The sequence below is a fragment of the Bombina bombina genome, chromosome 2, assembly GCF_027579735.1.
Source record: "Bombina bombina isolate aBomBom1 chromosome 2, aBomBom1.pri, whole genome shotgun sequence".
Lineage (NCBI taxonomy): Eukaryota > Metazoa > Chordata > Amphibia > Anura > Bombinatoridae > Bombina > Bombina bombina.
In genome coordinates this window covers 356873213-357017391 of record NC_069500.1, presented here as the reverse complement: position 1 = coordinate 357017391, position 144179 = coordinate 356873213, and the positions used below count along the sequence as shown (strand labels likewise).

At 38.6% G+C, this 144179-nt stretch overlaps 2 protein-coding genes across 2 annotated transcripts in view; both read right to left on the bottom strand.

The window, feature by feature from the left end:
* Window positions 1–9957, bottom strand: part of CFAP251 (cilia and flagella associated protein 251) — a 175866-nt gene extending 165909 nt beyond the window's left edge. Inside the window, exons 1-9 of the mRNA XM_053699764.1 lie at window positions 9557–9957; window positions 8228–8365; window positions 7730–8035; window positions 6699–6839; window positions 4748–4857; window positions 4352–4460; window positions 3505–3585; window positions 3307–3388; window positions 866–906 (exon numbers count right to left, since the gene is read on the bottom strand). Coding sequence (XP_053555739.1) covers window positions 866–906; window positions 3307–3388; window positions 3505–3585; window positions 4352–4460; window positions 4748–4857; window positions 6699–6839; window positions 7730–8035; window positions 8228–8365; window positions 9557–9799 — 1251 coding nt within the window. The 5' untranslated portion in view covers window positions 9800–9957. The remainder of the gene's footprint in view (window positions 1–865; window positions 907–3306; window positions 3389–3504; window positions 3586–4351; window positions 4461–4747; window positions 4858–6698; window positions 6840–7729; window positions 8036–8227; window positions 8366–9556) is intronic.
* Window positions 9958–91231: 81274 nt separating this feature from the next.
* PSMD9 (proteasome 26S subunit, non-ATPase 9) lies at window positions 91232–141545 on the bottom strand. Its single transcript, XM_053701752.1, has 6 exons — window positions 141358–141545; window positions 141017–141119; window positions 136003–136196; window positions 110675–110776; window positions 103203–103291; window positions 91232–91512 (listed from the first exon to the last, which is right to left on the bottom strand). Exons 1-6 carry the CDS (start codon window positions 141478–141480, stop codon window positions 91485–91487), a joined length of 639 nt encoding a protein of 212 aa, XP_053557727.1. The 5' UTR covers window positions 141481–141545; the 3' UTR covers window positions 91232–91484.
* Between the last annotated feature and the right edge of the window lie 2634 nt (window positions 141546–144179).

Below are 144179 nucleotides of genomic sequence, written 5' to 3'. Positions count from 1 at the left end.
CAAACAGCACACTCCGGTGCCATTTAAAATAACAAACTTTTGATTGAAGACATAAACTAAGTTTAAAAACACCACAGACCTCTCACAACGACCTATCTATGTTGAGTTGCAAGAGAATGACTGGATATGACATGTGAGGGGAGGAGCTATATAGCAACTCTGCTTGGGTGATCCTCTTGCAACTTCCTGTTGGGAAGGAGATATAATCCCATAAGTAATGGATGACCCGTGGACTGACTACACTTAACAAGAGAAAAGTGTGTTTTCCTTGATTGTTTTTCTCATATTTTATATTTTTTTATAGTAAATTATAAGATATGATGAAAATAATGGTATCTTTAAAAAGTCTATTTAATGGTGAGAAAAACGGTATATAATATGTGTGGGTATAGTAAATGAGTAAGAGGAAAATTACAGCTTAACACAAAAATCGCAGAAATGTAAAAATAGCCTTGGTCCCAAATGGTCAGAAAATGGAAAAGTGCTCAGGTCATTAAGGGGTTAAACAGATGCATACTTGTATGTATATATATATATATATATATATATATATACGATTATTTTTTGTAAAATATATATCTATACATATATGAATATATACAGATATAGATATACAGTACAGTATATATATATAAATTGTATATACATATACATGTTAAAGCATTTTATTTTTGCACTTTCATGTTATTTTAAATTTGTTCAATATCATTTGTAGATAGAACGGTCTTTTGGGAGCAAGACACTCTAATCTTAAATAGTCATATGTGATTGTATTTATTGTAGCCCTTGAATAATGCTGCAGAATAGGTTTGCGTATTAAAATGAAAGAATAATATCAATAATAATAATAAACAAAGCTACTTACTTTGTCGTCCAAAGCCGGTGCAACGTAATCCAAACTGGCATCTTTCTGTTGTAAAAAGATAATCTAAATTAACACTTTTTACATATTTCATACACTTGCTTCATTTCACAAAAAAATCCTATTATGAACAAATACTTCCTTAATTTCAGAAAAAAAAACAGTTAATATGTTTGCTGTTTTATTACCCTGAATTTGGTCTGACACTAATTAAAATAACTGGGGCTAGGTTATCCTTCTGTTTTAAACTTAGAAAAGCACAAAACTCTTTACTGCAGTAGTAATTGTGTAGTTATGCATTCAATGTTAAAAAAAAAAGATTCTATAAAGAAGCACTGTTGACGTTGGAGAGCTAGAAGAAGGCATTTAGTGAATTTTGTCTACTATCATTAAATAAATAAATCCTATAAAGAAGGATTATGGTATGTTATAGTAAGGCCTCCCATACATTTGTATTCATATGAGATCTACTTATCAGCATTATTATACTGACGTCTGTCTTTGTATGTTAGCTATATTGTGTTCACAAACATGGGTTTACTAACTTTACTGTAGTCATTAAAGGGAAACTAAATACCTTTTAATTTCTATATTTGTCTGGTGTTTTGCAATAAACTAACAAACATACTATTATTTGGATTTGTTACGGGAGTAAACTCAGCTAGACATGTTATTTTGTTACCAAAAGTATTATTTTGCTATTCCTTGTCTGGTTAGGTATGCTGAGGTGGCTGAGGCCAATTGGGGACAAATGAATTGTAGAGTTAGGTTTGTGAAGTCTGCAGTGTACACTTCCAATCCTCCAAATAGGAAAACTCAGAATTTTTACAATACAGGAACAGGGGGGTAAAATAACACCACCGCTGTGGTATTTAACGCCACTGCTCGCACTCTAACTCTGTTAGAAGTAAGCTTTAAGCGCACATTGGGTAGCACTCGTATTACAATTTATAAGTAAAAAGTTTTCTTTTGTGAGTTAACTCGATATGTGTAAATAGACGAATTTAGAATATGGTGCACGTGATAATGTATTCCCTAATAGAAGTCAATGGAGCAAGAAAAGTAGAAAAAACACCCTACTCATACGCAAACCTGATTACATATTCTCAAGAGCGCTAACCTGACATGAAATATGAATATTTGACATTCCAATGTTCTTTCCATAGCAAAATATGTTCTTTTTATTCATAAATAGATATTTCTAAATATGTCTAATGGTATTTTGCTACAATAAATATTTTATATATATATATATATATATATATATATATATATATATATATATATATATATATATATATATATATATATATACATACATACATGATTATATACAGCATATATAGGTATATATATATATATATATATATATATACAGACATATAGGAATATCTGTTTAAAAATACTTAGAACATATTTCCCTTTGTGAAGAACATTGGAATGTGAAATATTTACAGTAAATACACATTTAAAAACTATTATTATTATTAAATATGAATATTACATAAATATGCTTTAATATGTTTTCATATATCTAACTGCAAAGGGCTCCAATGCACTTATATATATGTCTATATGTGTACATTTGTATTTATGTGTTTATATGTGTATATACTGTATGTCTGTAAATACATAAATTCACATATAAATACATTAATACATATGTACACACACACATATATATATATATATATATATATATATATATATATATATATATATATATATATATATATATATATATATATATATATATATATAGAAATATACATACATACATACATATTTAGACATGTATATGTATGTAATTTTATGTTAAAGCCATTTGCCTGCCTTTTTTTTTTCTAACACCTGAGACCTGATATCTTTCAGCCCATATAACTTTTTTGTTAATTTTTTTTTTTAAATAATAATTTATATTATATAATGTTATTATGAATGTAACTATACGTTGTAATGTATTTTTAATGTATTTTGTGACACTTTTTTTGTTTTGCAAACCAGTTAATCAGAGCTCCGAGGACGCAGTAATTATTCTAGCGTAAATTGCAATTGTGCTCACCCGTTACTTTCAACTTGTAATACGAGCGGTAAACCAGACAAACGTAAACACTCGCGATAAACCCCTTTTCGCTCGCACGTAGCTGTTAATGAGCCACTCACAATCTGGCACAAAGTGTTAACTGTTCCTTTAATCTGATATAATGATTTAAAAAGTAGAGTGATATTGAATTACATTAAAAAGGAAAGTCATGCACTGTTTCACACGGAAATAAAATCTATTGTTTTAGTTTGAGGCAGTGAGGCATTAAGGTGTCTTTATATAATATATGACCTCCAGTATTGCAATTCAGTTTATGTATCTTGAAAACCTATTTCCTCACAGACACTAACAGTCTGGTCAAAATCTCTGAAATGTGAAACATACTCTTTCTTCACTTAACTCACCCATGCATAAAACACCACTTGAGTTTCACTGTTGGTTATTAACTGCGTGTGGTCTTGAGGATTAAACAGAATGTATTTCTGGAAAATAAATATACAGAAATATGAGTTAACAAGGAAAGGCATTGATAAACAATCCTGTTGAAAAATCAGTGCTTTAAAGGTGATTTCCTTATAGTTGCAAAGAGGTTGCTTACCTGTAGACCAAACTGAGGATCCAGAGCCACACTGCAGACTGGCTTTTGCTCACCGGTTGTCCAATCCCAAATGCAGACTTTCTAAAAATAATGAGTTTATCTCAGATATGTATCATTTTTAAATTATGTAATTCAATGATACTTACGTATAATGAACATTATATTATGGATAATATGATACACAAATATTCAAAATTGAATTATCCCCATGAAATGTTGTATTATGCATAAACAAGCTTTGCAATATGCTTTCAATTTATTTTACCTACTTTTCCTGTAATTTATCTCTAAATACTGTGATTTTTTGTCATTGCCCAAAGAGCATCATGCAAGAATGTAATAGTTTTCACTAAATGGCCAAAGCAAGTAAGATATAATTAATATATATATATATATATATATATATATATATACATTATTTTAACTTCTCATTAAATCATATTTACCATCTATGACCCCTTTCTAATTTAATTTAATATATAAATACATTAAAGTGGATTCAATTGGACAATTTAAATGCTTATTGTTTATATATATGATAAGATAGTGGGATTAAACATTTCAATATCTCTATACCAGTTACCTTTTTTATTATTGTTAATATAAAAATGTAATAAAAATATTCAAATTAAAAAAAAAAAAAAGTGGATTCAACTGCTCTAAAGAATCTGTCCTGTTAGATATAAAGTAATCTTTAAACATAAAACACATAGAAACCTCCTCTATGGGTAATTTATTGGCACAATAAACAAGACCGAAAACATTCATTTGTAGAATTATTTGTTCTCTTTTTTTTAAAATAAATATGATGCATAAATGTATATTTTTATTGATGGGGGGAAAATACCTGATTTGTTTCACCTCCAATAGTTGCCAAATACTTAGCATTCTGAGACATAGCAATATTAATTACACCGCCTTCTGGATGGCTGTCAAATATGGTGTGCACAGGGATCCTGGGGGGGGGGGGGGAACAAATAGATTCAAGTATAATAAAATAATATTTCTGAAATCATATGCTCATTATAAATGGATGCATTTGTGGTTACACTAATAGCTCTTTGTAGACTCAACTTGGAATTATAAAGTTAACTGTGTATATAGCAAGCTTTATTTTTATCTACTGTTTAGTAAGACTGTTATCTAATGATATCTTGATCATATCATTTACATGGATTTTGATCCAATGCTTAATTTTGTTATTACAATTATTGTAGAAGGAAAATAAAAAATCCAGTCCTACCCAGAAAATGAATCCCATACAATTATGAGGCTGTCTGGTCCTTGGTCAGCTGTAGCAATCCATCTTTTATCCTCACTCATACACATACAAGAAATGCAGCTACAATGGCCCTAAAAAACAAACAAAACAAAAAGTACACAATGAAATGTGCAAAGAAGGTCAGAAACATACTCCAAAATCCACAAACCAAAGAGAACAGCTATGAGTATGGCATCCTTGCTGAAATGCGTAAGCTGTGTGTGACCAGTGTTTGTAAATGATCAGTGTTTGCTCGCAATGCTATGTTGCCTAATACTTAGAAGCTCTTGTAGACTTTTTTACCGGGCACAATCAAATTAAACATAAGAGCACATATACTATAAATTACGGCAAGTAGCAAGCTACCGAATTTGGGGCGCCCCCTATATAAATATATACCCTCTTTCTTGTATCGGATGCAAAATAGACAAAAAACATCAGAGGTGCACCTGAGTTTCATGGACGACCTTAACACTTTTATTCTACATGTAGTAAAATACATGAATGGCGACAAAGTTTATTAAAAGCAGAAACACTCCCTCATTTCAGTATTTATAAATTCTCCCCCCCCCCCCTTGACCATATGTGGAAACCAGAAACCTTAGCTCCTGATGTACCTGTAAATGGCGCTGGTGGTTCTGTTGGAAGAAACATACTCCAAAATCCACAAACCAAGGAGAACAGCTATGAGTATGGCATCCTTGCTGAAATGCGTAAGCTGTGTGTGACCAGTGTTTGCAAATGATCAGTGTTTGCTCGCAATGCTATGTTGCCTAATACTTAGAATCTCTTGTAGACTTTTTTACCGGGCACAATCAAATTAAACATAAGAGCACATATACTATAAATTACGGCAAGTAGCAAGCTACCGAATTTTAAAACTATACATAAAGGTTTATCGCTGGTCCCACTTTCTTTGTAGAAGATGGAAGGGAACAGAAGCGACACATGGCCTAGTATTGTATATACTTGTATGAAGATGTGCATAAAATATTCCACTCACATTTAGGTAAGCACCCCTCTTGGTGCAAGTAGCGCAGACTGAAATCAAACAGTCATCCAGTAGACTGGCCTCCAGCAAAGCTCCAACAACAATGGGATGGATCAGGATACTATGTCCCAAGATGTTCTTATACCGTTCAAAAATGGTGTAGATGGTTATGAGTAAATGGCAGCAAGTGGTAAGCTAAAAACTTGCTTTAATAAAACATATAACAACAGCAACGCGTTTATCAGCCAACCAGTGGCTGTTTCATCATGACTGTTTGATTGCAATCTGTGCTACTTGCACCAAGAGGGGTGCTTACCTAAATGTGAGTGGAATATTTTATGCACATCTTCATACAAGTATACACAATACTAGGCCATGCGGCGCTTCTGTTCCTTCCATCTTCTACAGATTACTGATCCCTGGATCTCAGCCTACGATCCATTCAGAGATAGCAGCCTGGACCTGGATTTTATTGAAACCTTTTGGTTGTTTTCAAGAACATATCCTGCACTGACATATGGGACTTTTTACCTTTTCACTCATTTAATATACATATTTTTTTTATTGATTGATTTTTCTTGTCTTATCATAAGATTTAAATTTCCAATTGTCTAGAGTTGCTGAATTGTTAACCACACTCTCATATGGTAACTGGTATATTAACACATTTATCAATCTGACCTTGGGGCGCCCCCTATATAAATATATACCCTCTTTCTTTCTTTGTATTGGATGCAAAATAGACAGAACAAAACATCAGAAGAGCAGCTGAGTTTCATGGACGACTTTAACACTTAGCTTTTATTCCACATGTAGTAAAATACATGAATGGCGACAAAGTGTATTAGAAGCAGAAACATACTCCCTCATTTCAGTATTTATAAATTCCCCCCCCCCCCCTTGACCATATGCGGAAACCAGAAACCTTAGCTCCTGGTGTACCTGTAAATGGCGCTGGCGGTTCTGTTGGAAGTCATGGATCACAGCTGTGTGAGCACAAACATACACGATTACTTGCTGATCTTCCGCATGCAGATTGTACACTGGGATGGTGTTGTTCATACCATATGACCATGACAAGTTCTACACATAACAATATTAATAAACATTGGTATTAGACTTAATTAATGGCCTGATGAAAAAGAATAAAAATTAAACTTTTCAAGACATGTAGCTTTGTTACATTTTTATATGTATCACAGTTACCATTAAAGGACCAGTAAATACAGTAGATTTGCACAAACAACATATGCATGATAAAAAGACAATGCAATAGCAACTAGTGTGAACTTCAAATGAGTAGTAGATATTTTTATGACATATTTCAGTTATGTCTATTTCCACTCCCCCTGTATTATGTGACAAACATCAGCCAATCACAAATGCATATATGCATATTCTGTGAATGAATTCTTGCACATGATCAGTAGGAGCTGGTGACTCGAAACGTGTAACTATAAAAAGACTGTGCACATTTTGTTAATGGAAGTAAATTGGAAAGTTGGTTAAAATTGCCTGCTCTGTCTGAATCATGAAAGTTTAATTTTGACTTGAGTGTCCCTTTAACAAATGTATGCTATCTACAAACTACTGGTTTAGAAACAATGTGGGCACAAATGCTACTTGTTTACAGACTGCTAGTAAACATTCATAGTATGTCACTGTTTATTTAGCCTATGTTTCCCCATTTTAAAGTAATATAAAAGGGGTTAATATTTGGTTTTGTTGACAGTAACCACTAGACATTCAATGCATGTATTTTATTTTATAAATATAAACCTATGCATACAAAATGAGAACATTTTGGCTTTTTTCTGGGTAAACAAACAATTACTAATGTGGCACCCTTCTGATCCATGGCTAAATTAAGAATGCGTACAAGATCGGACGCTCATTTTAACAGAACGTTTTTGTAACATTGTAGTGTGTGTTGTCTAACATCCTAAATCAACAATATTCATTTAAAAACTTACAAGTGGTTTGTCTGTGAAAGTTGCATTTGTATCTTCAAATACTGTCCTAGGGGTGGCAGTGTATACTAAAGAGTCATCTACTTGATCAGCTTCCTTATTGACAGAAGGGATCTCGGTAGCATTTCCCTGTAAATCATTTTCAGATGGCTTTTCGTCCTCTGACTGTATTTCAACTTCAGGTTGTAACTGTAAAGTTTGTTCTTGATCAGAAGTCACAGAGGCCTTCTGCTCAGGATGCTCTATTGTTAATTCATTCCCATTCTGCTGTAGATTGTCCTCAGCCTTTCCACATGTAGTTGTTGTGTCCTGATAAAAATAAATAGAACAATACATTAAAAGATTAAACAATCTACAGTACAGTATAATAGTTTTTAAAACTAATACAATTAAACATGTTACTGATAAGTAGTATGTTTTCAGTATAAATTACCTTCATGGCATTGGTGAGGTTATTGTATAAAATATAAATATGCTAATTTGAAAAGTGAAAGTAATTACCACATCCTCAAAAGGTACAACAGCAGCATTGTCTTCTTCCTCATCATCAGCCTGGCTCAGTCCTTCTTCTTTGGTTAAACCTTCACTTGTATCTTCCCCGTGTTCATTTGGAATTACAGTTTCCAGATCCTCAGGTGGCTGATTGCACATAGAAAAACACAATATTAATTTTCCCTAAATCTCATTGTTAATGCTAATCTGTAATTTTTAGCTGTATCATTTGATTTATAAACAGCTATCTAAGCAATGAGTCTATTATGAATAATATATAGTACACCACAATCACAAACATAAACATTAATAATTGAAGGACACAAAAACAAGATAATCTGTGCCATGAGGAAAGTAGAATCTGTATGGCAATAGGAATGGGTAACCAATATCACTTAAAGGGCTTTTACAAAGCATCAAAATAGCTTTAAAGTACTTTTAACCCATATAATAGATCACTAACAAAAATTGTTTAAATCTGTTGTTAGTAAGGCAAAGAGTAGATTTACAGGGGGGAGGAAAACAGAGAGACAACAGCTGTTTCGGAAGGAAAAATAAAGGATATGTGTTTTATGGGGTAGGGGCAAAAAAATTGCATTCTTCTCTGCTCCTGCTCTTAAGGATGAGGGTGCATGATAAAACTCTAAGAACCTAATAGTACCATTGGGGCCCTCTTGATCTTTACTTGCACAGATGCACAACAAAAGTTTTAACAACATCAAAAAAGCACTTATTGATTAACATCTACACGTCATAAATTTAACATAGGAATATGTTTTTAAATATCTGTCTTATTCTAGCATGTGGGCAAACGATCTTCAGAATATTTTGTGTTCAATATTTTTTTTGTTTTGTTAATATTTAGAGATAAGAGAAAATGTTAGTGGAAATATAAGGAATAAGGATATTTGACTTCCTTGATATCAAATTGTAGCTAGGAGTTAAGAATTGAGCACATTTCATCACCACAAAGCAAGTTTTTTATTTTTTGTTTAAAAGCATTCAGATTACATGTACATTGTACTAACTAGCTATTTTTTTCTAAACTATACTATTCTGAAAATAAATGCCTCTGCAAGACATATAAAGCTATTTTTTGCCCCTGGATGGCATATAAAAGGTCTACCCTATGTTATGTGTTGCTTCTCCTTTTATACATTAAAAATCGTGCAAAAATAGCAAAGAATGGCAACAAATGATTCAGCTCACTACAGAGAGATCATGTGTGCTAGCATGTTTTATAATAGGGATACAGACCCTTGTTTATTATTTAGCTGCATATACAAACTAATATGTTATGAAGAATTTAAACCATACAAAACGTGATCCTACACTTACATCAGTTTGTTGTCCCACTGATACTTCATAAATTGTCTTCACCTCAATGTCTTCATTTTTAGCATCTACCAGTTCGCTATCTAGTAGCTGATTGTTTGATCTCTCAATAGATTCATACGAGTCTTGATCTTCATTTATAGTTCCCGTTTCTACTTCCATAGTTTCCCCTGGATGATGTCCATCTTTGCCAGACTCATGTATGTCAGTATTTTCTCCGTATGACTCTTGGTTGGCTTCAGCCATGGTTTACTATATGAAGAATATGGCAGCTGAACATTACCAATCAATTCAGATTTTGATTTAACACGAATGTAAGCACCACACACGGCATGACTACTCTCACATTCACTTGAACTGAACTAGGAATTGTTTTTCCATACTTTAAAAAAAAAATAACAATTTATGACGATAATATAAATGTTCAAAGAATATATTAAAAAGTGATTTTAGCTGGTATAGAACGATAACGATTATTTAGTAAACGGAAGGTACAGATTGGGGATGTGTATAGAACCTAAACAGGGTATTCTTTCTAAATACGAAGGTGGATTGCAGGATAAATGCACTAACCGCTAATACTTTTGTTCCCTTCACTGCTGAGATCGCACTTCCGACATCGAGAGTATTATTAATATAATAACAAGAGTAAATACTTACAGATAATACAATGCAGCACGGTTACTGCTTTCGTTACTTAGCAACAGTATGTAAACCTTACAGACATCCCCATGGCAACCTTTGTAAAATATGCTACATTAGTACGCACTTACTACGTCTTAGAGATTTATGGGAAATGTAGTTTTTTTACACCTCATGACTCTTCGGACGAACGAAAAACTTACAAGGTACACTAGGCAGTATGGAGAGCAGCGCGTCAGCTATGTGATTATTATAAATTAAGCACTCCGTCTGAAATATTAACTCAACTATATGGAACATTATATTTAATATATTTGCTTAATTATAAGGCCAATGTCATAAAGAATACCCATTCCTGTTTTAAAGAAACGTTACTTTTTTTAGTGTTTTAAACCCACTTCTAGTTCCATAATTGACCATCTTTGGGTCTCGTAATTTTTAATAGCAAAACCCACTCTTACACAAAACCAGAGCTCTCAAAAGAGACAGTTCTCCAAATTGGACTAGTAAACTTAATTACAAAATAGAGTATTGAACTTTTAATTAACTTACAATAGAAAAGAGTGCTAATATCAACCCCCCACTCAGGTTCTCTTAATCCCCATTTTCTGTACGTCTATCTGTGCACATGAAGGCAGCAAATCTCGACAAGGCCACAAGGGAGCAAATTTCGACAGCACACCGCCCTTTGAGAAGGGATGATCCAACATTTCAAGTGAGCACTCCTTCCAGCCATCCAATCATAGGCTTATGCAAAAAAACCATCAGACACCCATTTCAATCATCTAACTATCATTTAAGACACTGAACCCACATTTTTTTCTTTTGTGATTCAGATAGAGCATGCAATTTTAAGAAACGTTCTAATGTACTCCTATTATCAATTTTTCTTCGTTCTCTTGCTATCTTTATTTGAAAAAGAAGGCATCTAAGCTTTTTTTGGGGTTCAGAACTCTGGACAGCACTGAATGAATTTATCCACCAATCAGCAAGGACAACCCAGGTTGTTCACCAAAAATGGGCCGGCATACAAACTTACATTCTTGCATTTCAAAAAAACATACCAAGAGAATGAAGAACATTTGATAATAGGAGTAAATTAGAAAGTTGCTTAAAATGTCATGCTCTATCTGAATGACAAAAGAAAAAAATTGGGTTCAGTGTCCCTTTAAGTTAAAAAAGGAGAATAACAACTCCTCAGTATGTACCGCTGTTAGCCAAACATATAATACAATTTAAACTATTATATTACATCACCCCCTGTTTCCTGGCCGATATCATTAGTCCTCGGCATCAGGTGACAGGGGTGACTAACATACAAGAGTAAAAAGTGCAAAACCAATGCACTAGTGCCACAAACGCGTTTCGGCTGTTTTGGCAGCCTTTCTCAATGTGAAAGTACAGCCAAACCAAAGTCTGGATGCCACCCCTTTAAATACACATGAAATACACAATTCCAATCAGATTGTTTAGTTGTCTCAACGCCCCTTATCTGGCTAATCATGGCCGTGTATACGTCATTTGCTGGGCGTGTGATTCAGCCATCCATTGATAGGATAATGGCTTGTTACGTGTTAAGTTTATATTTAGGTAGATGGAGTGAGTTGCAATCAACCCGTGCTCGTCAAAGCTACATATCCTCATTAACACAAGGTTATCCCACCTTATTTTGGATCCATGCTGTGTATTCGTGATCCGTGATAATAGGGTGGTTACGTATTTTGTTTGTATTTATATTTAGGTAGATGGAGTAAGTTGCGATCCACCCGTGCCTGTCAGAGCTACAAATCCCCATTAAAACAGGGTCATCCCACATTGTTTTCCCAGAGGCAGAACTTTTATCACTTTCTGCGATGAGATATTTTTTTAGTGAAACATTTTCTGCAGGTTATTTTTAAATAAAATTCAATTTTAAATTACACTAAGGCACCAGTTCAATTGCAATGTGTTGATTAACTGAAGAATAAAGCATTTTTTTTACGTTTTATAATATAGTGCATTAGTTGAAAATTGCATTGCAAATTAGCTGCATTAAAAAAAAAGAAGACTTCCGGTGGGCGGCCGGTGCTGTGAGACGCAGGATTGCAGAGCTCCGGGTGCCTCGGCTTGCAATCTGGAGTTTTTCAGCACATTTAAGGCAAAAAAGTTAGATTCCTTGGCAGGGTAAACTTAACCACTGCCGGACAAGTATAACGAGGAGCGAAGGAGACCCGCTCCCCCACCGGTAAGCAAAAAAGAGAGCTGAAGCAAAAGGCGGGAGACCGCGACCGCGGTCAGAGTCACAATAACTACAATCCTGACGAGGAAGGAGAAAAAGTGCCCAGACTAAGGACAGCCGGTACTGTGCAATCCGGTGAATGAGGGGTGAGTGAGAACACCACACTGACAAAGTTACGGCTAGTGCAGAGGGTAACGACGCAACGGCCGCCATCTTGCCTGCCGTTCTGTCCGGGGCCCAGAGAGGAGTTATTACAGCGGTAATGAGGGGAGACCTTAATCACTACAGAGATCCCTAGCATTGACTCAAGGAAACAGAAAGGGTGATTTATAAAAGGACACTCGGCACAAAGGAAAGAAAATCATAGGACAGGATACTGACTCATGAGAATGAGTTTTTCATGGCCCTGATAACAACAGAGCAGAAACCGTCTTCAATAAGGAGATATATTGAGACTTTGGGGGACTTTTTGCTAACTTATTCCCCTTGCTATCGGGTAAGAAAAGAACATCTATGCCCATACTCCCTGAGATCCTCAGCCTCTTATTCTTGCTGAATATGCAGATGTCTCCTGTAAACTATCTGGAGAGGGAAAATGATTCACAGAGACTACCTATGAAGTAAAAGTTATGCAGTGCATTAAACCCCCGCAATCAGCAGGCACACACCAATGTGAAGTTTAATTAACTAGGACCCAGTTGCCTGCAAGCTTTATTCTGGCTGAAAGACTTACCTCTTCTCCCTACACTTTATCTGCCTACTACAACACATACTGAAGGGGAAGGCACTCTTCTAACAGGTGCATGCAGAAATATTATACCAGTTTTGTTAAAACTACCGACGCCATGTCTGGCAGGCAAAAACACCAAGAACGGAAATCTAAAGTTGTGGCTGAGGTACATACAGCAGAAAACATGGCCATTGAAACTGCAGAGGAGAGCGTGACAGACACCCACCCCATTGTCTCCCAGATCTCGGCTCTATTCCTACCTAAAATAGAACAGCTACAGACAGGGATGGACTCTTTGTCATCAGATTTCAAGTCCTTCTCCTCTAGACTCCGTCATGTGGAACAGAGAGTTGGTGATGGAGAGGTCCTACAGAGAGAGAGTTCTACAAGGATTACAGCACTGGAGGCCCAAAACAAAACATTGCTTGACAAGGTTGACGACCTAGAAAATCGTTCGAGGCGCAACAATCTGCGCATTGTTGGGCTGCCGGAAACTGTGCCTAATACAGATCTAATTGAATTTGCTGAACGCACCTTGCCCACCTTGCTAAAACTGAGCCCTGAGGACATACCATGTACTGTCGAGAGAGCCCACAGAGTGGGTAACACCAGTCAAGACCAGAAAAACACGAGGGGGCCCCGTCAAGTGATGATTCGATATCTAAATTTTAAGGACAAGATCTTGCTCCTAAGAGCCTACCGCCAGAACTCTCCCCTGAGCTTTGAGGGGAAAAAAATCCTGATTTTTCAAGATTACTCCGCTGAGATATCTAGGAGAAGAAGGGAGTTCTCACCCTATTGTAAGTCGCTAACTGAGGAAGGCCGTCCCTTTTCTCTAATGTTCCCAGCACGGCTCAGGCTCCAGACCCAGCAGGGGGTAAAGTTTTTCGAAGATCCTAAACAACTTCAGAAGTTCTTTAGGCAGGAGCAAAATCCTGCAGCAGAAGATACTTGAGAGAGAGAAGATTCACCCCAGGAGATGGTAAAAGGGTTCTGGACATATCTCTTGTAGGTTGGGAGGGGAAGAAGCTGCTGGACTTTAAAAAGATCACTTCTTAAAGGATACCTCTCATACTAGAAGGGGTTGATTATTGATTATTGTTTTTGTCTTGTCTTCACCTTCTCTCTCACTCCTCTTTCCCCTTTTTCTTGTGTTCATAAACTGAATAACTGTCAGGAATACATTACTATATTCTAGCCAAGAAACAATATGTTTCAATATGTTTCAGAATAGACATAGCTATTGTTAATTAAGGAGAGTTATTGACCCCTAATTTCAAGATCCTCCTTCGAAGATCTTGGAAGATTAAGTAAGCTCCTTAAACGTCACCATCACGTTAACCCTCTTTCTTAACTCAATGAACAACTAGGAGGGAGTAGGGAGGGTGGAATCTAGAATCTAAATGTTTAATCGCTTCATATGGAACTTATTAACAAGGGGAAGAGTTATCATTAGTACCATTAGTATCATTAGTATAATTCAATGTTACTTAGCCGTCTGCTTTTACACCTAGTTTTAAGGGGGAAATGTACTGTATTGCACTATACTGTTTTGTTAAAATCACATGAACACTAGTCGAGAATTGAAGGAAAACTGGTGTACATTGCCAAAAAATCTTATGAGTGTTCAAACATGTTATTTATGTTGTTTAATTACTGTTTTTTTATTTAGCCAACAGGATGCTCACCTCTCCCTCCGGGGTCCAGTGAAGGGGGGGATAGATCTCAACAGACAGATCACAATCATTAAAAGGATGATACTCTCAAGGTATTTCATGACTGCTACACCTCACCACACTATAATATCATATACACTAGCACAGAACATACATAAAAGATTAAGTTATGTCGCCTAGTAATCTAACCATAACATGCTGGAACGTAGGGGGCATTACCTCACCGCAAAAGCGTAGATCAATATTGCGGCACTTACATTCTAGAGGGACCGATATCGCTATTTTAGAAGAGACGCACTTATCTCAATTAGAGCACCAGAAATTGAAACAGAACTGGGTAGGGGAAGTGATCTACACGACATACGAACAGCGGAGAGCCAGGGGTGTGGCGGTCTTATTTAAGAAAAATTTACAATACACCATTATTAAAACACAGATTGACCGGGAGGGAAGATATGTCATGTTACAGCTGGAGGTGGAAGGGTTGTCCTTCGCGTTGGTAGGAGTTTATGGCCCGCAAACCCAAAAATCATTGTTTTGGAGAACACTGCACTCTGAAGTAATAAAGTTCACTACCTCACCTGTTCTTATGGGAGGAGATTTCAATATTGCCCCTCAGGTCCCCGCAGATAGATTTTCCAACCCTGATAGGAAAGCCCCCTCAGCCTTGAGAGTGCAGAATTCTAGGAAGGAATCTTTGGTAATTCACACACTGGCGAGATCCTTGAACTTGCAGGATGTGTGGAGAGCCAAATATCCAGAGAGCAGGGAGTTTACATGCATGTCAGTAGCTAAGGACACACTCTCGAGACTAGATTACTTTTTGGTCTCTGCAGGTCTTTGCCCGAGGGTAGTAGAAGCAATAATAGATCCCATTACAATTTCGGATCATGCTCCAGTAATGGTAAAAATTCAAACAGGCTGTGCTACCCGTACACCTAATAGGTGGGTTTTTCCAACATACCTTTATAAAGATCCCAACTTCTACAGACATATTCTAGGAGAATGGCGCTCTTACGTAGACCTTAACAAGACACACATAGAGAATCCCCTTCTGTTCTGGGAAACAGCCAAGGCTGTTTTAAGAGGAGTCATATCAGCCTATGCCACATCAATTAAGAAACAAAGCAAACTAACTTCAGACCAGTATCTTACACGCCTCATTAATGCGAGAAATAGGTACCTCAGAAACCCCAATGCAGTAACCAGGCAAAAATATAAGGAAGCCAAAACACTGAGGGATAACTATATCATTCAACAATCTAACAAAGTATATGCTAAATTGCAAGCTAGGTATTACAGGTTTGGGAGCAAAACCGGGAAATTACTAGCTAGAGTGACCAAGCTGACTAGAAAGAGAAATTCTATCCTAGCTATAAAACAAGGAGAGACTACTTACAATAAAAACGCAGACATCCAAGCAGCTTTCACTAACTTTTACAAAGAGCTATATTCTAACCAACACATACACGACTCGGACAGAGACAGATTTTGGAACGATATTCAATTACCCAAAGTAGATCAAACCCAACTCCGGGGAATCAATTCCCCCATTACCCCAGAAGAAATAGTAGCCACAATAAAAGATTTAAAACTGGAGAAATCCCCGGGCCCTGACGGACTACCGGCGGAATTCTACAAAATCATGGGGTCAGATGTTGCTGAATCCCTGGCGAGGCTATTTAATGGATTGCTTGAGGATACTGTGACACCCTCGGTTAGACTAGCAGAGGCCCACATTAGTATTATACCAAAGGAAGGGCGTGATCCCCTACTGACCCAGTCTTACCGGCCTATATCCCTGCTAAACCAGGATTATAAAATCCTAACAAAAATCCTGGCAAATAGGTTGGCGGGAGTCCTACCTTCCCTCATTCACAGTGACCAGACCGGTTTCGTTAAGGGGAGATCCTCTGTGACAAACATCAGAAAAATCCAAACAGTCATACAGTACTACTGGAAGGTGTCACGAGACAGTAAAAAGAGAGAACACCACAAAGAAGCAGCTTTACTGCTAATTGATGCTGAAAAGGCCTTTGATAAGGTCTTGTGGGAACATCTTTTCTACACTCTGGGGAAGATGGGGATAGAAGGCTCATTTGTACAGGCGTTATCCAACCTATATAAGACCCCACAAGCCTCCATTCTGGTGAATGGAGAGGTTTCACCCCCTTTCATGCTTCACAGGGGCACGAGACAGGGGTGCCCCCTGTCTCCGCTCCTGTTTGACATAGCAATAGAGCCCCTGGCGTGGAGAATTAGAAATCACTTAGAGGGAATGCAGATAGGGGCAACAGTTTCACATATCTCGCTTTTTGCTGATGATATGGTACTATTTGTTCAAGACCCCTGTAGGAACACTCCTAGATTGATGGAATTAATTAGGGACTTTAGCAAGATTTCTGGATATGTGATCAACACAGATAAAACTGAGCTAGTATGGCTGTTAGCCAAAGGCGACAAACAGATACCAAACTTTGATTTCAAGGTAGTAGAAGGGAACTTTAAATATTTAGGAATAACCCTTAATTTAGACCCCCGGAAGTGGTATTCGATAAATTACGGACCCCTGCTAGGTCAACTGAAGAACATGCTCAAAACATGGTCCCCGCTCCCGCTGTCCCTTTCGGGTAGAGTTGGACTTATAAAAATGGTATACTTTCCAAAAATCCTCTACTTCTTTCAGACACTTCCATTCCTACTTAAAAAATCAGACCTAAAGGAAGTAAAACAGACGGTCCTTAAATTCATATGGTCCAACAAGAAGCACAGAGTTAGCTACCTAAAGCTTACAGCTTCCCGTGAGATGGGGGGTCTGGCATTACCCAACTTCGAATTATATAATTGGGCTGCTCAGTGCAAGTTTGCCATTGACTGGATGACAGGGCAGGAAAAATTCACGAACACCAACTTAGAGAACACATTAATAAAACCTTGGACACTAAATATGCTACCACACATGACCCACTCACAGGCGACTAAATATCTGACAGACATTGATATACTCAGCCAACCCGCGAGAGCGTGGAGGCTAACATGCAAACAGATGGGAGGCAATAATAGATTACTAACCTACTTACCGTGGGGGGGGAACCCTGAATTTCCTGCGGGATTTACATCTGAGGCTTTTAAGCATTGGAGGGAAAAGGGACTGCGTACTGTAGGGCAAGCTCTAATTCCAGGAGGGAATCACATGCAAACATTTGAAGCCCTGAGGCAGACATTTGGGTTGCCTAGAACACACCACTATGCATACCTTCAGGCTAAGCATTACCATGAGACACTGCTCAGGGAGGGAAGGGGAGTGGCACAGGCGCAGACTCTGCACATTGTACACCTAGCAGAACAAGGTAATACGTCCATTTCTCCGCTCTACAAGAGCTTGAATAGGGGGGGGAACTCATCATGCGTGAATAAAATTGCCGAGGTCTGGAGCTCCTTATTGGGTGAGCAGATTTCGAGTAAGGAAATAGAGGAAAGCATTCTTAAAGTTAAACGAGCTACCCTTTCATCAGAGATAAGAGAATCACATTTCAAACTCATACACGACAGCTATATAACCCCCAGGAAATATCAGAAGTGGAAAACAGATAGGGAGGACAAATGCCCAAAGTGTGGCAAGAGGGAAGCAGGCATTAAACACATGATGTGGAAATGCCCTAAGATAGTTAAATTCTGGAAAATGACAGCATACTGGGCAAACCTTAGTATGCACACACGCACCCATGACCTGACGTTTAAAAATATCATACTGCTAGACTTTGGAGAAGTTCCGAGAGATTTTAAGATATTCATGACCAACATAGTTCTGGTAGCTAGACGCTTAATCTTCCAAAATTGGATCAAACGTAATCCACCTACTGTAGCACAGTTGAAACAGGCACTCCTTAACCAAATGTTTATTGAGCAGTCAGATGGGTTGGGAGACATGACTAGGAGAGTGAAATCCTTCATCACGAAGTGGGAAACCTTCATCCACACACTCCCAGTGACTCTAAAAAACATGATTATAGCACCATTCAAACATTCAGACTACATACTTGAAGCTAATTTGAGAGGGGAATGGAACTAGATTACAATAGGAATTGTGAGAGATGGGAGGAGAGGTGAAGCAATCCGAGTTGGCGAAGGTTGTTTAGGGTAATATTGTTGGTATTATGTTTATGTTTAAAAATTGTGTCCTACAGGAGGACTGAGCCAAGGTTCATAGGCTTCTATACTATATATTGAAGGAACTGTATTTCTCAATGACATTTTCTTTGGCAACACTAAAGAAGAAGAAGAAGTGAACTCAGCCTATTATTAAGAACTACAAGCTATGTTGTAATTTTGTGTTGATGTGCTCATGTTGAGAGTGAAATGTTCTGTTCTTCCTGTTTGTGGCACACAAAAAATAAAGATATTTAAAAAAAAAAAAAAAAAAGAAAATTTTAAAATGTCTCTTGAATAAACATGTTTCCTTTTCTCTTGGTCTAACATAGAAATGTAGTAATAAAAAAGATGCAAAGCTCATACTAACGTCTTTCATTCAGAATAAACAGCTTTGCAGACTGGGAAAGACTAGGGTGCGGGTTTGATTTTTTTTTTCTCTCAGAGCAAGTCAACAAGCAATGCGCTGCTGCTTTGCAGCGCTACTGCATATTTGACTGCTCACTTCAAACAGCACTTTGCTCTGGATGCACTGTGCTAAGGAAAACTTACACAGTGCAACCAGAGCACAGCTCTGTTTGAAGAGAACTGTCTGAACTTTGTAGTGCTGCTCCACATTAAACGCTAACAGTGCCTGCTCTTTCTGCAAGCATGCTGCATTTTCTGCGATGACATCTCAGATCACTGTATGTTCTGCCTTGGGGATTGTTTTAGATCCGTGCTGTGTATTAGTGATCTGTATTAATAGGATGATCTGCTATGGTAACGTTGCCTGTGTGTAATACTATCCATCTAATTCATGAGATCGTTATGACCCCACATACAGGCGTGCCCGTGATTGCATAAATCCATATGTCATATGTATTGGCCAGTAGCTAACATTAATAGGTTGACAACTGTGGATAAGTGACTGCGCCTGGATAGTATACCTGCTACACTATAAGAAGACCCCCTAATAAGGTCCAAAAGCAAGATATAGTTTTGGAAATATAGGAGCGCCAATGGCTAAGGTATACAACAGGTTCTTTATCTGCACTATTATGTTCAAGATGTGACTCTAGACTCTAAAATCTATGTTATATTTCAAATGTAAATATAATCCACATAAAAAAGATCAGATAGATCTTATGATAAAATATTTTAATTAATTCACATATATTAAACAACAAACCAAAAAGAGAAATAACAAATTAAAAAAGGGGTTAAAAGTAAGGGATTAAAAATAATATTAAAAACTCCCAATGTATTTATCAATATGATTCAAATGAACCATTAACTACTAATATGCCTTTCGTATTATATGTACCTTATTGGAAAGAATACAATTATACCAATGCACTCAGAATGAACTTAGATTCAGAATGAACTTAGATTCTGTCTAGATCGATTATTAGTTGTTAAAACAAGCGTTGATAATCACAAGTGCATAATAGAATGAGCTACTTCAAAAAACATTTAAAGGAACATATAAAGAGAAGAAGGAAAAAAGTATTGTAGAAAGAACAAGGAAAAAAGTCTGATTGGATCAATACCGGTATGTCTGTTAATCGTGATAAAAATGTGAAAAAAAGTGATAAATTTGTGATGACAAACTTCCACTAATGTAAAAAAAATAAAGTATAATAATATAGAAAATCCAAAAAATAAAATCACAAATGTTGAATAAAACAGGTGAGAGTGATAACAATTAAATTATTAAAACCAAATTGGTGCCAAATTTTGGTGAAGGGTATGAAACCAAAAATACATATATATCCACAATATGCTAATCGGACTGGTATAGCAGTGTTTCCGTGTACTATAGCAGTAGTGATTCCTAATCTAATTAAATAACAGCTGAACTAAAACCTAGTGGAAGGTATAGAACTAGAAATGTGTGTAAAACCACAGTAGAGAATCCAAGTTGTATTCCCAATACAATAAATGAATTCCCAGATTATAATAAATGAATGTCCCAAAGTCTTTAGAAAAGTCAAAATTAATGTCCCAAATAATGCATAGATTAATCCAAAAAAATCCTCATCCTTTGTTTGTGCAGAATTCGATCCAGTATCCTAGTCCGTTGTGAGACAGAGGCCTGTGGAAAAAAGAAAGTGCACTAAACAAAAAAACCTTTGGTATATAGTCTATCGGTAAATAGACTTACCCAAATGCCGTTGTCCTGGGAGTATATGAGCCTCACAAATCTTACTTTCTGTCGTCTACGTGTTCGGCCCTAAAAAGAGGGCCTTTTTCAAGACATATTGAGGCTCACATACTACTGACCTTAAATACCAAGTATCGGTGGGAGTTGTTTTTGAAAAGAGCGCCAAACTGAGTCAGATGGAATCGGATTGCCCGCTGCCGCCAACAGCACTTCCGTTTTGCAAACCAGATGTCCGTATGTTCGGTACTTCCGGGTTTCATCATTTCCGGTTCTTACGGAACCATTTTATCTGTGAGCAAGTGAGGGCAAACGGTATAACCGATCCGAAAGTCTGAATTAAAAAATGTAAATCTAAATTATGGAACCACTTATTTAAGAGTTGAAAAGTTTGTTTGTACAATGTGTTAGTTCCACATTATACTTTCAAAGATTTTTTATATTTTATAGGGGATTCCATAGAGCTTTGTCATATCTCTTTTTATGTTAACGATGTTAACAATTGAGTAGATATTAACAATATAATAACAAGTTTACTATTCAATTCTGTGTATCCTCTAGATTTTAGGCTCATATACTCCATATTATGGCAACAGACATATTAGAACAACATACCAGTTTGTACAAAATAAAATAGAAAGTGACAATACACTATAAACGTCTTTTCAGAGCTTTTACTTCCCTAAGACCATTATTTCCAGAGAGGCATCTCTCATATATATTTTTTTTTTTATTATTTTCTTATATACAGAATAGAAAATAAAAAATAATAATAATAAAAATAAAAAATAAAATAAAGAGATATACAACGGTTGAACCTTATGATTAAGATAAATCATAATTTTACCATTTCTTAGGACCATATACTTAAGAGAAAATTTGGATTCTGTGATTCCTTAAAATATCACAAAAATTTGGATTAATCATGTGAAATTTTGTTTAATATATGATACACGATAGGGAGATGTCATAGTAGGAAGATGAACTTGTAGGACCTATTTGTGGGATATCTGATCACCACTTATAGATATAAATCGATAATCTAAATATATATAAAGTTAGGGGGTCTACTTTTAAAACAATTAGTGGCATAGTTGGTTAAATTGATCAGAATAAATGAACAATCTCGAAATTAGCATTCAATCCTTTGGGGTGGATACAGTTCAAGTTAAATATCCATTTGGATTCTATTTTCAACATTCTTAGTTCCATATCCCCTCCTCTCCAATCTTTGCTTAATTTGCATATCCCCATATATTTGAGGCTTCTATCTCTTCCTCCATGTACTTCCTTGAAATGTTTGTATAGAGGCAAATCCACTTTTTTCCACTTTATTTGCAATAGATGTTCCTGGATTCTGTCTCTTAATTTTCAAGTCGTCTGGCCTATGTACTGTAGGCCACATCCACATTCAATCAGGTAGACTACAAATTGGTCCGTGCATCTTATGGTTTGTTTGATATTAAATGACTCGTTAGAGACCTTGGACTTGAAAGAATCTGTTCTTATGCCATGTGTGCATGCCTTACAAAGGTGGCATGGATAGAAGCCATGTAGCTTCTTACCCAAAACTCCCATGGAGTTTGTCGATGTTTTACTTTTCGGGATGCTGGGGGCTAGGATCGACTTAAGGTTATTGGCCTTCCTATAAACAAATTGTGGCCGTTCTGAAAGATGTTCACCTAAGATGTCGTCGTTCTAAAGGAGATGCCAATGTCTTTTAATTATGTCTTCGATCGATTTTTTTCCTTCACTGTATTGAGTTATGAAGGGAACTTTCAAACTATCAAGGGTGTTATTATTCTGTTTTATCTTATAGGTTAAGAGGGTGTCTCTTTTTATATTGCTTACTTCTTCAATGGTCTTATCTATGAAGGATTTGTTGTAACCCCTTTCTAGGAACCTAGTTTTAAATGTCGAAGACTGTTTAATCCACATATCTTTATTAGAGCAGTTTTTCTTGATCCTCATCAATTAGATATTCATTTTTTGTGGTGGCAGCTCGTCTGATGAATATAGTTGTTCGAGTCAACATCCTTGAAATGTGTAGAAGTTTCAATCCTTCCATTGACCACCTGGATATCAAGATCTAGGAAGATGATATGATTTTTACTGATGGTATTAGTAAATTTCAGATTAGACTGGTAAATATTCATAACTCTCAGTGTGTGTTCTAGATCTTCCTGACTGCCTTTCCAAATTATTAAGAGGTCATCTACATATCTCTTGTATAGGACTAGGTCCGCGCCCGACGGGCAGGATTCCCAAAATATGGTTTCCCATCTGCCCATATAAAGATTAGCGTAGCTGGGCGCGAACCTGGTCCCCATGGCAGTACCACATATTTGACGGTAAAAAACTGTCTCACAATAAAAATAGTTGTGTTTAAGAATATGGTCTATCCCATCTATGACGGTAATAAAATAAAATAAAACGGTTTATATTAGATGGGATAGACCATATTCTTAAACACAGCTATTTTTATTGTGAGAAAGTTTTTTTACCGTCAAAAATGTGGTACTGCCATGGGGACCAGGTTCGCGCCCAGCTACGAACCTCAGGTTTATATTAACTAATATAGACCTTAGGTTCCATGTCAATCCCCCCACAATCAAGCGGTGTGTAGCAGGGCATACAGAGTCTAATACCTATGAACCAACATGTTTATGTGGAATTGCAAAGAAATTTATAGTTGAATGAACTATAGAAACTGTATTAAAAATGAAAAAATTATATTGTGACTAACTATCACTATAGATAGGCTGTGAAGAAGGGGGGGGGGATTGCTTTTAATAATAAGTTAATAATAATAATAAGATTAAGATAAAATGAACACTTAAAGGGACACTGAACCCAAATTTTTTCTTTCATGATTCAGATAGAGCATGCAATTTTAAGCAACTTTCTAATTTACTCCTATTATCACATTTTCTTCATTCTCTTGGTATCTTTATTTGAAATGCAAGAATGTAAGTTTAGATGCCGGCCCATTTTTCGTGAACAACCTGGGTTGTTCTTGCTGATTGGTGGATAAATTCATCCACCAATGAAAAAGTGCTGTCCAGAGTACTGAAACAAAAAAAAGCTTAGGTGCCTTCTTTTTAAAATAAAGATAGCAAGAGAACGAAGAAAAATTGATATTAGGAGTAAATTACAAAGTTGCTTAAAATTGCATGCTCTATCTGAATCAAAAAAGAAAAAAAAAATGGGTTCAGTGTCCCTTTAAAGATAAAACTGATGATTAAATGAACCCTAGGTCCAAACATTGATAATATCAGAATCAATGTTGAAACCTAGAGGTACTCTCGTTCTCAACATAAATATCCAAAAAGCTTCCCTTTTCAAAAGGATGGTATCCAAATTGCCTCCTCTTGGAGGACGGCGGATCGGCTCAATTACGAGCCATTTGAAGGTATCAACCTCACAATCATGTTTATCTATAAAATGTTCTGCTAAAGCTGAGCAGGGAATCATTCCTACATATTGAAGGTTACAAGACTGGCAAGTGACCAAATAAACCACATATTTGTTTCTACAGTTTGAACAGTGTTCTACATTGTAAATTCTTTGTGTTAAGTTTAAAAATCCAATTAGTCTCTTTTTGGAGTAAGGTTTTTTCACAGTTACCCCCCCCCCCCTCCCTCTGATTCCTGACCTTGCTTGTTCTAATCCCCAACATTTAAAAGATGTTGTTTTGCCTCCATGGTACTTAAAGAAGTGCCTAGCTACACTGGTTATCTGTTTACCTTTGTCAAGGTCTTTTTGTGCCTTGAGAATGTTACTTAAGTGCTCTGTTACCCTTGTACCCAGTTTACGTGTTGTCATAACTACATAAAGGATATCACAGGAACAGGATAAACAGTATATAACATTTGTGCTCTGATAGTTAATATGGGTTTTGATTTTACAGTTCTTATAAAACCTGTCTGTTGTAGCTTTCTTTTTAACCATGAATTGGCATGTCTTGCAGTGTCCACAAGGGACAGAACCTTTATAGATAGGTTTTTTTGTTCATATTTCTATCAAAATGGCTTGTGGTCAGGTTGTCAGTTAGATTTCTTGCTCTTCTGAATGTAAATGAAGGTCTGTCTGGTAAGAGTGTTTGCAGTTTATCATCACTTTTAAGAACATGCCAGTGTTTAGTAATAATTGAAGTTAATTTCTCACTCTGGCAATTATACGTAGATATAAATCTCAGAGAATCTGTATCTGATTTGACATGCTCTTTCGGTTTAAGGAGATCAGACCTATCCTTTGCAATAGCCTTTTGATAGGCCCTAGCCAGGAGTTTCTTGGAATAGCCATGTTTTAATAATCTGTCCCTTAAGTTTTGGGCTGCTTTCTTGAACAATTCTAGGTTTGTACAGTTTCTTTTGATTCTTAGGTATCCCCATACGGAAGACCCCTAATAGTAGAGGGATAGTGATGACTAGTGGCATGCAGTATATTATTTGTGGCTGTTGGTTTCCTGTATGCTTCTGTTGTCAGTTGGTCATCTAGCTTATGAATGGTTCGATCTAAGAATTCTACCTTTTCTGTACTTACCTTGTAAGTCAGGAAAAAGCCCAAAAAGATTGACATTCAGTATTTTGAAAAAATCCCCCAGTAGTTCTGGTCCCTCCCATACGAATAGAATATCATCTATATACCTAGACCAGTGGGAGGTATATTTAGTGTGGTTCCTCAAGGAGTCATGGAATACCACCATTTCCTCCCACCAGCCTAGGTAAATGTTCGCATATGTCCGGGGACACAATGTGCCCATGGCAGTGCCACAGATTTGTAGGAAAAATTTGTATTTAAAGACAAAATAATTGTGGGTAAGAATAAACTTAATTAGTTTTATAATGAATTCTTTAGTTTCCACACATGATTCTGCATCTTTTTCCAAATAATGGGCTACTGCTTTAATACCCCATTCAGTCTGTATGCTTGTATACAATAACTCAACGTCGCAAGTGACAAGTATGGAATCCTGATTAAACTAAATATTCTGGAAAAAAGATATTAAAAAAAAAGAAGATATAAAGTGGCTACCCTTGGATTATTCGGTCACATTCCTTAATCTAGTCTGTAATGACATACTGACTATGAACGAACCCAAACTAAGCATAGAGGCCAATTTGTCGAAGTCAGAAACAGAGGCCATCAAGGAATTATCTAGCTTGTCAGACGTACAAATAAAAAATAGTGATAAGGGGGGAGAATATAGTGATATGGCCCACCACTATGTACGTGGATGAGGCCCTTAAACAATTAAACAACCCTAAGTGTTACAAAAGACTGCTGGGGAATCCTACAGAAAGCTTTCTGGAAAACTACAATAAACTGATTAATGTTGCTCTTTCTAAAAATGTGATTGACAAAAAAGAACATACATTTCTTACAGTGAATAATCCAAGGGTAGCCACTTTATATCTTTTACCAAAGATACATCAAAATATTTAATGTCCTCCTGGGAGACCAATCGTTTCTGGGATTGGGTCCCTAACGTAAAGAGCTAGCTGACGCTAGAGTAAGAAGTATAGTGGAATACCTTCTGTCAAGATTTGACTTCCAAACTTTGCCTTTAAGTCAAATCTCCTCCCCATTCCTGCACCCTATTTAAGATCATTACTTCCAGTGTCCAATGCTTGATTATTGGATCACTGAGGGAAGTACTGCTGCTCCCTTTATTTCTGTTATCCATTTAAAGCCTTAAGTTATCATTACTTTTATTAGTACTAATTCTTCAATCCTTATACCTCCACTTTAGTGTGACATCTGAACAGTGTTTGGGAACAAAGATGTTAAACTTATTAATTCAAACTGTAACCTGATTAACCATTGGATCAACAACAGCGCTGCAACAATCTCTGTGAACTAAGTCGGAACTTGGTGACGTCACCCGCTCTTCACTGATCAGCTGGATGTGCTACGCAGCTCCCGCTTTGCTCAGATCAGCTGTAGACTGTGCGCCTAAAGACCGAAGCTTCCGTGTTTGCAAACACTAAGTTCTACTCGACCCTCCATTACTCCTTAAGGCACAGTAAGATATTATTACATCTTTAAGGTATGACTTTATTATCAATGACCTTAGACTCAGCATATCGTTATGAATTCAATGCGTAATATTATTCATTCCAATATCACTTCAACTCTGATTGAACCATATTTATCCTGCTTACTAAAACGTTATCTTTATGTATCAACAATATCTTGCTTCAAATACATATCCACATCTTGAAAGCCAGTTATGAAATCTTACCAAGAATTACTATTTCATTATCTGTTAATATCAAAGATAACATGTGTTTGTTAAGACTTACAACTTGTGTTATTTCCACCATTTTTTAATCCATTCAGATAAATTGCTACCATACTAAATCCTGACATCTAAGATATGATAATTGGGAGTTTATGGCAGCATACACTCAGTGAAGTAGTAACATATATTTTTTAATTTTGTTAAAAGAGATTAACAGATTGTTACACCTTCCCTCTTATATGAGAGATACAATGCATATACTAAATAAAATCCAGAATATTCAGATTAATCAGGATTCCATACTTGTCACTTGCGACGTTGTGTCATTGTATACAAGCATACAGACTGAATGGGGTATTAAAGCAGTAGTCCATTATTTGGAAAAAGATGCAGAATCATGTGTGAAAACTAAAGAATTCATTATAAAACTCTTGAAGTTTATTCTTACCCACAATTATTTTGTCTTTGACAACAATTTTTTCCTACAAATCTGTGGCACTGCCATGGACACATTGTGTGCCCCAACATATGCAAACATATACTTAGGCTGGTGGGAGGAAATGGTGATATTCCATGACTCCTTGAGAAACCACACTAAATATATCTCCCACTGGTCTAGGTATATATATGATATTCTATTCGTATGGGAGAGACCAGTAGAACTACTGGGGGATTTTTTCCAAATACTGAATGTCAATCCTTTTGGGCTTTTTCCTGACTTACAAAGTAATTACAGAAAAGGTAGATCTAACCATTCATAAGCTAGATGACCAACTGACAACAGAGGCATACAGGAAACCAACAGCCACAAATAACATACTGCATGCCACCCCTCTACTATTAGGGGTCTTCCGTATGGGGAATACCTAAGAATCAAAAGAAACTGTACAAACCTAGAATCATTCAAGAAAGCAGCCCAAAACTTAAGGGACAGATTATTAAAACGTGGCTATTCCAAGAAACTCCTGGCTAGGGCCTATCAAAAGGCTATTGCAAATGATAGGTCTGATCTCCTTAAACCGAAAGAGCATGTCAAATCAGATTCAGATTCTCTGAGATTTAGATCTATGTATAATTGCCAGAGTGAGAAATTAACTTCAATTATTACTAAACACTGGCATGTTCTTAAAAGTGATGATAAACTGCAAACACTCTTACCAGATAGACCTTCATGTACATTCAGAAGAGCAAGAAACCTAACTGACAACCTGACCTCAAGCCATTTTGATAGAAATATGAACAAAAAAACTATCTATAAAGGTTATATCCCTTGTGGACACTGCAAGACATGCCAATTCATGGATAAAAAGGAAGCTACAACAGACAGGTTTTATAAGAACTGGAAAATCAAACCCATATTAACTGTCAGAGCACGAATGTTATATACTGTTTATCCTGCTCCTGTAATATCCTTTATGTAGGTATGACAACACGTAAACTGGATATAAGGGTAACAGAGCACTTAAGTAACATTTGCAATGCACAAAAAGACCTTGACAAAGGTAAACAGATAACCAGTGTAGCTAGACACTTCTTTAAGTACCATGGAGGCAAAACAACATCTTTTAAATGTTGGGGAATAGAGGGTAATTGTGAAAAAACCTTACTCCAAAAAGAGACTAATTGGATTTTTAAACTTAACACAGTCATGCCCAATGGAATGAACAAAGCAAATAATTACTGGGTCTATCTATAAATAACTGTATTTATCACTTGTATAAGAACTTTTATCATAGTAAACATCAATATGTTGTATCTTTGAAGTGGTGAATTATGCAAGTAATGAGTAACCAATATGTAGACCAGCCTAAATTTTATCAGACTTATCTTGGCTATACTAATATGATTACCTTTTTCTCAAGATAATTTAAATTTACTGAGTTTTCCTCCTTTACTATAATCCGATGACGAGGATTGAAGTTTGGAAAATGTATATACAGTAATATATTATTGCTTAAGATATAGTAATCCTGATACCAAAGTAAATCATCCGGGTTAACCGTATTAGGTATTAACCTACAGAATACCCAGATACAGGAACAACTCTGTTCTATTTCATCATAATTTCCATGACTGACCTAATATAACTAATAACTAATAGTTTACAACAATTAGAATGTCAATATAGAACAGTGAGTAGGAATCAATAACAGATGTAAATTGGAGATCATCCTGATTTAGTCAAAATCTTTCCTTACACTTTCTAATCTGTGTCATAATCACTGGAGGTATATTAGATAGTAAATAATAAACTATGAATACAAGTCCTCCATATAGGACATTTTCTACATGGTCTTACATGACCTCATTACATATTACATAATACAATAATTCACCACTAATATGTGCTGCCCATATACACTAATGATAATACACACATCCTATATCAGACCTTAGTAACTGTGGATCTATAAATCATTTATGAACATTTTTTATATTTTGGGCAAAGATGGAAAGATCTATCAATAACATCATTGTTTGAGAGAAAGGTGGTTTTGTATGGTAAGCTAATACATGAGGGCGATATGATAGTATATAATCACATTACAGGCGCTACATATAGGATATAAACAATAACCGCCCCATGATTACGTAACCTGGCTGCTATCCATTGTAAGGCAAAAGTACACGCCCACTGTATGACATAGTTACGGCAAAGACTAGCCTATCAGATGGTGTCCAGCTTATTGTTTTGATAAAGGACCTATTAATGTTAGCTACTGGCAAATACATATGACATATGGATTTATGCAATCACAGGCATGCCTGTATGTGGGTTCATAACGATCTCATGAATTACATGGCTAGTATTACACACAGGCAACGTTACCATAGCGGATCATCCTATTAATACAAATCACTAATACACAGCACGGATCCAAAGCAATGTGGGATGACCCTGTTTTAATGGGGATTTGTAGCTCTGACAGGCACGGGTGGATCGCAACTTACTCCATTTACCTAAATATAAATACAAACAGAATACATAACCACCCTATTGTCACGGATCACGAATACACAGCACAGATCCAAAATAAGGTGGGATAACCTTGTGTTAATGGGGTTATGTAGCTTTGACAAGCACGAGTTGATGGCAACTCACTCCATCTACCTAAATATAAACTTAACACGTAACAAGCCGTTATCCTAACAATGGACGGCTAAATCACACGCACAGCAAATGATGTATACATGGCCATGATTAGCCAGATAAGGGGCGTTGAGACAACAAAACGATCTGATTGGATTGGGATTGTGTATTTCATGTATATATAAAGGGGTGGCACCAAGGCTTCGGTTTGTCTGTACTTTCACATTGAGAAAGGCTGCCAAGACAGCCGAAACGCATTTGTGTCACTAGTGCATTGGTTTTGCACTTTTTACTCTTGTATGTTAGTCACCCCTGTCACCTGATGCCGAGGACTGCTGATATCAGCCAGGAAACAGGGGGGTGATGTAACATAATAGTTTAAATTGTATTATATGTTTGGCTAACAGCGGTACATACTGAGGAGTTGTTATTCTCATTTTTTTAACTTAATTACGAAATAAAGTATTGAACTTTTAATTAACTTACTAGAGTGCTAATATCAAACCCCCACTCAGGTTCTTAATCCCCATTTTCTTTACATAATTTTGGAGGGTAGCACCGGATTGTGTTTAATAACACTATTCCATTATTTTCTAATTACTACTTAGACTAGTGCCAGTAATATATCTCTCTAACCAGATAGACGTACAGACACACAACTGATAGATTATAAATAAATAGATTAAAAACAAGAATGACGAGTCCAGATGTAGAAAACCTTCCTGGCTCTCTTTTCATCGTGTTCATAATTTATTTATTTTTAAAGTGTTTTTATACACCACAAACCATAGTTGCCAACATCTGACTCCAATCCAACCCAAAACAAGAACAAAAAAATGTATAGCAGTATAATTTAGCCATACTGATTGCTTAAAAGGATAGGAAAGTTCAAATTAAACTTTCATGATTCAGATAGTGCATGTAATTTTTAAATTAACTTCTGTTGGGTACCTTTTATTAACCCTTTCATGCTGGGACTAAATTGAAAAATGAAACCACACTGTGATGAGAGTGTGACGTAACCGGATGGGCGCATGGCATATAGCCGTTATAGTCTATGTCGTAGTTACTAAGTCTGATGTGTTGTGCTGTCTGTATACTTCTATACTCTGCAATAAAATAGCGTTGTACCTTCTATGCTGTGTCCTGCATCTCATGACATGGTGTCAGAAGTACTTGCCTGCGCTTCTGTTTCCTGATTAATGACGATGTCGAAGTTTACCCCACCTGAGCCTTTTGATTTCTCTTAGCCTGCAGCTTGGCCCAAATGGTGTCAGTGGTTTCAACGCTTCAGGATTGCTTCCAAGCTGGACTAGGAGACTGGTGAAGTACAAGTTAATTCTCTTTTATACTCTATGGGGAAAGATGTGGAGCCGGTGTTTAATGCCTTTGCATTCCAAGAAGGAGTTTGACTTTGAAATAGTCATGAACAATCTCAGTGCTCACTTTGTACCCAAACATAATGTGATTCATGAGAGGGCCTGTTTCCATAAACGCGCTCATCGTGTGGGAGAATCTGTGGAGTCATTTGTATGCAGCCTGTATGAACTAGCTGAATTTTGTGAGTTTGGTGTTGCTAATGAAGATCAAATCAGAGACAGAATAGTTATAGGAATTGCAGATGCTGAGGTCCCACAGAAGCTACAGTTGGAGGCTGAATTGACGTTATATGGGGCTATTAGGATGGCCAGCCAAAGTGAACTGGTGAAAAAGCAAAGTTCTGACATGAGGTCTGAGAGTACAGTGGATGAAGTGCAGCAGTTCAGGAGAGCTGCATGTGAAAGGCACAGTGTCAGCGGTAGACCAAGGACAGCAGATAGGCCCAGAAGCGGATGGGCGCAGCAGGCTCGCTGCACGTGGTGTAACCCTACCCATGATCAGAATGTCATATGCACCGCTAAAGATAAAAGATGTAGAAAGTGCAACCGAATGGGCCATTTTGAAGTGGTGTGTAAAACTGAATTAAAGGGACACTGAACCCAAAATTTTTCTTTTGTAATTCAGAAAGAGCATGCAATTTTAAGCAACTTTCTAATTTACTCCTATTATCAATTTTTCTTCGTTCTCTTGCTATCTTTATTTGAAAAAGAAGGCATCTAAGCTTTTTTTTTGGGTTCAGTACACTGGACAGCACTTTTTTTATTGGTGGATGAATTTATCCACCAATCAGCAAGGACAACCCAGGTTGTTCACCAAAAATGGGCCGGCATCTAAACTTACATTCTTGCATTTCAAATAAAGATACCAAGAGAATGAAGAAATGTTATAATAGAAGTAAATTAGAAAGTTGCTTAAAATTTCATGCTCAAACTGAATCACGAAAGAAAATTTTTGTTTACAGTGTCCCTTTAATTAAGGAGATGCAGGTGGATAGTGACCAGGAGGCTCAAGAGGTGTCCTTTGTAGGGTCTGGTTCAGACAAAGATTGGCGGGTTACCCTTACTGTAATAGGAGCCAAGGTTGCCTTCAAGATTGACACAGGAGCAGACATTGCTGTTATGTCTCTTGCAGCATTCATAAAACTGCCTCGACAGCCTCTGTTGGTGAAAGTTACAACGAAAGTTTATATTCCTGGTGGCATCGATTGTGCATGGAAATTACTCGCCATCTTCGAGTACAAGCATAGGAAATTCACCATGTGGGTACATGTAATTAGAGGACAGTGTGTTAACAACCTATTGAGCAGGAAAGCAGCCTGTGGTTTGGGCCTTGTCACCAGAGTAAACAAGATTAAGGAAGACATGTTTGGTAAATGGGCCTGCTAAATTGCAACCCAGTCCGATTATCACTTAAAGTTGATGCAGTCCCATACAGTATTACTACTCCTCGTAGAATTCTATTCCCGCTCATGCCTCAAGTGGAGAAGAAACTTCTGCGTATGAAGAGGTTGTCGAAGCAACTGACTGGTGTGCCCCCATTGTGCCCGTTGCGAAGAAGAACGGGAAGGTACATATCTGCGTAGACTTGAAACGGCTGAATGAGGCAGTGAAAAGAGAGAGATACGTGCTGCCGACGCTTGAAGACATAGCTCCGAAACTGGCTGGGGCGAAGTTCTAATCTACTCTGGACACTTCCAGTGGCTTCTGGCAGATACCTCTAGACCCAAAGTGCCGCAAAATGACTACCTTCATTACACCAGTAGGTTGGTTTTGCTTCTGTAGACTCCCCTTTGGGATATCCTCTGCTCCTGAAATCTTTCAAAGAGAGATGAGTTCCCTCTTAAGGGACCATGAGGGCACGGCAGTCATAATGAATGACATTTTAGTGTATGGATCTACATCGAAAGAACATGATCAGCGATATAGCTGTGTGCTGCAGACCATTAGAGAGTCCGGGCTGAAATTAAATAAAGGGAAATGCCATTTTGGAACATCTGAGTTATGTTATTTCGGGCATATCATCAATGGAGATCACATCAAGCCGGACCCGTATAAAATCCTTGCTATTGAACAGATGAAAAGTCCTTCTGATGTACACGAGTTGAGACAAATATTGGGCCTTGTGAATTATGTGGGCAGGTTCCTACCAGATTTATGCACAGTACTCCACCCTATCAGTGAGTTTTTCAGGAAAGATGTTGCCTGGGTCTGGGGACCTCCACAGGAATAAGCTTTTATACAGGTCAAGTACCCTTTTAAAAAGACAGTAGTAAGTGCTTATGCGAGCAGTTATGGGCTAGGGGCTGCCCTCTTGCAGCTGAATGAGAACAAACTACAGCACAGCATCCAATGTGTTCCCCTACACTGACGGCTGCTGAATCGAAATACACCCAAATTGAGAAAGAGGGCCTGGCTTTAGTTTGGGCCTGTGACTGCTTCCAGTGTTACTAGTGTGTTTAGAGAAATTTAGTCTTGAAACTGACCATAAACCATTAGTCCCTATAATCAATTCCTATGATATTGACAAGACACCCCTAAGATGCCAGAGACTTTTGATGAGGCTGCTCAGGTTCAACGTTCAGGCAGTGCATGTGCCGGGGAAACAACTGGTAGTGGCAGATAGAATTTTCATGCTCCCCTAGGCTGATGCTGCTGAAGGATCTTCAACGGAATCAGATGTGAAAGTTTACGTGCAATCAGTTCTGGCATCTAAATCCATCTTGTCAAGGAAGCTAGAGCAAATAAGAAAGGAGACATGTTTAGATACAGATCTTCAAGAAGTTATGAAGTACATAAATACAGGTTGGCCCGTGAGCCAGGCAGCCTGGATGTCTTTGAGCTCTTACCAGTCAGAGAGGTCAAAGTTTACAGAGCTGGACAGTTTAGTGCTGTTCCAAGACCACATTGTTATTCTTGTTAGCATGCAGCAGGAGATGTTAAGCAGGATTCATGACGGCCACTTGGGCATTACAAAGTGCACGGAAAGGGCAGCTACGGTGGTATGGTGGCCTGGGGTCAGTCAAATTGTGCCTTTTGCCGGGAACACCGGCCTACTCAGAGAAGAGAGCCCTTAATTTCTACCCTGCTGCCTGCAGGCCCGTGGCAGAAGATAGCCGCAGACTTGTGCAAACTTCATGGAAAGAAGTACCTGGTTGTGATTGACTACTATTTCAGGTATTTGGAGATTGCACCCCTGAATGAGACCACCAGTCTGGCCGTTATCACTCGTCTCAAAAGCTTGTTCGCCCGTGGGGCATTCCAATGGAGCTAGTGAATAGTAAATAACAGAATGCAGTTTGCTTCGATGGAGTTCAGATCTTTCAGCAGTGAATATGATTTAATCCATTCTACGTCAAGTCCGCATTACCCGCAGGCCAATGTAATGGACTAAAGGGCAGTTCAAACAACCAAGTTAATTTTTAAGCAATCTGAGCCGTACCTAGCTCTCCTGGCCTATAGGGCGACTCCCATTCAAGCCACAGGTTTTAGCCCGGCACAGTTGATGCTAGGACGTCAGAAGAGGCGAAAAGTGGCTACAGATTCTTCTACGACAGAAAACAGGTAAAACACAGTTCAGATCAGCACACACCTATATGTTAGGATAATTGCCAATAAACTTCCAAAATTAAGTAAGGTAGGTGCTCAAACCCTCAGGGACCCCCCCTCCAAGGTCCAAATGCAGTAGTATAAAACAATCAAGAAGGTAGCGCTCTCATGAAGAGGAAAACACCTTTATTAGAGCAATGTTTCAGGGCTTCCTGCCCCTTTCTCAAGCTAACATACATTGAAATGATAGCACAATTTGTACACAAGGCAATCAATGAGGAGCCAATCCACAGGCCACAAGGGGGCATGTGCAAAAAATGACATCAAACTTACATTATCATCAAAACAACTTAAAGGTACAAGCCTACTAATTTATTTATTTTTAAAAAAATGTATTTGCATTTTTGAAAAATAAAGAACAATTGGGGACTCGCAGGACCTCTTAACATATACAATCATAGAAAACAAATCAAAATATTCTCCACATACACAGAGTCAGATATAACGGTCATGTTAGCTTGTAATGAAAGAATCTTTAAACCTCTCAACATTGCACCACAATTTGTGAATAGACTGTACAGTAGTAGGAGGGGGGGGGGGTAGATAGTAAGGGCGGTAAAGGGAGAGGTGGGGAATAGAACACAGGTGTCTTCTCTGGCAACTCGGCCCATAACTTATAGTGGAAGGGCTTCCTAAAGAACGTAAAGAATAGAAAGAGAAAATCCTAGTGGTTAATGGGCAGGGTATCCTGTGTCGTGGCAGATGGGCGCCATGAAGTGTCATACTTGTCTTTCCAGGGCCCCTTGGAAACATAGTGTCTAATGTCCAGATCCATTTGGCTTCTTTGTATAACAAATCCTTCATCCTGTCTCCCCCTCTTGGCTTTTTCCTGGCATGGTCAATCACCATAAATTTTAAGTAATTGGCCTGGTGGCCTTTTTCCAGGAAAAGGGAGGGGACAGGATGATGGGCTGTTTTTTCATTTCTAATATTGGATTTGTGTTGACAGAAGCGGTCCTTGACCTTTTGCGTGGTCTCGCATATGTATAATAGGCCACATGGACATTTTAGCGCATTCACTACATATGTAGAATTACATGTAAAGTACCCCGTGATTCTAAACTTCTTGCCCATGTAGGGGTGTGATATTTCCCCTCCCTTAATGACGCTGTTACATTGGGCGCATCCTAAGCATGGGTATTTACCATTTTTTGGGGTGCCAAAAATTTTTCTCGGGAGACCTCCCCTAGTGGTCACTGTCTGATGTGCATGTACTAATCTTTTGCCCATGGTGTTGCCTTTGCGGCATGATGCCCTAGGATAATGGTCAAACTCTTGGATCTCAGGACAGGCTTTTCTTAACGACAGAAAACACTCTGTGAGGCCCTTGCAGGAGCTGAATTTGGGCCAAAATGTCAGAGTTAAACTGGATGATGAGAAGAAATGGAAAACGCCTGCTACTGTAATATGACGCTCTCCAGAACCAAGGTCTTATGTAGTCTTTACTGAAGGACAGTCACACGTTGAAATAGAAGACATCTTCAGCCAGTACCTGAGAGTTTGGGACTGGATGCCTCGGAGCCACAGCCGGTGGGATCCCCTGTTTTAAGAGGGGTGACTTCCCCTCAGCAATACCACAGTGGGGATATTTCTGTGCTTCCAGCAGACTCTCAATCACCTTCTTCTGTATCAGAGGATAGTTCATGTAAAATGATGTCAAGTGGAAGAGTGATGAAACTTCCAGCCCGCTATCGGGATTAGCACTTTAGTTACAGTAGTGACCAGAAGAATGGGCAGAATAATCCCATGGTCACTGTGGACTCGGGTAGCCTACCCCGATGTACAAAACAGGATTGTATTTCTTCTTGTTCATATATATATTCTCTTATAACTTGTACACACAAAAAAATGTATGCTTCTTGTATACCTTGTTATTTGTTGTACTCTAAAAAAAATTTATGCTTTATCCTTTGAAAAAAGAGAAGATCTGATGAGAATGGGAGTGTGATGTCACTGGATGGGGGTGTGGTATATAGCCGTTATAGTCTTTGTCAGAGTTACTAAGTCTGATGTGTTGTGCTGTCTGTATACTTCTATACTCTGCAATAAAATAGCGTTGTACCTTCTATGCCATGTCCTGCATCTCATGACACACGATCGTTCATAAATTGAATTGTGAAAAAGGTGGAATAAAGTCTCATTATTTTTGTCCAGTCCTGTTGACTATTAATACAGTAAGATAATAGCGATCCAAAAGATGTCCTGAAGTGTGAAATGACCTAGAATAAATAAAGTGTACAAAAGCCTTGAGAAACAAAACATGTTGACAACTACTCTGCTCACGTTTCCATATATCCGGTAAGCCTCACTTAATTTTTTGGGGACACTTTTTATTTCCAATTTTGCACTATGTACACTTTTTATTCTAGGTCACTTAACCATCACTATATACGGGACATCTTCTGAATGGCTATTATCTTACTGGCTTCATCACCCCTTGTCTCCTACCGTTCCTGGTATTATATACCACATACCATTTTCAGATAGATAATATAATTGTAAGCAACTTTCCAATTTGCTTCATTCTCTTGGTATACCTTGTTGAAAAAGCTGCTATGACCTACTGGGAGCTAGCTGAGTGCATTGGGAGAGTCAATAAAATTAGGCATATCTGTGTAGCCACCAATTAGCAGCTCCTGAGTCTATCCATTTCAATAAAGTATATCAAGAGAACAAAACAAATTAGATAATAGAAGTAAAATGGGAAGTTATTTAACCCCTTAAGGACCACAGCACTTTTCCATTTTCTGACCATTTGGGACCAGGGCTATTTTTACATTTCTGCCGTGTTTGTGTTTAGCTGTAATTTTCCGCTTACTCATTTATTGTACCCACACATATTATATACCGTTTTTCTCGCCATTAAATGGACTTTCTAAAGATACCATTATTTTCATCATATCTTATAATTTGCTATAAAAAAATATAAAATATGAGGAAAAAATGGAAAAAAACACACTTTTTCTAACTTTGACCCCCAAAATCTGTTACACTTCTACAACTACCAAAAAACACCCATGCTAAATAGTTTCTAAATTTTGTCCTGAGTTTAGAAATGAAATGAGGAAAAAGAACACACTGGGTCTCTTCGTATATCCACAGGTTTATTGGGATACAAACTTCAATAAGCAAAGGTAAACTCCTATCTGACGTGTTTCGCTCATGCGTACATCCGCTTCATCAGCGATAAAAGCCTCTACTGCTGTGGGGCTTTTTGTAGGTAAGTGGAACCAATTGCTGTAAGGGGGTGTGTACTTGTATTAATGATTAACTGTTGATGGCCCTAGATAACAGGACAGTTTGCTTTTTTGAAAGCTTAGTGTACTTCCACTCTGTTAAACAAAAATTAAAATTAAATTGTATGTAAGAACTTTAGTGTCCACTTTCTACTAAGATCCACAGCAGTAGGGGAGGCTAAAGAACAGATGCATTCTTTTAACATTTACTAAATATTTCTTTCTTTTTTATATAAATATGTATATCCAATTCTTGCATATTTAAAGGGCCATAATACCCAAATGTTTAAACACTTGAAAGTGATGCAGCATAGCTGTAAAAAGCTGACTAGAAAATATCACCTGAACATCTCTATGTAAAAAAGAAAGATATTTTACCTCAAAAGTTCCTCAGTAGCCACCTCCCATTGTAAAGGACTTCTAAGCAGCATATCAGTATGTCTGTCCCGGGACAGCCTAAGGGATGAGCCTCGTGCACTCTCATCTTGTTTCCCAATTCAGTGTAAGGAAGTTTACAATTAAATCTTATTAGAGTTAAGTCAAATCTCATGAGATCACAGTCAAAGAGTTCATGACCTCAGCACTGCTGATGCTGATTGGCTGCAGTTCATTTCTTCATTTTTTATTTTTTTTTACCTGCAGCTGGGCTGCAGCTGAGTATAACTTTTTTTTTTATAGTACTTATAGACCCTAGTCTTATTAAGATTCATACTGGACACCTCTAATCCATATTATGTGGAGGGACAGGCTATTATCTGCTCTCTAGTGCTAGATGTTTGGATCTATACTAGGGTTATTACTTTTTACTAGGTCTTTATTATGATTGCCATATTGGTCTGCTAGGTCATAAAATAAAATCAAAGTTCTATGAAAAATAGTGTTGTTTATAAAGAAATGAATGAAGCTAACTTTAAATGTTACATGAAAAAATAATATAAGAATGAAACAAAATAAAATTGAATGAAATATAATAACAGTAGAAGTGTATGAAGGAGATACTAGTCATTGGTGGGAATATTGGGACTGGTGCTTATGATGAGTGTTTGTAATTTTTTGTTCAGAGAGACATCAAAAAAACTATTTAACGTTTTTGGAAACTGCTTAATTTTGCTTGACTATAATGAAGGGGTTAAGCCAGTGTTGGAGGACTCCTCTTTAATCTATTGCTAATGATGCATCTTTTAAGGATTGTGTTTAATTTTACTATTTTTTACCATACTAGTGGGTGCTCAACTATAGGGCTATGGATCTTTATATAGGTTGTGTATGTAACTAAATTTGTTCTAGTTAGTTATTTATTGTCATTTATAGACTATTAATTAACTTTAGTGTAATGTTTGTTAATGCCTAATCTATAAATAGATTCACATCATATATTTTATTGATTCCCTGAGGTGTTCTAGTTTGTAACGTGAAAATCCAATATACTTCTCTCCTAAGGAGTTTCTTAATTCTGTCTCCTAGTGGATCTTTTTCTATATGTTCTATCGCCATAAAGGAGAAGTTGGACAATCTTTTTTCATGTAGATGGAAATGTTTGGCTACTGGAGTTCTGGGTATCTCTTCCTCTATTGAGATTAAGTGTTTTCTAATACGATCTTTTAGAGAGTGTGTTGTTATACCTATGTATTGTTGTAGGCATTGTTTACATGTAATAAGATATATAATATGTGTTGATGTACAATCCATTCTTTGTGATATATATTTTATTTGTTTGAGAGGAATTAAAGGTCAGGCTTTTTTTAGTGTATGAGCAACTTTTGCATGGGCTTCTGCCACATCTATAGTTTCCTTTAATGGATGTGAGACAGTTTATATTGGTTTAAAAATTTTTGTGGAATTTTTGGGTAACCATATCTCTTATGGTTGGTGCACTTTTTGCCACAAATTTGATTCCTTTTTCTAATTTACTTCTTTTTTTTTTTTTTTAAATATTTTTTATTATATAAATAGGTTATCACAACTCTTTCAAACGTTACAAGTATCGAGTAAACACAGAAATCACAAGAATGGTATCTCGCATTACAGTGAAATGACATAGATATTGCATAATATAACCAGGTTTTTACCTCCATTCCTAGTAGATCTAGAGATCGAACTATACCTGAGTGGGAGGTGAAATAAGGAGTGAGTAGGAGCGTTTACAGGTTAGGAGAGTCGTTGTCAGTTGGTAGGTTTAAGGTTTTGGCGTCTTTATTTATTTATTTTTTTTTTTATTCCGCCTTTTGATCTGCTTTATAAAAGCGGAATTACGCTAGTAGTCGGTTGCTATGTGGGTATTGCCTGTATGAGCAGTTGAGCGGAGACAAGGGGCCAACAAGGGCCACCGCTCCAAGAGGGTGAAATCAAGATTCAATCATCCTTGCGCTGTTGCGGGCTGAAGTACCCCCTTTGGGGGGGGAGAGGATATTAGATGTGTGGGGGGGGGGAGGGGGGGGGCTCATTGAGTGGAGGGGGGGTGGGGGGGGAGGGGTAGACAGACCGTCCTGGACCCGTATCGGGGGCCAGTAACACTAGGGGGCAGGGAGTCCTATGATTTAGCTCTGAGGCTCTGCAGGTAAGCTTCCCAGGGTTCCCAGACAAGACAAAAAGTTTCCGACTTGCGCCGGATTCTGTAGACAAAGTCTTCCATGGACTTGACATAATTCAGATATTCCATTACACTCTGCCATTTTGGAGGGTGCACTTTCTTCCAGTTCCTGGCAATTGCCATTTTAACTGAGGTGAGTATATATATAAGAAGGGTTCTCTGGTGCGGAGGCACTTTCTCTAAGCCCAAGTGCAGAAGAGCTATTCCGGGGTCCTTTATCTCTGGAAGACCCATCAAGCAACAAATCTTACTGGTCTTACCCCAGAGCGCCTTTAGGTTGGGACAAGTCCACCAGGTGTGTAGTGGGGTGCCAATGCCACCACAGTTTCTCCAACAGGAAGGGGAGTGATTAGGATAGAGGGTCTGCAGTCTGGTTGGGACCAGATGCCACCTGGTGAGCATTTTAAAGTAGAGCTCGTACATCGTGGTGCAATGTAAGGCCGCCTTGGTCTTGGCGATGGCCAATGTCCATTTCTTAGGGGAGTATACCGTTTGCAGTTCTGCCTCCCAGGAGAGCATGTGTCTCGTCTTAGGAATTGTGGGGGGAACCAGTAGGCATCGATAGTGTGCCGTGAGGGGTTTATAGGTCTGGAGACCCGTTTTCCATCGAGCTTCCCAAGCCGTAAGAGGCCGTGGGGCATCTCTTAGGAACCCCCAGGCTTTTAGTAGGGATCTTAATCTTAGGAGTTCAAATTCCAATTGCCTCGGGACCTCAAAGTTCGCCACCATCTCGTCCTGCGTGAGAAGCCGATCTTTTACATAGAAGTCCCCTACTGTCAAAATTCCGATCTGCCGCCACCAGTTCAGTCTCATATTGGGGAGGGTCTGAAGTATGGGGAGTACAGGTTGAATAGGAGAGGGATGGGGGGCGATCTGAGTGTGGTGTCGTAATTTATACCATAGCATTTGGCATCCTCTAACGATTGAGTTAGAGATGGTGTGTACGGTAGCAAGATGCGGGGGGAACCACAGCAAATCAGATAGATCTATATAGGCAGGCAATGATGCCTGTTCCAGGTCCCTCCATCTCGTGGGGGGGAGGTCTCGTCCCCAAGCTGAGACATGAGAGATCATTGCCGCCTCATAGTACATCTTCACGCTTGGCAATCCCAGCCCTCCCAGGTCTAGGGGGGACTGTAAGATTGAGGCCGCGACTCTGGGTTTCTTGTTGTTCCAGACATATCTGTTAAAAAGGGTCTGAAAATTTTTCAGAAGTTTATCTGGGACTGGGAGGGGAAGACATCGCATAATGTACGTTAGCTTGGGTAGCAGCAGCATTTTCAGGGCTGCAATTCTTCCCATCCAGGAGAGTTCGTCATATTTCTTTGCTCTCAGGTGTTTGTCAACTGCCTTCAACAAGGTGTGGTAGTTCTCATGGAGGACCGTCTCCTTGTCATGAGACAAGAAGACCCCAAGGTGCCGGATACCTCTAGTAGACCATTTGAAGGAGTATTGCTGTCGCAAAGTTCTCTGTTCTTGGAGGTCTAGATGAATCGAGAACGCCTCCGTCTTGGCTACATTTATTTTGTAGTTAGAGAGTACACCAAATCTTTCAATAAGGGCCATCAGCGGTGGGAGTGATAAGGTCGGCTCGGCAATGAAAAGTGTAAGATCATCAGCGAATAATGCCACTTTTTGTACTGAATCATGCAGTAACAGACCCTGGATTTGGGTGTCCTGCCTAATGGCTTCCGCTAATGGCTCCATAACCATCGCAAAAAGGAGCGGCGACAGGGGGCATCCCTGCCTCGTTCCATTACGTATATGTATCTTAGGGGAGCAAAAACCTAGCCCCTTGACCACCGCTGTGGGAAGGGTATATAGGGCCTCAACTGCCCTACAGAATGAGAGCGGGATCCCAAATGATCTCAGAGTCTCAAACATATATTCCCATCTCACCCTGTCGAAGGCCTTTTCGGCATCTAATGACAGGGTGAGGAGGGGCAGGCCCATGTCGTGTGATTCAGCGAAGATGTTCAGCAGTCTACGGGTATTGTCAGAGCCCTGTCTGCCTTGGACAAATCCGACTTGGTCTAGATGGATTATGGAAGGGAGGTGTTTCCCTAGTCTTGTCGCAAGAACTTTAGAGTATATCTTGATGTCCACATTGATAAGGGAAATAGGCCTGTAGCTCCCGCATTCCTTGGGGTCCTTCCCTTCTTTAGGGATGGTCATGATAGTAGCCTCCAAGAATTCCCCTAACATCTTGCCTCCTTTAGCCACGTCGTTAAACAGTCGGAGTAGAAGAGGAGAAAGAAGAGACACAAAGGTTCTATAGAAGAGGGTAGAGAAGCCATCCGGACCAGGGGCCTTGTGGGGTTTAAGGGACAGGACGGCCGCCTTCACTTCCTCTAAGGTGAATGGTCTATCAAGGTCTGCTGCAGACTCCTCACTCAGCTGTGGTAGACGCAACTTGGTTAAGAATTGCCCCAACTCCCCACCACTCACCGGTGGGTCATTAGAATCGCTGTCTAGATCATAAAGGGTAGCATAATAGTCTGAGAAGGCTTGACCAATCTCCTTAGGAGAGCAGACCATGCCACGGCCAGAGTTGATGGCCGGGATCCTACTGGCAACCGCCCTATTACGAAGCTTGCGGGCCAAAAGCCTATCGGCCTTGTTCCCTTTACTATAGTATATTTGTTTTAATTTGAATAGGTTGGTTTGCACTTTTAAAAGCTCTCGTTTGTTGATCTCAGACCTTATTGCCCCCACCTGGGTGGCAAGAGCGGGGTCCGGGGCTTTTTTGTTGGCCTTCTCTAGGAGTCTTAGTTCGGCATACAGCTTTGATAAGGGAATCTTATGAGCCGCTTTCCATTGGGCCTTTTTCTTTATGAAATGACCTCTCAGGTACGCTTTGAGGGTGGCCCAGACTATTTCAAGACTCGTATCTCCAGTGTCATTGTGTGCTAAGAAATCTAGGATGATTTCATTTAGGAGTGGAATCTCTGTTTCCGCGAGACACTGGTCTGGAAGCTTCCAGGACGGCCTACCGTCAGGGGACTGTAAGTCTAAGAGTTGGGCACTAACCATATCGTGGTCTGACCACGGACAGGGCCTGATCCTTGATCCAGCAAATTTGTCAAGTGTCCATGAGTCGCAGAGCAGATAATCCAACCGAGAGTATGAATTATGGGGCACCGAGTGGTGTGTGTAGTCAAGTTCGGTCGGAGCTAAACATCTCCAGACATCAAACAGTCCAAATTGATACATTAGCCTACGAAAGGCCATTGAGAGTGAAATTAGGTTACGGTCGGTTGGATGGTTTGTGTTTTTTTTCTTGTCTAGCACTGGGTTCCAGACCAGATTCAGATCGCCCCCCACCAAGAGGTGTCCTCTCTTGATTGGATCTAGCTTGTTCAAGAATTTTCGGAGAAAGGGGATCTGTCCCGAATTCGGGGCATAGATGGATGCCAACGTGTAAGGGGCTCCATTCAGGACACAAACTAGAATAAGGAACCTACCCTCAGGGTCTCGTTCAATATGGTCTATCTTACAACTGACATCACGATGGATCATTATGGCAACCCCTCTTTTTTTTTTCGTATAGGAGGCAGTTTCACAGATCGGATATAAAGGGGAACTCCTGGGCTGTTTAGAGCCCCTTTCCCAGTGGGTCTCCTGCAAAAACATTAAGTGTATTTTGTGGGCGAATAGGTAGTGATGTAGGAGACTCCTTTTAGTAGGCGAGTTAAGTCCCTGGACGTTCAGGGTGGCAGCCAAAACGGGAGCCATGTTATGAGCGGGCTCCTCTTGGGTAACAAATGAGGGCCTCTGTTGCGGGTAAGGGGAAAGGTTTTAGAGGGGGTGGCGCAGGTAAGTGGGGACGGGGGGATATGGGTGGGAAAAGGAAGGAGGCGGGTGTTGGAGCACTTCAGGCCACGAACAGGATGCCTTGAGGTTCAAGCGCCACTAGCGTATGTCGATGTGTATATAAACACTATCACAATGAGTGGTCTCACAACTGGCAGTTGGAGAGCACAACTATATATATGTGGGGGGGGAGAGGCCAGCAGAGATAGCCGAGCCCCAGTCAGTCAGTTTGAAATGTGCAAAAGTAGGGAGAGAGAGAGAGAGGGAAAGAGAGAGAAAGAGAAAACCCTTCCCCCCCTCTCTCCCGCCCCCAGTCACTATTGTAATTTTCTCGCTGTAAGCGAGGGTCTGACACTATATTACTGTAATGGGTGCATATCGTTATCTCTGGTATAAGGCTAAGAGAAAAATTGGGGTACGGGAAGTCTAATCTCAGGTCTGCAAGAATGAAGATTGGGGGGGAGAATGGAAGACTCGTGTGTTAGTCTGTATTTATGGTTCTCTGTCCATAATGTCTCCTCAAGGGTGGTTATGTGCATACACAGTGCTCTTGTGGGGGAAGGTATTCCAGGCCCCAAATTTCTGCTATTATGAACAGAGGCATTAGGATGAACAGCCCAAAGCAATAAAAAGAAAAACAACAATAAACAACGTCAACGTCCTTATAAACAGACAATATATGATGGCCATCGTCAGTTCGCAGGGGCTAAGCTTGGGGGGGGTGTCGATCTTGTACCTTGGAGCTAATATTTCATGTGAGTCTGAGGGCCACCAAGTTGAGAACTAATCTAATTCCTGGTTGATCAGGTACAGGTGGGGGGGACTGTTAGTATAAATGGTATGAGATCAACACAGTCGATGGGGCATATATTAAGGGTGTGTATGGATAGCTATAAATGATGTACTTAACATTAGGGACATTGGTCGCTAATGGGGATTAAAAAGTGTGTAACACCTGACGATAGCCATCTGACCTTTGTGAGGTATATGCATAAATATCAGTCAGAACAGCAACAACGTGAGGACCTAGTGGTCGCCAGGTTGAGGACTCTGAGCAAATATTGGTTTTTAGACATCTTATATAACTTGAGGTACATACATAAATACCAGTAAAAACATCAACAAAGTAAACAGTAACAACATGGATACAAATAACATCACATAATGATGACCATCAGCCCAAAAGAACCAATTTAGGGATTATGTAGTTCAGGGAACTCAGGCTGTTATATAATGGGAGATGAATGCCAAATAGGTGTTCAAGGGACCCCAACTCCTGCCTATCCCAGTAAGGAGAGAGACAGCTACTTCAGTAGTTGTAGTTTAGAGGGGCAAGGGTATTCAAACATGTGTAGTCTTTTTTTATTCTAGGTGGTATGTTACCCAAGGCGGGGGTGTAGAGCTACTTACTGTACACGTTACCTCTTAGTTATTCCTCTTAACTGAAGATTAAGGCAAACGCAACTCTGGATAGAGCACACCTAAGCTATGGGGTAAAAGGGGGGTGGGGAATCACTTCTCTTACGTAGCACTCATTTATCTAGAGGGAGTAGGCAGTTTAGAGTGGGAGTGTAGAGCTATTGTTAGTGTACTCTACTACCGTGGGATATCCCTTTAGTATAGTTAGGGCAGGTGCCTCACTAAGCAGTGGTCATCTAAGAAAAGTGCTAGAACATAGTGAGCCACAGGTTACAACATCGCTTGACTGGTCTTAACGAGTTAGATAAGTACAATTTACGAATAATCACAGGCACAAGGAGGTAGAGTAAGAAAGGGAGGGGAAAAGAAGGAAGAGAAGAAGAGTAGTTGAGAGAAAAAAAAAAAAAAAAGGGGAGAAAAGAGAAGAAAACAAGAAGGAAGTGGAGGGGAGGCGAGGAGAGGAGATAGCCAGAGAACATTAATGTAAGAAAGAGAAAACATCCATTATGTCTTAGCAGTCTCACCAATCTTCATGTACCCTCGGTACACACGAGTCAGTCTCTGTAGTAATAAAGAGTCCCTCAATTGTAAGCCCCCAATTGGGGAGATAACTATATGCACATCAGAGCAATGACCAGGATGGAGTATCTCACGAGGGAGTGTCTCTAGTCTCAGATATTGAGGTATTCCTCTGGTCACTGCTGGGTCTCTGTGGAAGGGAGCCCCACTCAGGGGCTGATGCTCTCAGGCCTCTACCAGGTACAATTGCTTGGGATGGTATCAGTGGGTCTTGTGGCAGTAGGCTCCATCTTTGAAGTAATTCCCTTGCCTGCTGAGGTGAGGATGCCGCATATTGTTGACCATCTTTATTGATGTAGAGCTTGACAGGGAAGCCCCACCTGTATTTAATGCCCTTGTCTCTCAAGATTTTAGTGTAGGGTTGGTAATGTCTTCTTATCTGGAGAGTGTGGGGAGAGAGATCTTGGAAGACCTGAATGTCAGCATACTGCTCCGGGAGGGACTTGTCCCCTGCCAGGGCTCTCAGGAGTTTCTCTCGAAAAGTGTAATAATGTAGCCGGGCGACAACATCTCTTGGTTTATCGCCCTCGGCCGTCCTCGGCCTCAGGGCTCTATGGACTCTATCGAGGAGCATCTCTTTCTCAATCTCTGGACCTAGGACTGCAACAAAAAAGTCTTGGAGGAATTTTTCAAGCTCCTGCGGGGGCACAGATTCAGGGATACCTTTCACCCTAATATTGTTGCGGCGAGTCCTATCCTCAAGGTCTGCAAGTTTGAGCTCGAGGTCAGTGATCTGCTCTGCCAGACTCTGCGAGTAATCTAAGAGATTGCCGTGGTCTACTCTGAGATCTTCCTGCTTGCGTTCCAGCGCATCTGTTCTTTCTCCTATAAGGGCTATGTCCCTTTTCAGATCAGCATGTCCCTTATCAAACTTCTTGGAGAGGGAGTCGTGATGCGAGGCCAGGAGCGACCTGATAGAGTCCATTAGGTTGTTATCAGTGTCAGCATCTTGGTGTTGTAGGCGGCCTGTGGCCTGGGAAAGTGTTGTTCTGATGCGAGCATCGTTAAGGCTGCTTGTGTCTGAGGCATCCTCTTCCGAACCAGATTGTTGCCTGGATGTATGTTGGCTAAAGTGGTCTGCCACTGTTCTTTTCGGAGTTTTGTGGGGATTTTGTTTTCTTTTAAAGGATTGTGGCATCTTGTGCTTTTGTAATTGTAGTGGCATGAGATATAAACAGTAAATAGTGGGAAAAGAGAAAGACTGGTTTGCACTATAAAGAAATCAGCTGCAGGGCTGACTGGGGCTATGGCATCAATGCATAAAGCTAGCACATTGTTTGCACAGTTCCTGGCATCACATACAAATTGAGGCTGAGCTGGTTGATAGTTGTGCCGTGAGGCCCGGGAGCTGAGGTGGTTTTCACTAGGGTGGGTATTCTGGTCTAGTCTCTCCGCTGGGGAATTGTCCCCTCAGGACGATGTGGGAGAAGGTATAGGGGTATGACCCGCAGGCAAGCAGGGCCGGCGGGAAAGGGAGGGGAGAGACCTGTGAGAGAGTTGTCTGTAATGAAACTTAAGTGAAACTGACGAAGAGGGAGTGAAGACTTTCACTGTATTAGTAGAGCTCCTCTGATGTCTTCAAAGTACTGCAGTTAAGGGCCTTTTTGCCAAGTAACAGAAAGATATAGTTGCCAGTGCCACAGTGATTAGTGATACATTCCACAGTTCATATTAAAGTCAATAGATGAACACTGCAATCTCAGAGACTGTTTCAAATTGAGGTCATATATGTGCAGTATTTTATACCATTTGTCTGTAAGTAAGTTGCAATTGTTCAGGCAGAAGCCTTAATTATAACAAATATAGGAGAGAAGCCAGACCCCAAGGTGTTAACTTAGAGATGGAGCCTTTAAATGAATGCTGAAATTCCCCTGACAGTCCAGCTCACCAAAAATGTGTTTCTAAGTAGAGTGTAATGACACCAAGCCCAAACCTGCAGTTTTATATTGAAATAAAAGCTAAACAAAATTGGCTTAGAGAAACTAGTGTCCCAAAACAATATAAGGGTGCTTAGGTAAATAGAGCAGGGACCGGTATGTTGTGGGCTATTCTTATAGTGAAGGATTGTGCAACTGCTAGTATAGCTCCGATCTATTCAGGTGAAATGATGCCTATATTAGAGAGGGCAAATTGTGTAGCAGATCGGCATGGTTGTGTCTTACCCTCCTCTCTGTGTGTTGAATGGAAGTCGGCACTGGTTTACTTCTCCTAGGGCCCGGCAGCATATCATCGGTCTAGGCCGCAAAATGGCGATGGTTCGCGCCAAAATGAGTGGCGCAGTGCTGTGTCCTTGCCTCCCTGAGGGGCCCCTGTGAGAGCCGGCAAAAACTGGGCTGGGACCGGACTGATCCCCAATTCGATCTGCTCCACAGAAGACAAGGTAGGTCCTAGAACGAGGGTAATCCCTCAGGGGAGTAGCTCTGCACCACTGTACTTAGGCAAACTGTTGTGCGACACTAAGCTGCTGCTCCGGAGCGGAGCTCCGACCCTCCGGGCAGCAGTGATGTGCAATCAAGGGGATGGATAAAGTTTAGTCCGGAGATTAGTATTAATTGTGGTAGCCTGAACTCAGTAAGCTTTTACCTCCAGTTACTGCAAGGCACCGCAGCCGTATCTGAACCGGGTCTGACAAAAGCCCGCCTGCTTATCCTCCTTCTTACTGCTAGAGTAGCGTGATCTCTCACAGTCACAGTAGTACTATCTGTCAGCAAATGTTCTTATGTGGAATAAATTAATATATTCACAGTAAGGTATGCACCTTATATAACTAAATTAATCTTAATAGGAGAGAGCTCCCTCAATGTGCGTCTCTCTAGTTTGCTGGCTAGCTCCGCCCCACCTTTTTCTAATTTACTTCTTAATGTTATGTCTCTATTTAGGACCAGTAAATATTTCTTTATTATTTTAGTGATAATATAGAATTGGTTGCTAAATTTAGTGGTAAAATATATGTCTTCCCTTGGTAATTTTGCGTTATCCTCTATATTAGATGTTCCATTTGTAACTGTTCTTTTTTTCTTCTTTTTCTTGAGGAGTTCGGCCCTATCCATTCTTGCTACTTGTTGTTTAATATTGAGTAAGATGCTCTTTTTGTATCCTTTTAGTAATAATCTTTGGGTGAGTTATTTAGCTTGTTTATTATACAAGTGTAAAGTAGTACAATTTCTCTGTTTCCTTAGATACTGACCTTTAGGGATACCTTGCCGCATGTGTGGAGCATGGCAGGAGTCTGCTCTTAAGATGGTATTTATGGATAATGGCTTTCTATAGCTACTGGTTATTATGTCATGTTCTAATGTTAAATCTAAGAATTCAATAGCTGTGTCACTAGTTTTTTACGTAAAAATTTAGATTGAGTCTGTTGTTATTGAAAAAATGTGAGTATTTCTTCTATAGACAATTCTGTGTTCCTTCTATAGATTAGGATAAGATCGTCTATGAATCTTCCATATACAACTACTTTGTCCTTGAGGGCCAGTCCACCTGCAAACAGATACAGAGTTTCAAAGTATCTCATATATATATATATTAGCGTATGAGGGGGCAAACTTCGTCCCCATAGCCGTGCCACATTTTTGGAGGTAGTAGTTGCCCTTGAAGACCAAGTAGTTGTGTGTTAGCAAGAACCGAGTTAGTTCCTCTAGAAATTCAATGAATCTTTCAGGGAAGTTTTTGTGGCGTTTTAGCATAAATTTGAGTGCTTGTAAGCCTTCCTCATATGGTATGCTAGAGTATAAAGCTGATACGTCAATGGTCAGCCATGTAAAGTTGTTTTGCCATTTGATTCCTTGTACTTGCTGTATCAGATGTGTACCATCGCGTATTTATCCTGGTAAGGACTTGACTATTGGTTGTAGGACGTTATCCAACCAATCTCCCACCCTCTCGCATAGTGACCCTCTACTGGCTACTATGGGCCTACCCGGTGGGTTAGTGAGGGTCTTGTGGATTTTAGGTACTATGCGAAAAATGGGGATGGTTGGATTCTCTACCAAACAATAATCTGCCAGTTCTTTAGTGAGAAGGCCCTCTTCTGAAGCTGTGTCTAAAAGGTCATGTAGCTCTTTTTTTATATTTATTTGTAGGGTTATAAGTCAATTTGGAGTATGAGTTTGTGTCATTGAGCTGAGTAAGCACCTCTTTTCTATAGTCAGTTGTATTGAGGAATACCACAGCTCCTCCTTTATCAGCTGAAGTAACTACTATTTCTTTATTCCCTCTAAGTAGCTTTAAGGCTTGTTGCTCTCTAGTAGGTAAATTATTTTTTGTTTTAGGTGGCATATCTAGTGTTTATTCTAAGGAAGAGTGTAATTTAGTAAGCTCAAATTCTATCAAATTTTGAAACATATCTATTTGTTTACTTCTACTGTGAACTGGGTAGAAGTATGACCTGGGATGTGAAGAAATATTAAATTTAGGAATAATGTCTTGTGTACTATCTTCTCTTAGAGTAATTGCATGAAGTGAAATTAGTGTGTTTAGATCACATATTGTGTTTAGATCACATAGGTCTCAGAATTGTAGACTTGTGGGGTTCTTTACCGTGTTTGAATTATTCTCTCCTGAGTGAGGATTGGCTAAATCCTGTCTTGTGTCTTGAAGTGTTTAAACAGTGTGATTTTTCTAATTAAAGCATTGATGTCTAAAATAGTGGAAAATAAGTCAAAATTAGTGGATGGTGCAAAAGATAAGCCTTTGTTAAGTAGTGAATGTTGTGAACTGGTGAGTAATGTATTTGATAAATTGATAACCGATCCTATTTCTTTTGGATCACTTTTTTATTCTACTTGGGTAACGTAGTGGTTGTTCCTTTTTTGGTGTGCTGCTTGTGATTGGTGTTTTTACTAGTGTTGATAATTTGGTTCTCCCTTGTGAAGTACCTGGACTATCTAGTTCTTCACTAGATTTGGATGTGTGTGCTTCAGTATCTTCTATAAGCACAAAATAACGGAGCACCAGCCAGGAGTATAAAATTAAAAATAACAAATTTATTAGAAACTCTTAAAAAGCCAGGATGCCAGGCCAAATAGATAGTAAGGAGGTCAGCAAACAAATAGCTGACGCGTTTCGGCTTAGAGCCGTAATCAAAGCTTAATTTTATACTCCTGGCTGGTGCTCCGTTATTTTGTGCTTATACTATGTTTGACCTACCACAGTGAGCACAGCCGGTGAGGAAATTTGGTTCCCTGAAATTTGCTCCAAGCGATGAATTATAGGAGCTGACCCGATACAGACCAATCACGGAGGAGCAGGACCCTCACACCCCTGTCAGTATCATGAGAGAAGTTACCACATTGGTTGGCTATGGATCGAGCGGAAGACACGTTCCACCATCTGGCCATTCACAGAGGATCTACTCAGACGCGCCCCCAGTGATGTCAGAGGTATTTGCGGCACGGACACGTAAATGTGGGATGATTCACACAGTGTCTCGGCAGGGCATTCAACGCAAGGTGAAACACTGCAGAAATTGAGTGAGCCCTGAGAGTCCGCTTCTAGACACGTCTGTTGAACTACTACAGGAGGCGTAAGCTGTTATGCTTTTCTCACTTGGCCTCATTTTCTATGGACAGCTGGTTGTGTGGTCTGTTTGCGAACAATACTTTTGTTTGTTCCCCCCTTACGCTAACATTTATATTAGGAGAGACCCTCTTGTGTTGTTGAATTCAGTATATTCTATTGCTAAGGTGCTTCCTGTGTGGTCTGTGTCTATACTCAAAAAAGTGACTCGTTTAGCATTTGGTGTATGGTGGAATGTGCCCTTTCTTTTATTTTTATTCTTAGGGTTTTCTTGTTTGTTATTCTTTTTTTGTCTGTTTGGTTGATTTTTCTGCCATGAGTATACTATATCTAGTTCATAGTCTTTGATGTCTCTCTGAAACTTGTTGACTTTCCTTTCTGACAGTGTTGTGTCTAGTTCTTGCATATTAGTGTCTAATTGTGCTTTGTAGTCAATATATTTTTTTGTATGTTCAAATGGTTTAAGAAGTTCAAGTGTCTCATTTATTTGGACCAATAATGTGTCTCTTTCTTCTTTTTTGTGTCTAAGTAACTGCTTCATTAAAATGATGGAGCAGTTAGTCAAATTCTCGTTCCACTCTTCCATGAACTCTGAATTATGTAGTGCAAATGAAGGATATTTCTTCATTCTAAGCCCTCTAGGGACCTTTTTCTCACTAATGTATAATTCTAGAAATTCTATGTCCCACCACAAATTACTTTCTTTGTATTTCTTATTCTCTAAATTAGAGAAAATAGTTGTAATATCTCCTTCTGCTAAATCATCTGTTCTAAGGGAGTTACCTTTTAAAGCTACATTCATTATGTGCTTCCTTCTATCAACATCTACTACCCCTGTGGGATTGTTAGTTTCTGCCATAATGAATTGTCAAAAGTGTAATATATTACTAGTGTAACAGTCTAATTGGGAAGCCTGTACAAATGCGGAAACTTGAAAGAAAATGATCAATTATAGATCTTTTTTTTAGCTGTTTCCAAAAGGTAGCTAGTTCTAATCTTATAATGGTAGAAATAAATTCAGAATGGTGTTGTGTATATTGGTAATTTAATAGTGTATCTGTGCTAGGACTTAATAATCAGCTAATAGACTTAAGATGGTTATAATGTAAATAATGAAAAATAAAAGATAAAACATGTGGAAAATGGTAACAATAATAGTCTATAAAAATATATCATCAATATAAGGACTATATATAGTCAGAACTATCTATAAAGAGGTCTGACAAAAAGAGCCAACAGTATATACAGAATGTTACTGGTGACAATGTTAAAGATTTGGGTATGAATATTGCTGTTGATATGCAGCTTATGTTAGATGTAATATACAGACTTTCAACATATGTTATTCTATTAGTGCCAATTGTATACTGGGATAGAGCAATTGGTCTTGAGCTTTATTGCTTATTGTGTGTACATCTTTTTTTTTCTGCTCAATATTTGTCACAACTTTTCTGATGTGTCCAAGATAGTTGGAAGTTTTGTTATGTAAAATGTCCTTCCACTGTTGTTGATCACTGTGATCTAAATGAGCTATTAAAATCCATCACTATATATATATATATATATATATATATATATATATATATATATATATATATATATATATAAACTTGATAATCAAGCTCATTGTCATTTGCTTGAATTCGTAGTTAATGCTTGTGTTGTTACTTATATGTCGTTGGAAATAGATGCTATGTCCAAAATTGTAAATGTCACTAAAGACTGTTGGCTTTGTTGCTCCTTGATAGTTAAATGATTATATGAGACATATTAGAAAGTCCACTTTATTAGTCTGTTTGACCTTATTATATTCTTAATGCAATAAAAAGGATGTTGCCCAACAAGTTTTGCAGATATAATTATTATTTGTTTTTCTCCAACATAGGTGTGTCCGGTCCACGGCGTCATCCTTACTTGTGGGATATTCTCTTCCTCAACAGGAAATGGCAAAGAGCCCAGCAAAGCTGGTCACATGATCCCTCCTAGGCTCCGCCTACCCCAGTCATTCTCTTTGCCGTTGCACAGGCAACATCTCCACGGAGATGGCTAAGAGTTTTTTGGTGTTTAAATGTAGTTTTTATCCTTCAATCAAGTGTTTGTTATTTTAAAATAGTGCTGGTATGTACTATTTACTCTGAAACAGAAAAGAGATGAAGATTTCTGTTTGTAAGAGGAAGATGATTTTAGCAAACGTTACTAAAATCGATTGCTGTTTCCACACAGGACTGTTGAGATGAAGTAACTTCAGTTGGGGGAAGCAGTTGGCAGACTTTTCTGCCTGAGGTATGACTAACCACATTTCTAACAAGACTTTGTAATGCTGGAAGGCTGTCATTTCCCCTATGGGGACCGGTAAGCCATTTTCTTAGATTAAGTAAAAGAATAAAGGGCTTTATAAGGGCTTAAAAAACTGGTAGACATTTTTCTGGGCTAAAACGATTACTTTGCTAAGCATATTTGGCAGATTATAACTCTTAATAGTTATTATAATCTTGGGGATTGTTGTGAAAAAACGGCAGGCACTGTATGGACACCTTTTTCAGATGGGGGCCTTTTCTAGTCATAGGCAGAGCCTCATTTTCGCGCCACTAATGCGCAGTTGTTTTTGGAAAGCAAGGCATGCAGATGCATGTTTGAGGAGCTAAGAACCACTGAAAAAGCTTATAGAAGGCGTCATTTGGTATCGTATTCCCCTCTGGGCTTGGTTGGGTCTCAGCAAAGCAGATACCTGGGACTGTATAGGGGTTAAATGTAAAAACGGCTCCGGTTCCGTTATTTTAAGGGTTAAAGCTTTCAAATTTGGTGTGCAATACTTTTAAGGCTTTAAGACACTGTGGTGAAATTTTGGTGAATTTTGAACAATTCCTTCATGCTTTTTCGCATATTCAGTAATAAAGTGTGTTCTGTTTAAAATTTAAAGTGACAGTAACGGTTTTATTTTAAAACGTTTTTTGTGCTTTGTTGACAAGTTTAAGCCTGTTTAACATGTCTGAACCATCAGATAAGCGATGTTCTATATGTATGAAAGCCAAGGTTTCTCCCCATTTAAATATATGTGATAATTGTGACATAGTGTCCAAACAAAGTAGGGACAATGATGCCACAGATAATAATATTGCCCAAGATGATTCCTCAAATGAGGGGAGTAAGCATGGTACTGCATCATCCCCTTCTGTGTCTACACCAGTTTTGCCCACACAAGAGGCCCCTAGTACATCTAGTGCGCCAATTCTTATTACCATGCAACAATTAACGGCTGTTATGGATAATTCTATTGCAAACATTTTATCTAAAATGCCTACTTATCAGAGAAAGCGCGATTGCTCTGTTTTAAACACTGAAGAGCAAGAGGACGCTGATGATAACGGTTCTGACATACCCTCACACCAATCTGAAGGGGCCAGGAGGGAGGTTTTGTCTGAGGGAGAAATTTCAGATTCAGGAAAAATTTCTCAACAAGCTGAACCTGATGTTGTAACATTTAAATTTAAATTAGAACATCTCCGCGCACTGCTTAAGGAGGTATTATCTACTCTGGATGATTGTGACAATTTGGTCATTCCAGAGAAATTATGTAAGATGGACAAGTTCCTAGAGGTTCCGGTGCCCCCCGATGCTTTTCCTATACCCAAGCGGGTGGCGGACATAGTAAATAAGGAGTGGGAAAGGCCCGGCATACCTTTTGTTCCTCCCCCTATATTTAAGAAATTATTTCCTATAGTCGACCCCAGAAAGGACTTATGGCAGACAGTCCCCAAGGTCGAGGGGGTGGTCTCTACTCTAAACAAACGCACTACTATTCCCATAGAAGATAGTTGTGCTTTCAAAGATCCTATGGATAAAAAATTAGAGGGTTTGCTTAAAAAGATGTTTGTTCAGCAAGGTTACCTTCTACAACCAGTTTCATGCATTGTTCCTGTCACTACGGCAGCGTGTTTCTGGTTCGAAGAACTAGAAAAGTCGCTCAATAAAGAATCTTCGTATGAGGAGGTTATGGACAGAGTTCAAGCACTTAAATTGGCTAACTCTTTTATTTTAGATGCCGCTTTGCAATTAGCTAGATTAGCGGCGAAAAATTCAGGGTTTGCTATCGTGGCGCGCAGAGCGCTTTGGCTAAAGTCTTGGTCAGCGGATGTGTCTTCCAAGACAAAATTGCTTAACATCCCTTTCAAGGGTAAAACACTGTTTGGTCCTGATTTGAAAGAGATTATTTCAGACATCACCGGGGGAAAGGGCCACGCCCTTCCTCAGGATAAATAAGCCTAATTTTCGTCCCTTTCGCAGAAACGGACCAGCCTCTAATTCTACATCCTCTAAGCAAGAGGGTAATACTTCTCAACCCAAACCAGCCTGGAGACCGATGCAAGGCTGGAACAAGGGTAAGCAGGCCAAGAAGCCTGCCACTGCTACCAAAACAGCATGAAGGGATGGCCCCCGATCCGGGACCGGATCTGGTGGGGGGCAGACTTTCTCTCTTTGCTCAGGCCTGGGCAAGAGATGTTCAGGATCCTTGGGCACTAGAAATAGTTTCTCAGGGTTATCTCCTGGAATTCAAGGAACTACCCCCAAGGGGAAGGTTCCACAGGTCTCAATTATCTTCAAACCAAATAAAAAGACAGGCATTCTTACATTGTGTAGAAGACCTGTTAAAGATGGGAGTAATTCATCCAGTTCCAATAGGAGAACAAGGGATGGGGTTTTACTCCAACCTGTTCATAGTTCCCAAAAAAGAGGGAACATTCAGACCAATTTTAGATCTCAAGATCCTAAACAAATTTCTCAGGGTTCCATCGTTCAAAATGGAAACCATTCGAACGATCCTTCCTACCATCCAGGAAGGTCAATTTATGACCACGGTGGATTTAAAGGATGCGTACCTACATATTCCTATCCACAAGGAACATCATCAGTTCCTAAGGTTCGCTTTTCTGGACAAGCATTACCAGTTTGTGGCACTTCCATTCGGATTAGCCACTGCTCCGAGAATTTTCACAAAGGTACTAGGGTCCCTTCTAGCGGTTCTAAGACCAAGGGGCATTGCAGTAGTACCGTACTTGGACGACATCCTGATTCAAGCGTCGTCTCTGTCAAAAGCAAAGGCTCATACGGACATCGTCCTAGCCTTTCTCAGATCTCACGGATGGAAAGTGAACATAGAAAAAAGTTCTCTGTCCCCGTCAACAAGAGTTCCCTTCTTGGGAACAATAATAGACTCCTTAGAAATGAGGATTTTTCTGACAGAGGTCAGAAAATCAAAACTTCTAAGCTCTTGTCAAGTACTTCATTCTGTTCTTCGTCCTTCCATAGCGCAGTGCATGGAAGTAATAGGATTGATGGTTGCAGCAATGGACATAGTTCCTTTTGCACAAATTCATCTAAGACCATTACAACTGTGCATGCTCAGACAGTGGAATGGGGATTATACAGACTTGTCTCCGACGATTCAAGTAGATCAAAGGACCAGAGATTCACTCCGTTGGTGGCTGATCCTGGACAACCTGTCACAGGGAATGAGCTTCCGCAGACCAGAGTGGGTCATTGTCACGACCGACGCCAGTCTGGTGGGCTGGGGCGCGGTCTGGGAACCCCTGAAAGCTCAGGGTCTATGGTCTCGGGAAGAATCTCTTCTCCCGATAAACATTCTGGAACTAAGAGCGATATTCAATGCTCTCAAAGCTTGGCCTCATCTAGCAAAGGCCAAATTCATAAGGTTTCAATCAGACAACATGACGACAGTTGCATATATCAACCATCAGGGGGGAACAAGGAGTTCCCTGGCGATGGAGGAAGTGACCAAGATAATTCAATGGGCGGAGGATCACTCCTGCCACTTGTCTGCAATCCACATCCCAGGAGTGGAAAATTGGGAAGCGGATTTTCTGAGTCGTCAGACATTCCATCCGGGGGAGTGGGAACTCCATCCGGAAATCTTTGCCCAAATAACTCGATTATGGGGCATTCCAGACATGGATCTGATGGCCTCTCGTCAGAACTTCAAGGTTCCTTGTTACGGGTCCAGATCCAGGGATCCCAAGGCGACTCTAGTAGATGCACTAGTAGCACCTTGGACCTTCAACCTAGCTTATGTATTCCCACCGTTTCCTCTCATTCCCAGGCTGGTAGCCAGGATCAATCAGGAGAGGGCTTCGGTGATCTTGATAGCTCCTGCGTGGCCACGCAGGACTTGGTATGCAGACCTGGTGAATATGTCATCGGCTCCACCATGGAAGCTACCTTTGAGACAGGACCTTCTTGTTCAAGGTCCATTCGTACATCCGAATCTGGTTTCCCTCCAACTGACTGCTTGGAGATTGAACGCTTGATTTTATCAAAGCGTGGGTTTTCAGATTCTGTAATAGATACTCTGATTCAGGCTAGAAAGCCTGTAACTAGAAAAATTTACCATAAGATATGGAAAAAATATATCTGTTGGTGTGAATCTAAAGGATTCCCATGGAACAAGATAAAAATTCCTAAGATTCTATCCTTTCTACAAGAAGGTTTGGAGAAAGGATTATCTGCAAGTTCTCTGAAGGGACAGATCTCTGCTTTATCTGTTTTACTTCACAAAAGGCTGGCAGCTGTGCCAGACGTTCAAGCGTTGGTTCAGGCTCTGGTTAGAATCAAGCCTGTTTACAGACCTTTGACTCCTCCCTGGAGTCTTAATCTAGTTCTTTCAGTTCTTCAAGGGGTTCCGTTTGAACCCTTACATTCCGTAGATATTAAGTTATTATCTTGGAAAGTTTTGTTTTTGGTTGCTATTTCTTCTGCTAGAAGAGTTTCTGAGTTATCTGCTCTGCAGTGTTCTCCGCCCTATCTGGTGTTCCATGCAGATAAGGTGGTTTTGCGTACTAAGCCTGGTTTTCTTCCGAAAGTGGTTTCCAACAAAAATATTTACCAGGAGATAGTTGTACCTTCTTTGTGTCCGAATCCAGTTTCAAAGAAGGAACGTTTGTTACACAATTTGGACGTAGTCCGTGCTCTAAAATTCTATTTAGAGGCCACTAAAGATTTCAGACAAACATCTTCTTTGTTTGTTGTTTATTCTGGTAAAAGGAGAGGTCAAAAAGCAACTTCTACCTCTCTTTCTTTTTGGCTTAAAAGCATTATCCGATTGGCTTATGAGACTGCCGGACGGCAGCCTCCTGAAAGAATCACAGCTCATTCCACTAGGGCTGTGGCTTCCACATGGGCCTTCAAGAACGAGGCTTCTGTTGACCAGATATGTAAGGCAGCGACTTGGTCTTCACTGCACACTTTTGCCAAATTTTACAAATTTGATACTTTTGCTTCTTCAGAGGCTATTTTTGGGAGAAAGGTTTTGCAAGCCGTGGTGCCTTCCATTTAGGTGACCTGATTTGCTCCCTCCCTTCATCCGTGTCCTAAAGCTTTGGTATTGGTTCCCACAAGTAAGGATGACGCCGTGGACCGGACACACCTATGTTGGAGAAAACAGAATTTATGCTTACCTGATAAATTACTTTCTCCAACGGTGTGTCCGGTCCACGGCCCGCCCTGGTTTTTTTAATCAGGTCTGATGAATTATTTTCTCTAACTACAGTCACCACGGTATCATTTGGTTTCTCCTATGCATATTTCCTCCTGTACGTCGGTCGAATGACTGGGGTAGGCGGAGCCTAGGAGGGATCATGTGACCAGCTTTGCTGGGCTCTTTGCCATTTCCTGTTGGGGAAGAGAATATCCCACAAGTAAGGATGACGCCGTGGACCGGACACACCATTGGAGAAAGTAATTTATCAGGTAAGCATAAATTCTGTTTTCTTGAGTTTAGGAATAGCCAATGTTTACATGTTCTTTGCAAGTTATAGGGCAATAAGTACAAGTAGCACTTTGCTATTTCAAAACCATTTTTTTTTTCTCAAAATTAGCGATAGTTACATTGGAACACTGATATCTGTCAGGAATCCCTGAATATCCCTTGACATGTATATAATTTTTAAAAAGAAGTCAACCTAAGGTATTAAACTTGGGGTATTTTGACTATTTTCATGCAACAATTTTACCACCAATCTATGCCAAAGTTTGAAAGAAAAAAAAAATGGTGATTTTTTGACAAAATAGCAATTTAAGAATAAGTTTACTGAGAATGTTGAAGGTTACTGCCAAATAACACCAACAATATGTGTTCAGCAGCATCTCCTGAGTACAGTGATACCACCCATGAATAGGTTTGTTGGGTTCTCAGGGGGCTAAAAGGCCTTATTTTTAGGGGGCACATTCCAGTTTTCCAACTTGGAATTTTCACATTTGTCATCATGCACCCATGTCCTATTTAGGTCATTTATGAAGCCGGCCAATATAATTTACCCCCATCAAACCATATATTTTTGAAATGTAGATACCCTAGGGTATTTCAAATGCTGGTATTTTAACACTTTCCATGCACTAATTCAACCAGCTGTCTTTTTCAAATTTTTGGGTAGTCATTATTTTGTGTTATTTTTCACACACGTACTTTAGGCATGGATTCTTAGTTCCTGTTATGTGTTACTGCAAAAAAATACCTCAATATGTGTTCAACAACATCTCCTGAGTACAGTGATACCACCTATGAATAGGTTTGTTGGGTTCTCAGGGGGCGCATTTCAGTTTTCCAAATAGGAATTTTCACATTTGTCATCATGCACCCATGTCCTATTTAGGTCATTTCTGAAGCCGGTCAATGTAATTTACCCCATCAAACCATATATATTTGAAAAGTAGACACCCTAGGGTGTTTCAAATGCTGGTATTTTAACACTTTACATGCACTAATTCAACCACCAGTCCAGAGGCGTAACTAGAAACCTCATGGCCCCGGTGCAAGAATCAATGAAGGCCCCCCCCACCCCCACAAAAAAATGTGCTTTTGATATGTCTATTTATTTTTTTTGCAACATGTAACACAGTAAAAAAAATAATCTGTTAATCATGTCAAATTACACTTTAAATGAGAATCACCTGCATTGATAGCATGATAGCTGTAGGGGGGGGGGGGGTAGGGACTGTAGTGAGGGGATAGGAACTGTAGTGAGGGAATAGGGGCTGTAGTGAGGGGATAGGGGCTGTAGTGGGGGGATAGGGGCTGTAATGGGAGGATAGGGGCTGTAGTGGGAGGATAGGGGCTGTAGTGGGAGGATAGGGGTTGTAGTGATGAGAATTCTCAGTGGCATATTTAGGTTTTGTGCTACCCTAGGCACTCAAAATTCTGCTGCCCCCCCCAGGTTTATACACACACACACTGTAGTAGGATAATGGCTGTAGTGGTGAGAATACACATTATATATATATACACACACACACACACCTAAGCTATAATTTGTATGTTTTGTAGTTATTAGAAAATAGTTAACATTGTAGACATTAGCAAGTATGTCTGGCTGTAAATGCACAAGGTGCCCCAAAGCCTAATCAATGCTATGCACAACTTCCATACACACACACAAAATAAGTTGTACTCACTCATTTAGGGTCCGTACCGCATTTACGCAGAAGAGGATGGCAGCCAGTGGCCAAAATGGATAAAAAGTGATAGTGGGTAGGGGATGAGGAATCAAGTTGCTCAAACTGACCAGGATCAAAGTGTTGCTGTGGTGGGTGGGGGCCTGGGAACTTTGTGGATTACTTGCAGGTCTGGCTCTTGTCTATGTGCTGACTGCCAACCTGTTTGTTTACCTAGTTACCTCCCACTAACCGGCCTATGGACTATCTCCTTGTACCAAACTTCCGTCCTTCCCAAGATTACAGAGTCTCCTGCTTTCACTCCCTAGGCTGTGCTATGACGGTCTCTGGCTGCTGTAATATGGAGTCACAGCCCCCTATCCTGACCCCCGTGTGCCCTGTCACTAATTGCCCCTGGCAGTCTCACGTAGGACATCACCTTAGTGTCTTATGCCTCAGCTACTGCCTATGGTCAGGCTGTCTTCCTCCCGCAGTCTCTTTCCATGGGTCCCCTTCTCTTCTCACACAAATTATAGTTATTTCCTTGCACGGCCCCTCTATCCCACAGTACTGCTGATTTACAGCCTCTCATTCACACGCAGACCTGATTCTGTCTCCCAGTCCCTATTATTTTCCGTCACGCACTCCCTACACGTGCGTGCAGCCAGTCGGTCAGTCAGGAGGAGGAGGGAGAAGAGACCAGTGCGCGCCAAAATGGAAAGTTCCGGCCGGGGCAGCGCAGTAGACAGCACCCGCCGTCCAGACTAGACATCAAAAAATAAAGTGACAAACTGACAATTGTGGCATCACTGGCATGTGCTGCTGCCCTTGGCTGCCCTAGTGCGGCAGTGCTCCCTAAAAAATAAAATACAAAAAAAAAAAAAAATAATAAAAAAAAAAACAACCACCTGCCTTGTTGGGCTCCCCTGTTTGGGAGACCTGCTGGGCCCAGTCGCAATGGCGGCCTTCGCATCAATGTTAGTTACGCCCCTGCACTAGTCTGTGTCAAACTTTTTGTAGTCATTTTTTGTGTTATTTTTCACACAAATTGTACTTTAGGCATGGATTCTCAGTTCCTGTTATGTGTTACTGCCAAAAAACACCCCAATATTTGTTCAGCAAGATCTCCTGAATATAATACCACCTATGTATAGGTTTGTTGGGTTGGTTGGGGTTTGCAATGCCAAACTTCTGACTTGTGTTTGTGATTTTTTCAAATTTAACATATCTTCTTTTGGGTGGCTTTTTTACATACCCCAATTTATTTGCTCGCCATGAACATGCATATATTTAAGAAGTTGAGACCCCAAGGTATTGTATATGGGGTGTTTTGATGCCTTTGATGCAACTGTTTTAGCCAAAAAAAATTGTAGAAAGTGTGTGGTGGTATTTTTTCATTTTTATACACACATTGCTTTTTGGCTATGATTCAGTAGAGACTGTTGTAAGTTATTACAAAAAAAAAAAAACACACCAGGTCACCCTGAGTACACCTGTGCCCCCGTGCATAGGTTTGCCAAGATTTCAGGAAGGTTATGTTACAATTTTATGACTTGTAATTTTAGTTATTAAAAGTGAGAGTATTTCTTCTCATAGGCCTATCATTAGTTTGGAGCCTATCACATACCCCAGTTTTATTTTCTCTTGTAAGATGTATCGAGTCCACGGATTCATCCTTACTTGTGGGATATTCTCCTTCCCTGCAGGAAGTGGCAGAGAGAGCACCCACAGCAGAGCTGTCTATTCAGCTCCCCCCATAGCTCCACCCCCCAGTCATTCTCTCTGCCTGCTTAACTGCTAGGAAGGGCAAAGAGCTATGTGGTGACTATAATGTTAGTTTTTTATTTCTCAAGCAAAAGTTTATTATTTTAAATGGTACTGGTGTGTACTATTTACTCTCTGGCAGAAAAGGGATGAAGATTTCTGCAAGGAGGATGATGATCTTAGTACTTTATAACTAAGATCCACTGCTGTTCTCACAAGGCCTGAAGAGTACTGGAAAACTTCAGTTGGGAGAACAGTTTGCAGGCTAAGCTGCATATGAGGTATGTTCAGTCTATATTTTTCTAGACAGACTGTGTTAATTCTAGAAAAGTCTGGCAATATCCCCATGAGGGAAGGGTAAGCTGTATTCAGACATTTTAATAGGAATTTCAGCTTGCTTGAAGGGCTCATTAGTTACTGGTGACACTTAGGAAAAAACGTTTTGTTTATTGATGCAATTATAACGTTTTCTGAAGGGACTAAAGGGCTGGTGACACTGCTAGGAAAAAACGTTTTGTTTATTGATGCATTTATAACGTTTTTTGAAGGGACTAAAGGGGTCATTGTGGCTTGGTTTTGAGTTTTGTAACTCACATGGTTAATTAAGAGACACTCTGGTGTTTCTCTGATAGGCCTCAAAACATTGAGTGAGGTGGGAGGGGCCTATTTTCGCGCCTCAGTTGCGCAGTTTCCTTTCCTCTGAGACATATCACTGCTTCTCCTGAGTTTCCTGCTGTGTTTGAGGGCTGTTAAAGAAGTTTTTCCCCCCACAAATTGTTCTGAAGGGCAGGTAGGAGCTGCAAAGTCTTTTTTTACTGGGTTTAACGTTTTTTTAATCCGTTTTTGCCATTAAGGGGTTAATTGTGTATTTGCATAGCTGTGCAAAGTTACTAAGTCTTTATAATGCTACTGTAAAAATTTCGTTAAGTTTACTGCTTTTTTACACTGTTTTGCAGAACTGGTGCAGCTTTTTTTCTCTTAAAGGCACAGTACCGTTTTAACGTGTTTTTTACTTTGACTACAGTGTTTTCCAAGCTTGCTTGTTACATTACTAGCCTGTTTAACATGTCTGACAATATATGTCAATATCTGACAATATGTTTGGAAGCCATTGTGCAACCCCCTCTTAGAATGTCCCAATTGTACTGATATGTCTATAAACTATAAAGAACATATATTAGCACTTAAAAATAGAGCAATAGATGATTCTCAGTCAGAAGTAAATGAGGGTTCGCCGTCTAGCTCTCCCCAAGTGTCACAACCAGTAACGCCCGCACAAGTGACGCTAAGTACCTCTAGTGCGTCAAATTCTTTTACTTTACAAGACATGGCCACAGTTATGAATACAACCCTCATAGAGGTTGTATCTAAACTGCTTGGTTTACAAGGAAAGCGGGACAGCTCTGGGTTTAGAAAAAATGCTGAGCCGTCTGACGCTTTAGTAGCCGTATCTGATATGCCCTCACAATGCTCTGAAGTAGGGGTGAGGGATTTGTTATCTGAGGGAGAAATTTTTGATTCAGGAAAGACGCTTCCTCAGACAGATTCTGATATGACGGCCTTTAAATTTAAGCTTGAACACCTCCGCTTATTGCTCAGGGAGGTATTAGCGACTCTAGATGATTGTGACCCTATAGTGGTTCCAGAGAAATTGTGTAAAATGGATAAATACTTAGATGTTCCTGTTTACACTGATGTTTTTCCAGTCCCTAAGAGGATTGTGAATATTATTACTAAGGAGTGGGATAGACCAGGTATTCCGTTCTCTCCCCCTCCTGTTTTTAAGAAAATGTTTCCCATATCTGACACCATGCGGGACTCGTGGCAGACAATTCCTAAGGTGCAGGGAGCTATTTCTACTCTGTCTAAGCGTACAACTATACCCATCGAAGACAGTTGTGCTTTCAAAGATCCTATGGATAAAAAATTAGAGGGTCTCCTGAAGAAAATTTTTGTTCATCAGGGTTTTTCTCTCCAACCTATTGCGTGCATTGTTCCTGTAACTACTGCAGCTGCTTTCTGGTTTGAGGCTCTAGAAGAGGCTCTTCAGATGGAGACTCCATCAGAGGAGATTATGGACAGAATCAAGGCCCTTAAGTTGGCTAATTCTTTTATTACAGATGCCGCTTTTCAACTGACTAAATTAGCGTCAAAGAATTCAGGTTTTGCCATTTTAGCACGCGGGGCGTTATGGCTTAAGTCCTGGTCTGCTGATGTGTCATCTAAATCTAAACTTTTGAACATCCCTTTCAAAGGAAAGACCCTATTCGGGCCTGAACTGAAAGAGATTATTTCAGACATCACTGGAGGGAAAGGTCATGCCCTTCCTCAGGATAGATCAAATAAGATGAAGATCAAACAAAATCATTTTTGTTCCTTTCGGAACTTCAAGAGTGGTTCCATTTCAGCTTCCTCTGCTACAAAGCAAGAGGGGAATTTTGCCCAATCCAAGTCAGTCTGGAGACCTAACCAGGCTTGGAACAAGGGTAAACAGGCCAAAAAGCCTGCAGCTGCCTCTAAGACAGCATGAAGGGGTAGCCCCCGATCCGGGGCCGGATCTAGTAGGGGGCAGACTCTCTCTCTTCGCTCAGACTTGGGCAAGAGATGTTCACAATCCCTGGGCTTTAGAAATTGTGTCCCAGGGATATCTTCTGGAAATCAAAGACTCCCTTCCAAGGGGGAGATTTCATATTTCTCGATTGTCTGTAAACCAGACAAAGAGAGAGGCGTTCTTACGCTGTGTAGAAGATCTTCTTACCATAGGGGTGATCCGCCCAGTCCCAAAAGAGGAACAGGGGCTAGTTTTCTACTCAATCCTGTTTGTGATTCCCAAAAAAGAGGGAACTTTCAGACCAATCTTGGATCTCAAAATTCTAAACAAGTTCCTCAAAGTTCCATCATTCAAGATTGAAACCATTCGGACTATTCTGCCTCTGATCCAGGAAGGTCAATATATGACTACCGTGGACTTAAAGGATGCGTATCTACACATTCCTATTCACAGAAATCAACATCAATTTCTCAGATTTGCCTTTCTAGACAGGCATTACCAGTTTGTGGCTCTTCCCTTCGGGTTAGCCACGGCTCCAAGAATTTTCACAAAGGTGCTAGGGTCCCTTCTGGCGGTTCTACAACCTCGGGGCATAGCAGTGGCGCCTTATCTAGATGACATCTTAATCCAGGCGTCGACTTTTCAGCAAGCCAAGTCTCACACAGACATTGTGTTGGCTTTTCTGAGATCTCACGGGTGGAAGGTGAACATAAAAAAGTTCTCTCTTCCCTCTTACAAGAGTTTCCTTTCTAGGGACTCTGATAGATTCGGTAGAAATTAAAATATTTCTGACGGAGGTCAGAAAATCAAAACTTTTAATCACTTGCCGAACTCTTCATTCCATTCCTTGGCCATCTGTGGCTCAGTGTATGGAGGTAATCCGACTCATGGTAGCGGCAATGGACATAGTTCCTTTTGCCCGCCTACACCTCAGACCACTGCAACTATGCATGCTCAAACAGTGGAATAGGGATTATGCAGATTTATCTCCTCAACTGCATCTGGACCAGGAGACCAGAGATTCTCTTCTCTGATGGTTGTCTCAGGACCACCTGTCTCAGGGAATGTACTTCCACAGGCCAGAGTGGCTCATTTTAACGACAGATGCCAGCCTGCTAGGCTGGGGTGCAGTCTGGAACTCCATGAAAGCACAGGGCTTATGGTCTCGGGAGGAATCTCTTCTTCTGATAAACATCCTAGAACTGAGAGCGATATTCAAAGCGCTTCAGGCGTGGCCTCAGCTTGCTGCAGCCAAATTCATCAGGTTTCAGTCGGACAACATCACGACTGTAGCTTATATCAATCATCAAGGAAGAACAAGGAGTTCTCTAGCGATGATGGAGGTAACCAAAATAATCCGATGGTCGTCAGACTTTTCATCCGGGGGAGTGGGAACTCCATCCGGAGGTATTTGCTCAGCTGATTCAGCTATGGGGCACACCAGAATTGGATCTGATGGCGTCGTGTCAGAATGCCAAACTTCCTCGTTACGGGTCCCGGTCCCGGGATCCCAAGGCGGTACTGATAGATGCTCTAGCAGTACCTTGGTCCTTCAATCTGGCCTACGTATTTCCACCGCTTTCTCTCCTCCCACGTCTGGTTGCCAGAATCAAGCAGGAGCAAGCTTTGGTGATTCTGATAGCACCTGCGTGGCCACGCAGGACTTGGTATGCAGGACTAGTGGGCATGTCCTCGGTTCCACCATGGACCCTGCCAATGAGGCGGGACCTTCTAATTCAAGGTCCATTCTCGCATCCAAATCTAGTTTCTCTGCATCTGACTACTTGGAGATTGAACGCCTAATTCTATCAAAGCGTGGGTTCTCTGAGTCGGTCATTGATACCCTGATTCAGGCTAGAAAACCTGTCACCAGGAAGATCTATCTTAAGATTTGGCGCAAATATCTTTATTGGTGTGAATTCAAAGGTTACTCGTGGAGTAAGATTAGGATTCCTAGAATATTGTCTTTTCTCCAAGAAGGTTTGGAGAAGGGATTATCAGCTAGTTCTCTAAAAGGACAAATATCTGCTTTATCTATTCTACTACACAAACGTCTGGTAGATGTTCCAGACGTTCAAACTTTTAGTCAGGCTTTGGTCAGAATTAAGCCTGTATTTAAGCCTGTTGCTCCGCCTTGGAGCCTAAACTTAGTCCTTAGAGTTCTTCAAGGGGTTCCGTTTGAACCTATGCATTCCATAGATATTAAGCTTCTATCTTGGAAAGTTTTGTTCTTAGTTGCTATCTCTTCGGCTCAAAGAGTTTCTGAGCTATCTGCTTTACAGTGTGATTCCCCTTATCTTATTTTCCATGCAGATAAGGTGGTTTTGCGTACCAAACCTGGTTTTCTTCCTAAGGTTGTTTCTAATAAGAATATCAATCAAGAGATTGTTGTTCCTTCTCTGTGTCCTAATCCTTCATCAAAGAAGGAACGTCTGTTGCACAATCTTGATGTGGTTCGTGCTTTAAAGTTCTACTTACAAGCAACCAAAGATTTCCGACAAACATCTTCATTGTTTGTTGTTTATTCTGGTAAGCAGAGAGGCCAAAAGGCTACGGCTACCTCTCTTTCCTTTTGGCTGAAAAGCATCATCCGTTTGGCCTATGAGACTGCTGGACAGCAGCCTCCTGAAAGAATTACTGCTCATTCTACTAGAGCTGTGGCTTCCACATGGGCTTTTTAAAAATGAGGCTTCTGTTGAACAGATTTGTAAGGCGGTGACTTGGTCTTCGCTTCATACTTTTTCCAAATTTTCCAAATTTGATACTTTTGCTTCTTCGGAGGCTATTTTTGGGAGAAAGGTTCTACAAGCAGTGGTGCCTTCCGTTTAAGGTCCCTGTCTTGTCCCTCCCTTCATCCGTGTCCTAAAGCTTTGGTATTGGTATCCCACAAGTAAGGAGGAATCCGTGGACTCGACACATCTTACAAGAGAAAACATAATTTATGCTTACCTGATAAATTTATTTCTCTTGTGATGTATCGAGTCCATGGCCCGCCCTGTTTATTTAAGACAGGCATATATATTTTTATTTTTAAACTTTCAGTCACCACTGCACCCTATGGTTTCTCCTTTTTCTTCCTAGCCTTCGGTCGAATGACTGGGGGGTGGAGCTAAGGGGGGAGCTGTATAGACAGCTCTGCTGTGGGTGCTCTCCCTGCCACTTCCTGTAGGGAAGGAGAATATCCCACAAGTAAGGATGAATCCGTGGACTCGATACATCACAAGAGAAATAAATTTATCAGGTAAGCATAAATTATGTTTTTTTGCCATGAAAGTGTATATTTTTGAAATGTTGACACCCCAAGGCATTGTATATGGTGTGCATTAAAGCCTTTGAAGCAACCGTTTTAGCCAAAAAAAATTGGAGAAAGTGTATTGTGGTAAGTTTTCAATTTTAATTTTTACACACACATTGCTTTTTGACTATGGTTTAGGAGAGACTGTTATTGCAAAAACATAATTTATACTTACCTGATAAATTTATTTCTCTTGTAGTGTATCCAGTCCACGGATCATCCATTACTTATGGGATATTCTCCTTCCCAACAGGAAGTTGCAAGAGATCACCCATAGCAGAGTTGCTATATAGCCCCTCCCCTAACTGCCATATCCAGTCATTCGACCAAAAACATGCAGAGAAAGGAAAAACCATAGGGTGCAGTGGTGACTGTAGTTTAAATGAAAAAATTACCTGCCTTAAAATGACAGGGCGGGCCGTGGACTGGATACACTACAAGAGAAATAAATTTATCAGGTAAGTATAAATTATGTTTTCTCTTGTTAAGTGTATCCACTCCACGGATCATCCATTACTTATGGGATACCAATACCAAAGCTAAAGTACACGGATGATGGGAGGGACAAGGCAGGTACTTAAACGGAAGTTACCGCTGCCTATAAAAACCCTTTCTCCCAAAAATAGCCTCCGAAGAAGCAAAGAATCAAATTTGTTAAATTTGAAAAAGTATAAAATGCAGACCAAGACTCCGTCTTGTAAATCTGTTCAACAGAAGCCTCATTTTTAAAAAAGGCCCAAGTGAAAACCATAGCTCTAGTAGAATGAGCTGTAATCCCTTCAGGAGGCTGCTGTCCAGCAGTCTCCTAAGCTAAAAGAATTGTGCTTTTTGTAAAACCAAAAGACAGAGAGGTTGCTGAAGTCTTTGACCTCTCCTCTGACCAGAATAGACAACAAACAAGGTGAATGTTTGATGAAGATCTGTAGTAGCTTGTAAGTAAAACTTTAAAGGACGAACCACGTCCAAATTGTGTAATAGACGTTCCTTCTTTGAAGAAGGATAAGGGTACAAGAATGGAACAACAATTTCTTGAGTGATATTCTTGTTAGATACCACCTTAGGTAAAAACCCAGGTTGGTACACAGGACCACCTTATCCGTACGCAGGACCAGATAAGGAGAATTACATTGTAACGCAGATAACTCGGAGACTCTACGAGCCGAGGAATAGCTACCAAAAAGGAACTTTCCAAGATAAAAGCTTGATATCTATGGAATGAAAAAAGGTTCAAACGGAACTCCTTGAAGAACCCTAAGAACCAGGTTTAAGCTCCATGGCGGAGCAACAGTTTTAAACACAGGCTTGGTTCTAACCAAAACCTGACCAATGCCTGAACATCTAGAATACCTGCCAGACGCTTGTGCAAAAGAATAGACAGAGTAGAAATCTGTCCTTTTAAGGAACTAGCTGACAACCCTTTTCTCAAAATCATCGTGGAGAAAAGATAATTTCTCCAACATAGGTGTGTCCGGTCCACGGCGTCATCCTTACTTGTGGGATATTCTCTTCCCCAACAGGAAATGGCAAAGAGCCCAGCAAAGCTGGTCACATGATCCCTCCTAGGCTCCGCCTTCCCCAGTCATTCTCTTTGCCGTTGTACAGGCAACATCTCCACGGAGATGGCTTAGAGTTTTTTGGTGTTTAAATGTAGTTTTTATTCTTCAATCAAGAGTTTGTTATTTTAAAATAGTGCTGGTATGTACTATTTACTCTGAAACAGAAAAGAGATGAAGATTTCTGTTTGTAAGAGGAAAATGATTTTAGCAACCGTTACTAAAATCGATGGCTGTTTCCACACAGGACTGTTGAGAGGAATTAACTTCAGTTGGGTGAAACAGTGAGCAGAGTTTTGCTGCTTGAGGTATGACACATTTCTAACAAGACTTGGTAATGCTGGAAGCTGTCATTTTCCCTATGGGATCCGGTAAGCCATTTTTATTAAATAAGAATAAAGGGCTTCACAAGGGCTTTAAAGACTGGTAGACATTTTTTCTGGGCTAAAACGATTGATTTATAAGCATTTTTAATAGTTTATAGCTTTGAGGAGTTATTTTATTCTTGGGAATTATGTTAAATAACCGGCAGGCACTGTATTGGACACCTTTTTCACTTGGGGCCTTCTCTAATCATAGGCAGAGCCTCATTTTCGCGCCACTAATGCGCAGTTGTTTTTGGGAAGCAAGGCATGCAGATGCATGTGTGAGGAGCTCAGATACATAGAAAAAGCTTACTGAAGGCGTCATTTGGTATCGTATTCCCCTCTGGGCTTGGTTGGGTCTCAGCAATACTTTTAAGGCTTTAAGACACTGTGGTGAAATTTTGGTGAATTTTGAACAATTCCTTCATACTTTTTCACATATTCAGTAATAAAGTGTGTTCAGTTTAAAATTTAAAGTGACAGTAACGGTTTTATTTTAAAACGTTTTTTGTACTTTGTTATCAAGTTTATGCCTGTTTAACATGTCTGAACTATCAGATAGACTATGTTCTGTATGTGAGGAAGCCAAGGTTCCTTCTCATTTAAATAGATGTGATGTATGTGACACAAAATTTAGAGAAAATGATGCCCAAGATGATTCCTCAAGTGAGGGGAGTAAGCATGGTACTGCATCATCCCCTCCTTCGTCTACGCCAGTCTTGCCCACACAGGAGGCCCCTAGTACATCTAGTGCGCCAATACTCCTTACTATGCAACAATTAACGGCTGTAATGGATAATTCAATCAAAAACATTTTAGCCAAAATGCCCACTTATCAGCGAAAGCGCGACTGCTCTGTTTTAGAAAATACCGAAGAGCATGAGGACGCTGATGATAATGGTTCTGACATGCCCCTACACCAGTCTGAGGGGGCCAGGGAGGTTTTGTCTGAGGGAGAAATTTCAGATTCAGGGAAAACTTCTCAACAAGCTGAACCTGATGTGATTACATTCAAATTTAAATTGGAACATCTCCGCGCTCTGCTTAAGGAGGTGTTATCTACTCTGGATGATTGTGACAATTTGGTCATTCCAGAGAAATTATGTAAGATGGACAAGTTCCTAGAGGTCCCGGGGCCCCCCGAAGCTTTTCCTATACCCAAGCGGGTGGCGGACATTGTAAACAAAGAATGGGAAAGGCCCGGCATACCTTTTGTCCCTTCCCCTATATTTAAGAAATTGTTTCCTATGGTCGACCCCAGAAAGGACTTATGGCAGACAGTCCCCAAGGTCGAGGGGGCGGTTTCTACTCTAAACAAACGCACTACTATCCCTATAGAAGATAGTTGTGCTTTCAAAGATCCTATGGATAAAAAATTAGAGGGTTTGCTTAAAAAGATGTTTGTTCAGCAAGGTTACCTTCTACAACCAATTTCATGCATTGTTCCTGTCACTACAGCAGCGTGTTTCTGGTTCGATGAACTAGAAAAGTCGCTCAATAAAGATTCTTCTTATGAGGAGATTATGGACAGAATTCATGCTCTTAAATTGGCTAACTCTTTTACTTTAGACGCCACTTTGCAATTGGCTAGATTAGCGGCGAAAAATTCGGGGTTTGCTATTGTGGCGCGCAGAGCGCTTTGGCTAAAATCTTGGTCAGCGGATGCGTCTTCCAAGAACAAATTGCTTAACATACCTTTCAAGGGGAAAACGCTGTTTGGCCCTGACTTGAAAGAGATTATTTCAGATATCACTGGGGGTAAGGGCCACGCCCTTCCTCAGGATAGGTCTTTTAAGGCTAAAAATAAACCAAATTTTCGTCCCTTTCGCAGAAACGGACCAGCCCCAAGTTCTACATCCTCTAAGCAAGAGGGTAATACTTCTCAAACCAAGCCAGCCTGGAGGCCAATGCAAGGCTGGAACAAAGGTAAGCAGGCCAAGAAACCTGCCACTGCTACCAAGACAGCATGAGATGTTGGCCCCCGATCCGGGACCGGATCTGGTGGGGGGCAGACTTTCTCTCTTCGTTCAGGCTTGGGCAAGAGATGTTCTGGATCCTTGGGCGCTAGAAATAGTCTCCCAAGGTTATCTTCTGGAATTCAAGGAGCTACCCCCAAGGGGGAGGTTCCACAGGTCTCAATTGTCTTCAGACCACATAAAAAGACAGGCATTCTTACATTGTGTAGAAGACCTGTTAAAAATGGGGGTGATTCATCCTGTTCCATTAGGAGAACAAGGGATGGGATTCTACTCCAATCTGTTCATAGTTCCCAAAAAAGAGGGAACATTCAGACCAATCTTAGATCTCAAGATCCTAAACAAATTTCTCAAGGTTCCATCGTTCAAAATGGAAACCATTCGGACAATTCTTCCTACCATCCAGGAAGGTCAATTCATGACCACGGTGGATTTAAAGGATGCGTATCTACATATTCCTATCCACAAGGAACATCATCGGTTCCTAAGGTTCGCCTTTCTGGACAAGCATTACCAGTTTGTGGCACTTCCATTCGGATTAGCCACTGCTCCAAGAATTTTCACAAAGGTACTAGGGTCCCTTCTAGCGGTGCTAAGACCAAGGGGCATTGCAGTAGTACCTTACTTGGACGACATACTGATTCAAGCGTCGTCTCTACCACAAGCAAAGGCTCATACGGACATTGTCCTGGCCTTTCTCAGATCTCACGGGTGGAAAGTGAACGTAGAAAAAAGTTCTCTATCTCCGTCAACAAGAGTTCCCTTCTTGGGAACAATAATAGACTCCTTAGAAATGAGGATTTTTCTGACAGAGGCCAGAAAATCAAAGCTTCTAAGCTCTTGTCAAGTACTTCATTCTGTTCTTCTTCCTTCCATAGCGCAGTGCATGGAAGTAATAGGTTTGATGGTCGCGGCAATGGACATAGTTCCTTTTGCGCAAATTCATCTAAGACCATTACAACTGTGCATGCTCAGTCAGTGGAATGGGGATTATACAGACTTGTCTCCGACGATACAAGTAGATCAGAGGACCAGAGATTCACTCCGTTGGTGGCTGACCCTGGACAACCTGTCACAAGGGATGAGCTTCCGCAGACCAGAGTGGGTCATTGTCACGACCGACGCCAGTCTGGTGGGCTGGGGCGCGGTCTGGGAACCCCTGAAAGCTCAGGGTCTTTGGTCTCGGGAAGAATCTCTTCTCCCGATAAATATTCTGGAACTGAGAGCGATATTCAATGCTCTCAAGGCTTGGCCTCAGCTAGCAAAGGCCAAATTCATACGGTTTCAATCAGACAACATGACGACTGTTGCGTATATCAACCATCAGGGGGGAACAAGGAGTTCCCTGGCGATGGAAGAAGTGACCAAAATAATTCAATGGGCGGAGATTCACTCCTGCCACTTGTCTGCAATCCACATCCCAGGAGTGGAAAATTGGGAAGCGGATTTTCTGAGTCGTCAGACATTTCATCCGGGGGAGTGGGAACTCCATCCGGAAATCTTTGCCCAAATAATTCAATTGTGGGGCATTCCAGACATGGATCTGATGGCGTCTCGTCAGAACTTCAAGGTTCCTTGCTACGGGTCCAGATCCAGGGATCCCAAGGCGACTCTAGTGGATGCACTAGTAGCACCTTGGAGCTTCAACCTAGCTTATGTGTTCCCACCGTTTCCTCTCATTCCCAGGCTGGTAGCCAGGATCAAACAGGAGAGGGTATCGGTGATCTTGATAGCTCCTGCGTGGCCACGCAGGACTTGGTATGCAGATCTGGTGAATATGTCATCGGCTCCACCATGGAAGCTACCTTTGAGACAGGACCTTCTTGTTCAAGGTCCGTTCGAACATCCGAATCTGGCCTCACTCCAACTGACTGCTTGGAGATTGAACGCTTGATTTTATCAAAGCGAGGGTTCTCAGATTCTGTCATTGATACTCTTGTTCAGGCCAGAAAGCCTGTAACTAGAAAAATCTACCATAAAATATGGAAAAAATATATCTGTTGGTGTGAATCTAAAGGATTCCCATGGAACAAGATAAAAATTCCTAAGATTCTATCCTTTCTTCAAGAAGGTTTAGAGAAAGGATTATCTGCAAGTTCTTTGAAGGGACAGATTTCTGCTTTATCTGTTTTACTTCACAAAAAGCTGGCGGCTGTGCCAGATGTCCAAGCTTTTGTTCAGGCTCTGGTTAGAATCAAGCCTGTTTACAAACCTTTGACTCCTCCTTGGAGTCTTAATTTAGTTCTTTCAGTTCTTCAGGGGGTTCCGTTTGAACCCCTACATTCCGTTGATATTAAGTTATTATCTTGGAAAGTTTTGTTTTTGGTTGCAATTTCTTCTGCTAGAAGAGTTTCAGAGTTATCTGCTCTGCAGTGTTCTCCTCCTTATCTGGTGTTCCATGCAGATAAGGTGGTTTTGCGTACTAAACCTGGTTTTCTTCCGAAAGTTGTTTCTAACAAAAATATTAACCAGGAGATAGTCGTGCCTTCTTTGTGTCCGAATCCAGTTTCAAAGAAGGAACGTTTGTTGCACAATTTGGATGTAGTTCGTGCTCTAAAATTCTATTTAGAGGCTACAAAGGATTTCAGACAAACATCTTCCTTGTTTGTTGTTTATTCTGGTAAAAGAAGAGGTCAGAAAGCAACTTCTACCTCTCTCTCTTTTTGGCTTAAAAGCATCATCAGATTGGCTTATGAGACTGCCGGACGGCAGCCTCCTGAAAGAATCACAGCTCATTCCACTAGGGCCGTGGCTTCCACATGGGCCTTCAAGAACGAGGCTTCTGTTGATCAGATATGTAAGGCAGCGACTTGGTCTTCACTGCACACTTTTACCAAATTTTACAAATTTGATACTTTTGCTTCTTCTGAGGCTATTTTTGGGAGAAAGGTTTTGCAAACCGTGGTGCCTTCCATCTAGGTGACCTGATTTGCTCCCTCCCATCATCCGTGTCCTAAAGCTTTGTTATTGGTTCCCACAAGTAAGGATGACGCCGTGGACCGGACACACCTATGTTGGAGAAAACAGAATTTATGTTTACCTGATAAATTACTTTCTCCAACGGTGTGTCCGGTCCACGGCCCGCCCTGGTTTTTTAATCAGGTCTGATGATTTATTTTCTCTAACTACAGTCACCACGGTATCATATGATTTCTCCTATGCAAATATTCCTCCTTTATGTCGGTCGAATGACTGGGGAAGGCGGAGCCTAGGAGGGATCATGTGACCAGCTTTGCTGGGCTCTTTGCCATTTCCTGTTGGGGAAGAGAATATCCCACAAGTAAGGATGACGCCGTGGACCGGACACACCGTTGGAGAAAGTAATTTATCAGGTAAACATAAATTCTGTTATCCTTGGAATCCCGAATTTACTCCATGAGTAACCCTTGGATTCATAACAATAAGATATTTAAACCATATCTATGTTAATTTTCCTAGAGACAGGATTTCATGCCTGTATTAAGGTATCAATGACTGACTCGGAGAAGTCATGCTTTGATAACATCAAGCGTTCAGTCTCCAGGCAGTCCATCTCAGATTAGTTATATTTAGATGGTTGAAAAGACCCTGAGGTAGAGGGTCCTGTCTCATAAACAGAGACCGTGGTGGAAAGGATGACATGTCCACTAGATCTGTATACCAGGTCCTGTGTGGCCACGCAGGCGCTGCCAAAAACACCAAAGCACTCTCCTGCTTGATCTTGTGTAAACACCTCCGGAGGGAATCTCACTCCTCCAGATGAAAAGTCTGACAACTTAGAAAATCCGCCTCCCAGTTCTCAACACCTGGGATATGGATAGCTGACAGACAAGAGAGAGTCTCTGTCCAGAGAGTTATTTTAAGACTGCTAACATCACTAGGAAACTATGTTCCCCCTTGATGGATGATGTAAGCCACAGTCGTGATATTGTCCGACTGAAAAATGATGTACCTCAGAGTTGCTAACTGAGGCCAAGTCTGAAGAGCATGGAATACCGCTCCCAGTTCCAGAATATACCTTAGCAGGAGGGTGTCCTCCTGAGTCCACTATCCCTGAGCCTTCAGGGAGTTCCAGACTGTATCCCAACCTAAAAGGCTTGCATCTGTTGTAACAATTGTCCCATCTGACCTGCGGAAAGTCATACCCTTGGACAGATGGACCCGAGATAGTCCCCAGAGAAGAGAATCTCTGTTCTCTTGGTCCAGATTTAACAGGAGAATCTGTGTAATCCCCGTTCCTCTGACTGAGTCTGCATAGTTGCAGCGGTCTGAAATGAAGGCGTGCAAACGGTACTATGTCCCTTGCCACTACCATTAAGCCAATTACATTCATATACTGAGCCACCAAAGGGCGCGGATGGATGAAGATCACAACAGAAATTTAGAAACTTTGACAACCTGGACTCCGTCAGGTAAATTTTCATTTCTACAAAATCTATCAGAATCCCTAGGAGGGAAACCCTTGAGATTGGGGATAGAGAACTCTTCCTGTTCACTTTTAAACCCCTGCGATCTCAGAAATGCCAGTACTACGTCCGTATGAGACTTGGCAACTTGGATGTTTGACGCCTGTATCAGGATGTCGTCTAAATAAGGGGCCACTTCTATGCCCCGCGGCCTAAGAACCGCCAAAGCGACCCCAGAACCTCTATAAAGATTCTTGGGGCTGTAGTTAACCCTAAAGGAAAGAACTACAAAACTGGTAATGCCTGTTTAAAAAGGCAACCTGAAAAACCGATGGTAATCTTTCTGCATCGTAATGTGAGGATAAGCATCCTTCAAATCCATTGTAGCCCTCTAGTGACTCTCCTGGATCATAGTTAAGATGGAACGAATAGTTTCCAACTTAAATGATGGAATTCTGAGGAATCTGTTTAAGATCTTTAAATCGAAAATAGATTTGAAGGTTCCCTCTCCTTGGGAACCACAAACAGATTTGAGTAAAAACTCTATCCCTGTTCCTCCCCTGGAACTGGATGGGTCTCGTACACAGTGTAAGAATGCCTCTTTCTTTATCTGGTTTGCAGATAACTGTGAAAGGTGAAATCTCCCCTTCTTTGGGGGAAGTTTTGAAATCCAGAAGATATCTCTGGGATATAATTTCCAATGCCCAGGGATCCTGGGCCTCTCTCTCACGTCCACGCCTGGGCGAAAGATGAAAGTCTGCCCCCTACAGGGTCCGTTACCGGATAGGGAGCCGTTCTACCTGCTGTCTTAGAGGTAGCAGCAGGCTCCTTGGCCTGCTTATCTTTGTTCCAGGTCTGGTTATCACCAGACCGTCCTGGAGTTTCGAAAATTAAACTTTTTTGTTCCTGAGGAAGGGCATTACCTTTTCCTCCAGTGATATTAGTAATAATCTCCTTCAAACCAGGCCCAAATAGGGTCTGCCCCTTGAAAGGGAGTTAAGTAGCTTATTTATTAAAGTCACGACAGCTGACCATAATATAAGCCCTAGCGCTGTGCGCGCCAGCATAGTAAAAGCAGAATTCTTAGCCGTTAGTTTAGTCAAAAGAAAACAAGGCATCAGAAAAAAAAGGAATTGGCTAGCTTAAGTGCTCTAAGCTTGTCAAGTATTCATTCAATGGAGTCGCTACCTGTAAAGCCTCAACCAGAGACTCAAACCAGAACGCCGCAGCAGCAGTGACAAAAGCAATGCATGCAAGGGGCTACAGGATAAAACCTTGTTGAATAAACATTTTCTAAAAAAGCACAACTGTCCTCGACAGGGCTAGTGATACGCTTAGCTAGAGTAGAAACTCTTCTCTCCACCTTAGGGACCGTCTGCCATAAGTTCCCGTGTGGTGGCATCTGTTAGAAACAGTTTTCTAAAAATAGGAGGGGAAGAGAACGACACACCTGGTCTATCCCATTCCTTATTAATAATTTCTGTAAACCTCTTTAGGTATTGAAAGAAACATCAGTACACACCGGCACTGTATAGTATCTATTCAGTCTACACAATTTCTAGCACTGTAATTGTAAACCAGTCATTCAGAGCTGCTAAAACCTCCCTGAGCAACAAGTGGAGGATCTTAAGCATAAATTTTAAATATAGAAATATCGGAATCAGGTTAAATCATCTCCCCTGAATCACAAATATGACCCACTGCATATAGTGAGGCAGTAACAGACATGGTTCTTGACGCATCTGTATGCTCTGTATCTATCCCCAGAGCTATCTCGCTTTCCTTTAATTTCAGGTAGTCTGACTAATACCGCTTCCAGAGTATTATTCATAACCTTCGCCATGTCTTGTAAAGTAAACGCTATAAGCGCCCTTGATGTACTAGGCGCCATTTGAGCGTGAATCCCTGGAGCGGGAGTCGAAGAGTCTGACACGTGGGGAGAGTTAGACGGCATAACTTCCCCCTCGACAGAAACCTCTGATAAAATAAACGCTATGGGCGCCCTTGAACCACTTGGCGCCATTTGAGCGTGAGTCCCTAAAGCGGGAGTCAAAGGGTCTGACACGTGGGGAGAGTTAGTCGGCATAACTTCCCCCTCGGCAGAATCCTCTGGTGATAATGTTATTAAAGACAAAAAAATTATCTTTATTGTTTAACATGAAATCAGTACATCTGGTACACATTCTAAAATGGGGTTCCACCATGGCTTTTAAATATAATCAACACAGAGCTTCCTCTATGTCAGACATGTTAGAACAGACTAATAATGAGACTAGTAAGCTTGGAAAACACTTTAAATCAAGTTAACAAGCAAATATAAAAAACGTTACTGTGTCTTTAAGAGAAAATTTTTTTGTCAGCATTTGAAAAACATTGTAAAAAGGCAGTAAATCAAACGAAATTTTTACAGTATATGTAATAAGTTCACAGAGCATTGCACCCACTTGCAAATGGATGATTAACCCCTTAATGCAAAAAACAGATCAAAAAAACGACATAGACGTTTTTTTAACAGGTACAACAAAACTGCCACAGCTGAGCTGTGGATTACCTTCCCTATAAACGATTTTGGAAGTCTTTTTAGCCCTTTAGAGATGTCCTGTAGTATTCAAAGGACTGCTGAGGGAATCTGGATGATTCATTTTGTAAATTTAACTGTGCAAAAAAGCTCTAAATTAGATCCCTCCCACTCATATTACAACAGTGGGAAACCTCAGTTAACTGTTGCTATGCAGAAATTAAGCCAGCCATGTGGAAAAATTATGCCCCAATAAACCTTATCACCAATGTACCTCAAAAAAACGATTAAACATGCCAGCAAACGTTTTTTAAAACAACCTTCTTTTAAAGAGTATGTATTTCTATTAATAAGCCTGTCTTGCTTTCCCTGTATTAAGGCTTAAATTAGATTATTTCAGTATCAGCAGCATTTTCATAGTCAATTCCATTCCTTAGAAAATTACTTTACTGCACATACATTAATAAGCCTGCTAACAGTCGCTTTCACTGCATTAAGGCTTTACTTATATTAATTTGATAACAGCAACATTTTCTTAGTCAATACCATTCCTTAGAAAATAGTTTTACTGCACATACATTAATAAGCCTGCTAACAGTCGCTTTCACTGCATTAAGGCTTTACTTACATTAACTTGGTAATAGCAGCATTTTCTTAGTCAATTCCATTCCTTAGAAAAATATTTTACTGCACATACCTCATTTGCAGGAAAACCTGCACGCTGTCCCCCATCTGAAGTTTACCTCACTCCTCAGAATGTGTGAGAAAACAGCCAGTTTTCTCACACATTGGAGAAAGTGTATTGTGGTAAGTTTTCAATTTTAATTTTTACACACACATTGCTTTTTGACTATGGTTTAGGAGAGACTGTTGTAAGTTATTGCAAAAAACTTTTCTGCAAGGCACCCTGAGTACACCTAGGCCCCCATGCATAGGTTTGCCAGGATTTCGGGAAGGTTCTGTTACAATTTTAGGACTTGTTTTTTAGTTATTAAAAGTGAGAGTATTTCTTCTGATAGGCCTATCATTAGTTTGGAGCCTATCACATAACCCAGTTTTATTTTTTACCATGAAAGTGTTTATTTTTGAAATGTTGACACCCCAAGATATTGTATATGGTGTGCATTGATGCCTTTGAAGCAACCGTTTTAGCCAAAGAAATTGGAGAAAGTGTATGGTGGTAATTTTTCAGAAAAATATTTTACTGCACACACCTCATTTGCAGGAAAACCCGCACGCTGTCCCCCATCTGAAGTTTACCTCACTCCTCAGAATGTGTGAGAAAACAGCCAGTGGATCTTAGTTACTTCTGCTAAGATCATAGAAAAACGCAGGCAGATTCTTCTTCCAAATACTGCCTGAGAGAAAAACAGCACACTCCGGTGCCATTTAAAAATAACAAACTTTTGATTGAAGAAATAAATTAAGTATAAAACACCACTCCTCTCGCGGACCTCCTTCTATGTTGAGACTTGCAAGAGAATGACTGGATATGGCAGTTAGGGGAGGGGCTATATAGCAACTCTGCTATGGGTGATCTCTTGCAACTTCCTGTTGGGAAGGAGAATATCCCATAAGTAATGGATGATCCGTGGACTGGATACACTACAAGAGAAATAAAAAAAATTGGAGAAAGTGTATTGTGGTAAGTTTTCAATTTTAATTTTTACACACACATTGCTTTTTGACTATGGTTTAGGAGAGACTGTTGTAAGTTATTGCAAAAACCTTTTCTGCAAGGCACCCTGAGTACACCTAGGCCCCCATGCATAGGTTTGCCAGGATTTCGGGAAGGTTCTGTTACAATTTTATGACTTGTTTTTTTAGTTATTAAAAGTGAGAGTATTTCTTCTGATAGGCCTATCATTAGTTTGGAGCCTATCACATACCCCAGTTTTATTTTTTACCATGAAAGTGTTTATTTTTGAAATGTTGACACCCCAAGATATTGTATATGGTGTGCATTGATGCCTTTGAAGCAACCGTTTTTTAGCCAAAGAAATTGGAGAAAGTGTATGGTGATAATTTTTCAATTTTCATTTTTACACACAATTGCTTTTTGACTATGATTTAGGAGAGACTGCTGTAAGTTATTGCAAAAAAAAACAACACTCCAGGTCGTTTTCTGCAAGGCACCCTAAGTAGACCTAAATATATAAATTCACCACTCTTGTCAAGATAGGAATTTTTGTATAGCTTCATCAGAGAAATATGTAGTTTACTTGTAGCTGTGAATATTATTGTGTAATTGTCGTGGTACCAGGGGTACCCCTTACCTGGGCGCCGATAGGGGTTCAGAGTGTGTGGTCATGGCACCCCCCCCCCCGCAACTGTCAGGGTCTTCACGAGTGTTTGCACGGCTGCGCGTGCACGCAAATTTGCGGGTGTCTGCGCATGCATGCAAATTCATGGGTGTCTGCGCGGGTGCACAAATTTGCGGGTGTCTGCGCTGGTGCGCGAGCGCAAATTTGCGGGTACCCGCGGCAGACGTGCACAACACATTCCCCGCTCCTGACAGGGGAAGTGTTCTGTGTTTACACCCTTGTCTCCCATAGGTGCTCAGGTGACTGCTGCACCTGCGTTACCTGAGCAACGAGGGCATTACTGGCCCTTGCAGGGTATAAAGCCTGGACAGCCCTCTCACTCATTGCTGAGTTATTCTGCTGGCTGAGTCACAGAGACTTAGCAATTATCCTGTTTCCCTACCTTGTATTCTGGATTTCCCTGGCTTTTGACGTTGCATCTTTGCTGCCTGCCCTGACCTTGGATTCTCCTGACTTTGATCTCTGCTTCAATCCTTGCCTGTTGTGACGCCTTGGACTTGTCTATTTATTGTTCTCTGCCACTGGGTTCTGTTCCTGCTTTGGGAAGTTACCCTTCCCATTACAGTAATTATATATATATATATATATATATATATATATATATATATATATATATATATATATATATATATATATATATATATATATATATATATATATTTAGTTATTACATGGAGATTAGATAGAAATATATGTCTGGTTGTTTAAATGCCTGTTAAATAAATGGTTATTAATTAACCAAGGCTACCCTAATAACTTTCTTTAACTCCACATGTATAAACAACAACTTGTATCTAATGGCTGCCTTTAACCCTTTCGCGACAGGGTTAAAGTGTCTACATCGGAAAATCAGAATGATCGCGTGATTTCAATTATTGGATCACGTCTGGGGGGCATCCCTACAACCCTAGGAATGCGCTCCAGACCGCGATCAAATCCTGGAAGCACAGAAGGCTTCAGGACAGCCGTTTGCTATGACGTTCTATTCCGTCATAACGGCTTTAAAGCACAGTGTAATTATGACGGAATAGAACGGCATAACGGCATTAAAAGTTTAATGTTAACAAGTTTTACATATTTTCTTTGTGAGGTTCTAACAAACATGTGTCTGGGTTGTCCTGTTTCTGTTTCAATATGATCCTTCATTTTAATAAGTTTGCACAACCCTGGCTTGAATGCAAAACTTCAAAAGGGATGCATTACCTTGTAAAAGGGACATTGCACTATATATTTTCCTGTAATGTGTTCCAAATGTCTTGTTATATGTACTGCAGAGTATTAAATTATGAAATGGTTTCTTCATGTTTATTTTTTATTTGAAATTTACATTTTTGCTCATTAAAAGCCATCACCCGTTGTTCTCAAATGCATGCCCATAAAAATAAGCTGAGCCTGCAGGTAGAGCAGACCTGCTAATGTTTTCTTTCTATATAAACACAACCTAAATACTTAGGTATCCACATGCCAATTATAAAACTGTAGAGTTCAATGAGCACAGCCAGCTTTTTCAGATGCACAAACCATTACAATAGAATTCTATGTTTAGTAAAAAATTCTAGTTTGTCTGCTTTAACATAATAAGGTTTTCCAATTGAAGCGTTTGTGTTACTAAGTGCTTGCATTCAGAAATGGAAGTGCATAAGATTTGCTCCTAATAAGGTGGAATAAGCCGTGTTGGGTGTGTTTTAAAAGGACACTAAAAATGGACTATGGCATTATTGAAATACATAGCCTGTTCTAGGTTCATTGCTCTAATTTACGTCAGGAGTGCAATAGGCCTGTCAAAAATAATCGTTTTGACAATGCATCGCGATGCGGCATGAAACGATTCTGCATCGATGCGGTGAGGCGCGAGAATCGATTAACGTTACCCACGTGACCAGCCTCCAGGACAAGTAACAGAAAGTGCGCAGTACAGCGTTTTGATGTCACTGACGTCACGTCACCCAATAAAGCAACATGGGCGCTCCATGGGCGGTCTCTGGAAGTGCCGAAGTTACGCAGTAGGAGCAAAGCAGGAGTGTGTTGCCTGAGATTGACGATGGTGAATGTGATGACGATTCCGACTCCGAGTATACACAGCGGTATACAGCTACACAGCAGGCTCATTTTTATTTTGTGGGAGACAGAGGAGGAGACCTATGGTGAGAATTAGAAACTAATAACTGCTTAGTTACCAAAACGTCGTACATTTTGCCAATGTCATTGCCAATGCCATGCCAAACCTAGTGCCTACTTGCCATAGCCTAGTAAACTAATTATTAGCTTACTGAAAGAGCAAATCAATAAGGGGTACACATTATTACACAATAAGGGGTACAATTAAATACTTGCCTAATGCCTATATACTATAGCCTTGTAATAATTATTAGCTTACTGAAAGAGTTACTGAAAGAGCACAATCAATAACCGGGGTACAATAAATTATTTACTTAACGTAGTATGTATGTACTACTACTACTGCTGACTGAGGCTCAGGCTGCTGCATAATTGCTGCATTGTTGAATATTGCATATATAAAATGTATTATAAATATAGTATACTATTATTGTCTAATGTCTATTAGTCTAATCTGTATCTATCTATATTATCTACATGTTTTTCACATGGATGCCTGGTGTGGTCTGAAGTTCAAATATTTTAATAATATACACTTTTTATATATAATAGTATTTATTTATTTAATATAATAAATTTTATATATGCAATTTAATATGCAATTGCAAATGCATGTGCTGCTGACTCTGAGTGCTCTCTTAAAAGATGCCAATCCGAAGAACCCAATCCCTGTTTTTATTTTATAAGTTAACAAAACTTAACAAGGCTAAAAGCTGCATTTTTAAACATACTAAACTAAAGGCCATAAAACCCATTTTGTGATTCAAGAAAGTGCATACAATTTTAAACAACTTTCCCTATTATATAATTTGCTTATCCTTTGTTGAAATGCATAGCCTCCTCCTTGTGTCGTGCACTAATGTGTGTGCAATGCATTGCTAATATGTCATCAACAAACGATATCTGAGAAGTATGAAGCAAATTAAATAATAGAAGTTAGTTATGATGTTTATTTAAAATTGTATTCTCTATCTGAATCATGAAAGTAAATCTTTGGGTTTCATTGCACCTTTAAGTGTGTAATATATTACAGTAACTTACAGTGTCAGTGAGTGATGTCCCCTGGCTGCAATGCAATTTGTTTTAAAAATTATGTTGGCAAAATGTATGGCAAGTAGTTGAAGTTACTAGTACTTGTTGATTTTACATTTTTTTTTTAACACTGACAGAGTTCGACGTTGACAACAACATCATCCGTCACATATGTACATGTCATGCTAAAATGACAGAGGGAGACAAAAAAGATAGAGAGATAAAAATGCACCTAGCATTTTAAAAGCAAGCATCTGGGCACATTTTGGATTTTATGAACATACTGGAAAGCACGAATTGGACAAGACACACGCGGTTTGTAAAGCCTGTCACACAAAAATGAAATACCTAGGGAATACTACTAACTTGAGAAATCACGTTAGACGTTTTCACTCTGAGATGCTAACCCCTGCCGCTGCCGCCAGTGCCACTGCCAAGGAAATAACAAGACTAGCTGAAGCTCATCAGCCAAGAATTGATGCAATGCTGTCAACTTTGCCGCCCAACTCTGAAAAAGGGAAGAGAATAACCAAAGCTGTGGCAAGTTTCATAGCGAAGGACCTACGGACTTACTCTGTTGTGGAAAACCTTGGATTTCGCAACCTGTTGAAGACTCTAGAGCCACGTTATAAGATCCCGTCACGCAATCACTTTACAGAAAACGTTATACCTGCACTCTACCACGAAACAAAAGCTCAGGTAATTGCATCAATGAGCCAAGCCAGTCGAGTCGCAATAACGTGTGATTCATGGACTTCAGTCACGACGGAGTCTTATGTAACAGTAACTGCACATTACGTTAGCAAGGACTGGCAGATCTTGTCGCATGTGCTGCAAACGAGAGCAGTTTATGAGTCTCACACGGGTTCTCATCTGGCGGAGCTACTGTCTCGTGTCGTGGAAGAATGGCAGCTGTCCGATAAATCTGTAGTGCTTGTGACCGACAATGCGTCAAACTTGATTGTTGCTGCTCAAGTTGGAAAATTCCCTCATGTAAAATGCTTCGCCCATACACTGAATCTCGCATCCCAGCGGGCGCTGAAAGTGGCCACGCTCTCCAGGCTTTTAGGCAGAGTGCGACGAATATCAAGAATTAAGAATCATAAGCTGATAACTGATGTGACAACAAGGTGGAACAGCTCATATGACATGGTCGAGAGGTTCCTAGAACAGCAACCTGCAATCTGTGCCACATTGTTGTCTCCAGAAGTCAGAAAAAGATGTGTCAAATGCAGAGGATGCTGTGAGTGCATTAAAGCCAATGAAAGATGCAACCACACTGATGTCAGAAGAGCGCAATCCAACTTCTCTCATTGCCCCTCTAAATGCACAACTGCTCCAGAACATGACAGACACCATGGGAGACACACCCATGATCCATGAGATCAAGAATGCCATCAAAACAGATCTCCTGAAGAGGTACAGCAGTGAGGCAGAGAAGAAGATACTTTATACAGCCTCTGCCCTGGATCCTCGTTTTAAGGGACTGCCTTTTATTCTCACAGAGGAGGAGAGATTGGAGATATACAGAGGAGTGACTGAGGAGGCTGCATCCTTGGAGGTAATTTTAATTGCATCATGTTTCTAGAAAAATGTATAAATTGAAAACAAACATAAAACATACCATCCATAACAAAATAGGCTTAGCTAGCAGTAGCTTGCTTAGTAGCTAGTTTAATGAGTACAAGGTTTAGTTAGATAAGACAGTTCGAAAACGCCACAGTCAGTCAACTTTCCTCCTCCTCCGTCCACTCCTAGATGTGATCTGTTGCATGCATTTATTTATGCATTACTGTCTCTCTGAGCACACACATAGCATTAGCTGGCTGGCTGTCTGCTCGAGGTAATAATGAATGCTTTATTTATTCTTTTGTTCAAACACAGATTGAGTGTACTAGTACAGTTACATCTAGGAGGACAAACGTGGATGAAGTGCCACTGCCTGAGGGAAAATAAACTCCGGAAGAAGAATCACCCATCGAGGAGGATAACCCTTCTCCTCCCAAAAGAAAGTCCATATCGCTGCTCATGACTTTGCTGGGACAGTCTTTCACTGACACTGAAGGTACAATAGAAACCAAGACCCCCTATGCCAAGGCTGAAGAGGAAATAGAGAAATATTGTAAAGCCCCATCTCTGCCTCTCACTGAAGACCCTTTGAACTGGTGGCATGTACATGAGGTCATATTTCCCCTCCTCTCTCATTTGTCAAAGCGATACTTGTGTATCCCAGGTACAAGCGTGTCTGCAGAGCGGGTTTTCTCCCTGCAGGAGATGTGGTAACGGCAAAAAGAAGCACCCTCAAACCAGAGCATGTGGATCAACTAGTGTTCTTACAGAAAAACCTACATATTCCATATAGTGATTCAGGTTTATATTAATATTATTTTTTGGCACATCCAGAAGAAAGTGCTGTGTGCCCCACTGCCCAGTGCAGTATTGTTAAGTTATTTTATATTTGTTAATGTTATAGCTTATAGCTTTTTGAAAAATTAAGCTTAAAACCTTGAGTAAATCTTTGTTGGATCACAAAATATACTAGTACACGACACGACCGACCACGTCACTCACTGTCACAGTCACACACACACACACAAACAATACAAAAGAAACAACACACAACTGCACACACCTCATGTGTGCGTGTCAGTCAGTGACAGTGTCACCCTTCTTCACCATGATTCACTCTTTTTATGATGTGTGTTTTTTTTGGTATTGTTTGACTGTGTGTGACTGTGTGTGTGTTGTGTAACAACAATATATTTGTGATCCCATAAAGATAATCAAAGTTAGTTAATCTAGTAGTTCAATGCTACCTGTTGTATAATGTCTATTACTCAAAGGCAGATCTGTAGGGGTTAACATAATATAACCTAAACCAACCAGTTAACAATAACAATGTGATTGTGTGTACTGTAGTGTCTAACTGTCTTTATGAGTGTGACTGTGAGTAAGTGCCAGTTTGAATGTTGTTTGTATGTATCTCTCTACGAGTCAGAGTGAGTGTGTGTGAGACTGAGTGCCTTAACTGCCTTTGAATGTTTTTGTTTGTAACATTGTGTGTCTGTCTATTCTATGAGTGTGACTGTGGCTGACTGGCTGTGGTGCCTTTGAATGTTTTTGTTTGTGTGTGTGTCCCACTGTCTCATGTCTCTATCTAGTAACTATCTATGAGTATGCAGAGAGTGAGACTGAAGCCAAACCACTATTATTAGGGGAAGGAAAAGCCTTGAGTAAACCTTGAGTAAATCTTTATTGGATCACAAATATACTGTGTACAAGACAAGTACAGACACAGACAGTACTACACAGCACAGTGCACACACACACACACAACAGCACAATACAAAAATAAAGCACACACACCTCAGGTGAGTGGCGTGGCATGCCACCCTTTCTTCACCATGATTTACTCGATGTCTGTGGGCTTTTTTATGTATTGTAACTTGTTTGTTTGTGTGTGACTGTGACAGTGTGACTGTGTGTACTGTTCAGTGACAGACTCAGTCACTGACTGTGTTCAGTTGTGTACTGTAGTGCTGCTTTAACAGTAACTAATAACTAACTAATTATATTTGTGATCCCATAAAGATAATATAATCATCAAGAAGAAACTGTAGTTAATTAGTTATAGTAGTTCAGTTCAATGCTACTTGTTTTAAATGTCTCTAGTACTACTGTGTAACTGTGTAAACTCATTGTATATGTCACATGTGTGTTGTGTGCACACTCTGTGCTGTGTGTTGTGTTCCAGATTCACGTGATTTGTTTGCCACAAATTGACAGTCATGAAGGCACGGTGGAGTGCACCTGTAATTTTGTACCGTATATAAGGGATTTATGTTTGGTTTTCTGAGGAGGACAGTTTTCACACAAATAAGAAATAAGGTATTATGGTGGTAACTTAAGCTTAACCTATCTATTTTGGTTTTAATTTAATGTCTATTATTATTATTATTACTAAGTAAGTAAAGACATTAAATTAAAACCAACATAGATAGGTTAGACATTTATTTGTTGTTCATGTTTCTTTACAAGTGTATAGTGTACTACTTACTATATATAATATATACATTTAAATATTTTCTTTTATTGAAGAAGTACACTGTGAGCACTGCACTTTTTACACTACGTACTCTGTAACTACAGTTTGATGCCATAATATTGTTTCCAAACCAATACAACAATTGCCATTTAGGATTTACTGTTCTATAAAACTGTTGTTGTCTGCTGTGTTCAGACTTTGCCATAGGAAGTGTCCTTTTTTGAGCTAATAAAATAAAAAGAGATTTCAAAATTTTGACTGCTTGATTTTTTTTTCTGAAAAATGTAAAAAATGGGCTGAAATAGTGCAGTAATCGTGATGCATCGTAGAATCGAATTGTTACGATGATAATCGTAATCGAATCGTGAGATAAGTGAAGATGCCAGCTCTAGAGTGCAAATTGGTTGTTGAATTTAAAAATTATTTCTCCCAAAGTAATATTCAGTTAGATTCACTTCCCTATACTAATTGAAAAGACTGTGCTTATTTGCCATAGTTTGGCACATAGAAGATATCATTTTTAAAACATGTACAGCATCAGGCCATTTTCCTGCATTAAATTCAGTTTTAGTGAACTTAACATATCAATTAATTACAATCAGAAACTGAAATGACTAATGAAAATGTAATAAATATGACTGGCTTTTATAAATCAACTTGAGTCTCTGTGCCTTCTTTTTACTTCTCCTTTTCATTCCAACTCTATCTAGGAGTATGTCCATCATAAGAGTGCCTTAAATAGTATAATTAAATAAGCATTGTAATTATTTCTAGTGCTACAGGATAAATACATTAGATAAAGAATTATTTTATGTATGGGTCCCGACTCTCGTTATTTCTAGTCTCCTTTTAGCATTATAGAACATTATGTACGGTTACCATTGTTCTAGAAAGCACACTTTAGTGTTCAAGAAAGTAACAGTAGTGCCGGACATGTGGTAATGATAGTCTAATTTTTTTATATAGTCAAAACTTGGTGGTTCTTTCCTCCAATATATAGCTATACGCACTCTTGTGTCAGAACAGATTGTAGCAATTAGTTTAGTATAGTTTTTCAGGGTATTATGTACTGGAAAATGGAGCAGTGCTTGTTCTGGGGTAAGCGTGATCTCTTTTTGCAAATATGGAGTTAAAGAGATTAGAAGTCTGATCCCATATATTCTGCACACTGGGCCCTATTTTGTGGAACCCTTCACCTCTTTTGAATAGTCTATTACACTTTTCCCCCTGAAATAAAATGTAAATGTATACAAAATCCACTGAATGAATCAAGTAATGAAAAGAAAACAATATTTTTATTTCAAAAATGGAAATTGGAGAAAAAAGCTAATTTAAATAACAGAATGATTACAGCAAGATAGTATTGTTGCTAGATCCATCTATCTTCATAGAACAATACTGTATTGTGCCCACCAATCCCAGAGATTCTGCAAAATAAACACTCCATTTAATTTAATCCAGGAAATAGGATAAAAGGTTTTCTAAACAATCCAAAACTCACAGGAATATGTCATTTACTATTGCATTCATCTTTTTAAGGGAATGATGTTGCACCTGCAAAAAAATAAATAAAAAAATATCAAAAAAATACTACAAGTGTTATTAGAAAACAATAGCATAAACCTCTAATATAATTTGGTAATCAGGTATTTTTCTTTATGTATCATATTGCTAAATGCACAAAAAAAAGTCAGCTTCCAATTTCAAAGATGGCGAATAAAGACCTTGAAAATATACGGATTGACTGAAGACTAGCAACCAGAGAAGGACAACTACACCGTCACGTGACATCACGGGTGAACGGGAAACTGAAGAGCAGAGTTAGGTATGTTGTTCACATGACGACAATTCTGTCAGGTGTGTGCTGTGAGTTTATACTGGGACAGTTAAATCCTTAAAGGGACATTAAACACTTTGAGATGGTAATATAAAATGATAAATTTTATATATAAAAACAACTCTGCAATATACTTTCATTATTTATTTTGTCCTCTTTGCCTGTAATTCCATTCTGAAATTGTGAGCTTTTCAGTTCCTGTTAGAAATAGAAGTGCAGAACACTGTTAAATCCAGCACAGCCATTGGCTGCACACTCTATTGACCTATTTATAACTGACCCTAATTGGCCACAGCAGAGAAGGTAACACAAGTTACAACATGGCAGCTCCCAGTGTTTTATAGACACTAAAACTTTACACTTATTTTGTCACTTTTTAAACAACTAATGAAACTTTAAAAAATACATCTACAAGTTAGTCATGGACTAATCTTTTCTTTGAATGCATCATTCTATCTAGCATGTATTTAGTGTTTAATGTCCCTTTAATGCTCTACTGTGGTGAAACCCTGTAGGTGTGCATGGAGGCCATTGGCATTAGCAAACAATGTAGAAGACTGTACTAAACAAAAACAAAAATCTGTGATACATGTGAAAGAGCATCTATAGACTTGTAGAAGTATTTTTCGTCTACAAATAAGTTACTTGACAGCTGTTTTTAAATTGATACTAATACTGTGCATCCTAATTCTCACTGACTGGTAAGGATAACTGCCTCAGTTTTACTGCTGGAGAGTAACACGCCTATTTTATAAGTGGGACAAGAAATCAGTGGTTTGCTCAGCACAGGAGCATGTGTTTAAAAAAAAAACATCAGAATATTAGATGAAACAAAGAAACTCAAATTGACTATTAAAAAGCAACTTTCTAATTTAGTCCTATTATCAATTTTTTTTTTTTTTTTTTATATCTTTATTTGAAAAAGCAGGAATCTAAGCTAAGACTGGCCCATTTTTTGTTAAGTTCACTGGATAGAGCTTGCTGATTGGTATTTAATTTGCTTAGTTCTCTATCTATGATGAAAAGGATACTTAGTTAGGTATAGGAGATGGGAGCTGGCTGGCTTTTTAACTATTTTGTGGTTTGTATTTTTATGCTCCCAGAGTGTATTGGACATTGAGAAACATGTACATTAGGATTCTGTAGTGTTAAATACATTTTTAATGAAAAATTAAGGTGTTATAGTAATTTATAAGAAAAATCGCGATTTAAAAAAAAAATAAAAATCGCGATTTTTCTTATAAATTACTATAACACCTTAATTTTTCATTAAAAATGTATTTGTTATAGTAATTTATAAGAAAAATCGCGATTTAAAAAAAAATAAAAATCGTGATTTTTGTTTTTGCCCATTTCGCCCAGCCCTAGTAGCAACCAATCATCTGCGCAGCTCACCTTGTATATGAGAGTAACTGTATTAAACCACTTTGAAGGCATTACATACAGTTACTTACAGTGGCGTCACTAGGGGGGGCGGGACGCACCCGGGTGACACCCTGGAGGGGGTGACACCAAAAAAATTTTTTTTATTGAAATTCAAAGAAATACAATGTTGAGATGCATAGATTATTTTATTAGAGGCTGGCATTTGTGAACATTAGTGGGACTGGGGAAGTTGTAGACACACAATTTTTTTGCCCCTTGAGCCAGTGCTGCAATTTCAACAAATAGTTTTCCCGGCTGCTTTTGCTTGTTTGTACTTTGCTCCTCCCCTGCCCAATTTCACTATGAATGTTGTGGGTGTGCCGTTCGGCTTGCAAAGTTGCGCTGCTAGCCTAAACCTGCCTGCCTATCTGTGCTCACTGCTCAGTGACATGCGGCCCAGGGCTGTGCACTGAGACTTGGAACAGAGTCAGAGAGCAGAATTTTCATAGGTTGTGCGCCTAAACCTTTTCTTCAGTGATTTATTTTAGAGTGCTCTGTTTATCTTTCATTTGATGTTCTGCTGAGCCAGGGAGCAGCTCTAGGCATGAGCTTCCTAATTAATGCAGTGCAGTTTACATATTTAGTATGTGTGTGTCTCAGTGTTTTTGTGTGTGTGTCTGAGTGTGTTTCCGAGTGTTTGTGTGTGCATCTGAGTATGTTTTTAAGTGTGTCTGAGTGTTTGTATGTGTGTTTGCCTGTGTTTTTGTGTGTGTCTGCTTTCTGGGGGGGGGTGACACCATGACTTACCGCACCGGGTGACACCAACCCTAGTGACGCCACTGGTTACTTAGAAACATAGTTTTAATGCTCCAACTAAACATTGTATTATTTAATTAACATACCCCTAGAACACTTGTTTTTAAACTGTTTTAATAAACGTATTTTCATTACTGCAAGCACGAGTCTAAGTTGGAGGGGAGAGTTTGAGAGTAAGACCGCCCTATCGCCTGGATTAGTGAGCTGGGACACCGAGATCCCAGTCTGCGTCATTCAGCACATTGGTGCTGCCATACTTGTGAGTACAGCGATAGTTGTTTAACTGTTGGCTTGTCAATCAGAGTCACAATAGGAGGCGCCCTCCGGTGTTTGTTTTTTTCACACAGAAAGATCGTTTGTCACGGACTAAATAAGGAGAAGAGCAGCCATGAGAAGCATACACACCTTCATATCCTCATAAGCAGATACATCACAAGGCCGTCTGCTGGCTTCAGTACAACTTAAGGATATCCTAAAATGGACTGGTATTGGTGTCAATAATAGACACATTGTTGGCATTTATTATATAGAAAGTCATACTTAATATCCCACATATATCTGTGTATATCACTTTTGAGATTTTTATTTCAGCTCATATTAATTGTTTTAATTCATTGATTTTTTTATATACTTTTTTACTATAAATATATATATATATATATATATATATATATATATATATATATATATATATATATATATATATATATATATATATATATATATATATATATATATTATTATTTTTTTTTATTTGTATTAGTGCACACTTTTCTCTTGTAGAGCACAGAATATATGTTTGGGCATGCCCAAGTGATAGGTTTTGGATTTTGATAGCGCCCCCTGGCAACCATCACAATATAGGCATTTTGGTTTATGAAAATAACCATGTTTACTAATCAGTTGATTATTTCACCTGTGTTCAAGTTCAGATACCCACAAAATGTGGCCCGTTTGGGAGGCCTGGAGGACAAGTTTGAAAAACAGTGCCCTATAGAACAGTGTTTCTCAACCGTGGTCCTCAAGTACCCCCAACAGGCCACATTTTCATTATAGCTGAACTAGAGCACAGGTGAACCAATCAGCTGATCAGTAGCCATGGTTACTAACCTGCTCTCACCCATCAGCTGATTATTTCACCTGTGCTCTGAAAATCTGGCCTGTTCGGGGTACTTGAGGACCGCGGTTGAGAAACACTACCCTAGAACAATCTCTAATTTTCCTCCTCTTTAAAGCCTCTCCTCACATTTTTACACTCTTGAGCTGAAGTAACTTTAGTCTCTCAGGGCATTTAAATAAAGCTAAACATCACCATAGAGCCATGCTTTCCAAACTGTGTGTCGCGACACAGTGTGTCGGCGGCAATGTGTAGGTGTGTCCCTGCTTCATCACAAATTTTTTTTTAAATTCAAATTCTTTTTTCATTTTTTTATTGGTTTCCGACTTTCCGTCTGACTGCTATGCATATCACGTATTTGACACGTAATTGATTACCTAGCGGGTCACAGATCATCCTAACCTATTAGCGAAGCTTAGCGGGAACTGAAACTATTCCAATTGGCAGCACATTGGCTCCTGACTGCATGTGTAGTCTCCTCAATCGGCTCATGACTGCACACAGGACCGTCTTTAACACAGGGCAAAAGGGGCAGCTGCCCAGGGCCCAGTTTGTTTTTTTTTATGGTCATACCAGACTGCTGATGTGACATGGGGGGGACACACATTCAGTCAAAAGTACTCTGCTTATATTTATGTTTTTTAAAAACTGTGCGAGACTGTGCCGGTGTCATGTGACATGCCAAGCTATTGCCATGTGCTGTTTTAGATGTGCACTGTGCAGCACTGAATGCAAAGTCCTAACTCGGCATCCAGCCATTCCCACAGCATCATATAAGGTCCTACTGGGGTTACCAATGTTACCAGGTAACTGCTCTGGTGGTAGGGATTGTTTCTGGGTAGGGCTGACTGTAGACGCATGCAGCAGAAAGCTGGAGCCACAAGTACATGAGGATTTGAGCATCTGTGCAGCTGCATACACTGCTCTATTTAGTCTTGAGGCTGTGTGACTCATCTCACACTGTATCCATGCAGCCTTGGACAGACAGCATCCAGTCTGCTGGTCCCCTTAGCCCTGCTCTTTCTGCTGTGGCCCTAAGATCAACTAACTGAAGTTTGTTAGGGGAACAGTGCTTTGTAGAAAGGTGTCAGTGGGAAGAATAAGTGAGTGCACACACACCCCTCCCCATGCAGCATTGTCTAGTGCAGGGTGAGAGGGAACTTGTTTCTAGCAAAGAAGTGACATGTGCTGCTGTGGCTGATGTATAGTGTCATGCTGATACTTCACATATTAATGTAAGGTTTATTTTTATACTTTATGTTTTCTCTCTGTCTCAGATTTTACAGCTTCCCATAGTAGTTATGTTGTTCCAGTCAGTAAACTTATACTGCACCTCCATGCTTCCTCCTCAGTCTTTACCTTGCTTTGCTCCTGTTGCTGCCCTAAATCTCTTTAACCAGCTAACCTCACACCAGAATCACATTCAAAAGAATATTAAATGAATCCACAGTGGAGGAATTTATATATTTATTTACTTATTAGTACTGCTTAGGTCCAGTTTCACATATTGCAATTTATTTCATTTTTTTAAATGATTAGCTCAGCAGTGGATAATCCACTGCTGGACTAATAATTAAAAAAAAAAATTGATTTAGTGGTTTTTTGGAATGCTGGGGTGGAGAGCGAAATTGCATGGGGGGGCCCAAGAAAATTTTTGCCCAGGGTCCAGTCAATATTAAAGACGGCCCTGACTGCACATGTAGTCAGTGAGTGGAACAGCAGTGTGTTTACAGCACAGGCAGTAGTCAGTCGGTCTCTGAGGGCAGCAGCTTAAACGCTGAGCTGAAGTCAGTGTTTTTTTTTCAGCTAGCTCCTAGTAGTGCTGTTCCTGCTCTTGATACATGGATAGGAAGTGGAAGCTTAAAAATGCTTGATGCTAAAATGCGAGTGTCTTTATCTAATATTCCACTAAATAGTCAGAAACTATGCTCATCCCATCAACCTCATACATCCCATTAAAATAGTAAGTAGCTATTGGTGTTATTAAACTTTTTTTTAATTCTTGAACATACATAGTTACTTGTAAATACATTTTGTTATTATATAATTAATGTATGTGTCTGTATCTCTTAAAACAAGTTAGTTTAACCTCCTGTTTGCTAGTACAACTGAATTACTGTGTTGCGAAATGATGTAGGTCTAAAAAGTGTGTCACCAACATGAAAAGTTTGGAAAGCTCTGCCATAGAGAATGCATAAAAAGAGAGTTGTCACTGTCTCAGTCATGGGTAAGACAGGGATTTTTCATGTTACAGGTGTTGTGTGTGTGCTGTATGCTGTCTTTAAAAAGGGACAGTCTACTCCAGAATTGTATTGTTTAAAAAGATACCTTTATTACCCTCCTCAGGTTTGCATAACCAACACAGTTATATTAATACACTTTTTACCTCTGTGATTACCTTGTATCTAAGCCTCTGCAGACTACCCCCTTATCCCAGTTCTTTTAACAGACTTGCATTTTAGTCAATCAGTGCTGACTCATAAATAACTCCACAAGAGTGAGCACAGTTTTATCTATATGACACACATGAACTAGCACTGTCAAGCTGTGAAAAACTGTCAAAATGCACTGAGAGAGGCGGTCTTCAAGGGCTTAAAATTTAGCATATGAGCCTACATAGGTTTAACTTTTAACAAAGAATACCAAAAGAACAAAGCAAATATGATGCTAAAAGTAAATTGTAAAGTTGTTTAAATTTGCCTGCACTGACTACCTGAATCATGAAAGTTTAATTTTGTCTAGACTGTACCTTTAAGGAATTGTTTTTTGAGCTACTATACTTCAGACAGTAATAGTTTTTGGTAGATAATGGTCATTTTTCTGGAAATTACCTACCAATGATAGCAAAAAAAACACAACACACGTAAATGTGCTCTCTTCTCTGTGAGGTTCATACAATGGAAATAAGATAAAGATAAGCTGCTGATTCAGACAATCACGGTTACAGTTAGTTGCATCTTATAGCGACACGTAAGCAATCATATTAAATAGCTTCTAAATGAGAGGAAAGAGGAAGTGAGCGGCGCAGCTCCAAAAGCAGTCTCCGGAACGGACAAAGGACAACAAGTAATCAAAGGATAGTCAGTCCGGCAAACAGAAGAAAGAAAAAGGCTGCACACCAGGTCTTGAAAAGCAAATTGGAGTTTATTCTACACTTTCAGACGCTGTACACACTACCAACAAACAACAGAGGAAGGGGGCGTGTCCTTACGCATTTCGTGCGGCACAGTCATAAAGTCATAGTCTAAATGAGAGGAAGCTTGTCTTGTAAGTGGTGTGGGTAGGGGCATATTTTAGCCTAGGCCCATTAAGCCTGTGTCTAGTGTAGCAGCAGAGTTAAAGGTGTAGCTTTCACACACGATTCTTTCTCAGCACTGTATTATCAAAATTATTTTTTTATTGCTTTTACTACAAATCTATCACACACGGTTGTTTAATTAGGGACCATGAGCCCTCCAGGTATCCCTGGCCTCCATTTGAGAGAAATTAGATATATATCAGGTGGTAGAGTGTAGAGGACAGCGCCAAATGTAAAAGGTACTTGCTCAACCTCTGTGTAGAACGACTGTCCAATATAGTGGTTTCTTAGTGGGAACAAGAAGATGGGATTTTAGAGGGAGCACCTCACATGGGGCTTTAGTACGTTACAGAATTTGTAATCAGTATTCGTAATTATCTGTGACTTAAAAGGGACAGTCTACCATAGAATTGTTATTGTTTTAAAAGATAGACAATCCCTTTATTACCCATTCCCCAGTTTTGCACAACCAACAGTTATATTAATATACTTTTTACCTCTGTTATTACCTTGTATCTAGGAACCTTCTTCCAGCCCCCTGATCACATGACTGTGACTGTTTATTATCTATTGTCTTAAATTTAGCATTGTTTTGTGCTAAATCTTAAATAACCCCCTGTGCCTGAACACAGTGTTATCTATATGGCCCACATGTACTTTGTCTCTTTGTGTTGAAAAGAGATTTAAAAAGCATGTGATAAGAGGCAGCCCTCAAAGGCTTCGAAATTAGCATATGAGCTTACATATGTTTAGTTTAAACTAAGAATACCAAGAGAAAAAAGCAAATTTGATGATAAAAGTAAATTGGAAAGTTGACTAAAATGAAAAGTCCTATCTGAATAATGAAAGTTTAATTTATACTAGACTGTCCCTTTAAGTCTTGATGATAAGTCACAATTATTGTGCACGAATGTGATGTTTGAAAAAAAAAACATTTTAAATGCCTTAAATTGCATATTGTATATAACCAACAATATGCTTAAAAAAACTAACAGATAAGTATAGTGGAGTGTGTAAGTGACAAAGTACTGAATTCTGTTAGGTTGTTAGAGTGTTTTACGTAAAACAATGTATACATGGATAAAATAACAGATTTCTTTGATAAAAAACAAATACAAACAAAAACTATATATATATATATATATATATATATATATATATATATATATATATATATAGATAGAACGTCATGTCTTTAATAAATATTTTTTTTTATAAAAGACCACTGAGTGCCCTGTATCACTGGATGGACTTTTGATTATTTTTGCAGTGCACCTTGGCGATAACCTACAAGTGAGATTGTGCTGTCCTTGTTTTGGAGTATGTGAAATCATTGCTCAATGCAATACTCTTGTTATTTTGATATCATATATATATATATATATATATATATATATATATATATATATATATATATATATATATATATATATATATATATATATATATATATATATATATATATATATATATATATATATATATATATATATATATATATATATATATATATTTGTTTATACAGCTAAAAGAAAGGGCATGCCATAAACCAGAACTGTATTTGGGCAAGTTTAGGAATGGGTTAAAAAAGCTGAATATATCTGCTAATTGAAAGGTTTCTTTCAGTCTCTAAGTAGGAGATATCTCAAGTAAAAAAATAGTATCAAGTTGTTTTATTTTTAAAACAAATGTTTTCACATTCAAAATATCAGAGATATTTTCACATACATGCAGATCGTTAGTGTCTCAACAAGAAGCCACTATAGTTGCAAAAGAAATGGGATAGACCGTTTTAAGAATAGTGTGTACCCAAAGAAATGATCTATCTAAAACATATAGCAAAAAATATGTAACAAAAATTGCTAAGGTCGCTATAAAGGTAAGCTAATGTGACAGCTATTGGCTGTAATATAAATCCTGTAGTGTTACCAACGGAACCGTGTAAAAAATAAAGAGGACGTGCAGAGGTGACTATTCAACAAGCTGAAATTTAACCGCTAATGATACTGTTGTATGACTCTAAAAGAGGGATAAATGTCTGTCTTTGCAAAAATAATCAATTGTGAGCAAAAAAGGTGCTACTTAAAAGTAGAATACTATTAGCATAAAGATAATATAAACATCAAAAGCTGGGCGGGTAAAATAAACAGTGGTTGCATTAATATATAAGTGCAAAACAGAGACTCGACGAATAAAAGATTTGCTAGTTGTCTTAATGTTTCAATGACAAGTAGATATTAGCCGTGTTCTGTTAATATAAGAACATAGGTAAAACTAAATAGAAAAGATTATACAAACAAAAGCGAACATGGATTGGCCAATCCACAGAAGTAAATGGTATACCACTGGTTAGTCGACTATACAGCAAACAAAGAATTTAAAGATATGAGCCAACTAGACGGAATAAAAGAACCGATATGCGGTGGCCATCATAATACAGATGACATATAAATAAAAAATATGTCAGATACATATAAACGTTATATATGAAATCCAAGTAGAATGTCCTTAGCGCCAAGTATAAAATCAATGTGTCTTTAGAGGAAAGGGTAATGGTCCTCTAAGATAAGTGGAGTATCTTAAAGTGTCCAAATGGTGACGTTGAATCCTTAGCCTAAAACAGTATATCGTATATAAAGACCAAAACAAACAAAAAGGAGAACTATAGCAAACTGAACAACTAATCTGGGCGTGTAAAGAAATAAGCTCACCTGTCAAAGCGGAGAACTCGGGCTGGTAGGTCTGATTAGATTGAATACAAGTCTATGCGTTTGAGAAAGGCCTCGTTTGGATAAGGATTCAACGTCATCATTTGGACACTAAGATACTTCACTTATCTTAGCGGACCTTTACCCTTTCCGCTAAAGACACGTTGATTTTATACTTGTCGCTAAGGACATTCTACTTGGATTTTTATATATAACGTTTATATGTATCGGACATTTATGTATATGTCATCTGTATTATGATGGCCACCGCATATCGGTTCTTTTATTCCGTCTAGTTGGCTCATATCTTTAAATTCTTTGTTTGCTGTATAGTCGACTAACCAGTGTTATATAGTCGACCCATTAGTAGTATAATTATATATATATATATATATATATATATATATATATATATATATATATATATATATATATATTTTTTTTTTTTTTTACTTCTGTGGATTGGCCAACCCATGTTCGCTTTTGTATGTATAATCTTTTCTCACTATTTAGTTTTACCTTTGTTCTTATATTAACAGAACACAGCTAAAATCTACTTGTCATATTGAAACATTAAGACAACTAGCAAATCTTTTATTCGTCGAGTCTCTGTTTTGCACTTATATATTAATGCAACCACTGTTTATTTTACCTGCCCAGCTTTTGATGTTTATATTATCTTTCTGCTAATAGTATTCTACTTTTAAGTAGCACCTTTTTTGGTCACAATTGATTATTTTTGCAAAGACAGACATTTATCCCTCTTTTAGAGTCATACAACAGTATCATTAGCGGTTAAATTTCAGCTTGTTGAATAGTCACCTCTGCACATGTCCTCACTACAGGATTTATATTACAGCCAATAGCTGTCACATTAGCTTACCTTATAGCGACCTTAGCAATTTTTGTTACATATTTTTTGCTATATGTTTTAGATAGATCATTTCTTTGGGTACACACTATTCTTAAAACGTTCTATCCCATTTCTTTTGCAACTATAGTGGCTTCTTGTTGAGACATTAACAATCTGCATGTATGTGAAAATATCTCTGATATTTTGAATGTGAAAACATTGTTTTAAAATAAAAACTACTTCATATTATTTTTTTACTTGAGATATCTCCTACTTAGAGACTGAAAGAAACCTTTCAATTAGCAGATATATTCAGCTTTTTTAACCCATTCCTAAACTTGCCCAAATACAGTTCTGGTTTATGGCATGCCCTTTCTTTTAGCTGTATAAACATATATAGCTTGTTTTTGTTTGAATTTGTTTTTTATCAAAGAAATCTGTTATTTTCTTATCTATGTATACATTGTTTTACGTAAAACACTCTAACAACCTAACAGAATTCAGTACTTTGTCACTTACACACTCCACTATACTTATCCGTTAGTTTTTATAAGCACATAATTAGTTATATACCCATCAGTTTTGTAATTTGAGGCATTAAAAGTTTTTTTCAAAACATCACATTCGTGCACAATAATTGTGACTTATCATCAAGACTTAAGTCACAGATATTTACTAATACTGATTACAAATTCTGTAACGTACTAAAGCCCTATGTGAGACGCTCCCTCTAAAACCCCATCTTCATACACATTATATATATATATATATATATATATATATATATATATATATATATATATATCAATCATCCAATCCAATTCCTTCTCTTACTCATGCTTTGTCTGATTTGTACCAACATATTCTATCTCCATTGCATTTGCCCTTTCCATTTTCTGCAGTCCAAATATGTTCCTTTGCTAATGCACATTTTGTCTCCACCCTTCTAGAAATTCTTATCACTCACTCAAGCATTAAAACACTTTTTATAGATTTCTGATTTTCTCCAACATATTTTACATTTACTCAATTTGTTATATGATCCTCATTGTTTATATATCGATTATTCCCAAAGAATGAATGTCTGTAAAGAGCTTTGTCAGTAGTATGTGCAGTTACTCCCTCTACTAATACATTGTTAAAGGGCATTAACTACCTGCAAATCTATCAATAAAACAACAAGTCTATGTTGCTTATTATATAATCTAAGATAGGATATAATAGTATGGTAAGAAACTGTATAAACCTACCCTAAAAGTCCTTTTCCACTCCATCGCTGTGGTGTGAGTCCCAGATGAACAGATTTCCCATCTCTGACGACTGTTACACTCAACGGCTTCTGCACTTGAAATATTCAGTATTATAGTTTATTTACAACTATGCATGAATTAGTAAAAGAACAGATTTGCCAATGCTGTGTATAGGGATGGGCGAATGTTTGGCAACATTTAAAAAAATTTAACGAATTTCAACACATTTGTTCGTTTTGAATTTCAAATGTTTGTACAACATTCATTCAATGTAATAGTATTTCTAATGCTCTCTTTAAATGTAATAATCAAATTATGCAATATTCGAAATAGAAAAAAAAAACAAAAAACAAAAAAAACAACCTATATACTTGTATCTATTATGCATCAATTTACTAAATTCCCTACAACATGAACTATTGAACTTCAGAATAGTATTTGTTAAATTGAATGTTCCATTCAAATTTTTTAATGTGGATATTCAATCTTATTATGAACATTCGAAAACAAAAGTAACATCTAAAAACATTTAATTTCAGAATTTTAATGGATTTTCAGTCTTACCAACATTTGATTGTCCAAAACGAAATGTCCACAGGACTATTCGTTCTACCAAGCAAATTACACTTTCACCACATTTGCCCGTCCCTAGCTGTGTCCATGTACAATGTATAAGGGTTTATCAAAGATATACTTTAAAGGGACAGTATACACCAATTTTCATTTAGCTGCATGTAATAGACACTACTAAAAAGAATATGCACAGAAACTTATATAAAAATCCAGTATAAAACCGTTTAAAAACTTACTTAAAAACTTCCAGTTTAGCTCTGTTTAAAAAAGTTTACTGGAACACCCACTGAAAGTGGGAAATAGCAGACACTTCCCCCCCTCCTCTGCATATGAAAACACTCTTTACACAAACAGAAGCAAGCTGGAGTAGGTATAAGTCGGTATTTTCCTAAAACTTTGAGGCTTGGTTAGCACCCTGTATAGGCTATATAAATGGATAATCTACAAAAACATAATTTATGTAAGAACTTACCTGATAAATTCATTTCTTTCATATTAGCAAGAGTCCATGAGCTAGTGACGTATGGGATATACATTCCTACCAGGAGGGGCAAAGTTTCCCAAACCTCAAAATGCCTATAAATACACCCCTCACCACACCCACAATTCAGTTTAACGAATAGCCAAGAAGTGGGGTGATAAAAAAGTGCGAAAGCATATAAAATAAGGAATTGGAATAATTGTGCTTTATACAAAATCATAACCACCACAAAAAAAGGGCGGGCCTCATGGACTCTTGCTAATATGAAAGAAATGAATTTATCAGGTAAGTTCTTACATAAATTATGTTTTCTTTCATGTAATTAGCAAGAGTCTATGAGCTAGTGACGTATGGGATAATGATTACCCAAGATGTGGATCTTTCCACACAAGAGTCACTAGAGAGGGAGGGATAAAATAAAGACAGCCAATTCCTGCTGAAAATAATCCACACCCAAAATAAAGTTTAACGAAAAACATAAGCAGAAGATTCAAACTGAAACCGCTGCCTGAAGTACTTTTCTACCAAAAACTGCTTCAGAAGAAGAAAATACATCAAAATGGTAGAATTTAGTAAAAGTATGCAAAGAGGACCAAGTTGCTGCTTTGCAAATCTGATCAACCGAAGCTTCATTCCTAAACGCCCAGGAAGTAGAAACTGACCTAGTAGAATGAGCTGTAATCCTTTGAGGCGGAGTTTTACCCGACTCAACATAGGCAAGATGAATTAAAGATTTCAACCAAGATGCCAAAGAAATGGCAGAAGCTTTCTGGCCTTTTCTAGAACCGGAAAAGATAACAAATAGACTAGAAGTCTTTCTGAAAGATTTAGTAGCTTCAACATAATATTTCAAAGCTCTAACAACATCCAAAGAATGCAACGATTTCTCCTTAGAATTCTTAGGATTAGGACATAATGAAGGAACCACAATTTCTCTACTAATGTTGTTGGAATTCACAACTTTAGGTAAAAATTCAAAAGAAGTTCGCAACACCGCCTTATCCTGATGAAAAATCAGAAAAGGAGACTCACAAGAAAGAGCAGATAATTCAGAAACTCTTCTGGCAGAAGAGATGGCCAAAAGGAACAAAACTTTCCAAGAAAGTAATTTAATGTCCAATGAATGCATAGGTTCAAACGGAGGAGCTTGAAGAGCCCCCAGAACCAAATTCAAACTCCAAGGAGGAGAAATTGACTTAATGACAGGTTTTATACGAACCAAAGCTTGTACAAAACAATGAATATCAGGAAGAATAGCAATCTTTCTGTGAAAAAAAACAGAAAGAGCAGAGATTTGTCCTTTCAAGGAACTTGCGGACAAACCTTTATCTAAACCATCCTGAAGAAACTGTAAAATTCTCGGAATTCTAAAAGAATGCCAAGAAAAATGATGAGAAATACACCAAGAAATATAAGTCTTCCAGACTCTATAATATATCTCTCTAGATACAGATTTACGAGCCTGTAACATAGTATTAATCACAGCGTCAGAGAAACCTCTTTGACCAAGAATCAAGCGTTCAATCTCCATACCTTTAAATTTAAGGATTTCAGATCCTGATGGAAAAAAGGACCTTGTGACAGAAGGTCTGGTCTTAACGGAAGAGTCCACGGTTGGCAAGAGGCCATCCGGACAAGATCCGCATACCAAAACCTGTGAGGCCATGCCGGAGCTACCAGCAGAACAAACGAGCATTCCTTCAGAATCTTGGAGATTACTCTTGGAATAAGAACTAGAGGCGGAAAGAAATAGGCAGGATGATACTTCCAAGGAAGTGATAATGCATCCACTGCCTCCGCCTGAGGATCCCAGGATCTGGACAGATACCTGGGAAGTTTCTTGTTTAGATGGGACGCCATCAAATCTATTTCTGGAAGTTCCCACATTTGAACGATCTGAAGAAATACCTCTGGGTGAAGAGACCATTCGCCCGGATGCAACGTTTGGCGACTGAGATAATCCGCTTCCCAATTGTCTACACCTGGGATATGAACCGCAGAGATTAGACAGGAGCTGGATTCCGCCCAAACCAAAATTCGAGATACTTCTTTCATAGCCAGAGGACTGTGAGTTCCTCCTTGATGATTGATGTATGCCACAGTTGTGACATTGTCTGTCTGAAAACAAATGAACGATTCTCTCTTCAGAAGAGGCCAAAACTGAAGAGCTCTGAAAATTGCATGGAGTTCCAAAATATTGATCGGTAATCTCACCTCCTGAGATTCCCAAACTCCTTGTGCCGTCAGAGATCCCCACACAGCTCCCCAACCTGTGAGACTTGCATCTGTTGAAATTACAGTCCAGGTCGGAAGCACAAAAGAAGCCCCCTGAATTAAACGATGGTGATCTGTCCACCACGTTAGAGAGTGTCGAACAATCGGTTTTAAAGATATTAATTGAGATATCTTTGTGTAATCCTTGCACCATTGATTCAGCATACAAAGCTGAAGAGGTCGCATGTGAAAACAAGCAAAGGGGATCGCGTCCGATGCAGCAGTCATAAGACCTAGAATTTCCATGCATAAGGCTACCGAAGGGAATGATTGTGACTGAAGGTTTCGACAAGCTGCCATCAGTTTTAGACGCCTCTTGTCTGTTAAAGACAGAGTCATGGACACTGAATCTATTTGGAAACCCAGAAAGGTTACCCTTGTCTGAGGAATCAATGAACTTTTTAGTAAATTGATCCTCCAACCATGATCTTGAAGAAACAACACAAGTCGATTCGTATGAAATTCTGCTAAATGTAAAGACTGAGCAAGTACCAAGATATCGTCCAAATAAGGAAATACCACAATACCCTGTTCTCTGATTACAGACAGAAGGGCACCGAGAACCTTTGTAAAAATTCTTGGAGCTGTAGCAAGGCCAAACGGCAGAGCCACAAACTGGTAATGCTTGTCCAGAAAAGAGAATCTCAGGAACCGATAATGATCCGGATGAATCGGAATATGCAGATATGCATCCTGTAAATCTATTGTGGACATAAAATCCCCTTGCTGAACAAAAGGCAAGATAGTCCTTACAGTTACCATCTTGAACGTTGGTATCCTTACATAACGATTCAATATTTTTAGATCCAGAACTGGTCTGAAGGAATTCTCCTTCTTTGGTACAATGAAGAGATTTGAATAAAACCCCATCCCCTGTTCCTGAACTGGAACTGGCATAATTACTCCAGTCAACTCTAGATCTGAAACACAATTCAGAAATGCTTGAGCTTTTACTGGATTTACTGGGACACGGGAAAGAAAAAATCTCTTTGCAGGAGGTCTCATCTTGAAACCAATTCTGTACCCTTCTGAAACAATGTTCTGAATCCAAAGATTGTGAACAGAATTGATCCAAATTTCTTTGAAAAAACGTAACCTGCCCCCTACCAGCTGAGCTGGAATGAGGGCCGCACCTTCATGTGGACTTAGAAGCAGGCTTTGCCTTTCTGGCTGGCTTGGATTTATTCCAGATTGGAGATGGTTTCCAAACTGAAACTGCTCCTGAGGATGAAGGATCAGGTTTTTGTTCTTTGTTGAAACGAAAGGAACGAAAACGATTATTAGCTCTGTTTTTACCCTTAGATTTTTTATCCTGTGGTAAAAAAGTTCCTTTCCCACCAGTAACAGTTGAAATAATAGAATCCAACTGAGAACCAAATAATTTGTTACCCTGGAAAGAAATGGAAAGTAGAGTTGATTTAGAAGCCATATCAGCATTCCAAGTCTTAAGCCATAAAGCTCTTCTAGCTAAAATAGCTAGAGACATAAACCTGACATCAACTCTGATAATATCAAAGATGGCATCACAGATAAAATTATTAGCATGCTGAAGAAGAATAATAATATTATGAGAATCATGATGTGTTACTTGTTGCGCTAAGGTTTCCAACCAAAAAGTTGAAGCTGCAGCAACATCAGCCAAAGATATAGCAGGTCTAAGAAGATTACCTGAACACAGATAAGCTTTTCTCAGAAAGGATTCAATTTTCCTATCTAAAGGATCCTTAAACGAAGTACCATCTGACGTAGGAATAGTAGTACGTTTAGCAAGGGTAGAAATAGCCCCATCAACTTTAGGGATTTTGTCCCAAAATTCTAATCTGTCAGACGGCACAGGATATAATTGCTTAAAACGTTTAGAAGGAGTAAATGAATTACCCAATTTATCCCATTCTTTGGAAATTACTGCAGAAATAGCATTAGGAACAGGAAAAACTTCTGGAATAACCACAGGAGATTTAAATACCTTATCCAAACGTTTAGAATTAGTATCAAGAGGACCAGAATCCTCTATTTCTAAAGCAATTAGAACTTCTTTAAGTAAAGAACGAATAAATTCCATTTTAAATAAATATGAAGATTTATCAGCATCAACCTCTGAGACAGAATCCTCTGAACCAGAAGAGTCATCAGAATCAGAATGATGATGTTCATTTAAAAATTCATCTGTAGGGAGAGAAGTTTTAAAAGATTTTTTACGTTTACTAGAAGGAGAAATAACAGACATAGCCTTCTTTATGGATTCAGAAACAAAATCTCTTATGTTATCAGGAACATTCTGCACCTTAGATGTTGAAGGAACTGCAACAGGCAATGGTACTTTACTAAAGGAAATATTATCTGCATTAACAAGTTTGTCATGACAATCAATACAAACAACAGCTGGAGGAATAGCTACCAAAAGTTTACAGCAGATACACTTAGCTTTGGTAGATCCAGCACTAGACAGCGATTTTCCTGTAGTATCTTCTGACTCAGATGCAACGTGAGACATCTTGCAATATGTAAGAGAAAAAACAACAACATATAAAGCAAAATTGATCAAATTCCTTAAATGACAGTTTCAGGAATGGGAAAAAATGCCAAAGAACAAGCTTCTAGCAACCAGAAGCAATGAAAAATGAGACTTAAATAATGTGGAGACAAAAGCGACGCCCATATTTTTTAGCGCCAAATAAGACGCCCACATTATTTGGCGCCTAAATGCTTTTTGGCGCCAAAAATGACGCCACATCCGGAACGCCGACATTTTTGGCGCAAAATAACGTAAAAAAATGACGCAACTTCCGGCGACACGTATGACGCCGGAAACGGAAAAGAATTTTTGCGCCAAAAAAGTCCGCGCCAAGAATGACGCAATAAAATGAAGCATTTTCAGCCCCCGCGAGCCTAACAGCCCACAGGGAAAAAAGAAAAAATGAATAAATCAAATGCATTATCCCAAATATGAAACTGACTGTCTGAAAAATAAGGAAAGTTGAACATTCTGAGTCAAGGCAAATAAATGTTTGAATATATATATTTAGAACTTTATAAACAAAGTGCCCAACCATAGCTTAGAGTGTCACAGAAAATAAGATTTACTTACCCCAGGACACTCATCTACATGTTTGTAGAAAGCCAAACCAGTACTGAAACGAGAATCAGCAGAGGTAATGGTATATATAAGAGTATATCGTCGATCTGAAAAGAGAGGTAAGAGATGAATCTCTACGACTGATAACAGAGAACCTATGAAATAGACCCCGTAGAAGGAGATCACTGCATTCAAATAGGCAATACTCTCCTCACATCCCTCTGACATTCACTGCACGCTGAGAGGAAAACCGGGCTCCAACTTGCTGCGGAGCGCATATCAACGTAGAATCTAGCACAAACTTACTTCACCACCTCCATCGGAGGCAAAGTTTGCAAAACTGAATTGTGGGTGTGGTGAGGGGTATATTTATAGGCATTTTGAGGTTTGGGAAACTTTGCCCCTCCTGGTAGGAATGTATATCCCATACGTCACTAGCTCATGGACTCTTGCTAATTACATGAAAGAAACATTTATGCAAAGAAAAATCTAATGTAGAATGTCCCGTTAAGTGTTTTAAGATAGCCTATTTTATATTATTTCTAAATAATAAATAGAGACATCTACCTGACAACAGTAGATTTAACATCTTTATTAGAAATCAATTAGATAATGGATACCCCAATTTAAAAAAGTTTAAAGTGTAATTTCACTTTTCTTATTGCATTTTTATCTATGCCAGCAAGTGAGCCTGGCTTCATAAATATTTTTTATATTTTCACCAGAACTTGCACAAGCATCATTCATTTATTTATGCTCTAAGTGCCCACTACGCATATGGCTTTTTGTAGTACTGGCAGCCTGTCCTGTGCAAAACAAAAAAGTTATCGCAAAAGGAGTAAAAACTTTATTGCAAACACATGTATAATACAAAAAATAATTATGAAATATTAAGTGTGTTGTAATGCTTTTTCAAAATTAATTTTTTTCCTTCAAAAACTATGTAGCTTTATTCATAAGATATACACAACAGTGGATGGAAAATAAGATATCAGCTAATAGCCTGAACTAGATTATTTGAACTTCTTTGCACCGGAACCCATTTGTGCTTTATATGTTTTTACTCACCCCTTCACTGTGTTGTACCACTGTGGCAATATTTTGTAGTGATTGGAAGTTGTTTGTGTTTACTGAACCAAATTCAATTAGCTCGTCACCAACTTGAAGCCCCTAAAAATACAAAAATAAAATACTTTTCTCCAGTTCACTTGCATTGTAATAAACAGTTGTATTAAAAATTATATATTCAAAAACAACAAACACCCATGTACACAAAGTTAATAGATATGGAGATTCCAAATGCTTCCTTGGTTCAGAGATTTAACAAGGTTTTCATGATAAAGATGACTTACTTTGATGAAACAGTGGTTTATAATAGTTAAAACATTAGTTTAAAGGGACATGAAACCCAAAAACTTTCCTTCATGACTTAGACAGAGCATACAAATTTAAACCACTTTTCAATTTACTTCTATTATTTAATTTGCTTCCTTCTCGTTATAGTTTGCTGAAAGGTTTATCTAAGTTCTAGCTGCTGATTGGTAGCTGTGTATATATATATATATATATATATATATATATATATATATATATATATATATATATATATATATATATATATATATATATATATATACACACACACACACATACACATATATATATATATATATCATTGTGGTCAAAGTTCAAGCATACTGGCTCTATGAATGATCACTGTGTATATAGAAATTGGCGAAATATATGTACTAAACAAACAAAATTGGCTAAGGCGCAATATTTCTGTGAAAATCTGAACAATAATATATGTAACCCTAGAAAGTTTTGGAAACTCATAAATAACTTACAAAATCCACCAATCCACTCCCAACCCTCCACTGTCAATGTGGATAACCAAAACCTGCAACTCCCCTTAGAAGTAGCAAATGCCTTTAACAATTATTTTGTAGGATGCTACACCACCCTGATTGACAAACTAATAAATGGCACACATCCTGAAGCTACAAATGTGGATCAGGCCCCACTAAATCAGGAAAGACCCAATATAGAGAAGTTCAATTTTAGACCTGTACCCTTCAATGTCATTAAGAAACACCTCGATAATCTAAAAATGAAAAACCAGTCAGGACCTGATCAAATACCAGCAATGCTGTTGAAGCTCAGTGCGCCGGCAATTGCTAAGCCTGTTGCAACCCTAATTAACGAATCCTTGGTGTCTGGATACATACCCAAACTCTGGAAGACTTCAAGAGTAGTGCCTATCCATAAAAGTGGGGAGTTAACCTTGGTTTCTAACTATCGTCCTATATCACTGCTCCCTGTATTGTCAAAAATCCTAGAAAAATGCGTCCATACGCAATTATGCGAGTATTATCAACTTTCTAACTATCTGACCCCTGATCAATCAGGTTTCAGACCAAATCACTCCACTACAACTGCCCTCCTAAAAGTTTGCAACGACATCCAAACTGCCATGGAACAAGGAGACCTAACTGGAGCTATTTTCCTTGATTTTGCAAAGGCTTTTGACACAGTGGACCATGACCTACTACTTCTCAAACTAAAAAACTCTGGTATTGCTGATCACCCGTTAACCTGGTTTAAATCATATGTATCGGATCGATCACAATATGTCTCTGTCTCTAACAGTGACTCCCTCCCTCCCCCAGTCACGTGTGGTGTTCCCCAAGGTTCCATTCTCGGCCCCCTACTATTCACATTATTTATAAATGATTTGCCTAATGTCTGCAAATCCTCAACTGTACACATGTACGCAGACGACACGGTAATCTATGCAAACAAATCTGATCTGCTGCAGCTTGAAACAGTGCTCCAAGACCAGTTCACAGAGGTAGAAAAGTGGATCTCGAAAAACAAACTCTTCCTAAACACTGACAAAACGGTCACAATGATCTTTGGAACGGGACCTAAAATACATAAATTACAAAATTCCCATCTTCGCATCAAAACAAAATCCAATTGCACGCTGACCGCAGTCCACTCTTTTAAATACTTAGGTATGTTGTTAGACCCCAATCTATCTTTTGGACTCCACATAGAAAAAATTGCCTCTAAACTTTATCCAAAACTAGGTGCCCTGTACAGAAACAAATCCTGCCTCAGCCCTACAGTAAAGGAAAAGATTGTACAGCAAATGCTGATGCCTATCTTGGATTATGGGGACATAGTATATGCACCTGCTCCGCAAACTCACCTTAATAAACTAAATACGTTATATAACTCGCTCTGCCGCTTTGTGCTACAATGTAACTACAGGACCCACCATTGTGACATGCTAAAAGAACTAAACTGGCTGTCGCTGGAATCCAGACGCACCCTCCATCTTTCCTGCCTTGTCTTTAAGAGCCTTTCTGGGAAGCTCCCACCCTACCTGAGCAGAATGCTCTCCCCTGCTATTCCCACCTCCTATAACCTCCGATCCAATAAAAGCACATTATTTAGCTTGCCTCAATACAAAAAAAAAGCAGCTCGATCCTCCTTTTCCTACAGAGCGCCACAATTATGGAATGACCTCCCTCACACTTTAAAAACTTCCCCAAGCCTAATATCCTTTAAGAGATCCCTCTATACATATCTCAAAACAGAATGCTCCTGTCATGGTTGATTAAATATTTCATACCTGCTCTATGTTAAATGTTTGCATATAATGTGTATTTTTATTATTGTTTTTGTATTTTATTGTACCCTATTGTATCAATGCAATGTTTTGTGATCCCAGGACATACTTGAAAACGAGAGAAATCTCAATGTATCCTTCCTGGTAAAATATTTTATAAATAAATAAATATATATACACACACACACACACACACATATATATATACATATACACACATACATATATATATATATATATATACACACATACATATACATATATATATATATATATATATATATATATATATATATATATATATATATATATATATATATATATATATATATATATATATATATATATATATATATATATATATATATATATATATATATATATATATATATATATATATATATATATATATATATACATACACACACACACACACACACACACACACACACATACATCCACTTACCAGATCCTTCCCACTTGTAGGGCATCCGCCTGGGTGCAAGCTTTGAAAACAATACAGCAGCCAAAGAAAAGATGCACTCACAGGACTTTCACAACAAAAACGGAGTTACTTTATTTGTAACGTTTTCGGAGAACAAGTCTCCTTCATCAGCATAATCATTCATTATGCTGATGAAGAAGGAGACTTGTTCTCTGAAAACGTTACAAATAAAGTAACTCCGTTTTTGTTGTGAAAGTCCTGTGAGTGCATCTTTCTTTGGCTGCTATATATATATATATATATAATATTTTTTAAAATAATGCACTCTCAGGACTTAATGAACAAAAAAGTCACCTTTAATAGAGGACATTTCAGGGAACTCAAGTCCCTTTCATCAGATCAAAAAGAACAGTCTGACTTTTTTGTTTATTAAGTCCTGAGAGTGCATTATTTTTTGAAATTATACTATTGGCTATATTTGCACCCAGGTGGCTGTATCTGGAGGGAGGATTTGTTCTTGCTGGAATATATCTCAATTGTCATTGGCTCACCCATTAGTTCAGTTAGAAACTAGTAGTGCATTGCTGCTCCTTCAACAAATGATACCAAGAGCATGAAGCAACTTTGATAATAGAAGTAAATTGGAAAGTTGTTTAAAATTGTATGTTATATCTAAATCATGAAAGAAAATTTTTGGGTTTCATGTCCGTTTAATTGCATGACAGAAAATTTGTTTTTTTCTTAAAGGGATACTAAACCCAATTTTTTTTTTTCCATGATGGAATTTTAAGCAATTTTCTAAATTACTCCTATTATCAATTTTGTTCTCTCGCAATCTTTGTTTGAAAAAGCAGGAATCTAAGATTAAGAGCCAGCCCATTTTTGGTTCAGCACCTGGGTAGTGCTTGCTAATTGGTGACTAAATGTAGCCACCAATCAGCAAGCACTACCCAGGGCGCTGAACCAAAAATAAGCTGGCTCCTAAGCTTTGATTCCTGCTTTTTCAAATAAAGATTGCGAGAGAACGAAGAAAAATTGATAATATGAGTAAATTATAAAGTTGCTTTAAAATAGCATATTCTATCTGAATCATGAAATAAAACATTTGGGTTTAGCATCCTTTTAAGTAAGGTTTGACAAACTCAAGGGATCCAAAATGTTATCCCACGTACATTTTGGATTATTTTGCACCGTGCTAGAAATCTCCTCTAGTCCTAGTAAAATAAATACAAGTGTTGAGTAAGAAATAAGACTGTTTACTATATTCAACGTTGAGTGGCCTAGTAACAATTTTATCCCCTAACTAGTAACTTTTATACATAAAGACCTAAAACGGTATGTTCTATCTTAATCATGAAAGTTCTATTTTGACCTTAGTGTTCCTTTAAATTGTGTTCTTTCGTATCCAAGATAAGTTTTTTTCTGTTTACATAAAGTGGCTTAGAAGATCAGATTGCAGCAATAGTCCTATAGACAGAGCCCCCAAAACCATCTGGTTTTCATTGTGTTTGTTATTTCTGGTTCTTACAACATCTGCGACTGTGTACTGCTGAGTCATAACTCTGATCCCCATTAACAGGACATTAAATTAAAAAGAGAATGTTGTATAAAATGTTTAGAATGGCAAAAATATAAATATAAAAAAAATACAGTGTACTGTACATGTATTAGCTATGTTGTCCCCTCTTCCTTTTATTCATCTGTGAAATCATACTTTTTTCTACTTTCCCAAGAAAGACTGGGTGCAGAGATAAAAAGGACATGAAACATTCTTAGAAAAATATTTATATTGGTCTTTGCATTTTCATCAGCACATCTATTGGCAATGCACTAACTGCTAAAAACTAAATAAAACAATGTGGTGGAACAGCCAAGCGTAACGCTGCTTTAATCTTTTAAGAATATTGTATATTAACACTTCAGAAAAAAAAAATTCTGTTAAATCTGTTTCTTTAAATCAGACACACACACGCACAAAACAACCGAGTTGTGCTTTTCAGTAATGTGTGTGTGTGATGCCCTGCAGTGTTTTAGTAGCACACAACTGCCAAGAAGGGAGTGAGTAGAAAAGCAAATAACAGCATAAAATCCATCTAGATTATTGCTGTAAACACATAGGTATCTTCAAGTGGCAACATCATTTACTTAAAATAGATTTATGGCCAGATTACAAATGGAGCTCAAACATGCATTCAGTATGGAGCCTTAAAGGGACATTAAACAGCCCGCATCCCTCTAGTCATGGGTGTCAACATGTTGAAATTTGTCTTTTATTGCAATCCAGTGCTGACGTGTTTGCACATATGCAGCAACTATCCTACAGATACCGGCAGTGTAACCTAAATCCAAAATAGCAGCATCCATGATTAGAGGGAGGTGCATGAAATCTATTTAGCATTTTAATGTCCTTTTAACATCACAATCCATACTGTTTGAATGTTTGCAGTGGCATTACAAGTGCATGTTTAATATGTATGTATGTGTGTGTGTGTCAGTATTCTCTCCAGGACCTTTTTAGCGGGTGCACCACTCTTTTACTGCTTTTACTGACCACCCGGCTAAAATGTTAGCCAAAATTAAGCTATAATTAGCCAGTAATAAAAAGTGTTCAATTGTGATTGCACTAATGATCATTAAATACATTTATGTCAAACTGTGCAATTGACTTGTGCTGTGAATGGCTGAAAATGACATAGTAATAGAAAAATATTACACTGCCTCCCCCCCACCCGGCTACTTAAAAATGCCACCCGGCTGTGTTCTTCACAGGAGTATATATATGTTGGGTAGTGCATTCTTTTCCTCATATAATAAATTTCTAAAATTCATGTCAGAAAACATTCTTTCATAATTCAGACAGAGCATACAATTTTAAATAGCTTTCCATGTGCTTCCATTTTCTTGGTATTCTTTGTTGAAGTAGCAGCTAAGCCCTACTGGGAGCTAGCTGACCAAATTAAGCGAGCCAATGACAAGAGGCACATATGTGCAGCCACAAATCAGCAGCTAGCTCCCAGTAGTGCATTGCTGCTCCTGAGTTTACCTAGGTATGCTTTTCAACAAAGGTTAGCAAATGAACAAAGCAAATTAGCTTATAGAAGTAAATTGTAAGGTTGTTGAAATTGCATGCTGTGTTTGAATCATGAACGTTTCTTTTAAACCAACAACTTTTAATACTCAATGTGTGTTAGCGTGAGGCTGAGCACAAAATAACACTGCACATTATTGATTGCATTCAATTTGTAACCTAGCCAACAGTATTTGTAGTGAAAGTGTACAGCAAACATACGTCTTAAAAAAAAAAAAAAAAAGGACAGTTAAACTTTATTAAATGTGCATGAATGCATTTCAATTTTGAACAGCTCTCACTGTTTCAGAGGCATGTGGTCAAATGTTGTGCTTGCCGAATACGCTAGCGTTCAAACACTGTATATGCTCAAAAGGGAAGGGGTGGCTTGCATGATGTAAATGAAGTCATCACTAACGCAATACACGCCACCTCTTGCTCTCTGAGCAGGGGTGAATAAAGCAGGCAGCATATATATGCGTAAGCTCCTGAAACAGTGATAGTTTTCACTAAAAGCAATTTCGCCTGTACAAGTGTATCACAAAAATGTTTCTATTTAAAATTGAAATGCACTCATGCATATTTCAATTCTGGCAATGATGTCCCTTTAAATGATCATGAAATACAGTAGAATTTATAAATCAACAAATGCAAAACGTTTACACATGCTCCATATGACCTGGTGCCTTAGAAAGCGTGCATTTAAAAATACTGCACTTTTTTTTTTTATATGTATGCTTCTCATTGAATGTTGTATTTGTTTATTGAAATAAAGTTGTTTTATCTATATAAGTTTTGAAAGTGTGTGTCTTTTTTTAGTTATAAATATGAAGGTCTTTAAAAGGGACACTGTTAGATAGAAAGAAAAAAGACTAAATAGTCAAAATTGAAAGGCCCATTACTGCATTTCAGTTTTGATTAGAAGCATTTCAGCAATGCAAATGTTTTCATAAAAATGCTTCACGCAGTATTGTTTTTGGGAGATATAAGCTCATTTGGATCCACTATCCCACATAAGAAAAATTACATTAGATAGGTAATTGCTAGGTTTATAGCAAGCACCATCCAATGACCCTAAATTAAGTTTCATGGCCCTCTAGGTATGACCCTTCACTCTCAGGGGGTAATTTACCCCTTTAAAATGTGAGAGTCTCCTCTCTAGAAGTAATATGGGTAGACTTGATTGGCCTTTAGGTTCTCATCTACCATCAAATTCTAGGTTTCTATGTTTTAAATAAAGCTGAGTGAGAGACTGGGTCTCCAAAATTGCCTCCCATCCACATAAAATATTCTTGGTGTCCAGTAGGGAGAGATCACCATTTCTCATGGTTATCTGTTACCTAACGCACAAGTGACTCATTTCAAAGAACTTCTCCTTTTGGGAACTTCCTAATTGTAAGCGACATTATCATACACTATGGAACACCCAATACACCACATACTAGCATACTAGGGATGCCCTCCAGTTCTTATTCATTCAGTTGTTCACTGGAAATTGAGACAGGTGGTGCATGTAGGAGTCTGGCTCGAAGATGTACTCCACACTGCCGTCTTCCTCAAACCAACAGGTTAAAACATACATGATTCTTATTTAACTTTTTTTTTCTCTCTCTCAGACAAAGAAGCATGTACACACGGGTACTACAAATACGTTTATTTACAAAACTTGCAACAGAAAAATTAGGCATCAGTAAATTGTGACACATGAAATTAATACGACTGCAGTGGGTGATAAACCTATAAAGGGTATGCAGGCTTGCCTATTTCATTAAGACACATAATACAAATCTGTGCACAACACATAAGAAATGTCAGGAACAAGCAGCTAGGTCAGAGACTATCCATGTCTCCAACCTACACAGTATAGATAGTCACTCAACTGTAACAAATAGGTGGCATAATTATGGAGATAGCAAGAAAGCCACACTGTTCCATAATATCTGTGAAAACCACAAAAGGTGATACAACTTGTTCCAGATGAAGTTGACAATCTTTCAAAAAGGATTACATAAATGAAGCAGCCACTGTATGCTCGTCATAAAATGAGCTGTTGGAAAACGAGGTGAAGATGTCCTCTAATATCCAAAGAAATGGCAGCTTCCAGCAACAACACAGACAGACCTTATCAATCTTTCTTTAAGAATATATATATATATACACACACACCTCATTAATAAATGGAATGCCATATTTGATTACTTTTCATTTGCACTTATTGATCTATTAATTGAATTCAAACAAAATCATGATCTATTACAAGAAATTAAGGAGATTCAAGAGAAATTAAGAAGTGTACAAAAAGATCCTGAATTCAAGAAATATGACAAGCAATTCGAACAAAATATGGTCACGTTCAGACAAAAATTATGGGAATTAAAATCCAGGAAAATCTCACGAGATAAATATGATTATGATCACAATTCTGTATACAGATGGGATAACCAAGAAAATTACAACCGTGGAATAAATAAGAAAAGGTGGCAAAAGAATAAAGTGCAACAATCAAAGAATGTCACTTTCTCTGACACAGAACATGAGATTGAATCATCTGACTATGAAGTAGAAATAGAAGAATCAGTACCAGCTGTTTTACAGTTGGCAACAGATCAATCCTCAAAAACACAGTAAAAAAACGGACTTTTAGAGACTCTACCAGGTGCAAGAAAAAAAAAAAAAAAAAAAAAAAACACAGAGGAAGAAGGGGGAGAAGATTACACACATCATCAGCACAAAGATCGACGTCATCAACAACAGAAGGAAAATGATCCAGAAGCGAACATATACGACACAGTCAAGGGGACATCAGAATAAATATGCATGAAAGAGAATAATAATGTTTTGAATTTATCATGTGTGGAATTGTCAGATCTAGAAATTGCGGTTCTTTCAAAGGGGCTTGGTTTTGTTCCATCCCAGCACTTTAACTTATTTAACACTATTTTAGATGTTAATAGATTTATAAGAAAATTGGTATTACGTAAACACTTTGATGCCGAGATGGAACAAGAACAATCAATACTGAATTTGGATGACAGTGTTCCTAAGGAACCTCTCATTTTCCAAACTATGTTCAATTATTAACTTGCAGGAATTACAAATGGAAAGTAATGATACAAGGGATGATTTAACTAATGAGTCTCATATAGACTTTAGCAACTGTAGGAAAAAAAGCAATTTTTACCCTGTACATTCCAGATCTAATGCCATAGAAATTTTTCAAAAGGTAGTGGAAGAAAAACGGAGGCAATTGAATAGTACAATTACAAATACAACTAGTATTAAGAAAACAAAATATGACAAAAAAAGAAAAAGGAAGCTTTGACAAGGCTTACACAGGATAAAATAATTGTAACTAGACCATCGGATAAAGGTGGGAATGTAGTGGTACTAGACAGAGTAGCATACATTAGGGAAGTACAAAGAAAGCTTAGCGATAAGGAAGTATATTCAAAGCTGAGGGAGAACCCCACTGACCAATATAGAAATATACTTAAATATATTGTTAAAATTGCAAGATATAACAACATTATCACACAAGCGGTAGAAGAGAATCTTATCCCTATCTATCCAGTTACACCAATATACCATTACTTTCCGAAAATACACAAAGATCTTAAGAACCCTCCGGGTCGTCCAATAATAGCAGGAATGTAATCATTGAATGAACCTCTGTCGGAACTTATGGCTAAATTCCTTCAACGGCTAGTAAAAAAACTCCCTAGCTACATACAGGACACAACATCTCTGTTATTAGAACTCAAAACACATTAAATGGAAACAAACCTACAGGTTTTTTGTAGCTGACGTTTCGTCACTCTACACTTCCATTCAACATACCAAAGGGATGGAGGCAATTGAATATTTTTTAGAAAGATGTAGCAACTATGAAAACAACACAAAACTATCTTAAGATCAATAGATTATCTGCTCTTGACACAATTATGTTCGATGGGGGCTTCTATCGCCAGAGACGTGGGACTGCTATGGGGGCAAAATTTGTATGGGTTGGTGGGAGCAGTCTCACGACTATGGAGATGGGAACCCCCATCGTGATAACATTGTTTATTATGCACGATACATTGTCGATTTGTTTTTTATTTTGGATTGTAATGATACAAAAAAACGGAAGAATTCTGTACATATCTAAATAGAAATACCAGTGGCATTACCTTTTTTGGGAGAACAAAATCAGAATCAGATCAATTTTTTAGATATTGAAATATCAGTTAACAATGAGAAACGTACTATTGAGACTGATCTTTTTAGAAAACCTACAGCAGGAAACACCATCTTAGAATTCAGTTCTAGTCACCCCCGACATACACTTAGGGGCATTCCCAAGGGTCAATTTATACGTGCTAAACGAAATTGCTCTAATCAAACCAATTATGGGAAACAGGTGAATAATATTACTGAACGTTTAAAAAGAAAGAGGATACCGTGATAATATACTTAACAAGGCAAAAATGGAAGTTGATCAAACTCCAAGAGAACAACTTCTAAGTTATAAAAAGAGAAACAATAGGGGAACTAAACAAAAACCTAAATTCATTACGACATATAGTACTCAATATGGGGAAATATGTAATATCATAAGAGAGAGTATAGCAATTTTGGGTGCTGATCCTATAATAAAGAAAATGTATGCAGGATGGATGCGAGTTTATCTCAAGAAAAGGGAAAACAATAGTTTCCCCCTCGGATCTCCAAAGAGAAATGAAGACTCACTGGCTTAAACAACAAAACGGATTCTACAAATGTAGAAGAAACATTTGTAAGACATGTGATCATGTAATGGAAGGAAAAAGGTGCAGATCTACTTCAACATAACGCACACATGAGATCAAATTTCATATTAATTGCAACACAACTCATGTAATATACCTCTTAACATGTGAGGGGTGTTTAAAACAATACATAGGTAGAACTTATCACTTAAAGGGCCACTGTAAGTAAATATTTTCTATGCCTGTTACTTACTAACTACCCCAAATATGCTTTTTATCAATAGCATTTCATTAACATATCTCTACCGTATATCAGAAATCTTGTCTGCAAATTGAATTGTTTTCCAAACCTACTCCGTGGGTATCCTTTGCTCTGTACCAATCCGTTTACAATACCTAGGTTTCAAAATGGCGCTTTAAACACAAAGCTATTGGTTTAAGTATTTTGAACATGCAGTGCTGAAAATAGTGGGCAGGATAACGTGACATCATCGGCGAATAAAAGATATAACTTTTAGAACGTTATGAAACTTTGTTTTGGAGAAAATAGAGGTCAGTAGGTTTTAATTAATGTTTATTAACTTTAATATGTTAGCTTAAAAATTATAACAGAAAGTAATCCTTTAAGGATAGGGTGTTACAGCACCTCAGATTAATTGAGGACGAGGACTCAACTACACTGATAGCCAAACATTTTAGGGAATTTCACAATTCCAATGCCAATCTTCTTAGAGTTCAGGGAATTGATCATGTCCCTATTTGGAGAAGAGGGGGGATAACAGGGAGAATAAATTGAATCTTTTTTGGATATTTACTCTCAATACCTCAATCCCAGATGGTCTTCACTTTAGAAGGGACATTGACCTATATGTATAGGGGAATATATATCTACATAACCATGAGATCATCCCTATGGTACCAATATAAAATATATAGAAGGCTAATACAAATTTAATTAAGACTTAAGGCAGTCCTTAACCATTTATTAACTTAAGGGTAAAAATAGATTTTCTTCTGTTAAGTGTGATCAGTCCACGGGTCATCATTACTTCTGGGATATTAACTGCTCCCCCACAGGAAGTGCAAGAGGATTCACCCAGCAGAGCTGCACATAGCTCCTCCCCTCTACGCCACCCCCAGTCATTCTCTTGCACCCAGCAACTAGATAGGTCGTGTGAGAGGACTATGGTGATTATACTTAGTTTTATATCTTCAATCAAAAGTTTGTTATTTTAAAATAGCACCGGAGTGTGTTATTACCTCTCTGGCAGAGTTTGAGGAAGAATCTACCAGAGTTTTGCTATGATTTTAGCCGGAGTAGTTAAGATCATATTGCTGTTCTCGGCCATCTGAGGAGTGAGGTAAACTTCAGATCAGGGGACAGCGGGCAGATGAATCTGCATAGAGGTATGTAGCAGTTTTTATTTTCTGACAATGGAATTGATGAGAAAATCCTGCCATACCGATATAATGTCATGTATGTATACTTTACACTTCAGTATTCTGGGAGAATGGTACTTCACTAGAATTACACTGTAAGAAAGACATAAAGCTGTTTAATAACTAGAGATTATGTTTAACGTTTTTGCTGGAATGTAAAATCGTTTTCATTTGCTGAGGTACTGAGTGAATAAATGTTTGGGCACCATTTTTCCACTTGGCAGTTGCTTAAATCTGTTTTTTCTGTCAGTTTCTGTTCTCCCTCACTGCTGTGTGTGTGGGGGAGGGGCGCTTTTACTATGCATCAAATATTTCAGTCAGCAACTCATTGTATTCCCTGCATGATCTGGTTCATCTCTACAGAGCTCAGGGGTCTTCAAAACTTATTTTGAGGGAGGTAATTTCTCTCAGCAGAGCTGTGAGAATTATAGTTTGACTGAAATAAAAACTTTTATTCTGTAATTTGTTTCCTGCTTTCAGAAATTGTTATCTTTGCTAATGGGATTAAACCTTTGCTAAAGTTGTGTTGTTTACAAGGATTGAGGCTATAACTGTTTCAATTTATTAATTTTTAACTGTCATAGATCTTCTGTGCTTCTTAAAGGCACAGTACGTTTTAATATTATTCTATTTGAATTGTATTTCCAAGTTGCAAGTTTATTTGCTAGTGTGTTAAACATGTCTGATTCAGAAGATGATACCTGTGTCATTTGTTGCAATGCCAAAGTGGAGCCCAATAGAAATTTATGTACTAACTGTATTGATGCTACTTTAAATAAAAATCAATCTGTACAAATTTCACCAAACAACGAGGGGAGAGTTATGCCGACTAACTCGCCTCACGTGTCAGTACCTACATCTCCCGCTCAGAGGGAGGTGCGTGATATTGTAGCGCCGAGTACAGCTGGGCGGCCATTACAAATCACATTACAGGATATGGCTACTGTTATGACTGAAGTTTTGGCTAAATTACCAGAACTAAAAGGTAAGCGTGATCACTCTGGGATGAGAACAGAGTGCGCTGATAATATTAGGGCCATGTCAGACACTGCGTCACAGGTGGCAGAACATGAGGACGGAGAACTTCATTCTGTGGGTGACGGTTCTGATCCAAACAGACTGGATTCAGATATTTCAAATTTTAAATTTAAACTGGAAAACCTCCGTGTATTACTAGGGGAGGTGTTAGCGGCTCTGAATGATTGTAACACAGTTGCAATACCAGAGAAAATGTGTAGGTTGGATAAATATTTTGCGGTACCGACGAGTACTGAGGTTTTTCCTATACCTAAGAGACTTACTGAAATTGTTACTAAGGAGTGGGATAGACCCGGTGTGCCGTTCTCACCCCCTCCGATATTTAGAAAAATGTTTCCAATAGACGCCACCACAAGGGACTTATGGCAAACGGTCCCTAAGGTGGAGGGAGCAGTTTCTACTTTAGCTAAGCGTACCACTATCCCGGTGGAGGATAGCTGTGCTTTTTCAGATCCAATGGATAAAAAGTTAGAGGGTTACCTTAAGAAAATGTTTGTTCAACAAGGTTTTATATTGCAACCCCTTGCATGCATTGCGCCGATCACGGCTGCAGCGGCATTCTGGATTGAGTCTCTGGAAGAGAACATTGGTTCAGCTACTCTGGACGACATTACGGACAGGCTTAGAGTCCTTAAACTAGCTAATTCATTCATTTCGGAGGCCGTAGTACATCTTACTAAACTTACGGCGAAGAATTCAGGATTCGCCATTCAGGCACGCAGGGCGCTGTGGCTAAAATCCTGGTCAGCTGATGTTACTTCTAAGTCTAAATTGCTTAATATACCTTTCAAAGGGCAGACCTTATTCGGGCCCGGGTTGAAAGAGATTATCGCTGACATTACAGGAGGTAAAGGCCATGCCCTGCCTCAGGACAAAGCCAAAGCCAAGACTAGACAGTCTAGTTTTCGTTCCTTTCGTAATTTCAAAGCAGGAGCAGCATCAACTTCCTCTGCACCAAAACAGGAAGGAGCTGTTGCTCGCTACAGACAAGGCTGGAAACCTAACCAGTCCTGGAACAAGGGCAAGCAGACTAGAAAACCTGCTGCTGCCCCCAAAACAGCATGAATTGAGGGCCCCCGATCCGGGATCGGATCTAGTGGGGGGCAGACTTTCTCTCTTCGCCCAGGCTTGGGCAAGAGATGTTCAGGATCCCTGGGCGCTAGAGATAATATCTCAGGGATACCTTCTGGACTTCAAATACTCTCCTCCAAGAGAGAGATTTCATCTGTCAAGATTGTCAACAATCCAGACAAAGAAAGAGGCTTTTCTACGCTGCGTACAAGAGCTCTTGTTAATGGGAGTAATCCATCCAGTTCCACGATCGGAACAGGGACAGGGGTTTTACTCAAATCTGTTTGTGGTTCCCAAAAAAGAGGGAACTTTCAGACCAATCCTGGACTTAAAGATCCTAAACAAATTCCTAAGAGTTCCATCGTTCAAGATGGAGACTATTCGGACAATTTTACCTATGATCCAAGAGGGTCAGTACATGACCACTGTAGATTTAAAAGATGCTTACCTGCACATACCGATTCACAAAGATCATTACCGGTACCTAAGGTTTGCCTTCCTAGACAGGCATTACCAGTTTGTGGCTCTTCCATTCGGATTGGCTACAGCGCCAAGAATCTTCACAAAGGTTCTGGGTGCTCTTCTGGCGGTACTAAGACCGCGGGGAATCTCGGTAGCTCCATACCTAGACGACATTCTGATACAAGCTTCAAGCTTTCAAACTGCCAAATCTCATACAGAGTTAGTGCTGGCATTTCTAAGGTCACATGGATGGAAGGTGAACGAAAAGAAAAGTTCACTCGTTCCACTCACAAGAGTTCCCTTCCTGGGGACTCTTATAGATTCTGTAGAAATGAAGATTTACCTGACAGAGGACAGGCTATCAAGACTTCAAAGTGCTTGCCGCACTCTTCATTCCATTCAACTCCCGTCAGTGGCTCAATGTATGGAGGTAATCGGCTTAATGGTAGCGGCAATGGACATAGTACCCTTTGCACGCTTACACCTCAGACCACTGCAACTGTGCATGCTAGGTCAGTGGAATGGGGATTACTCAGACTTATCCCCTTCTCTGAATCTGGATCAAGAGACCAGAAATTCTCTTCTATGGTGGCTTTCTCGGCCACACCTGTCCAGGGGGATGCCATTCAGCAGACCAGACTGGACAATTGTAACAACAGACGCCAGCCTTCTAGGTTGGGGTGCCGTCTGGAATTCCCTGAAGGCTCAGGGACTATGGAGTCAGGAGGAGAGTCTCCTGCCAATAAACATTCTGGAATTGAGAGCAGTTCTCAATGCCCTCCTGGCTTGGCCCCAGTTGACAACTCGGGGGTTCATCAGGTTTCAGTCGGACAACATCACGACTGTAGCTTACATCAACCATCAGGGAGGGACAAGAAGCTCCCTAGCTATGATGGAAGTATCAAAGATAATTCGCTGGGCAGAGTATCACTCTTGCCACCTGTCAGCAATCCACATCCCGGGAGTGGAGAACTGGGAGGCGGATTTCTTAAGTCGTCAGACTTTTCATCCGGGGGAGTGGGAACTTCATCCGGAGGTCTTTGCCCAAATACTTCGACGTTGGGGCAAACCAGAGATAGATCTCATGGCGTCTCGACAGAACGCCAAGCTTCCTCGTTACGGGTCCAGATCCAGGGATCCAGGAGCAGTCCTGATAGATGCTCTGACAGCACCTTGGGACTTCAGGATGGCTTACGTGTTTCCACCCTTCCCGTTGCTTCCTCGATTGATAGCCAGAATCAAACAAGAGAGAGCATCAGTGATTCTAATAGCACCTGCGTGGCCACGCAGGACTTGGTATGCAGACCTGGTGGACATGTCATCCTGTCCGCCTTGGTCTCTACCTCTGAAACAGGACCTTCTGATACAGGGTCCCTTCAAACATCAAAATATGGCGTAAATACCTACATTGGTGTGAATCCAAAGGTTACTCTTGGAGTAAGGTTAGGATTCCTAGGATATTGTCTTTTCTACAAGAAGGTTTAGAAAAGGGTTTATCTGCTAGTTCATTAAAGGGACAGATCTCAGCTCTGTCCATTCTGTTACACAAACGTCTGTCAGAAGTTCCTGACGTCCAGGCTTTTTGTCAGGCTTTGGCCAGGATTAAGCCTGTGTTTAAAACTGTTGCTCCACCATGGAGTTTAAACCTTGTTCTTAATGTTTTACAGGGCGTTCCGTTTGAACCCCTTCATTCCATTGATATAAAGTTGTTATCTTGGAAAGTTCTATTTTTAATGGCTATTTCCTCGGCTCGAAGAGTCTCTGAATTATCAGCCTTACATTGTGATTCTCCTTATTTGATTTTTCATTCGGATAAGGTAGTCCTGCGTACTAAACCTGGGTTCTTACCTAAGGTAGTTACTAACAGGAATATCAATCAAGAGATTGTTGTTCCTTCTTTATGCCCAAATCCTTCTTCAAAGAAGGAACGTCTACTGCACAACCTGGATGTAGTCCGGGCTCTAAAATTTTACTTGCAGGCAACTAAGGAATTCCGACAAACGTCTTCTCTGTTTGTCATTTACTCTGGGCAGAGGAGAGGTCAAAAAGCTTCCGCTACCTCTCTTTCTTTTTGGCTTCGTAGCATAATTCGTTTAGCTTATGAGACTGCTGGACAGCAGCCCCCTGAAAGAATTACAGCTCATTCTACTAGAGCTGTGGCTTCCACTTGGGCCTTCAAGAATGAGGCCTCTGTTGAACAGATTTGCAAGGCTGCAACTTGGTCTTCGCTTCATACTTTTTCCAAATTTTACAAATTTGACACCTTTGCTTCATCGGAGGCTATTTTTGGGAGAAAGGTTCTTCAGGCAGTGGTTCCTTCTGTATAAAGAGTCTGCCTATCCCTCCCGTCATCCGTGTACTTTTGCTTTGGTATTGGTATCCCAGAAGTAATGATGACCCGTGGACTGATCACACTTAACAGAAGAAAACATAATTTATGCTTACCTGATAAATTCCTTTCTTCTGTAGTGTGATCAGTCCACGGCCCGCCCTGTTTTTAAGGCAGGTAAATATTTTTTAATTTATACTCCAGTCACCACTTCACCCTTGGCTTTTCCTTTCTCGTTGGTCCTTGGTCGAATGACTGGGGGTGGCGTAGAGGGGAGGAGCTATGTGCAGCTCTGCTGGGTGAATCCTCTTGCACTTCCTGTGGGGGAGCAGTTAATATCCCAGAAGTAATGATGACCCGTGGACTGATCACACTACAGAAGAAAGGAATTTATCAGGTAAGCATAAATTATGTTTTTATAGCAATATTAGATAAAATGGATTTATATAAAAATAAATTGTTTAAAAATTATGTTTCAAAATGTATATGTTTTTGCCTTGTCTCTATCTCTGGATATTAATTTTGCAGTCTTGAATTATGTATATATGGCAATGTGGAGAGTTTATAGTATTAATATGTACTGTATCTTTAAGAAATGTGTATAAATGGCCGGAAATAGCTGTTGCTCCCTTATGCAGTGAACAAGTGCAGTGTGCACGAAAATGTCTGCTGTGGAGCACGGCTATACACTGTATACCCTCCATCAGGGAATATGCTTTTAACTTTATTTTGGGATAAAAAAATTGTATTTTTATATTTGCTTGCCTGGACTCTGGTGCTTTGGACTTTTTGGTATACATATTCACTTTGATTGCGCTTGGGATGAAAGCGCTTCCATTAAGCACAGCCGACAGACAAGTCGGCGTCTGACGTCACACCCATCTCCTTTTGTGCCGCATGTTTGATCCGGAGGAAGAGGAAGCGTGCCGCTCATACTACTGTTTGCGCAATATATATATATAGTACAGTTTAAATGTTTGCACAAAACAGTGTCACTGATATAATATTGTTCCATTGTGTAAAGGATCTATAAAGTGGTCTTCCATATTTGCAGAATGATGCATACACACACACACATACACAGTATTTAAAAATTGAGGTGCACCAAGCTTATCTAATGCGTAACCTTTAGTCCTCGCAGTCCCAGGAAAGATATAAAAAATGTAAGAAGAAAGGACAACACTAAGTATAAAGTCAAAGTAGGACCAAAGGCTGCACAAAAGGTAAAACAATGCTTTATTACTACAATAGTTGTAGTTGGCTACAAACAAGTAGGACGTCTATCCTCCACCCATTTTCCATAAAGTAAACACACTTACAAAATTGCACACAACCTAAAAAAACACTATAAGCTGTGCTGTACCACACAAATAACATGCATAATTCTAACCAAAGATGCTATAATTAGTACGAGACCAATGTAGTTGTAACACATACTATAAGCAGAGACGTAGCCATAAGGCAATTGCTGTTAAGAGTGTAACAAGTCCCGAACTTAATAATTATATGTAATAACTTGACAGCTGTGGGGCCCCATAAAAAAAAAAAAAAAAGAAAAAAAAAAAAAAAAAAAAGAGTGTAAGACTTAAAAAATGTATATATACTGGAGAGTCCAAAACAATACTTGGAAACCAGACACTCAAGTGTTAAAAAAAAACACGCACTGGTGTTGATCAATTCACTCCATACAATTCCAGTCCAAGTGATATAAAGATTTCATAGGAACAAATACCACTCCTCTGGGATTCCACTTATGCTTCTATGTTAGACATAAAATGGTTAAAGCATGTATATACACAGTCCTGTATCCAACTACAGATATTCAGTTGTGCGGGGTTGCAAGACTTAAAACACCCGAATCTCACCTCTGGCTCGGATGCCTGCTTTGCCGCTATTAGGAATTGGTCAACACCTGATTCTTCTGCGGTTTTTAAGCACGGGTAGATGTACTAGGTCTGTGTCTTCACTTGCAGGAAAGCCCCGTTGGAACGGTCCGGCGTGGATGCACACATAGCTTGTGTTGACGTAGCAAATTAGATAGTCATTGAATCACTGAACATGACGCGTTTCGCCCCTCCCACAAAGGCCTGGACTCAGGGCCTCAACAGATGTATTCTTCTGTTGGTCTAGGAGGAGGATAGACTTTTGGTCTTGGTGGAGGATAGACATCCCACTTGTTTGTAGCCAACTACAACTATTGTAGCAATAAAGCGTTGTTTGTGTGGTCCTACTTTGACTATATACTTATATAGTAGTTTGTCCTTTCTTCTTACAATATATATATATATATATATATATATATATATATATATATATATATATATATATATATATATATATATATATATATATATATATATATAATCCAGTCAAATGCACTCTCAGGTCTTTTCAATGGGTTCTTTAATGGAACGTTTTCGGGGTGCTGATGAAGGGGTTGTGAACCCCGAAAACATTCCATTAAAGAACCCATTGAAAAGACCTGAGAGTGCATTTGACTGGATTATTTATATTGCTTAGTTCTGCACCCAGGCGGTTGACACTTGGAGGGCTGAGCTGGAAATTATATATATATATATATATATATATATATATATATATATATATATATATATATATATATATATACATACACACATATATGTGTATGTATGTATGTATGTATATATATATATATATATATATATATATATATATATATATATATATATATATATATACACACATACATACATACACACACACATGCATATAAACACATTATATATAAACACATTTTATATATATATATATATATATAAATATATATATATATATATATATACACATACATACATACATACATACACACACACACATACATATAAACACATTATATATATATATATATATATATATATATATATATATATATATATATATATATATATATATATATATATATATATATATACACATATATATACACCAGATAGCAAGGGATAGTGTTCAGACTTGTGAACTAAGGCCCACCTCTCTTAATATTTAGATGAGACCCCAGGTGCATGGAGGCTTAAAAAGATTAATTGATTAGAAAAAGATAAATAGTAAACCTTATCCAGCACTGCACATAAAGTCTTAAAATTTAAATAAAGCAATGGTACTGTGAAACACTCGGAACTAGACTCTAAACACGGTTGTCAAGATGCAACAAATTAATTTAATTTATTAATATGAAATGAAACAAAAAACATGTGCAAAATGTAACAGAAAATTTGATACAATTCATCAAGCTCATATTAAGCATGCTAATGCATTCGTTACCCCACACACAAACAAATAAAGCTCTCTTTATTGAGCCAATAACAGTGCGTCCACTGTAAAAAGCACAAAAGCCAGGTGTTAGCAGATAGATTCACTGTAGCTATGTTTAAAGCTGTAAAGTTAGTTGCGTTATAGCTGTGTTAGTATAACATGCACTGAATAAAAAACAAATCTCCTCTTGTTATGTGTGATTGACTCGATCATAAAGTAAAGTTCAAGTGGTATAGAGCATATTCAGATGGTGTTTAATAACACTGTCGGGGCCAGTTGAAATAGCAGACTCCCTGTATTAAAGTCCCCACCATTCACTCTATAATGGAGCGAGCTGAACAGATGCCAGAGGGGCCGAGTGTGTCACTCAGCAGGGATAACAAGTCGTCTACTCCTTATCAGGTATTGCGCTGAACCACAGAGCGCTAAGCCACAAAGTAAAGCTGGTTTTACATGAATCCTGAGACAAATCGATTCTTCACCCCCGTGTTAAACTGCTAGTATACAAAACAACCACCGCTCACCAAATACACTGAGGAAGTCCTCCTTCGAAGTACAAAAGATCCGGTCAGCGGTAACTTTCATTCAAAATCAGAATGCTGTAATTCCAAACAGCATGGAAGTCGGCAACAAGCCGAGTTGACTGTTGCACGTCACTGAGGGCTTTCTCAAGCAAAATGAATATCCGGTATAGGATTACAGCTGCTTTTTAAACACTGACCCACAGGTGAAATAAAACAGAATATAGATAGCACATCTTTTAACCACATATACTATTTCCTTTTTGGCCAACCATATAAGCTGCTGATTCTTTTGACAGCCGTGCTATGGCAATATAAATAAAAAAAAAAATAATTTAAATCAAAATTTCATAAACAACAATGGTGCATTGGTGAAGGTATATACACAATATTAACATCCTAAAAAATAGGAGTATTCACCTATAAACTGTAGATAAAATATCTATACATAAATATATAGTAGTTTATTACTAAATCTAAACCATATATAAGTACTACATCTGCTTAAACTCCTACAAAAAAGGAAATACATTTCTTAAAGGTAAATACACCGTTTCATTGGCATCTAAGATGGTGAATATTTCCCTATATAACATATATAGAACATCAGAATGTCATACCTGAAAATTTATAAATAGTTCCCAACCAGTTTCTAGCTAAATAAGGGAATATAATTTCTTAAGGGTATATACACCACCTTTATTTATGTCCAAAGTTAAGGATATTTCCCTATATAACTAATTATACAATGTCAGGTTAGCCTAACTGAGAATTTAAATATGGAAGATTAAATCCCATATTTAATTATTGAGGAATGGGGCAAAGTTAAGTTCTTTATTGAGACCATTTGGTTGCATTGAATGTAGGTTATATATCCATTTACATTCGGATTTTAATAACATATTGTCCCAATCGCCCCCCCTCTCACTGATGTCTATTAATTCAAGACTCATACATTTAACGTCATGAACACGGCTTTGATGCATGTCAGAGAAATGTCTTGCAACACCACTATCTTTGTTTTTTTCATTCAGTATGTCCCTCCTGTGTTCCTTCATGCGTTCCCTGAACTCACGATAGGTTTTGCCCACATAAAATCTTGGGCATGAGCAAAAAGCAGCATAAACAACTCCCTCACTGCGGGAAGTAATGTGGCCCTTGACTTTGTGTGGATAACCCCTATTATCAATTATAATCTGGCCCTTGTTAATATGTTTACACATTTTCCATTTACCGCATTTATAACACCCATCCTTTTTTGGTGTCTGCATAGCCAATTATTATTACCTTTAAAGTGGCTGTGAACCAATTTGTCTTGGATTGAGGGAGCCCGTCAGGCTGTCATTAAGGGGAAATCCCCTACTATTTTATGTATATCTGGAACAATAAGAATGTCCCAATGTCTACATTAAATTTTTCTTAGTTCACTCCATTCTGAATTAAATGTACTAATGAATCTTACTGCAGTGCTAGTTTGTTTCTCCACATTCTCATATAATATTTTATCTTGTGTGGTATCTCTTGCTCTATGATAACCTTTTTTAATAATTTTATTGTGGTATCCCCTAGCTTTAAATCTCAGTTTAAGATCATCTGCATATTGTTTAAAGGATTCCTCAGTGGAACAATTTCTTTTTTGTCTCAAATATTGTCCTATAGGGATAGCATTGATTTGGTGTTGGGGATGATGACTAGAGGCTTCAAGGAGTGTATTAGCTGATGTACTTTTCCTGAATGTTTCAGTTATTAATCTATTGTCCCTCTTAGTTATTTTTAAATCCAAGAAGGACAAAGATTCCAAACTCCATTCATAAGTAAATTTAAGATTCCAATCATTAATATTTAATTCTTCCATAAATTTGACCAGATCATCTGATGTGCCCTCCCATAATAGGAGGACATCATCGATAAAACAAATCCATAATATGATCATTTGGTCATATTCAGAGGCTATATCCAAGATTTTTTCATGTTCCCATCTTCCTAGATACAGACACGCATAAGTAGGGGCACAGCAAGCACCCATTGCCGTGCCCCTAATTTGTCTGTAAAATTTTCCATTGAATTTAAAATAATTCCTGTTAAGTACAAAGCTCAGAAGATCCACCACCAAATTAGTGTGGTCATTAAATTTTGATCCTTCATCTCAGGATTCATGTAAAACCAGCTTTACTTTGTGGCTTAGCGCTCTGTGGTTCAGCGCAATACCTGATAAGGAGTAGACGACTTGTTATCCCTGCTGAGTGACACACTGGGCCCCTCTGGCATCTGTTCAGCTCGCTCCATTATAGAGTGAATGGTGGGGACTTTAATACAGGGAGTCTGCTATTTCAACTGGCCCCGACAGTGTTATTAAACACCATCTGAATATGCTCTATACCACTTGAACTTTACTTTATGATCGAGTCAATCACACATAACAAGAGGAGATTTGTTTTTTATTCAGTGCATGTTATACTAACACGGCTATAGCGGAACTAACTTTACAGCTTTAAACATAGCTACAGTGAATCTATCTGCTAACACCTGGCTTTTGTGCTTTTTACAGTGGACGCACTGTTATTGGCTCAATAAAGAGAGCTTTATTTGTTTGTGTGTGGGGTAACGAATGCATTAGCATGCTTAATATGAGCTTGATGAATTGTATCAAATTTTCTGTTACATTTTGCACATGTTTTTTGTTTCATTTCATATTAATAAATTAATTTAATTTGTTGCATCTTGACAACCGTGTTTAGAGTCTAGTTCTGAGTGGTTCACAGTACCATTGCTTTATTTAAATTTTAAGACTTTATGTGCAGTGCTGGATAAGGTTTACTAATATATATATAACACACATATACACACACACACAAACATAAACACACACTTATTAAAGAGCAAACAAACAATTCTGGCTCCTAAGTATATTGGTTGGCTCCTAGACTAAGAATAAATTTGTTAAGCCCTGACTTACCTTTACTGTAATATGCTTTTACCCTGTACCACACTGCAGATCAGATCAGGAAGGGGGAGAAAATTCAAGAGAGATGAACGTAGCAAATATTTACATTGAGATAGAACGGAACAGTAACACCTGCAGGCAGAAATTAAAAGTGCAGGCAAAAAAAATATTTTAACTGCCTCTGCTGTTCTTTCTGCAGACATGCTGCATTTTCTGCGATAACGCAGATCGCACAATGTTCCGCCTTGGGATATAGATTATATATATAGATAATAGATAATAGATATAGATATAGATAGAGAGATATATATAGATATATATATATATATATATATATATATATATATATATATATAGAGATAGATATATATATATAGAGATAGATATATATATATATAGAGATAGATATATATATATATATATATATAGAGATAGATATATATATATATATATATATATAGAGATAGAGATAATAGAGATAGAGATGATAAAGATAATAGATATATATATATATAGATATATATATATATATATATATATATACATACACACACACCTCTATCTCTTACTTTAAAATATAGTTTTTAGTCCTCTAATAATGTTGATTATGTTGTCTTTTTGTAAATAGCATTATTTACTATTACTTTAAAGGGATACTAAACCCAAATTTTTCTTTCATGATTCAGAGAGCATACAATTTTAAGCAATTTCTAATTTACTCCTATTATCAAATTTTTCTTCATTCTCTTGCTATCTTTATTTGGAAAAAGAAGGCATCTAAGCTAAGGAGTCAGCCATTTTCAGAAAACTGGACAGCACTTGTTTATTGGTGGGTGCATTTAACCACCAATCAGCAAGCACAACCCAGGTTGTGAACCAAAAAAATGGTCCGGCTTCTAAACTTACATTCTTGCTTTTCAAATAAAGATAAGAAGAGAATGAAGAAAAATTGATAAATAGGTATGAATTAGAAAGTTGCATGCTCTATCTGAATCATGGAAGAAAAAAATTTGGGTTCAGTGTCCCTTTAAGTAACTTGCAAGTCATAATGATCACTGTAAACATTCCCTCTATTTCAAGATTTTGGCAGCTTATTCATGCACATGTTCTGCCTAAAGGATGTGTCCACACGTGATCAAATATCTTAGTTTTGTACCCTTTATCTGATTAAAACAAAGAAAAGTTAACAGTGGTGGCATGGAAAAGGGAGACACTCAGAAGTAAATGTTTAACAAACAAAATAAATAAATAAATAAATACATAAATACATAATAAATACATAAGTTTAATATAGAAAACTTTGATTGGGACTACAGTGTCCATTTAAAAGGATAATAGAGTGTCTATTGTGCATGCAGAATCATAACACATTCCCCAAATGTTAGTGCATTGTAAGGTTTGTAGACAGCAAACGCACTTACTGACATACTGGCAGGTGATCCAGGCGTGACTGTATCTATTCTAGCAAATGCAGAGGGCAAAGGCTGGTGTTGCCGCAGTGCTTCTGCCTGAGCTTCAGCTTCGTCCTTCTCTTGCTTTTTTTTCTCTCGTGCATGCAAACTGTGCAATGCCTCTTCTATATCAATCATGATAGCTTTATGATCATTCTGCAAACCTGGAAATATTATCATAACCAGCATCTAAAGTTAATATCAACAAGTGCAACATCAGGCATTTTAAGTCAATGTGAGAATCTAAGCAAAAACTATTACAGAGATTCATATAAAATAGCTATGTATTAAAAGTGATTGTAAAGTTTAATGAATGTGCCCCAGTTTTTAAGATTAATGTTAGTTACCGGGGGGCACTTATTCATTAAACTTTACAATCACTTTAACATTAAACTCTTACAATGCATTTCTGTCATACAAACTTGTACTGTGTTTTTGCCTTGTGTGCCTTGCAGCTTTAGTATTAATGCTTTGGCCTGGAAGAAAAGGCACCACCAGAAGTCATAATGTAAGATTTTTGTTTTTGTCCCTAACTTCTTTCACTCCCACTAGACTACGAATCACAGTAATGCACACAGCTACATAAAGGGACATGAAACCCAACATTTTCTTTCATGAGCATACAGGTTTAAAAAAACCTTCCAATTTACTTCTATTATCTAATTTGCTTAGTTCTCCTTTGTGCAAAAGTATACCTAGGTAGGCTCAGGAGGTGGGAGCTAGCTGCTAATTGGTGATATATATATATATATATATATATATATATATATACACACACACACACACACCTCGTCACTAGTTTACTGATGTATTCAGCTAGCTCCCAGTAGTGCATGGCTACTCCTTCAACAAACAATACCAAGAGATGAAGTAAAATTGACAATAGAAGTAAACTGGAAAGTTGTATAATTGTATGCTCTAACCAAATCATGAAAGAATAATATACCTTTAAAGGAACATGAACCCCATTTTTTTTTCACGATACAGATCATACATTTTTAAAACAACTTTTCAATTTATTTCTCTACATTTTGCTTCATTCTCTTGGCATCCTTTGTTGAAGGAGCAGCAATGCACTACTGGGAGCTAGATGAATACACCGGTAAGCCTTTGACAACAGGCTTATATGTGCAGCCACCAATCAGCAGCTAGCTGCGAGAATAAGCACATACAGTATGTTATGTGGCCCTGGAAGAAGGAAGCTAGTTACTGTTTTTATTAAAATGAGACTCATATTCTAGGTTTTACAGATAGGCACTTTTAGTTGCATTATACCTTAATGTATACCTTAAGCCTGGGAAATTTTTAAAATGTGATATACCCCCTTTATTCCTTTCCTGTTTAAAGGGTTGTGAAACCTGTTTGTTTTATTATTCAGATAGAGCATATAATGTTAGACAACTTTCCAATTTACTTCTATTATATAATTTACCTTGTTCTTTTGCCATCCTTTGTTGAAAACATACCTAGGTAGGCTAAGGAGCTAGCTGTTGATTGGTGGATGCACCTATATACCTCATCATTGGCTTATCAATGTATTCATCTAGCGCTCAGTAGTTCACTGCTTCTCCTTCAATAACAGGATACCAAGAAAATGAAGCAAAATTATATTTTATGTATAAAATATACTTAACGCTTTTGAAATCATCTGCACTTGTTCTAAAACCTTCTACCACCAGTGCTTTCCACTAGTGATGCACTGAAATGAAAAATCTGGACCGAAACCGAAAGTTCAGGATGCCCTTGGCCGAAAACCGAAACGGACGTTTTAAAAAATATATATTTTAAACGCCTATATAAAGTCTACTGTAAACATGTTTTCTTAAGCAACTATTTTAATATATATATATATATAATTATTTTTTTGGCATAATTAGACTATTTAATGAATGAATCTGAATTGAAAAACTGCAAGCCAATAAAATAACCACACTTTTATTAACAGTAACATACTAAAATGGACATAAAATATCTTTAAAAACAATAATATGCTACACAATAATTTTACCAATAAAAAACGAAACCGAAAACCCCCCAAAAACCTATAATGCCATTTTTGGCCAAAATGTTTCTGCGACCAAAATTTCGGTGCATCCCTACACAATATTAAATATCAATATACTGTATTCTTTATTTAGTTCTATGTAACAGAATCAGATTTAACATTTTTTTTTTTTACCAATTATCCAAATAAAGTATATTCCTAGGAAACTTATTATATGCAAGTAATGAACTCAAACAGCAGCTCTAGGCTAGCGTCAAATTTGAAATATACTACACAATAATTTTACTGAAAATAACAGGCAAAAAAACAGAAATAACCGAAAATACAATTTTCGGCCAAAACATTTCAGCGGCCAAAATTTTGGTGCATCCCTACTTTCTATTGTTCTCCAAATACTCAGTTCTGTGCAAATACTGTTTTCTGCAGTGTAGGATCCCCCTTAACCCCCTAAAAGCTCTCCAATCCTCCCCCCTCTATTTGCCATCATCTTACTTAGGTACTGGCAGCTGTCTGCGAGTACCCAGTTTGCCTTAATTTATATGTTTCATTACCCTCCCCCCCTCCCCGCTCCCTTTCCCTCCATAGAGCTCACATAGGATCCCCCTCATTGCTCTTCCTCCCTCTTCACTTCCCAGCTCTTTTTTTTTTTACCTAACGTATTGCGTGGCGTAGCGGTCCTACCCACTCCCGCCCTCCTTCCGCCTCCTCCAGAGATGAGCTGCCCACCCGCCTCCCTCATTACACTCCCACCCACCATTGATCGGCACCACCACTGTGTGATGCATCGACAACTCTGCAAATCAATATAATAGCGCAGTCTCCCTATTTTGAGCGAGATCACTGCAGAGAGAAGCCCAGGACTGCAGCGACGTACAGGGTACGTCGCTGGTCCTTAAAGTGCCAGTAAACCTAGATAATAATGTTATATAATTCTGCACATAGTGCAGAATTATATAACATTATTTTAGTGCTAGCTTTATGTAAACTAATATTACAGGGCATTTTTTATTAAAAAAAAAAAAAAAAAAAAAAAAAAAAAAAAAAAAAAAAGAGGGTTTTTCAGACCCGCCCTCTGTGCTCTACTGAGCGGGTCTGGTTTTCCCTCAGAGCGCATCAGGCCAGCTGTCTAGTCACAGCCCGGCCCGACCGCGCCATTACTCTCAATGTAGCTCGCTCCCGCTGTCAGACGGAGCAGGAGCAAGCTACATTGAGAGTAATGGCACTGTCGGGCCAGGCTGTGACAAAATAGGTTGGGTACTTTTTATATTGTATATATGGCAAGGAGAACTTTAAAAGGGACATGAAACACCATTTTTTTTCTTCTTTCATGATTCATTTAGAGATTACATTTTTAACCCTTTGGCTGCTAAGCCATTTCTCACCTGGGTGCTAATATTTTATTTTTGAAATTTTTGAAAACATTTTTTTTTAACTTTTTTATATTTTTTTTACAGACCCCCAAGACTTGCACTGTTGGAAAGGTTAAGCGATTGCCTTTCTAACAATGGGTCTTGGGGGTCTGTAGCTACTTAGATGCCTGAGATACAGGCTTCTAAGCAGCATGCCCCCTCCTCCTATACTTAACATTGTTAAGTAAAAATAAAGTTGCGCGGTGACGTCATCATGTAATTGCGCATGATGTCACTGCGCATCACTGAAGCCCCCGCGATGCCTGTCACTCTACAGGCACGATCGCTGGGGTAGGAGCAGTAAGGAGCCCCCAGATCTCCCTCAAGGTGGGAGAGTGCTCATGACAGCTCTAGCACCAGAGTGAGAAACTCTGTGACGGCTCAGAGCTGTCATTAGCACTCAAAGGGTTAAAAAGTTTCCAATTTACTTATATTATCATGTTATTCTTGTTGAAAAGATATCTAGCGTGCACATGTATGGAGCACTACATGACAAAAAAATAGTGCTGCTATCTAGTGCTTTTGCTAAAATATAACATTGTTGCAAAACTGCTGCTATATAGTTCTAAAGGACACGTGCACACTCCTGAACTTATCGCCTTGCTTTTCAACAAAGGATAACAAGAAAACAAATAAAAATGTATAATAGAAGGATATTGGAAAGTTGTTTAAAATTGTATGTTCTTTCTGAATCATGAAATAAAAATTTGGGTTTTATGTTTAAATATAATGGAGGCAATTCCAGCCTTGCTGAATAGAGTGGAACTAAAGTAATATTCAGAGGTATTGTACAGATAAAGCAAGCTAAATAGATCATAAATGTATATTACAATGTTGTAACGTTTTACAGGGTGGTTAAACTGTTATCATAGTGGAAAAATGTCATGCTCAAATTAATTTTCGAGTGCTACTTTGACTATGTATTTAACCCCTTTTTAATGGATTAAATACACAGACTTGCAGAGTTGTAAGTGCTAAAATGACATACTCTAACAAATAAGAGTGTGTCATGTTTGCAGTACAATGTCCCTTTAAATGTTAATTTCCCTTTAAGATTATGAAAACCTAAATCTGGAGGTCAAGTGCAACAAATATTTTAAAATATCATGATCTCTCAGCTTGAACACAAGTGCAAAAACCATATAAAAACATATACGTCTGAAACATATTTTCTTCAGAACAGTGTATGTTGCCTATACTGCTTTAAGGTACTTTTAGAGTGCTTTTTATCAGATATGTTTATGTGAGCATGAAGATGCCATAGTATCCTTTGTTGAAGAGTAAACTTAAGTAGGCTCAGGAATAAGCAATGCACTACAGGGAACTAGCTGAACACATTTGATGAACCAGTGGCATATATATATATATATATATATATATATATATATATATATATATATATATATATATATATATATATATATATATAACAAAGCAAATCTGATTATGTAAATAAATTGCAAAGTTGTTTAAAAGTGCATGCTCTGTCTAACCCATAAAAGTTTAAGATTTACTTTACTGGACTTCATTTTAGCCATTCGCAATAATTACATTACAAAGAACACCTTACATATTATATTGTGCCTTGCTGTGCGAACTTGATAAAGGTCTACATCTGTTCTGGGGTATCCATCTCTGTCTACAAGTGGTCCATCCATTCCAATACCCTTTTGCTGAAAAATGGAACATGAAAATCAGAATTTAGTTAATAATTTCAGATTTAAATGTGTTTGCTTGGGTACTTTGCACTATTGTAATATTGAATGTACCTAATTGTTGTATATAAGCAAGCTTTGCACAGCACCTCTCTATGGCAGTTAAATAATATGATACCTGCTGACTCACTGGATAGGAACAATAACACGGTAACTAGTACTATGCAACAGGAAAACTCATTACAGTACTACTTACATCCTCCAGGACATTATAATATGCCTTTATCTGCTCCTCAATATCATCTTTTTTTGATACTAACAGCTGGACATCACGCATTGATATAGACGCCTCTGAGTTTTCAGCACTATTTTCCGACATTTTTGTGCCTCCGACTCAAGAAAAACTACAACTACGGGTAGTGAGAAGAGAGATTGCAAAGAGACAAGTACGGAGCGCAGCAGCATCCAGTTAGACGCACCTGGAGGCCATCCAATCACAGGCCACAGTTTACGCCTATTCTGTAAATTGCATTGCGTTTTGAACGAGATAAATGGACTCTCCATTTGGAGAGAGCTTCAACCAATCAGAGGAGCCAGAAGACTGTCCAATCCCAGGTGCCAAGAGGAACAGCCACTCATATTCCTTGGTTGTTATGTACTTACTTTGGTTGCGTGCGTCGTTCCAATCCATAGTAGTTGTTTTGGTGAGGATTCTGTAGGCAGTGGCACTAGGCAGCGTTTTTGGAGAGTTCAGCATTGCTGATATTATATAATTTGTATTATAATTTTTAATTGTTAAGGTCACTCATAATTATTGGAATGTTTTAAGAACATACCAATATATTAAAGAGTTTAATAGATACAAATCCTAAAATTATTTTCAGGAAGGCACTCCATTTAAAACAGCATTTAGTTAGGAGTTATATTAAGGAAGAAAAATAATTGGTTAAAGGGACACTGAACCCATATTTTTTCTTTTGTAATTCAGAAAGAGCATGCAATTTTAAGCAACTTTCTAATTTACTGTTATTATCACATTTTCTTTGTTCTCTTGCTATCATTATTTGAAAAAGAAGGCATCTAAGCTTTTTTTTGGTTTCAGTACTCTGGACAGCACTTTTTTATTGGTGGATGAATTTATCCACCAATCAGCAAGGACAACCCAGGTTGTTCACCAAAAATGGGCCGGCATCTAAACTTACATTCTTGCATTTCAAATAAAGATACAAAGAGAATGAAGAAAATTTGATAATAGGAGTAAATTAGAAAGTTGCTTAAAATTTCATGCTCGATCTGAATCACGAAAGAAAATTTTTGGGTACAGTGTCCCTTTAAATAAAGATCTTAAAGGGACATTATACACTAGATTTTTCTTTGCATAAATATTTGTAGATGATCCATTTATATAGCCTATACAGGATTTTCTTTAAAAAAATGTTATAGTTTTGCTTATTTTTAGATAACATTGCGCTGATTTTCAGACTCCTAACCAAGCCCCAAAGTTTTAGAGGGGGGGGGGGCTCCTTGTTTTGCTATACAACCACAATCAGTAGGTGTTCCCACTAACATTTTCAACAGTGCTAAACTGGGAGCTTCTAAGTAAGTTTTTAAACAGTTTTATAATGGATTATGTCAGTATGTTTGCATATTCTTCTTTATAGTAGTGTCTATTACATGCAGTTATATGAAAATTGGTGTATACGGTCCCTTTAAAGCAGGGGTATAAAGCTCATTGTATCTGGGGGCCACTGGCCAAGTGTTCTCCCATGGGGTCCACTTGAACATTAACTGGATATACTAGAAACTGGCCGTGACATTTACCAAAGTAGTAGTGCATTGTAGGAGCTGTAGTCCACAATAGACACACACAGTGTATATTTATCTTGTGAGTGCCAAGTGAAGTGATCATTCTGGAACTGAATAAAAAGTGACATTTATCAGAGCAGTGCATGATGGGAGTCTACACTGGACAATACATGCTTGTCTTTATATTAATCTTGTGAGTACCTATATAGAACATCAACTTGTTACACCTCTTAGAATCCTAAAAAAATTAATGGGGCCAAATGAATAATTTAACTAATAAACAAGGGAGGGCCATATTAAACTATCTTGAGGGCCACATATGGCCCCAGGGCCGGTACTTTGAGACCACTGCTTTAAAGGTTTATACAGGTTGTAAAAATGTCCATCACACAGATAAAGTAATTAGGGAGTACATTAACAAAAACAATCATAATAAATATAGTGTGTCGATCTAAGAATGACATTTCAAGGTAAAACATAACTAATACTACATAAATAATTAGATTTATAGGGATTAAACAGGTTAAGCCCCCTTGGAGAGAGAGTGATATATCAATTGATCTAGGTAAATTAGAAATGGAATATATATATAATGTCCATAAAGTATAAGAACAGTCCTTCAGTATCCACAATTGCCAGGGTGCACATTAAATGTAGTAGTATGCCAAAGTGAAGAACGGCACTCACTGGACTTAAATATAAAGTTGTCTTTATTAGAGCAAGTTAAAAGATGGCATAACGTTTCGGGCTTCTTACAACCCCTTTGTCAAATGCCTTAACATGGCCCACCTCAGTGAACCTAAAAACATATGTGTGCATAAGCTCATTACTGTGTTTAAATATACCTTGGTTAACACGAGCTCCAACCATGCTGTCCCATGCATGTGACGTCATCATCGGCAAAGAGGACCCTGGGGTCTTGGAAGTGCCGTTTGTTAAACTGTTTCCCTGTCCCGTGACAGATCACCTTGTATGTTTTTAACATTGTACAACATGTAAGAAATATATTTGCTGAGCATATGTTCCTGTGTTCTAGAGACACATCTTTTAAACACGCTGGTCATACTAAGAGCTGGGTGCACAGCTCAGAAGGATGTGAGTAATATTCCACACAAACTTTTTATGGGTCTGTGATAGTATTGCACTATGTACATTTCTTTCTCTTTTATACGCTGAATAACTAAGAGTGGAGTCCCTCTCACAGTTTAAGGACTACTTACCTGAGATCTACGGATATCCTTTGATTTGTGCACAGTGTTTTTATTTTAGTAT

Bases quoted from the DNA above. Each gene is read 5' to 3' on its own strand.
- PSMD9 (XM_053701752.1), bottom strand. From the start codon at position 141,480: ATGTCGGAAAATAGTGCTGAAAACTCAGAGGCGTCTATATCAATGCGT. The intron at 141,120-141,357 runs GTAAGTAGTACT...TCCATTTTTCAG, and splicing joins ATTATAATGTCCTGGAGGAT to CAAAAGGGTATTGGAATGGA. The intron at 110,777-136,002 runs GTAAGTGCGTTT...TTGTATTTTTAG, and splicing joins GATCACCTGCCAGTATGTCA to GGGCTTCAAGTTGGTGACGA.